Source organism: Macaca fascicularis, chromosome 11 (assembly GCF_037993035.2).
Source record: "Macaca fascicularis isolate 582-1 chromosome 11, T2T-MFA8v1.1".
Taxonomy (NCBI): Eukaryota; Metazoa; Chordata; class Mammalia; order Primates; family Cercopithecidae; genus Macaca; species Macaca fascicularis.
In genome coordinates, this window is record NC_088385.1 from 689,026 (window position 1) to 828,011 (window position 138,986).

Genomic DNA, 138,986 nt, shown 5'->3' on the forward strand with positions numbered 1-138,986 from the left:
CCAACGGCCCTGAGACAGGCCCCTAACGAATCGTCTACAAACTCTTGAGACAGGCTTGCCCTGACAAATCATCTGCAAACTCCATCTTCCATTAAAAACAGTACCGAAAATGAGCATATTACCACTTTTTAAAAATTACTGTAAAGTGAACAGTGTTCAGTTCTGTGAATTTCGGCACAAATATTCCCATAATCGTCATCACACAAGCAGAACAGTCCAACAGCCCCAAACCCACTCACGGGGCCTCATAAGCATACCCTCCCATTCTCAGCAACCACCCTTCTCCGTGTCCTCCCATCCCCCGGGTCTGTCTTTTGCGAGTGTTGTCGCAAAACACTCACAAAATCACGATTTCCTGGGCATCGTGCTTGGAGGTGCACCCAGGGTGTCCTGTGATCAACAGCCAGGCCTCGGGGCTGCTGGGTATTTATTATTCCACGTATGGCTGTGGCACATTGTAACCTGTTTTGGACAACTATAGACAGCGCTATTAACATCTGGGCACAGTTTTTCTTAAACATCAGATTCTGTTTCTCTAGGGTAAATACCCAGGATTGGGGTCACTGGGACCCACGTTTGTGTGAGTTCAGTTTTGTAAGAAACCGCCAAGCTGTCTGCACTGTGCTGAACCCCAGCATCGCACAGGAGTCCCGACTGCCTGTCCTCACCAGCACCTGGGGCTGTCGGAAGACCTTAGTCAGGCGCTCCAGCAGGGGTGTGAACAAATTCACTGCGGCTTCGGTGCACATCTCGGTGCAACCAGTCATGCTGAAGGTCATTTCAGATGCTTTCGGGCCATCCTCCCGTCCTTCTCAGCGAAGCATCTGTTCAGGTCTCTTCCGCTTTTAAGTCAGGTGGTTTGTTCTCTGTCATGAGCCGTGGGAGTCCTGTGTATTCTGGATACGAGTCCTTTGCCGGCTGCATGGTTCGTAGACATCTTCTCCCCATCTATCGAAAATGTGTCTCTTCAATTCCCTAGGGGTGTCTTTTATATTAGAAGTTTAACTTTGATGAGTCTTACCTACTTGTTTTCTTCCTTGATTATGGATCATGGTATGGCTAAGAGCTCTCACCCTAGGTCTCCACAATTTCCCTTTCTTCTGCAGGTTTTGTAGTTTGGTATTTTACATTCAGGGCTATGGTCCACCTTAATTTTCATACAGGAATTTCTCCCTGTTTTCACTCTTTTGCATACGGCTGTCCCATAATTCCAGCACCATTTGTTGAAAAGACTCAAATTCCACTGAACTACTTTTGCGTCTTTGGATCTGTTCTGGATTGCACTCTGTCAGCTGACCCGTGTGTGTGCATCCTGAGCATAATTTATGACTTTAGTGGCTGTCTCTGTGAAAAAAGTAATTCTGTCTGGAAGCAAAAACCACATTAGAAATGCTCTAAATAAGATTCTTCCTGTTGTCAGGAGAGCAAAGCCACTGCCCTAAAGCAGAGGTGAGGCCTCAACAGCTCCCAGGCACAACCTTAACACACAATGGGGAAGGGAATTCATTTCAAGGGCCACAACGTGAGACCAGCATAGCCATGAAAACTGCAATTTCACAACAGAATGAAATTCATAAAGAACTGCTGAGAAGTGTGTGATGTTACATAAATCACTGTTCCTTAAATTCTGAGTGTGATAAGTTACATAAATCACTGTTCCTTAAATTCTGACGGTTGACTAGAACAGAAATAGCTTCAGGGTACAGTTCAAACAGGAGAAAGGTAGGTAGGGGTGGTTTCCACACCACACAGGCCTGCAGGAAAGGGACACTCTTCCTCTAAACGGGAGATCCCGGGAGTGATGTGATAAGCCATGGTGAGAGGCACGGAACTGTGCAAGCCGGAGTCGCGGCCTTTGGCCCACCACGGAGCCTGTGTCCATGAACGACGAGGCTCAAATGTCAGGCCGAGGCAGTTATCAGGGGACAAGAAAACGAGCGCACGGTGGAGGCAAAGGTCTGAAATTGCGCGGCAACTTCGAGTCAAGTGGGACAAACGGACTCAAAATACAGGTTCCAAAAACCATCACAGAGAGCTGTTCCTCGGCTCTGGAAAGGCTAAGTGACTAATGCCCACACTGAGCATCTGCTCCCAGAGACGACCCTGGTGACCTAAGGCCCAGCTCCTCCGAACCCGCGCCAAACCTCAGTGAGGAACTTTGTTGGTATCTTACAGCACATTGACATATTCCCTTAAAATCTGGTATTTCATCAACAATGCAGGCGCCAGCTTTGACTCATACACATTTCGATTAAACAAGATAATTTACACCCTGACTATGCCAGGTAAGAGGTTTACTACAATCTTTAAACAGAGCCAGAGGCTACAGTCTGCTCCTACACAACACCATGTCTCTACAAGTTCGATGGGTTTTTACTTTCCATGTCTTCACTTGCCTAGTGCTAGAAAGCAGATAAAAACAGAAGGAACCAAGAAACACTATTGAATGAGACTCAAATATCTTGCAGTCATCATCGAGATGAGATGTTTATTAAACAGAAATGTTCTCCCCTGTAGAAAGCAGCACACACCAACACGCACCGATAACTGTCGCCAGCATTCCAGATCATCTTCCCTTCCATGGCCACAGTGCAGGGCAATGGACCACGCACACCTGCAGACCCACGGAAAGCGGGGTGACACGGCCGATTCTTGTAGCGAGCAGACCAGGGTGCACTCAAAGTGCATCTCTTTCCAGAGGGCCACCACGCAAAGTTACACATTTATTCCACGAGTTAATGGCACTGCACCAAACATTTCTGTAAGATTATCTTAGCAAGCTTTTCCTTCTGCCTAAAATGTCCTGACACAAACTGAAAAAGCTCTTGGAGCTGCCAAAGACTTCAGTATCCCCTTAACTATTGTCATGCACGCACGTGTGAAGAGACCACCAAACAGGCTTTGTGAGCGCAACATGGCTGTTTATTTCACCTGGGTGCAGGCGGGCTGAGTCTGAAAAGAGTCAGCGAAGGGAGGTAAGTGTGGGGCCGTTTTATAGGATTTGGATAGGTAAAGGAAAATTACAGTCAAAGAGGGCTTGTTCTCTGGCGGACAGGAGTGGGGGGTCACAAGGTGCTCAGTGGGGGAGCTTTTTGAGCCAGGATGAGCCAGGAAAAGGAATTTCAAAAAATAATAATAATAATAATCGCTTAAAGCAAGGACCGGCCATTTTCACTTATTTCTGGTAGAATGTTATCAGTTAAGTCCAGGCAGGGCATTTGCACTTTTGTGATTCTTCAGTTACTTCAGGCCATCTGGGAGTATATACGTGCAAGTCACAGGTGACGCAATGGGTTGGCTTGGGCTCAGAGGCCTGACAACCATAGTCTTTACTTTTAAGGTGTGGGGTAAGATCATATAATCCCCAACTAAGCTCCTGATGCTGTGTGTGTCATCTAGCAACAGCATGTTCCATTCCTGGATTACATTTGACTCAAGAGTCCACAGTGAGAACGATTCCTGGTGAATGAAACAGCAGGCAGGAGGGTGATTCCGCTGGGCAGCTCTTCACACACAACCCAGGAGCTGAGGGGAGAGGAAGAGGCCCACGCACGTCCACCGTGCTCACGCCCCCTTGGAATGCCCCCCACACCTAGAGACCCGGACCCAAGTGAAATCTGACCTGAAAATGGGCAAATCCTCACTTTGGCAGAGGGACAGGGACTCGGGGCCACAACTTGACCTCAGAGCAACACAAGTGCAGACACAGCACCCCAGGACACCCTCTCCACCCAAATTCAAGGAGGAAAACCAACGCCCCGCCCCCTTGCGGAAACCCCCGGCTGCTGGAGCAGACGCCTGCCGGCGTGTGAAGCCTCTGCCGTCCCACATTCTGGGCTCAGCACCTGTGCCTCATCCCTGGCACTGCTCGCCACACCCACAGGTGTGCCAGGAGGGGCAGGTCCTAAGGTCTCCACTGCACCAAAGCCTGCAAGGCAAAGGGGCAGCTCCCTCCAGCAGGAGTGCAGAAGCACACACTGCACCAGCGTCACAGCGTGAGAATTCTCCCCTCGGTCTCCGAGTCTCCAGTCTGTTGCCCGCCACGGTCTTCTGCCAACGGCGAGGCCCAAGCTGGGCGGCACATTTGGTTCTCACCATTTCCCTTGTCAAATCAATACTGCAAACATATCCGATTCATCCTGTCACTAAAAATGAAATAATCCGCCATCTCCATTACAGATGATGCAATCAGGTTTTCATTACCGGGTTTTTGTTTTGTTTAGTTTTTTGTTTTTTTTCTATTTTGAGATGGAGTTTCTGCTCTGTCGCCCAGGGTGGAGTGCAGTGGTGCGATCTTGGCTCACTGCAACCTCTGCCTCCCGGGTACAAGTGATTCTCCCGCCTCAGCCTCCCAAGTAGCTGGGATTACAGGTGCCTGTCACCATACCCGGCTAATTTTCTTATTTTCAGTACAGACGGGGTTTCACCATGTTGACCAGGCTGGTCTGGAACTCCTACCCTCAGGGGATCCACCTGCCTCCTCCTCTCAAAGTGCTGGAATTACAGGCTTAAGCCACCACGCCCAACCATTACTGGTGTAATTTCTAAGCCACTCTCTCACACCCACTCCCATTTTTTTTTTTTTTTTTTAAAGAACCAGCTTTATGGCTAAATTTTTCCCCAGAGAACCAGTTACCCATTTCAAGTACAAATAAGACACGGTGTTTAAAAACCAAAAATGCCAATTTGCACAGAAGTCTCCAAATACCCAGTCGATTTGAGCCTTGAGAATAACATCAAGCTGTTGGCTGAATACAACTTCCCTTTCCATCTGTCTGCCTGTGAGTTAGACACAAGGACGAAGCCACGAGCTAGGGACATAAAGGCAGGAACCACACCAAGGCAGCCGAGACTCCAAATAAAAGCTCGAAGGACCAACACAAATGCACCACACCCTGCACACCCTCCTCTCCTTCCTCTTCAGAATTTCCAGAGGATGAAACAGGGACCTCCTCAGACGTCCCACGGTGCAGGCAGCCAGAGGGGAAGGCGGCAGCAGCCTGAATGAGGTGACCAGGAAATCACATTCCACAGACACAAATTCTCCGTGTGCTTTACATCCTCTGTCTCTGAAGAACTATGCCACTCTAACAGTCGCTAGAAAACCGCTTTCAAGTATCATTTCCCATTTCAAGCAAAGAAAACAGTGGTGGGGCATGAGGGAAAAACATAGCCATGTGTTCTGAGGTATTAAATAAGGTTTTTTTCTGTTATAAACATATAATTTTACGTTCTCAGTTTTCTGTATAACTGATAGGCTTCCTAATTAGCAGACATAGTAATAAAAAGGTGAATTCCAAGTGTAAGATCGGAGGAACCGTTCACATGATTTCAGGTTCTGCTACTGTGTTTCAACTTAAGTAAATGGTTCTGTGCGTTGGCAACAAGGCCTGAGAGTCTGTGTGTGAGTCTGTGTGGCTGTAATCAGAGTTCGTGTTGGCTCCGTACCAGAGGATGTTACACTGTTACATTATCTTCTACAAAAAATCCTTAAAAAAATGAAAGCTGAATAGACATACACACCCTCCCAAAATAATCCAAATGTCCACCGATATGAAAAACAGATGAATTACACTTTCCATCACGGAATATTCCTCAGCAGTGAAAACAAACTATAGCCACAGGTGCCAAATAGGATAAAGAAAACCTTTTAAACACGTTTAAAGTAAACTGACTAGGCGGAATTCCTCGATTACAGGCATCTGCTCCAAAAGGGTGCTGTTCTGAATCCTGTGATGTAGAATGATAGTTAGCAACCCTGTTTCAGGGCACATCTAGAAAAAAAACACAATAATAACTACACAATTTTAAATTCTTTGTAAATTATAACTATTACTATGAACATTCTAAAAATGTGAAAATCTTCCCAACTGTTGTTGGACAAGCTTCAAAATAAATACCCTGGCATTGCTTGCCACATCCACAGGTGTGCCAAAATAAATGAAAATATAGCCCAAGTTAGTAGAATCGAAACCTGAAGATGTACGAGCCGTCCCTGCCTCGCTATCTATACATCGTGTAGAAATTTAAGAGCAGGTAGTGACACTGCAACGCAAGGCTCAAACCAACTGGGCATTTGGAAACTTCTATGCAAATTGGCATTTTCGGTTGTTAAACACGGTGTTATTTGTACTTCAAACAGGTAACTTTTTGATTCCCTTGGAAAAAATATACCCATAAACCTGGTCTAAAAAAAAAAAAATGCGGGAGTGGGTATGAGAGAGAGTAGCTTAGAAATTTTAAAAGTATCAGCAGGGAGCAGTGGCTCATGCCTGTCATCCCAGCACTTTGAGAGGCAGGCCCAAGGGGCCTTTGAGGACACCGGTCTCCTCTGCTGCCTGCCTGCTGGACTGACCCCAGGACATTCACTGGGTTTCCACCCCTGTCTCATTTAACATCCCAAGGGTGGTCTTCATCCTCGTCTGGGGCTCAGCTCTGCCCCAATTTCCTAAATCTCTGCCTTCAGAGTCTGAAACACCCACGCCCAGGGTCACCTTAAGTCCACGTTTACCCCAGAGAGTCCCAATTTTATGTTTTCCCAGCATCGTCTTAGTGATAATTTATCCTGTAAATTCCAACTGCCTTCACACCTCACCCTTGCTGTCTCCCAGCAGACCCCACTCAGATGCACATGCCCCAGACCCCACACCCAGGTCTGTGCATGCTGCCCTGCTCTGCCCATGTGGAGACCACCTCTCTTTCTTGAGGAATCAGCTGGCGATCATCTCCTTGTGGAGGGCTGCCCTGACTTCCAACTCTCTCCAGCAAAGGCAGAAGCCATCCTCGGTACTTCCCCAAAACTCAGGCCAAGTATGAAGATGGCGCAGACGCTAGCTGTGCCTGGGATGCCATGGGCAGGGTCCCCAGATGCTCTGCACATGGCCCGGGGCACCGCCTGAACACAGCAAGTACTGAAGAAATAAAACTGACGTGCACTGACCTCTGATAGGGCCTCCTTCACCATCCACATCTGTCTCCCCTCTGGACAGTAAAATCCACAAGACACGGAGGGCTTGTCTCACTCATCTTCAAACTCCCAGGGTCACCCTGGTAGGTAAAGGGGACTCAAATGTCTTCTGAAGGAAGCGACTGGTTAGCTGCCAAGTTAAAGGGCCTCTGAAATTCAGAGCTCTGCATAGGAGTCCAGCACACTTCATTATGAATGACTCCAACCACGGCAGAAGTGGCCGTGGAACCAGTGCTAACCAATTCAGGGTTTGTTCACTGTTTCTCAGTTCATTATCACAACTCATTCTCACAGAGCAGCCGCGCACAGATCCTCAGACGTCTACAGAGTGGGACGATGGCGCCAAGTCACGTGAACGTCCTGTTGCAGACTGGGAGACACCGGTCAGACACGGACCCAGGCAGAGCGCAGACCTCGCGTTAAATCTGCTCCATGTAAACAGCACTCCCTGACAGGCCCTTTCCTATCTGCACAGCTTCTACAAATTCAACTCTCGCACCTGACACCTAAGAATACTGCACACCCCCATGTGAACCCCCCATTTACCTCCCAAATTGACCCGGTATGGCCGAGTACAAAAAATTTCAACATAAGGGAACTGGAGGGCATGTGGGACTTTCTCGAGTCCCTGCTGCCTCCTGATGGGAAGACCCAATGCTTCACACCCCTAGTGAAGGGCGGGTCTCTTCGGCCCCCCGGCTTTGACCTGGAGCTTAAATCAGCATTAACTAATTTCACTTTCCAGGACCAACTTCAAAGGCCTGCAAAGCCAGAGAAGGGAGAGGAGATGGAACACGCCCTCACCTCAGACCTGCCGCAAGCACGCACTTCTCAGATGCGTCCCAAGGTGCACAGCGTGTCCGATGCCTGTTTCACATCCACCGACCTGCAGGTCTTCTATGCGGCATCAGCCTCCTGGGCACTGGGAACAAGAGGTATAATGGCAAGTCCCCTATGCAGCAAAGGTGAGGCAAAGGGACCCAACGCAATGGAACTGACCTTTTTCTGACAGTCTCAAAACAGAAGGAAAATACTGTACAGCCAACTTCCCCTCATGCAGGTTTATTTACCTGTGACTCAGAAGCCATGACAGACAACTTCAGGTTCTTACCGATTCCTATTTTCCCCATCCAGGAAGCCTTTGTTTTTAATATCGTACGAACTTGCCATTTTGTAGGCCAAAAACAGCAAATATCGGCAGTTTCCTACAGTTCAACTGAATAAAATATGATCATGGCCTTTTGTGAAACCATGAAGAAAAGGTGGATATCTCAATATGTGTTTCCAGACTGGCTTTGTTCCTGAAGCGGTAACTCTGTTCACTCAGGGTTTTAGACACTGAAGAATAAACATCAATATCCCACCAAGAAAACCAAAAACATGAAATAATTTTGCATCCACCTTGGAACCTTTTTAGGACAAGGCAGGACACAAACTTTTAAAAAGCTGCAGTTGTCCCTCTGTATACACAGGGACATGGATTCCAGAACACCCCCCGAGTTTACCCAAATCTACGTATCCACAGGACTCCGCGGCCACCCTATGGAACCGCATGTAGGAAACGTCGGCCCTCCACAAAGCCAGGATTTTTCAGTAAGGGTTTGGTTGGAAAATAATTAACATAAGTGATCCTTCGAAGCTCAAAACCTATGTTGTTCAGGGTCAGCTGCATTTATTACTTGTGTCATATCTGAGGCCTGAAAGCCATCATTCTCGGTACCTTAACGTGATGGTTAACAAACTAACTGTTCTGATTAGAAAGAGGAAAAAGCTTATTTTTAAGCTGACAATGAGAGTGGATGCGGCTACGGTGAACGGAGAATAGACCTAAGCAAGCACCAAGGTTAGGGTGACTGCCTGTGCTCAGACCCATCAGGGCCTGTTCCTCCATCTCCCTCTGCTGAAAGGGATAACCGCTTCTCCCCCACGACTAAAGGGCCTTTTTTAAATACTCACACGAGAAGTGCTATGAAAAGCTGAAAGGTCACAGATAACATTTTAAAAAATAAACATTAACGTAAGCATTTAACAAGCCCATTATGATTTAAAAAAAATGGTATTAAGTTCTTGGGTTTGGTGGCTCATGGCCGTAATCCCAGCACTTTGGGTGGCCGAGGTGGGTGCATCACCTGAGGTCAAGAGTTTAAGACCAGCCTGGCCAACATGGTGAAATCCCTTCTCTAACGAAAATACGAAAATTAGCCAGGCATGGTGGCAGACGCCTGTAGCCCCAGTTACTTGGGAGGCTGAGGGAAGAGAATCACTTGAACCTGGGAGGGAGAGTTTGCAATGAGGCAAGATCGTGCCATTGCACTTCAGCCTGGGCGTTGAGTGTGAAACTCCATCCCAAAAAGAAAAACTAAGTATAAAATTTTCCTTCCAATGAACCTATAATTCAGCCACCGAGGTATCCTATAGCTACTTATTCAGCCATGAGATACACCACAAGAGATATAGGCGAACAGGACACAGTTCTTCCCTTCAAGAAGGCTGCACCCTCAACAGAAGGGAGGCACATACTCCGAATGGAATCGGCATAGGAAACAGATGCTGCTGCAGGTTGAACTGGCTGCACAGAGCACCCACTCAGGTGTCTGAGAAACAAGGAGCCGCTGGTGCCATCACCTTCCATACCTGAGCTGGGACAGTGGGGAGCCTGTCATCACCAGGGACAAAGAGCCCCAGAACCACACAACGAGCTTACAAACTCACCGAGGCGATGACCGAGCAATGTGTGTGGGGTGATGCAAACACGCAGATGTCAGGGCCACGCGCGGCATTGGTTTTGTGCATCAACCTGAGCGTGCCCGGGGTGCCCAGATGGCTGGTTCTGCATTATTTCTGTGTGAGATGCATGTTTGTCTCCGGAATGAGTGGAGACCCATCCTCGCCGGTGTGGGGGGCACCACCCTATCCACCAAGGGCCCGAGTAAAACAGCAAGGCTGGGAAAACTGGGTTCACTCCACCTGTCTGGCTGATGGGCCAGTGACATCTGTCTTCTGCAGCCCGTGCTCCTGGGTCTCAGCTCCTCAGACCCTGGTGGGATCTGCACCCTCCGCTTCTCAAGTCTTCAAGCCACACCCTCTCAGGACTATAGCTTGCAGGCTGTGGGTCCTGGGGCTTCTTGGACTCTGTAGCCCCTGCAGCAGGCCTCGCCCTGGAGACACACGCACACCCAGCTGGCTGTCTCTCTGGAAGCCCTGACTAAAAGTCGCCCCTAAAAGTGGTCTTCAGGGTTTCTTTCTAGCCCTAAGATCCCAGCGCCCCTCCTACAATTCTAGGCGGAAAAGTGAACGGAGACCAATGGACAGAGGTGTGTGCGAGGACACGCCAGGCAGCAGCACTGGGCAGGAGGGCACTAACGCTCACTAAGCAAAGAATCAATGCTGCTTGCCACAAAAATGAGAGCAGTAAAGATTTCTTCGAACAGAAATGAGTTTGTTTCATGATTTGCTCTTAATACATAAGAAAGCATAAAAGTAGGCCTATTAACAATTACATAAGTCTTTACAGGCCCTTGAACTACTTCTGTCCCCTTGTGTTTTTATAGAAAATAAGCCTGAGGTTAAAGAGAATAACGTCACTGGCCACAGCTGGGGCCACGCGAGGACACAGCTTATACCCCTGAGGTCCCTGGGTGCCCCATATCCTTCCCTTGCTGTTTATGGAAATATGGGAGAAACCAGGAGGTCTGAGCGTGGACATGGCCGTGCTCCCAGGGGCCGAGGAAAGCACCCATCTGTCCAGTCTTCCCTCCACCCCGCGGTTTCCTCTTACTCAGACTCTTGGGCTGACGTGGCTCATGCACTCAGCAGCGCCATCATTAAACGTTTAGCTTCGCATCACGAGGGCCTCCTCTGGCCTCCTCTGACCACTCCTGAACCTGCAGTCAGCACTAGTCTGCAGGACACGCGTGGACAAAGTTGATGGATCACGGCTTCCAATGAGGAAGGTGCAGGCAAGGAGTCGGAGAGCCGGGGATGGAGCAGCACTCACCCAGGGAGGCGAAGGCCAACAGCGGCCACCACCGAGGACCTCCCTTCCCACCCTGAGGGCAGCTCACCCAGGGAAGCGAAGGCCGACACCGGCCACCACTGATGGCCTCGAGGGCTCTCCCCACCCAGAAGGCAGCTGCGATCACATTTCCCATAGCACCAAGAGACCCTGTATTGAGCACAAACCTTTCCAACCTTCGAATCAATAAGGAATCACAACACAGACATTCCCTCAATCCAAATGGCCAGCCCACAAAACAGACACGCAATTATACACATTTCCTGTGGGAAAATCAGTCAGTCTCTGGGGCCTCGCGCCAGGGGTGGGGGAGCATCATGGGGAGACGCCCCAGCCCCAGCCCCAGCCTGGTTCCTCCCTCTACAGCTCCTTTTCCCTCCTCTTCCCCCCGCCCCTTCCCACCCCCTCCTAGCCTCAGAGGCTCCTTCCTCAAATTCTTTCCCCTTGATGAAGTCATTCATGCCCAAAATACAAGGCAAAGTCATGGGGGCTCAAGAGAAAATCCATACCGTGGCTCGCGTTTTAGATTCTCGTAAGTTTTAGAATAACCAAGCAAGAATCTTTGGCATGTGAATGTGGCCAAAGGCATCTGAGCACAATGCCCGGCACTGGCCCGGAGTGGATCATGGGTGTCTCGGACATCTTCGCAACTCTACACCAATTATTTTGAAACACACCAGCAGAATAGAACCATGTGAATAGCTGCTTCTTAGTTAAAAGTAGGAAAAGACTCCAAAAGCTGCCCTCAAGGAACATCCTTCCCACCAGGAGTTTTCTGCATCGGGCCCTTCAGGCACAGGCAAGGCCCCCGGGCCCAACTCCCTCATCCCTGCGTCACAAAGCAGCAAAGACGGTGGGGAATAAAGCAAATGAAGGAGTCAGTCCCGCCCAAAACGGGCTCCAGAAGCCACAGCCACTCTCCCAGTGTGGGAGCCAAGTTCAGAGACCTGGAAACACCAGCGTTCCCAGGGAGGAGGGCAGAACAATGCCATTTCCCTCTCGTTTAGGGAGACACCACCGCACGTCCTCTGGCCTTAATAGAAGAGAGACTTCACATAAATGATTTCAATGACTCCACCACACAGAGAAAGTGGGCTAAGGGCTAACACACCCATATAAATACCTGGCAAAAACACATTAAATGAACACACAGATAAGCAAGGTTCTCCTGTTATCCACCAAATATTCAGAAACAAATCCAGTAAGCAATCTCTTTGCAATCAAAAGACCAATTCAGAGGTGCAGATTAAAAATAAACATACAACTGAACCCTTAATACACCAAGAACCAATTTCCACGGAAGTGTTATCACATCACCACCTCCCAGCTGAAGGAAGCAGCACTGGCCACTGACCAGCTGTTCACTCGTGGGTCAGTGAACGAAAGGCAGTGCTGTCCAGGACAACGATGAGATGTTAACCTGAAAAGGGCAAAATTGCAGAGGCTGGAGGGACCTTCCAGGTAACCTGGCCCCCTCAGTGGACAGAGGACCCCCGTGGGGCCACAGAGCCCAGAGCTCCAGTGTGTTCAGGGAAAGCACTCAACTGCAAACCTGATGATGTCCGAATGCCTTCTGCCCTTCTGCGTCTCTGCCCCACTAACAGGGAATCCGTGAATGCTAAGGAAATGTAACTCATTTTACAATACATGTAGATTTTCAGCAAATTAAAGATAAACAGTGACAAACTTTGAGAATTAACCAAAATATAGTTCAGTGAATGCCCAAACTCATAGCTAGTCTCCAAGAGGTGATAAGCTGTGTGTGGTGGTTAACGCCTGTAAATCCCAGCAGTTGGGGAGGCTGAGGCAGGAGAATCACTTGAGCCTAGAAGGTTGGGGTTGCAGTGAGCTGTCATTGTACTACTGCACCCAGCCTGAGAAACAGAGTGAGACTGTCAAAAACAAACAAACAAAAACAAATTAAAGGAGTTCAAATGAACTCGCCCATACCCTTTAAATTTTCATTTGGGTACATGGGGTGATCTAGTTCCTTTTTCCCTTGCAATACATGAATAATCTAATAATTAAATATAATCTAAATTATATGGGAAAATTTAATTATTTTCCCATTTCATTATTCCCTATCTCAGGGAAAAAGTTAAAAGTATTCCCTATTTCAGGGAAAAAGCTAAAAATCATTTTAAACCTTCCTTCCACAAAACAGTATACTCAGTCATCTCTATCTGCTTTATCATGTGGAATTCAGCTTCACATGTTTACAATGCAGTTTTTGTTAAACAGCGTTTCTGTAGACAGGCAAGAGAAAGAAACACTTGGTCTATGTAGAAGCAGCAGAAGACACGTTTTAACAGAAAAGGGAGAAGATACCACCGTGTGAATCTGGAAATTCTGTCGTCATCTTGTCCACACACACAGAAAACACCCAAGCACGTGCCTAGTGTCCAACAGGAGCACAGAAAGGACAGGGATCCCTCCAGTTGTTTAATGACCAGCCCCACTTGTCACCGCCACATAACAAAATCCGCACGGCAACTTCAGCACGTTTCATTCACGATTCCACGGAAATCAGGCTGAAGAACATACAGATGTTTTGCCCACATTTAAAAATCCAAGTGTGGGACTCAGAAATAAAACACATTATGGGTTCACTTAACTTTTCCAAATTTTTACTTGGAGAAACCTATAAAGTTCTTGTCAGTTACATCCTTAAGGTTTTCAATAATTTTTCAATGCAAAGATCGGGCAAGACTTGTAAAGAGGTACACACATACGGCCCAGCACGGTGGCTCACACCTATGATCCCAGCACTTTGGGAGGCCGAAGTGGACAGATCACGAGATCAGGAAACCGAGACCATCCTGGCTAACACGGTGAAACCCCCTCTCTACTAAAAATACAATTAGCCAGGCGTGGTGGTGGGTACCTGTAGTCCCAGCTACTTGGGAGGCTGAGGCTGGAGAATTGCATGAACCCGGGAGGCAGAGCTTGCAGTGAGCTGAGATCTCACCACCGCACTCCAGCCTGGGTGACAGAGGGAAACTGTCTCAAAAAAAAAAAACAAAGGAGGTACACACATACATGCCATGTTCTTCTCTCAAAGAGACGGGCCCTTTTTTAAGATTCCAGAAATAAATGTGGTTGTCACCCTGCTTTTGAGAGGATGGGCTGTATTTTTTTTTTCTTTTTTTTTCTTGAGACAGAGTCGCACTCTGTGGCCCAGGCTGGAGTGCAGTGGCCGGATCTCAGGTCACTGCAAGCTCCGCCTCCCGGGCTTACGCCATTCTCCTGCCTCAGCCTCCCGAGTAGCTGGGACTACAGGCGCCCGCCACCTCGCCCGGCTAAACAGACTTTCCTCTATGCACCAAGGATGCACCACGGGGGCAGTGCTGCCGCCGCCTCCCCAGTCTCTGCTCAGGGTGGGGCAAGGGGAGCTCCGTTGTCTCCCGTATACACCGTCAACAGGCCAGGTGCTCAGAAGGAGGCTTCCAGGACTCGCTGTAGGCATTCGTCAGCAGGGCAGGCAGTGCCTCGTGCTGGTGGGCATCCAGCAGTAAGGGGGTCTTGCACTTCACTCCCTGGGCCCAGCCCCTGAAAGAGGGGAAAGAGACACCTGTATCGTAACTCATGTGTATTTATAGATACACAGAGACTCTGCAGTGCAAGGTGCAGAACTAGAAGGAATCATGGAAATAAGAGGGAAGACATTTGGTTACGACTGGCAGAGCCACCTCAAGCCTCAGCACTTCCTGCCGGAGCCCTCACTGACCAGACTCCTCCAGGGTCACTGCCACTGCCTTGCCCAGCTCATGACAGGGCAGACAGTGACAGAGCCTCAGAACAACCTCCCACTCTTTCCTCACCAGCCCAGGGTACGAGCTGTTCATGAGTGTCCCAAAGCCTGAATGCGGGAACACAGAGGTGACTGAGCAGAAAGGGGGACAGCCACAATGGCCGCGGGTGTGCAGATATTGCGGGGCACCCCAGCAGCCCTTTCCGTCTTAAAGAGGACGGCCACGGGTGTGCGGATGCTCCCGCGTGACCCAGCCGTCCTTTCCATCTTATAGGGGAATGGCCACGGGTGTGCAGATATTCCCAGGTGCCCCAGAGCCCTTTTCACCTTAAGGAGATTTTCACAGTCTCATATCAGTCTCCAAACTATTCAGTGAGGTTGGAGGAGTATCACTGTGGACCAACACCGATTGGCACCAAGTAAGGGCGATTTTATAACCATGTCTCAACCATGAAACAATCAGGTCTTTGGCCATCTGGTCTAAGCTTTTTCTATAACAAAGTTGGATAATTTAGTTGAACTTTGGTTTTCCAAAGCTTGTCACAGAAACCACATCTTCCTAGGTGTGGCTCTGTGGTGTCACGTGCACACATCAGTAGCCAGGCTTGCCAAGACTCACGGCACGTTACACGTTCACCTGAGAAGGCTGCTGAATCATTGAGGGCTCTGGCGTGCTCTGAAATGAATTTGCCACTTCAGCCTACACTCTACTCCCTTGTTTGGTTAAAGAAACCCAAAAAGCAGAATTTGTTTTGGCCAATCGCCTGCTGACCCAACTGCAGAGGTTTTAATTAGAGTACTTTCATTGCATCATAGAAAGCAAAGTCATATAGATCAACTCATTATTACCACTCCAAAGGTTTAGTAAATCTCCAGATAATCAGGCAAACATTTTAAGAAGCTACATTAAGGTTTACAATACTCAAAATTTAAAACTACATCCATGCTTCAAAAAACCACCATTCCCATTTTAGATGGCCAAATGCATATGAGAAAGAAAGAAACGTGCTGAGCGCATTTTTTGGGTAATCTTATGGAGAAACTGCCACTTTAAAAATGGCTCTAGTTCCTGGCTCCAGATGGGTGTGGTGGGTTGCCTCACTCAATTTCAACTCCACCTGAAGCTGGGACACTAGAAATCCATTCGCAGACTCCACGGCACCAGAATTCCCACTTCTGGAAACAGCCAGGAATGCAGACCTGTAGCAGAGAATTCTTTCCTGCCCACCCTAACTGTCCTCTGTGGAAGGCGACAGTCAAAGACAAGTCCACCCCCCTAGTCGCAACTGCACCACGAAGAACCATTTCAAGGTGGGAGGTGATTGATCAGTGGGAACAGGCAGTGTAGCTAATCACTTATAAGGCTGAGAAGTGGGGTTTGAAGGCCTGTATCTGGTCTTGTCCTCGGTAAATGGTCATCTGCCAGTCAGCCTAAGCCACATGGGAAGGGGCTTCTTGCAGTAAAAGTGGGGGCGCAGTTGTGAGGAGGGGGAATGTCTTAACAATCACTGTTTTACAGGATCACAGGGCTCAGGCAATGTTCAGTATTGTCACACACCAAGGTTTTTACAGTCTGAAGAAAACTACAGTCCTAAAGTGTCAGTTCTCAAAGCCCTTAAGTTCCTCCTGCTAGGATTCCCAGAGAGTCTCCACTTCTTGCACCGAACCCCAACTTACACAGGCACCTGCGTCTTTCTCCTGCAGCAAATGCAGATAAGAAGCTGTGGCTCTGCTGCGGTAATGATGCCATGCAGCCCTAACACCACAGCAGAGCAATGGCTCTGGCCTGAATGTCCCCAAAACCTCATGCTGAAACCATCTCCGACAGGATACATTAAGAGGTGGGGCCTTTGGGAGGTCCTGCTGTCAGGACTGGGGTTGGTGTCCTTGTTGGGGGGGCCTAGAGGAGCCCTCCTGCTCCTCCACCACGTGAGTTCTGACGAGACGACCGCTGCCACGCAACACCTGTTGAGATGCTGCCGTCTGTGAGCCACAGGCCCTGGGGCACCAGATGTGCAGGTGCCTTGACCTTGGACTGCCTTGACCTTGGACTTTCCAGCTTCCAGAGCTGTGAGCAATAAATGTCTCTTTACAAATCACCTAATCGACAGCAGCTGGACAGAGGCAGTAATGTCACAACATGAGTCACTTTCTCAGTGGGCCAGAGGACTCCCCATGAGCCACCACTGTAAAGCAAGAACTCCCTGGAGGATGGAAAGGGGTTCACAAGGAATTCTACCCAGCACCAGGGTGTCTGTCCTTTCTTGCAGGAAGACAGCTGAGCCATGGCAGGAAACTACAGGGTGGGTGGGGCTGGACAGTAATGTGTCACCTGCTCATCTAAGCCTCAGTCTCCTGCCTCTCATCACGACAGTGGGGGTAACACCCCCCCCACCTGAGCTGTTGGGGGAGGTAAGAGTGCTGGGTGATTAACAATTGTTAGTTCCACAGAAATAAGGCAAAGAATCTGCCCCATGTCTTATAAAACCAAATCAGCCCAGGAATTCCACATCACTACTAATTTGCATGGGAAAATGCCAGATTCTCCTAAGTTCTGGCATGTCATTTGTATTAATAAAGTTTGCAGAGTTTTCACATACTAAGTATATAAAACAGGAAAATAAATCATGCAATTTGGAGGCTGAAGCAGGAGACTCACTTGAGCACAGGCGGCGGAGGTTGCAGTGAGCCGAGGCCTCGCCACTGTACTCCAGTCTGGGTGACAGAACGAGACTCCACCTCAAAAAATTAAAAAAAAAGATTTTGCTGCTTCATACTAGTAAAGTGGGCAGACTCTACATGCCAACTCTTATTCAAAGGTCGCCTAACACTGACTCAGGAACTCTGGCCCTGATGTGCTTGGAGTTTTAATCCTAACAGTGTTAAAGACCACTCCCCCAGGAGCTCTGAACAAGTACTCCAGGTACACGCTGAACAAGACCACACACTCTGACCGAAATCTAACTTCCCAGACCCAAACTACAGAACCACAGAAGACACTGCTTCTGTCCAACTTTGTGTTCTGCCACCGTTTGTGTCCATTATTTCCTACAAACCATCTCATTAGAATTTAGGGCACACAAAAGGCCAATACAACAGGGTTACTTTTCAAAGGTTTGGAGGTGAAGAACAGATACAATGCATTAGCTTCCTATTGCTGCTGCAACAAATTACCACAAATGCAAACCTCCTCTCAGCCCTGGAAGTCAGGAGTCCCAGGGCTGAAGTCAAGGGGTCAGTAGCTTGTATTCCTGCCTGGAGTCTCCCAATTCATAGAAGCCACCATGGAGCTTGACTCACAGCCCCACACCCCTCCTACCACTGCCCCGGCCTCAGCCCTGCACCCCTCCGGACCCTGCCCCTGCCCCACACTCGCCCTCACCCCCACAGCCCTCTGGCCTCTATCTCATCCTCAGGTCTCCTCCTCTGAGGCAGACCCTCGTACTGCCTTCTCAAAAGGCACATGTGAAGACACTGGACCCACCTGGACAACCCAGCGTCCTCCCCCATCTCACTGTCCGTTACACTCACATCTGCAAAGCCTCTTTTGCCATGGAAACTTCATTAGACTAACAGTCATTTAACAAGTCCATTCTAATGATGTGAAAATTGGCATTGTTTTCCTCCTAATGAACAGATCAGTCACCCATGTAACCTATAAATATTTGACTATTAAATATACAATACTGTAGGAGACAGAGATGAGGAAGACGGTTCCTCCCTGAAAGACGACTCGACCCTAGACAGAGGGATAAACATTCTGAACAGAATCAACGTAACTCAACATTTGAGTCGGAGAGGTCAAGCAATAAGATGTTCAAAAAAGCAACCAGAAAGTATGTACTGTGCCTGTAGTTCACATCTGCGCCTGGCGTCATGAGCACGAGCATGCGGACACGCACACAGGGCCCAAGTGTAAGATCAAATATAAGGAGCTTTCCACTGTAGTATTTAACTAGATCTTATCACAAAATAGCCTCCTGATTGCAGTTTTTATCCAAAAAGTTCTCTGTAATTAAGGAAATTAATTTTCCCCTAAAAGACATTTCTCTATCATCCCATATAAACTAAATGGGCATATTAAAGAAAAAAGACAAATGTTTGACTTCGGGGGTTTGCCTACGACTTGGATAAGCATGATTTTCTTCTGGCCAAGCAGGGAGCACCTGGACCAGACTGGAGGGAAGAAGAACAAATTTCCACTCTGACCTCAGTTGGGCACCAGAGTCTTCCCTGTCAGAATGTGGGTGTGGTGCTTCCCACACACCAGCCTCTGACGAAACTCAGCCCAAGGGTGTGGGAAAAGGCTGTCTACTTCTGAAAAATCTACAAAGTGCGGACACATCAAAAGCTTCAGAAGACTGTAAAGGGCCAAGGAGACCACTACACCCTTGGAGTTTACAGAAAATGGTCAGCATCACACGTGCCTGAGGTCCAAGGTCAGCTCCCAGCTGCCGCGACGCCGTGAACGCAGCCCTGGCTTCCCCTCTGATGCAGAGAGCTGGTCACTCTGCCGGCAGCACTCAGAGCTCAGAACATTCTAGATGAAGGCAACGTGGTTCCTTTTAAAATGGGGAACCGGGACAGCACAACTGAAGCTCTACGACTGTCTCAACTACTGGGTTTCGGGGTAGCATTAGGAAATCGTGAGAATCCAAATCTCAGTTTCATACAGATTCCAGATTCACTGCAGGTTCCAGAATTTCCTGAAACATTCTTCCAATTTATCACTCAGGATTCCCTTGCCAAAGCTAATAAAGTCTACATTCCTTACGTAAAAGCGACCATAAGCACCACCACAAATAAGATCAACTGACTGACGCCTGCCCTTCGCACCAAACATAGAAACTGTTACTCACACAAGACTGTGCTGGAGGCAGCTCTCAGCTGAAGCCGAATCTGTGAGACTTCATTATCCCCATTTTGGATTGAGTGTGAAGACTGTCAGCAAACCAGGGCCCCAGTGTGAAGCACAGAACAGATCCTCTGATGCCTGCCTGAACATTTCCTTCCCACCTCTGGCTTGCATATTGAACAGCCTCAGAGCTACTGAGCCACCCACATTTGCAGGTCATTTATCCAGCCACCAGGATAACATAATTATGCGATAAAAATGCCTTCTCAGGGCTTTGTCATACTCAACAAGGAAGCTCAGAAGGCTAGGTAAGCGCAAGAAAGGGGGAAGCGTCCTCCAAACAGACAAAAACCAAGGAAAACCGTGCAGAGACTCTCCAGAGAGAGAGCAGAAACAGAGCCCGATGTAGTCTTTCAGGTCCTGCTTGCCACAGCCCTGCATTAGGTGGCACCATTTCCACGGATGCATCCTGCTGGGCCCATTTGAAAGGTCCCGCTTGCGAGACATTCACCCCCACTTCCAGCTCCTGCAAGACCCGCTGCAGCCCCACTCCATCCTGGGGGCCGACTGTCCAAGTTTTCCTGGAGAGACTCCTCAGAGCCTACTCAGTGTCTGAGACTGGGAAGCACCAACGATACAGAAAGGCACAATCCCGTTCTCCTCGTGCTGTTTTCTGGGTTCCAAGTTGTCTAACGAGTCCTGCATAAACCCCGGGCTGGGGAGCCAGCCAGGGCCCAGCAGCCCCCAGCTCATGCTCTCCACTCACCCCACAGAGGAACACGGAGGCCCCAGCACGCTCTGTCCAGGGCAAGACACTAGAAACAGCCCCAGTTCAGGGTTCTGCCACCCGCCCCGCTGCCGTCATTACCTGCTGTGATCTGAATTCTCATTGGTTGGAAATGTGATCCCACAGCTCTGCTGCCTTAAGTACCTGCTGGGATCTGAAATTGCATTGGTTGGGAAGGGGATCTCATTGCTCAAGCACTCCCTGCTGCCTCCTTGCAAACAACATAAAAAATCCAAAACCCCTCTTAAAGAACGTTTACTATAACCTCAAAACAAGTCCAATCCTGAGACCAGGGAAGATACACACGCACATCTGACAGCTGGTGGGCGTCAGTGACCGACGCCACGGCTTCCGTGTGGCGTGTGAAGCAGGAGGCCTGTCACGGTGACTCAGGATGGGGTCTGAATAGGGGTCTTCCAAGCAACTAGGCAACCAGGACGCACACCCCAAAACCCAAGTCCCCGCACTCATGTACCTGGCAGAAATGCTGCGTGGCCATCGACACCAGTTGTGAACCAAGACCGATCTGTGTCCTGTGGCCCTCACAACGTCCGTACACGTCTGGGCCCAGCACAGGCTCGCACGGCACCCTGCTCGCCTCCAGTGGGGCTCTCTCCTGCCAAGGTGGATGGCCCTGAAGTCCGTTGAGATTTCCAAAGCTCTACAAAGTCGTCCTTCCTCCTGCTTGTTCAGAAGGCCTAAAGCCCTGAAGACACCAGTGAGAATTGACCTAGCCTCTTAAGGCGGCTCAAATACCTAAACACAGGAACGCTGGACCTCTCTGCCCTCGAGAGCAGCCGATAACACACTGGGCTAAGCAGAAGGCACAGATGTCACATCCAGAAGCCAGTGGCGCCCAGGATTGCATTCCAGGAGCCGCCCATGTGAGTCCCTCCAAGGCTTCCAAGACCCACTTGATTGTTTTCATCGTATCTCTATAATATCAGAGACATTATATCTCACGGTATCTATGAGATCGTCTCTACTTTTATGAGCACATATGCTCCCTGACTTACCATGGGATGAAACTGTTCCAATAAACCCAGCGTAAGCTGAAAATATCCTAAATAGAAAGTGCATTTGACATCATAGTTTCAACTTACAACGGGTTCATCCAGAGGCAGCCCATCTTGGGCCAAACAATGCACTGAGTGTGACTAATTCACACCATCACAAGGTTGAAAAAAAAATCACAAATGTAACCATTGGGAGCCAGGGACCATCTGTATTGGGGCTCCTGTCTTCAGAGACAACAGAAACCTCTTCTTAGACAAGAATCACAATTTATAATCCTCAAAATGTTAAACTTAGTTTAACAATCTAGACGTTCAAACAAAGCCAAAGTAGACCCACAAGGCCGTTTGTGCCATTCACTAAGACACACGACTCTGTAATAACCCTCACCACAGCCCCTCAGGGTGGGTCCCAGAGGCAGTTGAGGCTTGTGGCTACGGACACTAACGAAACCAAAATCAGAGTACGCAGGTGCAGTCAAGTCATATGACTTCTCCACTAGCATATGCACAAATGTTCATCAGCAAATCTCATCTTCGCTTTACCTCCCTCCCATGACCTAAAAAGGAGTCCACCACACACACCCATACACACACACACCACTTCAAAAACATAATTAGTACTTGCATTCAATTCTGGGCATTCGGAATAGACCGAATGGGTGATTAAATCTCTCCTCCAACGCATTGCTTAGTCTTCTTAGAGGATGAAGGATTTTGCATAACACAAGTCAACATATAAAAGATCTGCTATAGAAACAGACTTTCAAGTGGTCCTCATTAGAGTGATTCAACTAATATACAAAGGACCCAACACACAGCACAGTGTGTATTAGATGATTAATTTGTTCCCCTAAAAATCCTATTATCTACACAGAAAAGGTACCCTATACACATTTTATCTTTCTTTACCAGTATAGTCACATAAAGGAGTATCACAAAAGCAAAAGAACACATTTGGTTTGACTCACAGTTCTAAGTTTAATATAAAATTGCTAAAACGACCAAGACAAGCATGACTATTAAATATTTAACGATCTTCACCTAAATTCAAGTCACCATTCAACCACCAATACCTCTGCTCTCCTTACGGGAACTTTCCGAAAGTAAATTCTGGAATTAACAGGACAAATTTTTCAGGTGATAGAAATTAGGAAGAAATTGGTTGAAGGCGGTTCCTTGGCTGTCAAACTTTTTCTCAATAATATTTTGTAAAATAAAAGCATCAAACAGATCTTTACATTAACTTGCAATCTATCAAGCAATACTGGAGCAAGCTTTAAATATTAGCCACATTCTGTCAGGGCTGACTAACATTAAATCAGTATCAGTCTCATGTCTTGCAGCATCCACAGCTCATCTTCTTAAAACCACTTAAGATTTCATAATTAACTCAATTAAACAATGTAAGTCATCTCCTTGATCTTTGACATGAAGGGGTAATTTTCCCCCAAAATAGTACCTCTTTCCTTGACATGATTTAATCTGTGGTTAGAGTATTCAACAGGATTTCTTTCCTTCTTAGAAAATAAAATATACACCTTTCCAATATAGAAAAACTCTGATAATGCTATAGCTTAACCAGGTCAAAAGCATTTTTTTTAAGTTAAAAAAAGAACCTAACTGCATCTTTGGACCTTATGTGAGGTAGTGTCCAGGGTCACTGGGACCCCTGCTTGGCCAGTGTAGCTGGGTACCAATTAAAGACAGAAACCCAAGCATTCACTCAAAGCCCCTTCCCAGCTGTTCATCCTAGTGGAAGAAGCCGTGGGTACAAACGAATGCGGCATTCTACGGAGGGCTTTGGGGATAGGCTGCTTGAGAACATCAAAGTGGCTCACGTCCCCCGAGTATAAAGCCAGTGACTGCTCTCAGCTTCCATCCACAGTAGCCAAGGTCTGGAATCACCTGAGTGCCCGTCAACAGGGGATGAAGGGAACGTGGCCTGAACACACACAGGAGCAATACTCCACCACACAGCGGAGAGCCCTGTCATCCGCGGCAGCATGGATGGAGTTGGAGGGCATTACGTTAAGCAAACGAGCCAAGCAAGGAAATGGCGCATGTTCTCACTCATAAGCAGGAGCTGAGAGCAGATCTCATGGAGGCCAACAGTAGGTGGTCAACAGGGCCCAGCAGAGCCCACTCATAAGCAGGATGGGCAGAGGCTGGTAACGGGCACAAACACACAGCCTGATGGGAACACGAGCCCTACTATTGATAAATCAGCAGGGGGATGGCAGTGGGTCATCTACTGTGGATTTCAAAACAGCTAGGAGAGAATAACTTAACATAACCAGCACAAGGAAAACAAACTAAAGTGAAAGACATCCCAAGTACCCAGATTTCATCAATATAGGGGTGAATCAAGGTATCACATGCACTCTGAAAATATGTACATACATTATGTATCAACAGAAACAAAAACCAATGACAGAACCATTTGCGAAGCACATGCAGGAGAAGAATGGGAAGCCTGACATGGTGTGGCTGTGTGTCCCCACCCAAATCTCATGCTGAACTCTAACCCTGTGTTGGAGGTGAGCCCTGGTGGGAGGTGATTGACTCATGGGGGTGGTTTCTAATGGTTTAGCACAATCCCCCAAGTGCTGTCCTTATGATAGTTCTTCCTGAGATCTGGTTGTTTGGAGGTGCATGGCACCTTCCCATTCACTCTCTCTCCCCTTCCAGCCATGTGAAGACATGCCGGCCTCCCCTTCACCTTCCGCTCTGTATGTTTCCCCAGATGTAGAAACCTGTACAACCCACAGAACTGTATGCCAATTAAACCTTTTTTTCCTTATTACCCAGCCTCAGATAGTTTCTTTATAGCAGTGGAACAACAGTACAGTCCTCAGGACCAGCAATGTTTTCCTTCTACCCAGCGGCCAACAAGGTCCCTAGCTGGTTTTCCAAAGCCTTTGCCAGAATGCTGAAGCTGTTTTGGGATAATAACTTTCCCCATCTCTGGCAAACCAGATGGGGCATCCTATTTGCCTCTTACCATCTTTCTCAGAGAAACTCCATCTCTGAAACAGCCTCCACCAGGGGCCTCCTTCAGCAGCAGCAAAGCTGAGTGTTCCTTGCACTTTCCTTCTTCTGAACAAGTAAACATCTTAAGCTTGTTTTTCCATCTTTCCAGCTCATTGAAAGAAATATCTTATACTTTCTATTTTCCTAACACACACACATGGAAGAGAAGTGCCATGAGGGCAGGGGCTCTTGTTTTCCCGGATCTGAGCCTGGCCCTCAAACGCTAGCTGAATACTAACACGATATCCAGAGGCAGAAATGCAAATATCCATATGACTTCAAATACCCTAAGGATCTAACAGGCCGAGTGGCCCATGTAACTATGGTGTGCTGGGCCATTCAACTGGTGTCCAAATCCCTGTCCAAGTGAGCTCTTTAATTTTGAGACTTTTCAGACAGCTGTTTTGTTGTTGTTCTGTTTTGTTTTTATTAAAGGGATATGTTACAGTTATAATCAAGAATATCCCAGGCCGAGTGTGGTGGCTCGTGCCTGTAATCCCAGCACTTTGGGAGGCCAAGGTGAGCGAATCACTTGAGGTCAGGAGTTCAAGAACAGCCTGGCCAACATGTTGAAACCCTGTCTCTACTAATACAAAAATGAACCAGCCATGGTGGCAGGCACTTATAATCCCAGCTACTCAGGAGGCTGAGGCAGGAGAATGGCGTGAACCAAGAGGTGAGGCTGCAGTGAGCCAAGATCGTGCCACTGCATTCCAGCCTGGGCAACACAGCAAGACTGTCTCAAAAAAATAAAAAACCAATACTCCCAGTTAGTTCTTCACCAATGTCAGATACATCAGTTTAAAGAAAAATATGAAAGCACGTTTTTAAATTTCAGTGTTGAATTTAACCATATCTTTTAAGAAGATATGAAGATAGAAGTTCCCCAAGGATCGGGGGAGAAAAAAGCAGTTAAGAAAATCTTAAAACCTCAGGAGAAAAACAAGTATGGGTTAAGACCTCAAGGCACAACTTTTTCTTTGCACTTTGATTTCAAAAGAACAGAGATGCCCAAATTATGAACTCTCCCATCTGCATTTTATATTCGTCTGTGTCCTTTGAAAGGCTGGAGATGGGATCCCAGGTTCCAAAGTGCCTGGCCATGGCTCACATCAGGTGGCATCTTTCACAGCCGTTTACTCCCCTGACTGTGCCTAGAGAGCTCTGTGGCCCAATTTACAAAAAAAAAGGTCCTAATTTACTCACGTTCATCACTTTGAGCAGAGTCTCAAGAAATGAGACAAATATTGACACTCCACAGAAGCAAGTACTGTCTTCTGAAAAGCCAAGTGTCAGGTTCCCATGAGCCAGGCAGCTTGCTTACAGAAAGCACTGGCTGGTTTAATGTTAAATGCATTTAAAATGTTAAGTGATCAAACGCCCCTCCCAGTGAGTGTGCGCATTGAGCTGGCTGCAGTAGTGATGTACAGACCACGTTCTTTCCTTTGGTTTTGCTTCAAGCAGAGCACCCCACACCCAGGAAGAGGCCAAAGGATGGCATCGAGGTCTAGGACAGATCTAAGGAGAGCTGCAGGCTGACTGCCTCATCGGCAAATAGTCTCTCATTTCAGAGAAAATCACTGAACAGAGTTCATAACAAGTGAATTTTAAAAATTCATATTTCTAATTTCATCCCATTAGAACTTTTGAACCTCCGCCTCCCACCTAGAGAACATCAGCTCAAGCCGATCACAGCGCAGTGCGATTTTCTATAAATAATGTGCACGCCTGCATCTGAGCTGAGATGTGAACGTCTGGAATGTGCCTGCCAGGCCCAGGAGGAACGGCAGCAAGTGTGGGGACACAAGCCGCTAAGGAATCTGATTTGGAGGGAACTGGAGGCAACTAAAACTAGGTCCACTGGTTTTTCTTGGTAAGGTTTGACCAGGCAAACTGTTATCACTGTTGCTAATTCATGGTAAATGGGATGGGAACTTAACAGTAAGTAATTAGAGCAATTACAGAATTTGCTACTCAATTACAATGGCACAGATTCCTGAGAATGGAAGAACTGTTGCCCAGGAATAGAGTTCAAGAGGTCCTCCACTTGCTCCGGGAAACATGGCATTTCTACACACCCCTGCTTTGGTCCCTGGCCACCACCATCCTGATCTCGGCCATCTGATGGCATCACTCCCCACAGCTGGAAACACCTGACACCTCTTGTCACCCTCCCATCTGCCCTGCCTTCCTCCAGTCCGGGATATTCAGGGATGCCCACATACAGGACCAGGAAACCAGGGTTATCCCAAACCAGTGCCTGCATTCAAAGTCCTCCATGGCAGCACAATCACCAATGGCCAATACTCCCAGAACCTTCCACCTCAAAACGGGAGCATATGTGGATTCAAGCTGACAATGCTGCATTCTCTTTGCCATGTACACATGGAGGCATGTCAGGTTCCACCTAAAGGTATCAGGTTCCACGCTGGTCAGGAGCCCAAACCTAGTCACTCTGCATGATCTCAATTCACCATCCACAGAGAAGCCTGCAGTTTTCCTCTGGTGCACGGTGTGGATGGTGGATGGTGGCTGCATTTCCCCTGAAGACTCGGAAACAGGAGCCTGGCCAAGGAGGCCAGTCACCCCAGCCCCTGCAAGGCCCGGACGTGACCCTCTGCTGTCTGCACACAGTACCCAAGTCTGGCAGTGCTGGCTCTGTGGTGGGATCCATCTGGGCCTGCAGAGGACCCGGGGCACAGGAACCATGCAGCTTGTCTCCAGCCAGAGGCCTAAGGGATCCCCCACGAGGCTCTCCAGCCTAGGTGCCCTCACCACAGGCAGAGCCATGCAAGAGAGTTGCCTGCTGAACTGGAAACGCCCCAATCTGCTCAGCCAACACAGAAAGACAACAGCCACCTACAGCTGCTGAGCCCCGAAACGTGGCCACTGGGCCTGAAGGGTTGAATCTGGAATTTAATCTGTGAAGTTCTTTTCAAATGTGTTTAGCTATGTAATCAAATCTTTATTCTAATTAAATTTAAAGGAGCCTCTGGCTATGGGCTCCCTTGTCGGGCATCACAGCTCCAGGGAGTAAGAATGGGAGACAGGCCCAGAGCCTCTCTGCATTCTCCACGCTAATTCCACAAGTCATCATAAGGAAAGGCACTCCAGCAGAAGAGGTGTACACGGGAAGAACTGGGTTGGCCCTGACAAGCATGACCCCCATGGCATCACAGCTGCCTCAGGCAACAGGCAAAAGACAATGATGCCCACCTGGACAGGCCAACGGATGTGATGATGCACCCCCAAGCCCTAGTCCCACAGCAGCCAGAGACCACCCGCTGCTCGTCCCGGGTGAAACACAAGCCCTGGTCCCACAGCAGCCAGAGACCACCCACTGCTCATCCCGGGTGAAACAGGCAAAGCTACCCGAGCCCTCAAAAGCAGGAAGAATTAAGGAGGCGATTCCCACGACATACGTGACACTCCTCGGAGACAGACACAGGCTTCGCTGCAAAAGTGCAGAGGACAGTGCAGTCCCTAGGCGGGCTGCTTCTTCCAACGATCAGGAAGAAACCAGATCCATTTCCTTGTAGGAGAATCATTTGTACCGTGATTAGACAGAAGACAGAAGGTGGCTGACGTTATCAAATCATCAAGCACCTCACAGCTGCTTCTCCAAGGAAGGCCTGGAAACTTGCAGCCACCCGCGTAGGGGCCGCAGTGTTAATGGAGACACGGGTGACTGAGGTCTGGCTTCCTCAGGGAACCTAAATTTGAACTTTCACCACTGAGGAATCGGTCATTTACAGTCATTCACCCTCAATGCAGAAGACGGCTCAAGACACTGCACCAGACTTCAACACTCAGGGTTAGGGTCAGGGTCAAATTCACAAGTTTTACAAAATGTATTTACTTGGGATGCCAGAAGAGATGCAGCTTCACACCCCCGACCTCCATGGTTTGCTTAGCCCCTTCACCAGTGGATCTCACCAACAGATGACACATCCACGCCTCATCCATGGCAGCACAGAAAACCACTTGGAAGACAGCCACTCCCACCAAGCTTCCTGACTTTGGTGTTTAAAATCTGCATCATTTAAAATCTGCATCTCATACGTGAGATTACACTCCTCCGAACAACGACATTGCGACTGTCATTTCACTCAAAAGGGCTTTAGGAAATGACATGCGGTCCAGACGCCAGAGGTCGCCAGCCGCCTTACTCTAGCCTAATTCCTTTGTGCCTGTATGGAGGCTTCACAGCTACAGCCCATTAATGACCGTATGAGAAGCTCAGGGCATAGATGAAATCAGTGCTGAATTTTTCCATTTATCACCCTTTTGTTTTGTCCAGAAGACAGCTGAGAAAGGCGGGGGCAGATCATCTCCTCCAGTGTAATGACTCCAGCCACTTCTCTTCACCCCAGGTCACCACTCAGTCACACACTTTTGAGAAGCCAAAGCAGTTCTGTTCCCTTCACTCTGGGTTCCAAGCAGTAAATTCCTCCGTTTTATCAATTAGATTATCAAGCAGCCGTTTGTAATCTGGACTGCAATCTGATACAAAATTTAAAGCTAATTTAGGTTGCAGTAATAGTTCCTATTTACATTATAGATAAGGCATGAATGAAAACTTTAATCTGTTCATAGGACCAACTTTGTAAACAAACCAATTATTCAAGCAATGATTGTCTACAGTTAGATGCAAATTACTTTGCTCATAGAAGATTTTCCAGTAGGGATTTTTAAATCCATGGTCTGTCTTTCCTGAGCCTATCTGCACCTTCCCCTGAGTGCACAGCAGGACTTCTCAGGGCATCCCATCAGCAGGCACACTGAAGAGAATAAGCCCGCAGCCCCCAGCCCAGGAATCAAGTCTGAGCCCCAGCAGCCCCTCATCCAGCCGGGGCTTCCTCACCAGCACAGCACCCAGAGGTCTTTCAGGCTTAATGCCACGTGTGCGTGGAAAGTAGAGTGCTGGAAGGAACACAATAGACATTCAACAATGCAAATTCCCCCCTGGAACAGCCCAGCAACCCTCTGTACCTTCCCCAAAGTACCCATGCTAGGCAGGCGTAGAGTCTAATGGGGTGCCTAGGAATCAGCATTTAACACGATTCTGATGAATAAAAAAGTTTGAGAGGTCGGTCAGCAAGAGGCTGCCGTGGCCTCCACCCATTTGCAGGCTCTGAAGAGACACAGATTCAGGTAACAGGCCAGACAGGACAGGACAAGTATGGGGAGGTTGAGGGCAAATTCCATGGACCACCAACCACCCCGCCATCCCCACCGAGACTCCGTGATTTACGGAGTGACAAAGCCAGGGAGAAAAGATGCCCGCACCACATGAGGGACTGAGATTTCACCTAAAGCATGCAGCATGTGGCTGAGGGCCAAGGTTGGGCAAGCCAGGAGCACAGAACGGGGTTCACAGGCCCAGAGGTGCCCCCCACACCCAGACCCCGTGCAGACCTCCTAAGCACTGCCTGTGTCTCCTGCCTGGTTAATTTCCTCCCCCCCTTCTACTGTGTTGGTTTCTCAGCCGCCATCCACCACCACACACCCCGTCTACAAGCTTGGTGGACTCAAAAGAGGGGGGGTAAGATCTGGACTCTGGGGCCAACGTCCTGCCTGAGACATTAGTTCCAACCCACCTAGCTGTGATGTGAGCCCCCGAGATTTCTCAAATGTGAGATGGGAAGGTAACTGAACCCACTCACCAGGACGGCTGTGCAGACAGATTACCTATAGCCACACCTCGGCGTCCAGCACACGTGGGACCCCAGTCGTGTTGCCCCTGATGGGAATCCCTCTATGCCCCCTTGGCTACCAGAGCCAACTCCCAGCAGCAGCTGTGCAGGGTGCATCCTCTATTCCCACTCCACTCACCTCCCATCGCTCCACGCAGTGACCTGCCACGCAGCGGCCAACAGCAAATCCGGCCCCACTGGATAATGGACCACCACCCCCCCCCCACTTTGGGGCGTCTTCCATATGCAGTTCCGAAGCAGGCCGAGAAACCGCCCTCAAGGGCAGTCACCTGTTCCTTATTGCATGTAATGACCTGCCACGCAGGGCCACCAGCAAACCCAGCTCTACCATCCAGGCTCCTGTGGATAACCGAACCCCCACCCCCCACCTTGGAGCGTCTTCCACTTGCGGTTCTGAAGGGGGCCGAGAAACCTCCCTCAAGGGCACTCACCTGTTTCTTATTGCACGTAATGGCCTGCCAAGCAGGGCCACCAGCAAACACGGTCCACCGTCCAGGTTCTGGTGGGTAACTGCCTCCCACCCCGCTTCCTCCTGGGGTGTCTGGGAGGCTCAGAAACTGCCCTCCAAGCACTCATCTCTTCCTTATTGCACTAATACCTCATTTACAGAAATCCACTTTGACTTCCAGCACTGCAGGTGTGACAATTTAGGAATCCTGCTTGCAAGCTCCAAGAGCTTGAGGTCACGTCCACCTCACCAGCATCCCAGAGACCCAGCACTGTCCCACTGTTTAAAATTCCAAAATACTCCTTCAAAATGCTACTGGCATTTGGTTTGCGCATAAAATGCTAAAAACCTTCAAGTGAAACAAATATATTCAACAGTTTGATATAATGACATTTGAGTTACACATCTGCCAAATTGTAAAGCCTCATGCATTTATAACATTTATGGTCAAATGGTTCATTAATATAAATTACGAGAATCTCCAATAAACAGGTTTTTTTCTGGCATTAGATGACCAAAGGAAAACTGGGTTCTGGCTGGCTTTCAGGCCCGTAGAGGCAGACATATCTGCTGACACAATCAAGCTCCTTCCCACTGATGTGGCCTCATCCCAGGCCCCTCATCCAGATGCCCGCAGGCCCCTGGAGGAGCAAGCTGACCTGTCCACATTTCTCAAATGCACAGCTGTTGCTCACACTGCAGATAGAGCTCAAGGCACGAGCAGGCCGCCACGCTAAAAATACCACGCAGCGTCCACGCCAGGTGACGATGGTTTTCACTCCATCCCAAAGCCCCAGGTATGAGTTTACAGCCATGACTACTAAATAGATTTTTAGACCCTCAAGACATACTTTGTTTACTTTTATGCAACAAAGTTAAAAGACTATCACTCAGATATAGGCTCTGAAACTGTGGAATAATTATTTGGGAACAAAGCCTCTGCCAGATCAGGATAAGCACTTGGGACAACACCCCGTGACCTCGGTCCACACAAACCCATCCAGACCAGAGGCCTCCCGCACTGTAATTTCTGTGGATTTCTGTAAACGAGGTATTACTGCAATAAGGAATAGATGAGTGCCCTTGGAGGGCAGTTTCTGAGCCTCCCAACCACACGGCCACATTAAGGCTGAAGCCGCACCACCTGCAGAAACACTGTTCCTCGCCGAGGTGTGCCTGGCTTCTCCCTTTTTCCAGAACTTAACAAAACCTGAAAGGACAGGTCTGTGTAGAAAAAAACAAGCTACTTGCGATTCCTCTTCCCAGTTCAGGCTGTAGGAAGCTCATTTCAGCCCTCACTGTGTTCTGACTGTGGCTTGGTTCCCATAAGAAATAAAGTCAGAATTCCAGTCCCTGTCTCCTGGGCGGTGTGGCAGGCATACATACCTTCAGTTATATGAGGAAAGGCGTGGCGAGCCCCCTTCCTTCAGTAAAACTGCACAGTTCCCAGAACCCTGATGCCATCCCCCTCACACCACTGTGAACACCTGGACAGAGCACATTTCAATGCGTGCACATTTGTGGGCTAGTTTTCTATTTCTCCACTAAATCACCCCAAATTTAGCGCCCTAAACACTGACTTATTTTCTCACATTTCTGGAAGCTGGAGTCCAAAACAGGTCCCACCAGCTAACGTCGAGGTGTCGGCAGGGCTGGCTCTGGGGAAGCGACCGTCTCCTTGCCTCCCGCAGCCTCTAGAGGCTTCTGCATCCCCTGGTCCATATGGCACCCACTGTTTTCAGGACCCACAGCGGCTCTGACGGCCCCTCAACTGGAAGACGCAGAACGTCAGGAGCCCAGGCTCTAGTGCTAGGGCCAAACCTCCCCACCCTGCGGGTTCCTCACACACTCCCGTGCGAGTTAATATAGATTCCACTTTAACTAGTGTCACCTGTGTAAGGGGTAATTGCCCAGCTGTGAACTGGTTAATCTCACCCACACAGACCCGGGGAAAAAACTCACAGGCCATGGACCACTCCACAAGCAATGAGTGACCACCTGCTCGGGGACCTCCATGGCCCAGCAGAGCACTCTGGTGCCTCCCCGTGGACTCAGAGTCTGCAGCACCAGAGGGCCCTGGATAAAAAAGACAGCTCTCATGTCGGGAGACACCCACCCATGGTTGGGTTCCCGGTACTTTAAGTAGCCCTGGTGGACAAGCTGCGCCCCGTGCAACTCCATCACAAGAATAACGGCTGCACGTGGTGAGTGCACGGGTGGCCACCCCTCAGTTCAGCTGGCTGTGTTAAGCACATCACCACCGTGACGTCAAATCAGACTCATCTGCTGGCACAGTCCAGGCATCGACCCCCAAGAACATTCTGGATCGCAATTCACAGTAGTGATTGCGATCAGGGCCACACGTGGCTAAATGTATTTACAGGAGGACGCCACAGCCGATCTAGCTGGACTGAGAGCATTTCCCACTGTACATTCTTACAACACCATTTCATTTGCGCTTTATTAAACTTTTATGGCTTTCTTCTGCCTATCTACTTGATGGGAGTGTTTCTTGTTCTTATGACTGCGGTGATACTTCAGGCTACAACTATCAATGTGTAAAATTAGTTTGGAAGGCACCTTATCATTAAACATTTCATAAGCAAGCAGTCAGAGGCACCTAACCCGGAGGCCTGTTTTCTTCTCTGAGCCAAACCTACCTTGGACTCAAAGAAAACGGCACATGGAGAGGGGCTGGATCTCCAGCGCCCATTCCTAGGGGGCCTCCTGGGGAGCAGATATGGAAGGAGAAGCCCTGAGCTATGGCACTGCCGTACTAAAGAAAAATCTATTTGGGTAAATGTAAGCTCCAGACATAAGAGATTAAGCAAGCCATGAAAAGAAACCACTAACCACAGCTTCTCCAAAACAGAACTACACTCCCTTTAGTTTGAATTGGAAAAGCAGAAGTGATGATCAGGATACAAAAAAAAAAAATGACAAAGTATCTGAACACAGGAGAATAATCAAGGGCCACTGTCTCTTCCTGTGTCAGTGGGAGCCTCGCATCTAAGCTGGATTTACAAGGTTACTACTTTGGACTGAAAGTTATCCCCAACCCTAGTTTGTAAGCAAGTGGAGCAGAACGCTTCAATTATTTCAAGGTTTAGCGGTAAAGCTCTGCAACTCTCACAACCATTTTAATTGGTGTGAATTTTAAAGTGACTCAATCTGTTGGCTGGAGTATCTAACGGCTTAACCACGGGGTCATGTTGGAAAATTATTCCAATTGCTTTTGTTTTCTCTACTGAAGATGCATTTGAATGTTCTTGTAGTTTGCAGTTGAGGCTGGTTCTGATGTTTGGTCTTGAGGAGGCCCAAGTACCCGTAGAGGAAGAATCTGAAACCTCAAGACACTCGAGTGCTGTCTGGGGAGATGGAGACCCCAACCCGAGGGACATTGATGGACACAGCACCGGGGCAGGGCCGCCCAATGCAACAGGCCACGTATTTGCTGCTTACAAAACAACATAAGCACACCCTCCCAGGTGTACACATCTGTACGCTGTGTACACATCTGTCCCTGCCAATGCCAGCACACATTCTGTACGCACTCACATCTGTCCCTGCCAATGCCAGCACATATATCCAAGGTGTGCACACACACTCTGTACACACGCACATCCCTCCCTGCCAATATGAGCACACACACCCAGGGGTGCACACACGCTCTGCACATACTCACGTCTGTCCCTGCAGCCTGAGTCAAACAGTCACAGAGAGGCAGAGGAGGAGGAGGAAGGACGTGATGGGCACTGAGGTCCTGGGAAGGTTCCCCTCCCTACTTCGGGAGAGACCCCTCATGTGATCCTGCCGTCACTCACCCTTCCCCCTCCATCCTCCATCCTCCCACAGGGATCAGGAGGATGCCCACTGCACAGAGCTGTGATGAGCATGAACAGAAGATGGCAGGAGCTCATGCCACGGTACTGAGCATGGGGCCTATGGAGTGCTTCTTTCTGCTGTGGCTGACATCATCAAACAAGAGGCTCACATGGCTTCCGCAGAGAATGTCACTCGCTGAGAAACTGAAACGTGTGACCTAGGAGCCTGTGAAGGTCTAAGAACAAACCAACAAACCAAACAGTTTTGTTTGTTTTTCAAACACCATAGCCTGTTTTTACTTTTTTTTTTCATGCTCTACCTTGGGTATCATTTAGTTTAATTTCAAAGTAAGTCCAATAAATACACAAAATCACAGGACTGAGCATGGAGCATTGTTTCACTTCATGTCCTCCAGCCTTTAGGACACATTAAGGAAAGACATGATTCCAGGATTCCCATTAGAAAGGCTGCCCTGAGGCTCCTGCTGGGGCAGCCAAATTGCAGCAGTTGATGCTGTCCCCAAGCTGCTTGGATGAAGCAGAAGATTCCGGAGGTCTCTTCTCTTCTGCCCCTTGTCCAGGAGAGAAGGTGGGGAGAGAAATGTGAGAGAAGACAGGAAGAAGGAGGGGGGAGGGGGATAGAGAGGAGGGGAGAGGGAGGGAGAGAGGAGGGGGGAGAGAGGGAGAGAGGAGGAGGGAAGGAGGGAGAGGGGAGGGGGAGGGAGGGAGGAGGGAGGGAGGAGGGGCATGTTCCATCCACCAAGGCAGCTGCACTGCAGAGAGAATGGAGGGTGTGTTGTCTCTCAGGACAGCAAGTTCAAGCTATTTATAATTGTTAGCATAAGCAGTGACCAGCTGAGGACAGGGCTGCAATTGGAGATGACAACATTTTATTTTCATAGTTGATATTGGGGACCTGCACCTAAAGCATCGTGCCTTGCCCTTTCCCCAGATGGGCCAATGCCTCTCTATACTTGACTCTATTTGACTAAATAGCTGATATTGACTAGGAATTATGTAGGATACCCCTTACCATAGTAACGTCAAACTCATGTTCTAAATGCAATTTGTTCAGGGACTGGCTTCTAGCTCTGGGTGGGAATGTTAAGCTCAGTCCAGTTCAATTCAGTAAGCATTTATCAAGAAACTCCTATACCAAGAGCTGTGTTAGACACTGGGTATGGTGTGATGGGGATACGAAGATGTGGAATTAGAACTCGAGAAGCTCAAATGCTCTCATTTAATTCCCTAATGCAATTACCTAGCTTCAACCTGATGGCTGTAATGTCTAAATTCGCTTTCTCTTTATTCCAGTTCTACATAACAAAGCATAAATAATCACAGATCAATAATTCTGCGTTGGCCTATTCAGTAGACAGAGAAGAGCATTCTGACCGGCGTGAGACACTGTCTCCATTCCCAGGGAGCCCGTGAGGTGGCTGCACGGAGCACACGCGTGAAGATTCAGGAGCACGAGCGTCAGGTGATGGGAGGGGCACGGAGGCAGCACCAGAAAGATGCCTGCCGAGAGGCCGCTGCAGCCGGGCCGGCCAGGAAGGTCACGGGAGTGGGCACAGGCATCTCCCTCCAGCCGCACTTGGTTTTCATGAGGACACATGCAGGGAAGGGGATGACACCGAAATGCTGTGGCGCTGAGGGGAGGAGAGGAGGGACACAGGGCCAAGGGCTGGCCACCACCCCTTGCGTCCCTGCCCCTATGAACGCTGCCAAAATCAGCCCCAACGGGGAGAAATGAGGTGGGTGAAAGAGGTGGACAGACTTGGCTTCCATGGAATTCACAGATTCCAGTCATTAAAAATCCCTTCTGAGTATTCATCTGGAAAACTTTGCAAATGTATTTAGCGACAAGAAGCAGAAGATGAAGCCAACACAGTTGGGCTCAAACGGCCGCCGTTCTCCTTCTCTCTGCATCCAGGATCCACCCTGAGCCCGTGAGTGCGAGGACCCGGAGCTGCCCAGCCCAAGGGAGTGGCCCCTGACCAGAGGAGGGAGCCGCACAGCGGGGCCCCCAGCACGTGGATGGCAGGATCTGTGCTATCTCAGTCCCAGGGCCCCAAGCACAGAAGGCCTGGGGCTCCCAGCTGAAGTTTTGCTGTCTCCTCTCTCACCAAAGTCGAGATGGACTGAGTGAGACCAACGTCTGCTGGCTCCTCGGTGGCTGCCGATGTGGCCCTCAGGCTGCGGGTGAAACCGTCTAGGGAAGCCGAGACAGTGGCTAGAATCACAGCCACGAGTGTTCCACGGGCCCTAAAACACAAGCGCAGCCTGAGGAAGGCAGCGCCCGCTCAGATCCCCGTCTAGGCTTGTGTGCCACACTCGAGAGGCACACGGCACCAGAACATGGCACTTTAAGTGACTTTGTGGGGTGTAGGAACATAAAATGGGGCCTCGAGTGGCTCAGAAGTCACTCCCACCAGCCCACGGGGACCTGGGCGGCCCATCTGGATGTGGCTGGCGTCTCTCCAGGGCGGGCTACAAAGTCCTGTGGAGGAGGTGAGCGTCGGTCTTGCTCTGAGGAAGGCCCCTGACAAGTATCCTGAAAATGCGGGCACACAGCTGGCTGACTCATCTGAAGGGACCTGTTGAGCCACTAGCCAGGGAAGGCTGGAGAGAACTCGACTAACACACGAACCCTGCCCAGGCGCCCACCTGGGCCGCCCACGAGAAAACTAGGGAATCTGTGAAGATGGAGGTGTGCACGGGACTGGGAGAACCCTGGGAGGAGCCGCATTGGGGACCAGGAGGGACGGAGGGCTGGGCCCCACAAGCAAACGAGGGAGGCGCTGAGTGCCATGAAGACCCCGCTGCACCCACAGCTGCAGGCCTGGCTGGCAGCACGACCGTGGCTTCAGGCGCGGGCCCAGGAGCACGTGTGTTTGGCAGGAGCTGCCCTCCTGGAGCCGCACTACGGGTACCGTCATTTTAGAGGCAGGTACCTGATATCAAGGATGACAATCAACCATGCCACCCTGAATTACAGCCATGTCCTCAGCGGGTCGCTATTTACGCTGACAATTACAAAGAGTTTGAACTCACTGTCCCAAGAGGCAACAAGCCCTTCATTATCACGGCCGCAAGCCTCTGTGCGGCCCTCCTCCCCCGCCACTTCCCGTGGGGGCAACCTGAAGTCCCATGACAGTGACTCAGAGCCAGCCCAGTAGCTTCAGTGCAGGAAAAATCACAAAAACTCAAACACATCCTAAACATGGGCAGTTGGTAGGAGCTGATTCCTAAATTAAACCTGTTCGGAGGCTTTCTGGGCTAGCACAGCTCTGATCACAGGCTTGCGCTTTTTGCTCCCCCTGAAGGGCGGCGAGGAGGCCAGGCTCTGCCATTCTGCAGGCTCCGATACGTGGAGTCTGCCCTGTGGCATCGGTGGCCTGTGCCAGACAGTGTGACCGTCGCCCGCAGTGAACACTCGGCACAGCAGAGCAGGCTTGGGGAAGAACAGAAAGTGACCTCTAAGCCTGCAGAAGACGCTAAACCACGCACGGCCTCACGTGCATTGTGTGTCAATCGCCGCCGAAGCAGGAACGAGCTCTTAATAGTTCCAGTAAATGCAAAGGTCGCCCTGGAAAACAGTGTGAACCTTTCTGACAACTCACAGGTAGGTAGCCACTGCCCGAGACACGAAGGTAAAGAATTCACCTGAAACTGCATATTATAAAACTTATTTTTAAATGATGGCGCTTAATTTGAAAGACTCCCAAAGAATACTGCATTAGAAAGTGACAGAGTGAAACCGTGAAGCTGACGACGGGAGTCCCTGGAAATTTCACCAAATGTTGCGTCAAAACTGGGAAACAGAAGAACCGCACCTGATGAAACATTCCATTAATCACTCGAGTCCTCCCCACATACGAAGCTATGTTAAAAAGTGTTCCAAAGGTGGAGAGGATGATATTTCTTCCGATTTCGCAGGGGATGTACACCACCCCTGCAATATGGTTCCTAACATCCAGGGGCGAGAGGATGATATTAGTCTCAATATTGCAGGAGGTGTACACTCCCTAGTGACATTGTTCCTAATATCCAGGGAAGTAGAGGAAGATATCACTCCCAATAGAGCAGGGAGTGTACACCCCTTCTGTGACATTGCTCCTCATAGCCAGCAGGGGAGAGGAAGATATTACTCCCAATATTGCAGGAGGTGTACACTCCCTAGTGACATTGTTCCTAATATCCAGGGAAGTAGAGGAAGATATCACTCCCAATAGAGCAGGGAGTGTACACCCTTTCTGTGACATTGCTCCTAATAGCCAGCGGGGGAGAGGAAGATATTACTCCCAGTATTGCAGGGGTTGTACACCCCCTTGTGATATTGTTCCCTATATCCTGGGAGGGAGACGATGATACTCATGGCAATATCGCAGGGGGTGTACATATCCACTGTGATATTGTTCCGAATATCCAGAGGGAGAGAAAATGATGTGACTCCCAATATCACAGGGTGTGTACATCCTCCTGTGATATTGTTTCTTATATTCAGGGAGAGAGGATGATATTACTCCCAATATCGCAGTGGTTATACACACCTCCTGTGATATTGTTCCTAATATCCTGAAAGGGAGAGCAACATATTTCTCTCAATATGGCAGGGGGTGTACACCTCCTTTGTAATATTGTTCTTAATATCCATGATGGGAGAGGATGATATGACTCCCAATATCGCAAGAAGTGTACAGTAGCCTGTGATACAGTTCCTAACATCTAGGTGGGGAGAGGATGATATTACTGCTCATATCGCATGCGTTGTAAAAATCCTTTGATATTTTGCCTACAATCCTGAGGGGAGAGGGTAATATTGCTCCCAATATCGAAGAAGGCGTACACCCCCCTGTGACACTACACTCAATATCCACGTTGGAAGACGAAGACATTACGCCCAATATCGCAGGGGATGTACACCCATCCTGGGATATTGTTCCTTATATCGAGAGGGGGAGAAGATGCTATTGCTCTCAATAACACAGGGGCTGCAGAGGTACACCCCTCCAGTGATATTGTTCTTAATATCCTAGGGAAGAGAGGAGGATACTACACCCAGTATCTCAGGGTGTACACCCACCCAGTGATATTGTTCTTAATGTACTCCACCTCCCACCACCAGGGATATCAGTCCTAATATCCAGGGGAAGAGAGGATAACATTATGCCCTGTCCGGAGCTGCACGCCCCCGCCATAGCGAATAATAACTGACGATTAAAAACGCCTGAGCTCTATTCATTTCCACCTTCTACCTCCTCCCTAGATTTACCTTTTTCCCTGTATTAATACCTCATAAAAGATGGCGCTCTTCCTGCTTCTTCTTCACCCATTTTTCCCGCGCCCGCGAAAATTACTACCTGACAGCGCAGGTGCAACATGACGTTCGACCAGAGAAATCAATACCTATCTGGCCACGCCTCCACTATGAGATCATTTTCGCCTTGGCCCAACCCCTTCCCCTCCAAGTGTATATAAGGCACTGCATTACCGCCATTAAACGAGACTTGATCAGAGCACCGTCTTGTCTCCATTTCTCGTATCTCTTGTTCCCCAAATTCCCACCCCCTCCTCCAGGGCCTGCTTCGACTATCCCGCGGGCCGGGATAATGCCCAATATCGCAGGGGAGTGTACACACCCTCTGTGATGTTGTTCCTAGTATCCAAAGGTAGAGACGATGATATTACTGGCCATATCGCAGGGGGGGTACACCCTTCTATGATACTGTTTTTGACATTCAGTAGGGGAGAGGACAACATTAATCCTAATATCACAGAAGGTGTACAGACCCCTGTGATGTAGACCCTAATGTACAGGGGAAAGAGAAGACTATTGCTCTCAATATCACAGGGGCTGTAACCACCCTGCCCCTTGTGTATTGTTCCTAATATGCAGAGGGGTGGAGGCTCATAGTACTCCCAATATCCCAGAAGGTGCACACACACCTGTGATAGAGTTCCAAATATCCAGCGGGAAAGAGGCTGATTTTACTTTCGATATCGCAGTGGGTGTACACAGCCTCCAACCCTAGGATATCGTTCCTAATATCCAGGTGGGAAGAAGATGACATGGCTGACAATATCGAAGTGGGTGGACACTTCTTCAGTGATATGGTTCCTCTTATTCAGGGGGTGAGTGGATGATACTACTCCCAATAAAGTAGGAACCATACAGCCACCTTGGGATTTTGTCCTTAATAACCACAGGGAGAGGTGATATTACTACCAGTATTGCAAGGGGTGTACACCCCTCCTGTGATACTGTTTCTTATATCCAGGAAAGGAGAAGATGGTGTTAGTACCAATATTGAAGGGATGAACAGCTGCCATGGGATATTGTTCTAAAGATACAGGTTGAAAGAAAATGAGATTCCATCCAATATAACAAGGGGTGTATACCCCGCCTGTGATATGAATCCTAAAACCTAAAAGAAGAGAGAATGACATTGCTTCCAAAAACACACAGGGTGTACACCCACCCTGTGATATTGTTCCTGTCATCTAAAGGAAGAGATGATGATACTACTCCCACTACCGCCAACCAACTACCACTTCTTTAAGCATCTTGACAACTTTTTGCAGGGAAAACAAGTACACAACCAGCAGGATGTAGAAAATGCTTTTCAAGAGTTCATCCAACCCTGAAAGCACAGAATAAACAACTTTATTTCTCATTGGCAAAAATGTATTCATTGTAATGGTTTCTTTTCTTTTTCTTTTTCTTTTTTTTTGACAGAGTCTCACTCTGTCACCCAGGCCAGAGTGCAAAGGTGCAATCTCGGCTCACCGCAACCTCTGCCTCCTGGGTTCAAGAGATTCTCCTGCCTCAGCCTCTTGAGTAGCTGGGATTACAGACATATGCCACCACTCCCGGCTACTTTTTGTCTTTTTAGTAGAGACGGGATTTCACCATGTTGGTCAGGCTGGTCTCAAACTCCTGACCTCCTGATCCGCCTGCCTTAGCCTCCCAAAGTGCTGGGATTACAGGCGTGAGCCACTGTGCCCAGCCCATTGTAATGGGTTCTATTTTGATTAATAAAGATGTGTTGCAGCCTAGTTATATAAATTTAAAATTCATGGTCCAAAACCATAATTACTTTTGCACCAACCTAATACTTTAAGAATTAAAAGAAGCCTTTATATTAGAGAGCCCATGGATGATAAAATCATAAAGAATATTACAATCTCCATAACCCACAAACTTGGTAACTTAGACCAACTGGATGAATTAAAAGACACAATCTATTAATACTAAAACACAGGAGAAATAGGTAATATATATTGATATCTATTAATAAAATGGAATCAATACCTAATAACCTTACAGAAAACTTATATATTCCATAAATCTGACATTCTGTCATGTTATTCTAACTGGTGGGATTCAGGGATTTCCATTTTGATAAGAACATAGGTGAGTTTCACACACTTAATTTTAGTGCTCATTGGTCAGAAAAGCCATGTCCACTATAGGATACTGCGGAGCAATGCGTTATGGAGAATTTAGGCAAGATAATATGATTTTCAGAGTTAAAGGAAGACAACCTGATTTATGTACAGTAATTCCTTATAATATCATAGGGGATACCATATTTAAACTTTGGGGTATCCCCAGGTATAATTCTTATTTGAGCCACCTGTGAATTTCAGACACGGAGGCTTCCCAACTTTGGTGGCTTTCAATAAATGTGGAAGTTAACTCACAACCTATTTTGTGGAGGCATAAAATTCAATGAGCACTCATTTAACCTTTTATTTTAAATATTATTTTTGTAAACTTGCATTTCCAATTAGTTGAAATTTTAAACCTGTTTCAGTTCTTATCCACTTTTTTTTTCCCCCGAGACGGAGTCTTGCCCTGCCACCTAGGCTGGAGTGCAGTGGCATTGTCTCGACTCACTGTAACCTCCGCCTCCCAGGTTCAAGCGATTCTCCTGCCTCAGCCTCCTGAGTAGCTGGGATTACAGGTGCCTGCCACCACGCCCAGCTAATTTTTGTATTTTTAGTAGAGATAGGGCTTCCCCATGTTAGTCAGGCTGGTCTTGAACCCCTGACCTTGTGATCTGCCCACCTTGGCCTCCTAAAGTGCTCGGATTACAGGCCTTAGCCACCGCACCCGGCCTCTCCACTCTTTTTAGGTGGAGGGGAGTAAGGGTTTCTTGGAATTAGGAGGAACTCCCATGTACCCAACCCATTTGGGTAAATTTCTTCCTTCAGAGTTTTTCAAATCAGCATCACCATTGTTAAAGGCCTCCCACATGGTAATAATTGTGCTATAGGGTTTTATAAACGTGAAGTCTATGTTTGGCTGAATGAACCTCCTTGCTGTGGCACAAGGGGGCCATAGGTGTTTTCACCAGTTATGAAGCGGGTTCACTGTGCAATGGCTACCAACTTTTCTGAGTACAATGAGGCCAAATACATTCATAGATAAATTCCATGAAGTGAATTTATTACTTACAAATAGCAAACAAAAGACAACAGAAGTCTAGGATTCAATATGAACCACTACCACAAGATCAGGAAGGCTACCCAGAGCAGATGGATAGAGTTTTGACTATAAGTGCTTCACTTGCACTACAACTGAGGGACCCCAGAAAGAAGCCCACATTGAGTTTTCTCCCAGGATGTGGTTTGCTGGACACAAGCGTTAAAGGCCATTCTGTTTCGAGCAGGGACTATAACAGAGCCTGGGCTGTTCTGACCAATGTCACTTGATTATCAGGATATTGCCTTCCCAGCATGTCATACAGTAATCTTGAGAACTACCAGTAAGAAAGGGAGGAAAATGGCCCTGCACCCTTAAAACTGAAGGATCAGGATATTTGCTGTGACAGAGGCACAGACAGTAGCGACAGAGTGTTCTTGTGAGCCATCTACTAGTTCTCTTAACCGGAGCGTGGCACCAGACCGCTTTTCTATTTCCTTTCAATGGAAACTATTTCAGAATATTTTGAATTTATACATCTATAGAGTTGTGGCACATGATCACTGGCAGTGTAGACTCTCTGCATGGTTAAAGGAAAGAGTTCAGAAGCCCATCAACCCACATTGGAGGAGACCACCTAATCCTCCAGAGAGTGTCACTCCATCTTCCTGGGGTTAGCTCCACATACAGTAAGGCCACTATAACTAAGGCCGTCAAGACTTGCAGTCCGAAGATGAGACTTTTGACATGCTGATAAGCAGCAGTTATAAGAAAAGCCCACACACTGGCCAGGAATTTTTCAATGAAAGCAGCTGAGACGCTTCTTCATATGCTTCGGTAGGGGCTAATATCAAACTAGTTCTTCCCATTTTCTTTACTCAGCAGTGCCTGAACCATGAGGCACCACAGATGTACACCTCATCAGGAGGGTGTATGGTACAGCAGCAAGGGGAGCAGCAGCACAAGAAACAAACAAGGCCACTACTTCTGCTTACATAATAACTATTGTCTTGGAGTGTAAAATAATTAATAATGTTCACATGGCTGCCCTAAGCACACAGAGATGGTGACCAGAGCAGATGCAGGGACTACAGACATACAGCCTGATTCTTGCTAATTAGGACTTAAGTGTTGGCTTACGTGCTGTGCTTTTGTGCATTCATAAGCCAGGGCCTCAAAACTGCCTGCTAAGCACAGGCCAAAGGTCATGCTGGGGTGCAGTTAAACATTGATGTCTAGGAGATGAGAGCATTTTAGTGTGGAAGAAGATGACAACACCTGAAGACCACAAAACACTGTGCAGACCAAAGGGAACGCCCATCGTCAGCTCACGGTTCTGACCCAGGTGACTGCTGATGTGTTACGGAACAGTCAGCCCACAGCAGGTAGGTCAAGTTGAGCTGGTGTCCTTCATGAGGGCTGATCCATTCCATTCGTGTTGCCAATTGTTTCAATAGCGTCTCATGCACCCCACTGGTGAGGAAGGAATTAGCACCCTACGTTTACTGACACCGTTAAACACATAACATCTATTACTAAACAGATAAGCCAGATATCAGTTATTAATTACATACAGGAGGATGGTGTAAGCTCCCACAGGCCCAAACAGGGATTAACTTGAGCGTAGAGAGTGGTATAGCATTTAAAAAGTGAGGATATTCCTTTTTTTTTTTTTTTTTTTTTGACACAGAATCTCGCTCTGTCACCCTTGCTGGAGTGCAGTGGTGTGATCTCGGTGCACTGCAAGCTCCGTCTCCTGGGTAAACTGTATGTACTTAGGAATTAATACCAACTCATTATTAGCAAAAAATAAATATCTTTACATCAAGAGTAGTTTTTCATTTAACAAAAATAGGTGGGATGTGTATAATGGACAAGGGATAATCAAAATTTGCCAAATGAGGCTAGTAAGACAATCCCAAGAATTCACAATAATTATTCACTGGTCCATTAATCACAGGACAATACATACAAATGAAACTTACCTGACCGGGCGCAGTGGCTCATGCCTGTAATCCCAGCACTTTGGGAGGCTGAGGCGGGCAAATCATGAGGTCAGGAGTTCAAGACCAGCCTAGCCAACATGATGAAACCCTGTCTCTACTAAAAATACAAAGAATTAGCTGGATGTAGTGGCGTTCACCTGTAGTCCCAGCTACTCGGAAGGCTGAGGCAGGAGAATCGCTTAAACCCAGGGGGCGGAGGTTGCAGTGAGCCGAGATCGAACCACTGCACTCTAGCCTGGGCAACAGAGTGAGACTCCATCTCAAAAAGAAATAATAATGAAATAAAAAAAATTAAACTTAACTACATATTAGAAAAACATCCAAATTCAACCATGAATCCAGCACATTATCAAATGAATAGACAAAAATTCTACCAACAGACTTAAGAAAATATCATTATCTATGAAATTCAAGTACTACTGCTTAAAGAACATTTACAGAACTCTCACCTCAAGGTTTCCCTGCAACACAAGGTGAAATGCATACTCAAGACTCTTTAAGAATGGGCCACTGATAAAAACAATATACTTGTAACTTGTGTAACATTTCATAGATTTTTTTTTCAAGCACTGCACGATAATTAATTTGCATCAGGCTTTCCAAATTAGAAAAGCTTCACTTATAGAACTTCTTTCCCGTGGGAGTTTTCACACGGCTTTTCAAGTAAATGTTAAAACTGAAAATATTCTTGCAGTTTCTAAACTATTAGAGTTTTAATCCTGTGTACGTTCTTGTATTTACAAGGTCCAGCCAGCTACAGCGTGCATTTACATATGTCCTTGAGTGGGTATGAGAGAAATGAAACACTCAAACATTCTGGACATTCATAGGGTTTTTCTCAGGAATGAGCTGATGTCTTCAAATGGAACTAATACAACCGAAGGCCTTACCATAAATTTAAATTCAAAACCTTTTCTCCACTCTGAGCCCTCCCAAATCTTCAGGAAAATCTGAAGGCTTGACCACATTTCCTACATTCTTAAGGTTTCTCTGCAGTGTGAGCTCTTTCATGTTTATGAGGGAATGGGAAAGAGTAAATGTTTTACCACATTTCTTACATTCAAGGGGCTTTATTTATTTATTTATTTATTTTTGAGATGGAGTCTCACTCTGTCACCAGGCTGGAGTGCAGTGACACAATGTCAGCTCCCTGCAACCTCCGCCTCCTGGGTTCAAGTGATTCTCCTGCCTCAGCCTCCTGAGTAGCTGGGATTACAAGCATATGCTACCACACCCAGCTATTTTTGTATTTTTAGTAGAGACGAGGTTTCACCATGTTGGCCAGGATGGTCTCGATCTCCTGACCTCGTGATCTGCATGCACAGGGCTTCCCCCCAAGCCCCTGTGGCCTTTTATGTCCTTGAAAAAGAACTAAGACAACTGAAATGTGCCACCATGCCCAGCTAATTATTTTCTTTGTTTTTGTTTTGAGACGGAGTCTGCTTCTGTCGCCCAAGCTGGAGCGCAGTGGTGCGATCTCAGCTCACTGCAAGCTCCGCCTCCCAGGTTCACGCCATTCTCCTGCCTCAGCCTCCCGAGTAGCTGGCGTGAGCCACCGGTCCCGGCTTTATTTTATTTTTTGTACAGACAGGGTTTCATCACGATGCCCAGGTTGTTTCACATTGTTTTAATCCAGGCTGGTTATGAACTCCTGGGCTCAAGCAATACACACACCTTGGCCTCCCAAAGTGCTGGGATTATAGGCTGAGGCACTACACCCAACCTCTATATCATGACTTCTTTAGTGGCGCATAAGGTAACTGGAACGAGTGTAGGCTTTACCGCATCTCTTACATTCATAGGGTTTTTCTCCAGTATGAATTCTTTCGTGGAGGTGAAGGGAACTGAGGCAACTGAAGGCTTGGTCACATTGTTTACATTCATAGGGTTTCTCTCCAGTATGAGTACTTCTATGGTTACAAAGGGAACTCAAACGACTAAAGGCTTTGCCACATTGTTTACATTCATAGGGTCTCTCTCCAGTATGAATGCTTCCATGGTCATGAAGTGAAGTGGAACAACTGAAGGCTTTATCACATTTGGTACATCTCTCTCCAGTGTGAGTCCTTTCATGCATCTTAAAACAAGAAAATCTGAGTGTTTTCCCACATTCCTTACATTCGTAGGGTTTCTCTCCAGTGTGAGTTCATCCATGTATTAGACAAGAACCAGAAACAGTGAATGCTTTACCACATTGTTTACATTTATAGGGTTTTTCTCCTGTGTGAGTTCTCTGATGTCTTTCAACTGAATTGAGAAAATGAAAAGCTTTCCCACATATCGTACATTTATAAGCTGGATTTCCACTGTGCGTTATCTTGTGTCTTCTAACACCTGGAACAGAAACAAAGAGTTTCCCTCACTGTTCACATTGATATTGCTTCTCTCCATATGGTTTGTATCCTGAGTGAGCTGGGATGTGCCTATTAAGGAGGCAATGATGTACAAAGACTTTTCCACAAATACTGCATTCACATTGTTTTAATCCAGTAGAAATGTTCTCATTCAGATCAAGATTTGGAATGTGGCTGACAACTTGTCCATACTGACTACCTTCTTTGCTTTCACACAGTCTCTGTACCATATGATTTCTGTAAAAAAAAAAAAATGACAAGCACATTACTATTGGTTGGTTTAATAACTTTCTACTCATTCATAGGTCTTTGACTTACACTGCTACCAATACTAGGGAAAATGCATTTTTGTTTTGTTTTGTTTTTGTTTTTGTGCCATGACTGAATTATTTGAAAGTAAATGGGCTACTACTGAAAACACAGCTACCACCTGCATGGCTATGACCAAAATAGTAACATTCATATACACAATTTTGTAGTACTATTTTCAAGTAAACTGTTTTCCAAACACTGACTGCTACACTGATGTATGTTACATTTTGGGTGAAATTTTTCTAAAAGGAAATGAATTTCAAGTGACTCTTATTTGCTTTGATTGCTTGTTTTTAAATTCATGACATGCTAAGATTCCTTCAGAGGACTTTATTTCCTCTTCTCGGTGCAAATTATCTTGTATCTTTCCCGTTTTTTGAAGTGATCTTCAATATTCTGGTCTTTCCGTTTTTTCCTAAAATGCAGATGCACAAAATTATCATGAATTATTTCAAACTATAGAAACATTACTAGATTTCATGTTCATTGTACACAGTGCCCATGCCTGATTTATTCACCAAATCATTCCCTTGCCCCATTCCAAATCACAAATAGCACTGATGATAGGGAAATACTTCTGTAATTAAGTGAAATGTGTTGTCATTCTTAGCTACAGAAGCCAGGTTCCTGCAGGTTTCCTGCATCACTTCTCTGGAGAGATTCTTCTGAGAAGAATCTAGCAAAGCCCATTCCTGCTGGGTAAAGTTCACAGCCACATCCTCAAAAGCCATGGAGTCCTAAAACATTCCACACATGTGGATAGAAGGATGAGTGAGACTGAGAGCACTGGGAATGTATACTCAATTCATAAGCTGTTTACATGATTCTAAAATTTCCAAGCATTTATTCTATGACTTGATTGTCACAACTCTTACTCTGTTCACACATACTCCCTCCCACACAGCAGTACTAACGCTAGAATTGAATTATTCAAAAAGGCAACAGCAAAGTAGAAACACCCATCTCATTAGAGAATCCAGGGAGTGAGATTACGATATGCTGCTAGGAGTTACCTTTTAACTTCACTTTGTACATTTCTAGTATCTGTAATACTAAAGTCCTACCTGATGTGCATAAGTGCGTTAATATTATCAGTCCTGAGACTACTTATTCTTAAAAATACCTGCTCGCAAAGTTCAATCTTTGTTTGTATTAGGAACTTACATTTTGAAAGGGATTCCACCAACCCAAGTAATAAGAATGACTCACTGCATCTAAATGGCTTATGCAGTATATTTTCCAAAACTTCTTCTGCTGAAAGTCTATTATTTTGTGTCACTGCAGTGGTACTTAGGGAACCAGACACAAAAACACAGTCTGAACACTAGTGTTCCATTAATTTCTCTGGTAGACAATATTTTACATGTGCTGTCACTTGTTAACTGTGGAAGTGAACCCATTCCACGTGATTACACCAAGAGAGAATAGGCTTATTAAATTTAATTGAGTAGTAAATAAAACCAATAATTGATATTTAACAATACTAATACAACAATTTTTCAAATTTCTATTGCACAATATCAAGGCAGAAAGGAATAAGAGGAAATAGGACACATGCTTTTTAAAATGACATTAATATCACCACCTCCAGATGCTATTCCTATGAAACCACATAAATTCCCAAATCAGGTGGTTTTAGGCAAGAAAATCTACTCTTTCATATGCAGTAAAAATGATCAATGTCTAATCATTTTTAGTCATCTAAAAAAAGAATGATGGCTTGTCTACATACTTCTAAGATTTTCAAACAAAAATATTCAGGACAGCACAGTGTTAGCAAAGAGATGAGCAAGCAGACCAAAGGAAAAAAAAAGTCTTAATGACCCAGCATCTATATGGAAAGTTGAGGAATGATAGAGTAGGCACTATAGAATAGACAAAGAAATTACATGCACTTTAAAATATGAGGCAAACCAGGCTGGCATCTACTTGGGAAAATGTATTGCATTCTTCTCTATTCCATGAACAATAATCATCTTATTATATATTCAAATACAAAAGATAAAACCAGAATACTTTCAGAAGTCACAGGAAGATTTTTTTTTAATGAAGGATTAGGCAGAATTTTTTTATGTAAGAAAAAAGTGATAAAGGAACAGACAAACTCAAACATATTAAAATTTAGGGAATAAAAAGAAAATAGAGTGGGCCAGGCGTCGTGGCTCACGCCTGTAATCCCAGCACCTTGGGAGGCTGAGGCAGGGGATCACCTGAGGTCAGGAGGTTGAGACCAGCCTGGCCAACATGGCAAAAATCCCGTCTTTTTGTTGTTTGTTTGTTTGTTTATTTGTTTTTGAGATGGAGTCTCACATTGTCCCTTGGGCTGGGGTGCAGTGGCAAGATCTTGGCTCACTGCAACCTCCACCTCCTGGGTTCAAGCAATTCTCTTTCCTCAGCCTCCCGAGTAGCTGGGATTACAGGTGCCTGCCACCACGCCTGGCTAATTTTTTCGTATTTTTAGTAGAGACAGGGTTTCATCATGTTGGCCAGGCTGCTCTGGAACTCCTGACCTCGTGATCCGACCACCTTGGCCTCCCAAAGGGCTGGGATTACAGGCATAAGCCACCGTGCCAGGCCTAAAACCCTGTGTTTACTAAAAATATGAAAATTAGCTGGGTGTGGTGGTGGGTGCCTATAATCCCAGTTCCTCGGGAGGCTGACACAGGAGAATCACTTGAACTCGGGAGGCGGAGGTTGCAGTAAGCAGAGATGGCGCCACTGCACTCTAGCCGGGCTACAGAGCAAGACAGCATCTCCAAAAAACAAAAAACAACACTCAGACACCCAGATAAGAGGATACACATGTGTCCACTGTCATAAATTCTTCACCAAGCTACAAGAGGGGAACTGACATTTTGGTGAATCTTTATAAATCATCAATTTATCTAACACATTTTATTTCACCAGTAGCATTTACAAAGCTAAGTCCTACAATTCCATTTGAAATTACCCTTAAAAAGAACAGAACTTTAAAACTTACTACACTCACTCTGGGGAAGAAATAAATACGAATTTTTAGCAAATGAAATATATCATTTTACCTTGCCTCTTTGGAAATAGTATTTTTATCTTTCAAGCTGTACTGACAAAATGTATCTTACAGTCAGTGAAAACCTGAAACTCAAATAAGCGGACAAGCCTTTTCAAGGTAACAAACTCAGGGAGAGGCAGTGCTGACTCCAACGCAGACCTTTCTAAGTGTCACGGCAGGCCATTCTATCCCTTAGGACACCCATCCTGTTCAGTAAAGTACTCAATGACCACCTACGAGGCACTGGCACTGCTCTTTGTCCTCCTGTGTGCCTTAAGTGCATTTTAATATTCAGGTGCTTGCACATCCTCTCTGGGGTGGGTTTTCCTTGTCCTTTGGGATGGTTTTTCTCTCTTCACAGGTCTGAGACAAGCTAGAGAGCAGAAATCATTTCTGTCTTTTCCTCTCAATATCAGCATCCAATTGGCAAACCATCAATGTGTCTTCGAGGAATAAAAACTCGGGCCGGAGGAATAATTTTAATGACCTAACTTTCATGACATTACATTGTATTGTCCATTAATTTTAATGTCCTAAAATTTTAATGACCCTAAGGGGTCACCATTTTAGATGAAACTATACCAGGAGATTCCTCTAAGGCCAAGAGCATCCAGCTGCTCCCCTGAGAGACTCTACCCCCTACCTCAGGCTGTCCTTGGGGATGAGATGACCCCGGGGCTGATACTCACTAGACCCTCCAATAGACATGGCCACTGTGGGTATCCTGGGTCATCCCCCAGACAGTTCTAAAATGCCAGGACTAGGAAAAGACAGGAGAGTGGCTGAGGACACAACACCCTGTAAAGTTTTCACGGGGGGATCTCAACCTAAAGACATTTTGGTAATATGTACACTTAGGAAAGATGAAAAGAAGAGAGGTAGAAAGATTTTTTTTTAGAGTGTCAGATGATTTATTCTCCGCTTTCCTCTCATGTAAAATGTTTGGAAACAGAAAAATATTTTGGCCAAGGTGCCTCACGCCTGTAATCCCGGCGCTTTAGGAGGCCGAGGAGGGTGATCAATTAAGGTCAGGAGTTCGAAACCAACCTAGCCAACATGGCGAAACCCTGTCTCTACTAAACATACAAAAATTAGCTGGACGTGGTGGTGGCGCCTATAAGCCCAGCTACTTGGGAGGCTGAGGCAGGAGAATCGCTTGAACCCGGGAGTCAGAGGTTGCAGTGAGCTGAGACTGCATCATTGCACTCCAGCCTAGCGACAGGGTGAGACTCCGTCTCAAAAAAAAAGAAAAAAGAAAAAAATATATATATATGTGGGTATATGTGTATATATATGTATATATATGTGTGTGTATATATATGTATGGTTTGCTTCCTCATTCACCTTATCAAAGCCTCTCATTTACGCCCCTCCCGTGAACCCCAAACCACAAACCATGACTGCGGTACCCGTTTATGAATCCCGTTTGCTCAAACACGCCGTTTAACGTTTTAACAAAGCCTCAGGTTAATCTTAGGGGGAGAAAGGTGGGACTGGAAGCTCCATGAACCACAGCTCCTCCCACGCTGGAACCCCGCACACCGAGTCGGGGCTCTCCCGGATCACCCTCCCGTGGTCACCGCACTACCTGGGTGGGGGAGGCGCGGGGTTCCCGAGAGGGCTCCAGCCGGCGGAAGTGGCGCCCGCAGGTACAGACAGGACGCAGGGGTCCCGCTGCCCGCGCCGCCCGGCCCTGCGCAGAAGGGGACTGAGGCCTGGCTGCGCCGCGGCGACTCGGTCCGCAGGTTCCGCAGCCCATGGCTGGTTCCAGCAGGTTTCACCCAGCCCTCTTCCCCACTTCCGGAAGCCAGGCGCAGTCCACTCACCGTTCCTCGGCTTCCCGGGTGTCCCGGCGTCAGCTAGGGATGTCCCAACACCCGCAGGTCACAGGGTGGCCGAGGCTGCTGCAGAGCCACCGGGGCTCCCAGAGCCAGGAAGTAGCAGCGGAGACTCACAGGAAGAGCCTACGGTGGCGAAAGCGAGTCAAAGCGCCCGCCAGCCGGATCCCGGAAGCCGCCCTCTCCTTTCCGGTGGTGCGCCTGATTGACGGGCCTCCACTCCAGCGTCCCTGATTGTCTGGGGCTTCAGGCCCCGCCCCCTCAGGCCCTGAGTGACAGGAGATTGCGATCTCACGTGAGGCTGGATGAGGCCAGAATGACCGTTTTGGCCTAGCGGTTTATAGGGGGTGCGTCCTTCCTGCGCTGGGATCTGACCATGCAAGGAGCACATTCGCATTTAACCTTGTATACAAGATTATAGCTATTTGTGCATAATATAGATATAAAATTGCAAGCAATATAATGGCAATTCTGTAACTGCCCAGTGGGTTCACCTTGCCCGCTACCTAGACAGAGCCGATTTCTCAAGACGGGGGGAATAGCAATAGAGAAGGAGTAATTCACGCAGAGTCGGCTGTGTGGGAGACCAGAGATTTGATTTTTATTTTATTTTATTTCATTTCATTTCATTTTATTTTATTATTTCTGAAACAGAGTCTTGCTCTGTCGCCCAGGCTGGAGTGCAGCCTCGGAGTTTTATGATTATTCAAATCAGTCTCCCTGAGCATTTGGGGAAAAGAGTATTTAGAAAGTTTATTTTGCCAAGGTTGGGGATGCTTGTGCATGACACAGCCTCAGGAAGTCCTGATGACAGTTGCCCAAGGTGGTCAGAGCACAGCTTAGTTTTGTTGGAGATAAATGCTCGGTGACGCAAAGTGAAACCAGCACTTAAGCAAAAGTTTTCTCAGCAACGCAATTTACCTCTGCGGAAGCGTGCTGCTCGCATCAATCACAATCGCAAGAGCACACGGAACAAAGGAAAGCAGGGGTTTTTATTCCTAATGCAATCCATACCTCTGGCATGGGCTGGGGCCAGACCTCAAGATCTAAACTGACCCCGTTGGCTATTTGTGAATACTTTCCCAAATAAGGAAGGGGGAAGGGAGTCGTGAGTTACAATGGTGGGACGTGTGGTTTGGAAGGGAGAAATGGGTGCAGAGCAGGTAACCAAGGGAACAGATGTGACTGATTGATTAGAACTGACGGGGGGAAGGTTGTTTACAGTAACTAAGGGCAAGGAGGCATGGAGAATAAGAAAGTTGAGTTCGAGAACAAAACACAAGAACGTTAACATGCCGAACCTCGGAAGAGAAACTGACTGTATCTGACGGTTTTACACATTTTAGGGAGACAGGAGACATCAATCAACATATGTAAGATGAACACTGATTCGATCCGGTACAACCTGAAGCAAAAGTGGGTCAACTCGAAGCCAGGAGGGGGCTTCCAGGTCACAGGTAGGTGAGAAAGGAAGGGTTGCATTCTTCTGAGTTTCTCATGAGCCTTTCCAAAGGAGGCAATAAGATATGCATTCTTCTCAGCGAGCAGCGGATGACTTTGAATAGAATGGGAGGCAGGTTTGCCCTAAGCAGTTCCCAGATTGATTTTTCCCTTTATCTTAGTGATTTGCGGGGCCCAAAATATTTTCCTTTCCAATTTTCCCCTTTTGTTTTAAAAATATTTTGGAGAAAGCATTTTAGAAGAAAATCAGTCTCTGGTGGCAGGTTTTGTCTGACTTCTCATGGAGTAGCTGAGATTACAGGCGAGCGACACCACACCTCGCTAATTTTTTTTTTTTTTTTTTTTTTTGGTAGAAACGGGGGTCTTCCTCGGTTGCCCACGCTGTCTCTGGTGCCCAACGCAGGGCTCCCCGTAATCTATACAAATAATACAGTGAAGGAACACCAGAGCGTGGAAAGCTGAGGACGACCGACAAAGGACTCCCGAGTAGGTTTTCACTTCAAGCTCTAGGGTAAGGAGGGCGCTCGGGGAATTCCAGGGAAACCTTGGGAAAATGTGGGTCGAGCTGAGAGCAAGTTCGCTAATTACTTAAGCCTTGTGCAGCAGTTATTGCGCCACGGAGGGGTAATTGTCAGTACCCAAAATCTCACATCTTTGTTCCATCTGGTAGACAAGTATTCTCCTTGGTTCCCGGAATATGGAACCATGAATGTAGAAGATTGGGACAAGGTCGGATCAGACTTAAAACGAGCACAACAAGAGGGCCGCGATATTCCCGTCTCTGCTTGGTCTGTGTGGTCTGCAATTAAAACAGCCCTGGAGCCCTTCCACACTGAGGAGGAGAAGGAGGATTTTCAGGATGACATAGGAAAGTTGAATAATCAGGAGTCTAATTATCAGCTAAGTGAACCATGACAGTCTCCTTTTAAAAAGGGCGAGAAACGGGAAGGTATGTATGCTAATCTCCAAAGACTTATAAAAGAAACTGCCACCTACTGCGCCTTTAGGGGAAGGTCTGGAATGGCCACCCCCAGGCCAGCCTGGTGAATACTTGGAAGGGGAGCCTGAGACCCGCACCTTGCCGCTCCCATTGTGGCAGGCCCCGCCAGTAACTATGGTGAAGGGAAGCTTCAGGCTTGTCCAACAGCCAATTAGGATGAGGGAATGATCTAGGCTTGCCCACCTGTCAGTTATGGTAGAGGAGTGCTGTAAGCGGGTCCAAATACAAATTATGGCACAGGGACAATCCAGGCATCCATTCACCAGGCACAAGAAATGGGGGATTTGAATGCTTGGCAGTTTCTGGTAATTATTTCACCAGCTGAGGAGGCTAGAGAACTTGTTCAAGCATGCTGGGAGCCATTTCCTTTTAAAATATTAAAAGACTTAAAGCAAGCAATTGGACAATATGGGCCAAATTCCCCTTATGTTCATTCCTTGTTACAATGTGTGGCTTATAACAGATGTTGAATACGTGTGGATTGGGAGGCATTAGCCCGATCCACCCTGTCCCCCTCTGAATTTCTCCAGTTGAAAACCTGGTGGACGGATGAAGCAACAAATCGGGCAGAAATGCTCAAGCCCAACGTCCCGTTAATATCACACCTGATCAATTGCTTGGAATCGGATAGGCATGGGGTACTCTAAATCAACAGATGGTAATGGGTGATGAGGCTGTTGATCAGCTCAGAACTACATGCCTAAGAGCCTGGGAAAAAATTCACGACCCTGCTACTGCTTATCCTTCTTTTCACACATTTCAACAGGATCCAAGGGAGCCTTATCCTGATTCTATCGCCAGTTTGCAGGATGTGGCTCAAAAGGCTATTTCCAATTCTCATGCCAAGAAAGTGATCGTTCAGCTGCTTGCTCATGAAAATGCTAATACAGAATGTCAGGCAGCAATTAGACCTATTAAGGGAATGGCAGATCTAAATGAGGAAAAATCTTTAAGTGAATACATTAAAGCCAGCGATGGCATTGGGGGGCACTTATATAAGGCCAGCCTCCTTATATAAGGCCAGGGGGAGAGAGGGGGATGCTATTATTCCCCATATCGTGGGGGGTTTCTCACCCCCTGCGATGTGGATTGTAACAGTGAGGGGGAGAGAGAGGATCGCTATTACTCCCCTTTACGATGTGGATCTTAATAATTATTCCCCCCTGAAATATGTGTTCATTATTAGCAGTCTCTTTTGTTCACGATATTAGGAACAATTTCACAGGTTATGGGTACACAGCCTGCGATGGGAGAAAGATTACCATCTTCTGCACCTCCCGATATTAGGAACCATATCACACAATGGGTGTACACTTTTTCGGAGATTTGGGGTAATGTCTTCCTATTTTTCCCTGAATATTCGGAGACATATCACAGGGTGGCTGTACACCCACTACTCTCTTGGCATGAACATCATACTTTACCTACTGGAAATTAGGAGCAATAGCACAGACTGGGTGTGAAGCCACTGTCATACTGGAAGTAATATCATGCTCTTCCCCCAAGTTATGAGGAACAATATCATAGGGGGGTGTGTATCTTCTCTGGTAGGGGTAGTAGTATCATCATCTCTTCCTTTAGATGACAGGAACAATATCACAGGGTGGGTGTACACCCCGTGTGTTTTTGGAAGCAATGTCATTCTCTCTTCTTCTAGGTTTTTGGATTCATATCACAGGCAGGGTGTACACCCCTTGTTGTATTGGAGGGAGTCTCATCCTCTTTCAACCTGCATCTTTAGAACAATATCCCATGGGGGCTGTCCATCCCTTCAATATTGGTACTAATACAATCTTCTCCTTTCCTGGATATAAGAAACAATATCACAGGAGGGGTGTACACCCCTTGCAATATTGGTAGTAATATCACCTCTCCCTTGTGGTTATTAAGGACAAAATCCCAGGGTGACGGAACGGTTCCTACTTTATTGGGAATAATATCCACTCACCTCCTGGATATCAGGAACCATATCACTGAAGAAGTGTCCACCCACTTCGATATTGTCAGCCATGTCATCTTCTTCCCACCTGGATATTAGGAACGATACCCCGGGTTTGGGGGCGCTGTACACCCACTGCGATATCGAAAGTAAAATCAGCCTCTTTCCCGCTGGATATTAGGAACTCTATCACAGGTGTGTGTGCACCTTCTGGGATATTGGGAGTACTATGAGCCTCCACCCCGCTGCATATTAGGAACAATATACGGGGGCGCAGGGTGGTTACAGCCCCTGTGATATTGAGAGCAATATTCTTCTCTTTCCCCTGTACATTAGGGTCTACATCACAGGGGTCTGTACACCTTCTGCGATATTGGGATTAATGTTGTCCTCTCCCCTATTGAATGTCAAAAGCAGTATCATAGAAGGGTGTACCCCCCCTGCGATATGGCCAGTAATATCATCGTCTCTACCTTTGGATACTAGGAACAACATCACAGAGGGTGTGTACACTCCCCTGCAATATTGGGCATAATGTTATCCTCTCTTCCCCTGGATATTAGGACTGATATCCCTGGTGGTGGGAGGTGGAGTACATTAAGAACAATATCACTGGGTGGGTGTACACCCTGAGATACTGGGTGTAGTATCCTCCTCTCTTCCCTAGGATATTAAGAACAATATCACTGGAGGGGTATACCTCTGCAGCCCCTGTGTTATTGGGAGCAATAACATCTTCTCCCCCTCTCGATATAAGGAACAATATCCCAGGATGGGTGTACATCCCCTGCGATATTGGGCGTAATGTCTTCGTCTTCCAACGTGGATATTGGGCATGGTGTCACAGGGGGGTGTAAGCTTTCTTCGATATTGGGAGCAGTATCACCCTCTCCCCTCAGGATTGTAGGCAAAATATTGAAGTGGTTTTACAACTCGTGTGATATGGGCAGTAATATCATCCTCTCCCCACCTAGATGTTAGGAACTATATCACAGGCAGCTGTACACTTCTTTTTTTTTTTTTTTTTTTTTGAGACGGAGTCTAGCTCTTCACCTGGGCTGGAGTGCAGTGGCCGGATCTCAGCTCAGTGCAAGCTCCGCCTCCCGGGTTTATGCCATTCTCCTGCCTCAGCCTCCCGAGTAGCTGGGACTACAGGCGCCCACCACCTCGCCCAGCTAGTTTTTTGTATTTTTAGTAGAGACAGGGTTTCACCGTGTTAGCCAGGATGGTCTCAATCTCCTGACCTCGTGATCCGCCCGTCTTGGCCTCCCAAAGTGCTGGGATTACAGGCTTGAGCCACCGCGCCCGGCCTCGACTGTACACTTCTTGTGATATTGGGAGTCATATCATCCTCTCCCATCATGGATATTAAGAACAATATTACAAAGGAGGTGTACACCCCCTGCCATATTGAGAGTAATATTATGCTCTCCCCTTTGGGATACTAAGAACAATACCGCAGGAGGCGTGTACAACCCCTGTGATATTGAGAGTAATATCATCCTCTCCCCCTGAATATAAGAAACAATATCACAGGAGGATGTACACTTCCTGTGATATTGGGAGTCATATCATTTTCTCTTTCTCTGGATATTTGGAACAATATCACAGTGGGTGTGTACACCCCCTGCGATATTGCCACTAGTATCATCGTCTCCCTTCCAGGATATAAGGTATACACCGCCTTGTGATATTGGGGGTAATATCTTCCTCTTCCCCACTGGCTATTAGGAGCAATGTCACAGAAGGGGTGTACACCCCCTGCTCTATTGGGAGTGATATAGTCCTCTCTGCCCCTGGATATTAAGAACAATATCACTAGGGAGTGTACACCTCCTGCAATATTGAAACTAATATCATCCTCTCACCTCCTGGATATTAGGAACCAAGGAATGAGATGACCGAAGAGTTGTACACCCACTGCGATAGTTTCAATAATGTCATCCTCTACCCCCTGGCTATTAGGAATAACATCATAGAGGGGTGTATACTTTCTTTGATATTGGGAGTAATATCCTCTCCCCGCCGGATATCAGGAACAAGTCTATTAATTATTAATATTAATAAATATAAGAAAAATTAAGAGTAATCATCGATGTTAATAATCACAGTAAAGATAGTAAAAATTAATACTGGTTAAAAATGTTAACGATTAGTATTAATAATTAATAGTAAAATCACTGTTAATAATAAAATAATGATATCAGCAATAATGTTACTTAAATCAATACTAAGTGATGTTGGTAATAAAATAATAATTAATATTAAGAACTAATAATATTGTTAAACGTGATTAATGTTAATAATTAATTTTAAGTATGCATAATCATATATTTAAAATAATTATCCATAATTAATAAATGGATTCCTGTTAATTAATAGTATCATTGATAATTATTAAAATCAATCATTGATGTTTAATAATTAATTATATTATTACTCCTAATACCGCAGGGGGTGTACACCTACCTGTGATGCTGTTCCTAATATCCAGGGACGGAGAGCATGGTTTCAGTTTTAATACCACAGTAGGTGTACACTCACCGCGTGACACTGATCCTAATATAAACGGGGGTAGAGTATGACATGACTCCAAACATAGCAATGAATGGACAGCTACCCGGTAATATTGCTCCTAATATTCATGGAAAGTGTGTATTATATTACTCCCAATATCACAGGGAGGGTACAGCTCTTCTGCGATATTGTTCCTGGTATACGGAGGGGGAGAGGATAATAATAATTCGCAGGCTGTGTTCACCCGCCCAGTGATATTGTAATTAATATCCTGGGAGGGAGAGGATGATATTACTCCCCATGGAGCAGGAGGTGTACACACAGCCTGGGATATTGTTCCAAATATCCATGGAGGGGAGCGGTTGATATTACTCGAAATATGGCAGGGGATGTACATCCACCCTGTGACATTCTTCTCAATATCTCAAGGCCGAGAGGCTGATATTACTCCCAGTATCGCAGACACTGTACACCCCTATGTCTTCCTGATATCCCAAAGGGGAGAAGACGGTATTAATCCCCATTTTGCAGGAGGTGAACACCCACTCTGTGATATCTTTCCAAATTTGCAGGGGTAGAGAGGATAATATTCCCAATATTGCAGAAGATGTACACACCCCCTCCCCCTGTGATATTATCCTGAATATTCCAAGGCACAGAAGATGATGTTACTCCCAATATCGCAGAAAGTGTACACCCCCCAGGGATGTTGTTCCCATGATCCAAGAGGGGAGAGGATGATACGACTTTCAATATCGCAGGGGTGTACACGCCCCCAGTGATACTGTTCCTAATTTCCACCTGGGAGAGGATGATATTACTCCCAATATCGCAGGGGTCATAAACACTCCTTTGATATTGTTCCTAATATTCAGGCGGGGAGAGGATGATATTCCTCCCTATATTGCAGAGGGTGTACACCCGTCTTTGATACTGTTCGTAATGTCTAGAGGGGGAGATGATATTACTCTAAGAATCGTAAACACACTGTGTGTCCACCGTGGATCCTAATATCCAGGGAGGGAAATTACTCCCCAAGACGTGGGGGGCGTCCACCCCGCCTATCACATTGTTTCCTATACCCAGGGAGGAGAGGATGCTATCGCTACCAATATCGAAGAAGTGTACACGCCCCCTGTGATATGGTTCCTAATATCTTCGTTGGGAGAGGATGATATTACTCTCAGTATCACAGAGGTTGTCCATCCCGCCTGAGATATTGTTCCTACTATCGAGAATAAGAGAGAATGATATTACTTCCAATAGTGCAGGGGGTGTCCCCCCGCCATGTGATATTGTTCTCAAGAGCTAAAGGAAGAGAAGAGAATATTATTCTTTGTACTGCAGGGAGTGTACAACCAACTGCGATATTGTGAGGCACCCCTTGTGAAAACAAGAAAGACTGGAATTTGATGAGACTCCAGTACCACCTGGGCAGCTCTGCCTTCCCCACAGTCTCTCCAGCTCCCTTTTCTGTCCCGTGGGTATAGGAGAACAGCTCTCCGCAGCAGGGTCCCACCCAGGGCTTCAGAGGACTTGATGGATTCACTCTTTCCTTCTGTTAGCAACACCAGGCATGGCTCTCTGCTGCGGATACTAACAGAACATTTTCTCTGTTTAATTTCTGAAAGGAATTTCTCTGGGATTTCCTGAACCATCACGAGGGTCCCTGCATAAGAGATCATTTAAGCCACGGGGAGATCAACTTACATGAATTTTCAAAAGAAACAACTAATCAGTTGCTTGCATTTTCTGTTGTACTGTTACTCAGATCTGTTGATGAAGGTCTACTATCAGTTTTTAAGGTAATTTACAGGGAAGAAAATCATTAATTAGATTAACTCATTCAGCTATGAAAGGATATAGTTTATTTTTCAAATGTAATTAACTATTAATCATCTTTTAGTATATCTGAGTTACAGTATCCTCCATCAGAAAAAAAAGTGACTGGATTACACATAAGTTTATATTCTCTATCACAGATCAATCCATATTAATCTTAGCTAAAATAATTTAACTTGTTTCTTAAAAACACATTTGCTTTTGTATGTAACAGCAGCTAAGTACTGGAAATCAAAGAGCAAATTATAAAACAGGATTAACCAAATATTAGGAAATTTTTACAGATGTTTGCTGCATCGATGGGGTAGGATATTTGCATCATCAATAAACTAATTCTTTTATTATTTCAAAGTAAATAATTTAGGTTAGAATATTTGTTATTGACATTTTAATCTTTTTTCAAATTATACATTTGACAGTTATTTTTAAAATGTTTAATGTTCAAAGAAAAATTACTAGAAATAGAAAAACTAATGTGAAAAGTGACAGCCCTCAAGAATTCCATCTCCCAGAAATAACTACTGTTAATAATTAGGTAGTGTTGCTACCACATTTTTGCTATGAGTGTACTAAAGTGAGTTCGTAGGAAGGTACATTGTGTTTTACAGCTAGCATTTTTCATTAACAGTGTGTTTTTGGCATCTTTGTTCTGCCTTATTCTTTTTGTCAGCTGTTTGATATTCCATTTTATCAATATGTTATTATTTACCTAAGCAGTCCTTCATTGATGGATGAGTTGTAATGTTCCTGATGTAGAAAATTCCTAATTATTATGCTGAAATGAACATCTTTGTTCATTTGGGCACTTATGTAAATACTCTTAAAAAGTAAAGTTCTAAGACAAAAGATATCAATAAGGTTTTTTTAATTCTTTTCTTTTATTTATTTATTTATTTTTTATGAGACAGGGTCTCGCTCTGTCGCCCAGGCTAGAGTGCAGTGGTGCAGTCATGGCTTATGATAGCCTCGACCTCCTGGGCTCAAGCCATCCTCTTGCCTCAGCCTCCCGAGTAGCTGGGACCACCGGCGCGAGCCATCATATCCAGCCAAGATTGTTTTTATTTTCATTTTTTTTTATGTTTACTAGATGTTTATAATTATTTCATTAATTGCCTATTAATGTATTTTCTCCATTTGTTTCAGTTTCATTTTTCCCACTGGTTCATTAGCCTTATTTGTGTACATATTGCTTTGTTATTTGTTCATAGGTTTTGATTTTTTTTTCCTCTGGCTTCACATTTGGAGTCATTCTGAAAAGAATCTTTGCTTTTCAAAATTAAAAATATAGGTATACATTTTATCTGGTACTTCTATTTTTTCTTTTTCTTTTCTTTTTTTTTTTTTTTTTTTTTTGAGACAAAAAGTCTCACTCTGTCACCCAGGCTGGAGTGCAGTAGCACAATCTCAGCTCACTGCAACCTCTGCCTCCTGGGTTCGAGCAGTTCTCTGCCTCAGCCTCCCGAGTAGCTGGGATTACAGGTGTCTGCCACCACGCCCGGCTAGTTTTTTTGTATTTTTAATAGAGGCGGGGTATCATCATGTTGGTCAGACTGGTCTTGAACTCCTGACCTTGTGTTCCACCCGCCTCAGCCTCCCAAAGTGCTGGGATTACAGGCATGAGCCAATGTGCCCTACCTATTTTTTCTTTATTTTCCATTTACGTCTTTGGATCCAACTGGAATTTATTTCATCTTGAGAGTAAGGTACAGAGTCTAGCTTTACTTTAAAAAAAATTAATAGTTATTATTCTGTGTAAACTTGGACAAAGATAAAACCCCAAAAACAAATAAGAACACCTCATGGATTGAGTTAGGGATAATTGACATTTTTCACAATATTGAAGCTTATTCAGGGACACAGTGTCTCCCCATCTTCATTTCTCAAGTCCTCCCATCTACGTGGCACCTCCAGCCTCCCAGGTGGCTGCTCAGGTTGGAAGCCTCAGATTCCTCTCCTCTCTTCATACTCCGTCCTTGAAGCAGGTTTTAGAAATATGTTCCACAGTCCGGGCACGGTGGCTCATGCCTGTAATCCCAGCACTTTGGGAGGTCAAGGCAGGTGGATCACCTGAGGTCAGAAGTTCGAGACCAGCCTGGCCAACATGGTGAAACCATGTTTCTAATAAAAATACAAAAACTAGCTGGGCATGGTGGTGGGTGCCTGTAGTCCTGAGAATAGCTTGAACACGGAAGGCAGATGTTATAGTGAACTGAGATTGTGCCACTGCTTTCCAGCCTGAGTGACAGAGCAAGCCTCCGTCTCAAAAAAAAGAAAAAGAAAAAAAAAAAGAAATATGTTCCACATCTGCTTCTTCCTGTCCCTCCTGTGCCACCACCTGGCCATACCGCCTTGGTCCCTCCCTGGAATGTCGCTGGCACTGACTGGTCTGCCCACCGACTTCTGCGAGCCCTTCCCCTTGTCATAACACAGCAGCCAGACTGATCCTTCCCCAACATGTCTTCCTCTCCTCAGAAGCCCTCAGATGGGTTCATGTCTTGGAACAGAAGCCAGGTGCTCTGCAGTGGCACACATACGCCGCTCTGCAGTGGGATATGTACGCTGCTCTGCAGTGACACATACACTGCTCTGCAGTGGGATAGGTAGGCTGCTCTACAGTGGCACACATACGCCGCTCTGCAGTGGGATACATACTCTGCTCTGCAGTGGCACACATGCTGCGTGTGGGTCTGCCCTGTAGGGACATCACCCGTGCAGGCACATGTGTGTGCCTCCCGTGTTCTGCCCAGCACACTCCCTAGTGCACTCCAGGCTCTCACACATCTGAGTGAAGGGAAGGCCAGCACATTTCTTCCATAGTTAACATCTAGCTACTTGAGTTGTTTGTTTTGTGCTTTTAAGAATTGTAGGTAGCGGGCCGGGTGCAGTGGCTAACACCTGTAATCCCAGCACCTTGGGAGGCCGAGGCAGGTGGTTCACCTGAGGTCAGGAGTTCAAGACCAGTGTGGCCAAACGTGGTGAAACCCCGTCTCTAATAAAAATACAAAAAAATTAGCCAGACGTGGTGGTGGATGCCTGTAATCCCAGCTACTCAGGAGGCTGAAGCTGGAGAATCACTTGAACCTGGGAGGCAGAGGTTGCAGTGAGCTGAGATCACACCAGTGCACTCCAGCCTGGGCAAAAAGAGTAAGACTGTGTCTCAAAAAAAAAAAAAAAAGAAAAAAGAAAAGAAAAAAGAATTGTAGGTAGTTACAGATTTTTTAATTTGTCAACTATCAATTCACTGACTTTGTTTTTAATAGGTTTCAGTTGACTGACTTGGATTTTTAAGTTATGTGGTTATATCAGCTTCAAATGATGTAATTTTTATGCTTGTAAAAATATGTATTTGCTTAGCAATTAAATGATTATGTGATTTTTTTTTAGTTGTATTGTTTTTTAGTGTTTAAGTAACTATTTCCTAGTTAAATTTCCAGTTGTTTGGAATCCATTTTTTCTTATTCATCTCCAGTTTTGTGCACAGAGGGTGGGTGTGGCATTTGTGATCTATTATTGTTAATGGCCTCCATTTAAAATCATTTTATTGGCTGTGATTTCCTTGCCATGTGAAACCTATTTTAGTGAAGCGTTTGCTTTTCCAGCTGCAAAAAATTGTTTGAAGAAAGATAATAAGAAATGGGGACTCTAATTGGCCTACAGTTCAATAGAAGAAAACTAAAAGTCTACCCAAACACGATAGTAGCCACTGTTTTCTCTAAACTAGGAAAAAGCAGCAGTAGAATTGTTGATTAGTCTTGCAGAAGGCTATAGTTCTCGCTGCCATCCAGTTTTTCAGCTTAAAAAACAGGTATGCCGAATGCAGGGTGCTGGGAGGGGTGTGTACGTCTCTGAAACCACCTGTCTTTTGCAGAGATGCTGGAAGGGTGCAGTTTGACTGCTGAGTCAGACTTTGAGTTGGGCAGATCCAGCTTTCTAGCCAGCGTGGTGCTTGCTGTGGCCCTGGCCTGGTTGCTTAGTCTTCTGAGCCTCAAGTTCCATGTCTCGCTGTTGAAAGTAATGCAGTGCTGATGGCACTGAGGTTTTTAGTGTTAAATGGATGAGCACTGGGAAGTGTTTTTGCTGAATCCCCTGCCAGGCTTTTATTGCTGTAGGCAGTAACGCAGAGCTGGGAGCAGTTTTTATTTGTCAGTGGTGAGAAATGTCAGTTTTTCTTCTCCTACATGGACTAGATTTTGTTAACTTACTGAAACAAACAATTTTTTAAGCATTTCTGCCAGGAAGTTCCAATTTGGCAATCAGCGAAGGTGTTTTATTCTACATACGGGAGGATACAAGGGTAGTGCAAGGGGATGAAAAAGACAGTCCCCAAGAATATAAGCATCGTGACAGCTGTGCAGGTGAAAATTCATAAATGAGACTACCTCTAAAAGGAAGCTGTAAAATCAACACACAGCGGGTCAGGAGAGATTTGCAAAGGGGCTTTAAAGAAATGGTGCCTTGAGAAGTCGGAGGCCTCCTTGAGAATGCCTTAAGGAAAATACTGTCAGAAGGGGGTTGTCAGCAGTGAAGTTGGGAAAACAGCCTCCTGGAGGTGTGGCTTGGAGGCAGAGCATCGGGCTGCACTGGTCGGATGCCATTCCCCGTTGGCGCCGCAGACCAGCTTTACCAGTGGGGATGGCCGTGCTTTCCAAGTGCAAGCCCTTAGGAAGGTAGAGGTGGGCAGGTAGGGAGGAGGGAAGATTTAGGAAGGAAGAGGAGCTTCAAGAAGGCAGCCTTTGTCTTCCAACCAGAGCTGCTGAGGCTCCAGACCATCCTCTCCTGCGCCCCACGATGGCTATTTGGGTCCTTACCACTTCCTGTCCCCCTCCTGGCATCTCACAGGTATTCAGGCAGCTTTGCATCCAGGGCTTCGGTTATTCCTGCTGTTGAGACCACTCACGCTCCGTGGTGTCACCAGCCACCGTTTGACTTGCTCATGTGCTAGTGGGTTAGAAATGGGGAGCATCTGCCGAGGGATCTGTCCTGTGGCCTGGCCTGGGTGTGGACGGCTGTGGTCCCCCAGGGCTTCGTGGATGTTGCATCTGAGAAGACTGGAAGTTGGCCAGAGGTCTCATGGGGGTCCTGCTGGGACAGTCTCAAGGTGACAGCGGCTGCACCCCGAGCGCGGCCTGAACTGGAGAGGCACCTGCGCCTCTGACATGGCTTTGCATAACACGCAGCATCTTCACACCTGCTGTGTTCTGCTGGTTCCAGGCCAGTCGCCAGAGCTCGTGCAGATTTGGTGGGGTCCTCCCTCTCAATGGCAGGTGTCGAAAGAACCTGTGGATATGGTCATAGCCACCCCAGACGTTCACTTCCTACCAATCCCCTGGTAGTTTCCCCAGCCTTCCCCCATCTGTAGTGAAGAACTGACACCCGCCCTCTGGTTTTAAAATGTTTAGAATTTGTAATAATTTTATAGATACGTATTTTCTAGAGAGTGATGTAACATCCATAACAATCTAAAAACAGATTTTCTAGGAAGTTACCGTGAAATCTACAAAGTCAATAAAATATTTCATCCCAGGTGCTGAGCTTTGAGGAGAGTATCAGGGTTTGGGCTCTGCTGCCTTTCCCCGAATAACTCACTTGGGAAGCAGTAAGGTACGTGGCATCCTGGGGCCTGGCTGACATCAAGCTTGTCTGGTACTGTTAGTTTCAGCAGCATTTCTTCTTTAGCGAGGCTGTTGGAAGATAAAAGGGGAAGGAGGAATTTCTGGGCCTTGGTGGCTGTGAGGAGCTGCAAGTGATGCTGAATGCAATCTTCCAGCTGGCCTGGGGCCCTGGTGGAGACTGAACATGGAATGAGGGGCAGGTTTTGTAGGTAGACAATGGCGTCCATGAGAACTACTGAGTAGGCAGAAAGAAAGATGGGTCTGAAGCTCAGGAGAGAAGTGGGGATGGAGGCATGCATTCTGGAATCGTAGACAACAGCAGACATACTTGTTCAGCAGGAGGAATACGCAGGTGGTTCATCGTCTCGTCATCAGTCATCATTGGACTTTGCTTTTCGCATGGGGCATCGTTTCTTTCTCCACTGCCCCGTGATGGTGGCTTTTTACATTTTATATTTGGGGAAACTAAGATTCACAGTCAGGTTGCTGCTCAGTGAACCATTAACCATTATTGTGCATGGGCACTAATGTGGGCATTTTAATTGTCATGTATCTTTAAATATTTTCTATTTTTCAGATTAGAAGATAATTCTGAAACAAATGCCAGCCACTCTTTAATTACAAAAATGACGGATGAGCTGTATCACCATGTGCCTGAGAATCATTGTGTTTTAAAGGACTTGGATCATCTTCCTACTGAGACGTAAGTTCCAGGACATCCTGACAACTGTTGAAACATTGATTCTGCAGATTAGCATAGCAAACTTAGACATTTTCTATGTTTTAGATTTTATAAAGTAGTCTTAGAATCCCACTGTTACTACTCCAAGAGGAATTATGAGATCAGTTTTGACAATCTCTGTGCAAGCGCGGCACATCTGATGAGGCTGTGAATGTCACATTCTGTTTGCCACAATTCAGTGTATTTAATTAACACTTGCCGTATGTCACGGTTGTCCCTGCAGACCCACCAGTGATACGCAGCTAGCCCTGGCTCCCAGAAAGCCGCAGCCTTGCAGGTACAGGAGAGTGAGGTACAGGTGAGGATCACAATGCCTGCTCCAAGTCTGGCTCTGTTTGCAGGTGGCCCCAGCTGCTCCGTGAGCACTGCAGCACACCCTTTCCTACCCTCTTCTGCCCCAGGATTGTGCTGGAAGTGCTGATTGTGCTCCAAAGCATCGGCAAGCAGTGTCACCACATGTCTGGCCAGGTCACCATTGCCTCGGAGCTGAGACACAGGCAGTGGGTGGAGAGGATGCTGCGGTCTCGCCAGCGGCAGAACTACCTGCGTATATGGAGTAGGTGCGCGCTCACTTTCCTGTTTTGGAGGGGCACTGTGGGGCAGGAAGTTGTCACAGATTCAGTTCCAGTCCCCACTGAAGACACACACAGTAGGCCCCTCACTAAACCCATCGACAGGTGTTGATATACTTGGAGTTCACAACTGAGAGTATGAACCCAACGTATCTGAGACAGGTCTCAATCCTTTTAGAAAGTTTACTTTCCCAGGGTTAAGGACGTGCTGTGACAGCCTCAGGAGATCCTGACAGCATGTGCCCCAGGTACTTGGGGCGCAGCTTGCTTTTATACATTTTTATAAATTTTAAGGAGACATAAGACATCAGTCAGTAGGTGTAAGGTGTACATTGGTTCCATCTGGAAAGGCAGGAAAACACAAAGGTGGGGGCCTTCCAGGTTATAGGTGGACAAGAGACAAAGGATTGCATTGTTTTGAGTTTTTTATAGGCCTTTCGGTGAATACACAATTGACTTGTGAGTGGGGGTAGAGGAATAGTGACTTACACCTTAGTGTGGCTCAGTGAAGCTGCATTTTACACAGGGCAGAGGAAGCAATCATATAGGTATTTGTCTCAGGTGAGCTGAGGGATGACGCCCTGTCCCACCCCTGGGAAGATCAGCTGGCAACTGCATTGCCAGGGTGAAATTCAGCAGAAGCCTTTCCGGGTAGAGATCTTGAGGCCCACGAGGCATTTCCTTGTGGACAAACTGTGAGGGAGGTCTGTATGTACCTTTTTTCTCTTGTAGCCACATTATTTAGGAATAAAATAGGAGGCAGGTTTGCCTGAGGCAGTTCCCAACTTGACTTTTCCCTTTGGCTTAGTGAGTTTGGGGTACTGAGATTTATTTTCCTTGCACGGTGGAAACAAAAGTTAAGTTCCCACAGCATGTTTCTGGTCATAAAAATATTGCCAAACTTCTAAAGAAAGACCCAAAACACTTAAAGTGTTAAACATTGAGGCACATATGAGCTCTATGGACATTTAAGAAAGATGAATAAAAACAAGTGAGAACTACTCACTGTTTGGCGAGGCAGTGAGTGACGGCAGTCCGGCAGTCCTGTGGTGGTTAAATGAGGCAGTAAATGTTTGCAGAGCGAGACCTCCCCAGGCCCACCCCCTTCCCCCCACCCACAGCTCCAGCACCAACAGGAACAAATGTGTGGGTCACTGAGCACTTTTGTACCAACACGCACTGTCGAGCACTTGTATGATGATGGTAGACTTTACAAGTTCTTATAATTTGTATTCATTCATTCATTCATTCATTCATTTTCCAACCTGTTCATTCCAGTTCAGAGTTGTGGGTGGCTGGAGCCTATCCCAGCAGCTCCGGGTACAAGGCAGGACCCACCCTGGACAGGACGTGGTTCCTTCGCAGGGCCAGTCACACACCCACACTCACTCTGGGACCATGGAGATGCGTCAGTTCACCTAATATGCATGGCTCTGAGATGTGGGAGGAAACTGGGGGATGGGAAAAAACCCATGCAGAACGTGCTTCTCCACACAGACCATGGCCCTCACGGTGTATCGATTTCTTTTCTCACTGATGTTGTGATGAAACGGTGTTGAATGAAATTATGTTATCTGAGGACTGTGAGGACTCCCCATGCTGATTTTCATAGAAAGTTATAGTACATACTATTTTAAATAGTGTTTGTAATTTGGCCTATGGAAATGTGGGTTCTATCTACCTAAACGAATATTTGGATTTAAAGTATAACAGCGGATTAACTGGATTTGGATTTAAAATATAACAACAGATTAACTTAATAGCAGATTAACAGCATTATGGTTCCTTCACTTACAGTGTATATTTTAGAATGTGCTACATCCTTAAGAAATGACCATTGTGGATACATTTCTAGAACTTTTGGGTTGAGTGGTATCTGTGTTTTTAAAGCTTTAAATAGATATCACTGGATTCCCCTCCAGAAGGGTGCTACTCAATTTACACTCTTACCAGCAGTTTATAAGACAAGGTCATTCTCTTATTACCACTCTCCAAAACCAGAATATTTTTAAATGTCTCAACTAGTTTCATGGGAAAAATAAGATCTTACTTTAGTTGGGATTTCTTTAATCTGGTGGCATTGAGCCTGCTTTCGTATTGAGGCCATTTGTTTTCCTCTAGTGAGAGTCCCTCCCTAGATGTCAGAGGGCAGGGCGCAGGGGGGCTGCTGGGCGCAGAGTGGGCCTGCCTGGTGCTCCATGAGTGTGCAGAGCCCCTGGCAACCCTGACGTAGGCCGTCAGATGTCTGAGAGTCTCAGATGATGACTGATGAGCAAGGAATGCGGACGTGCAGGATGGGCCAGGAGCAAGGGCTACACTGGGCACTCCTGCCACCCACGGGCCTGGGGGCTGGAAGCAGGCATTGGGCTCTGAGGATTAGGAAAATTATTTTTTGAGAAGTTGGGACTTAAGGATGTTGATGAGGTGAAACATCTTTTTCCTGATGAAGGTGGAAAATACTAACATTCCTCACGTTTGAATTTACTTTCATCTGTTTTTAGTATCAGACTACTCTCCCCTGTGCTCAGCCTGATCCGGTTCCTCATTACGCTGCAGTTGGTCAATGGGAAGAATTCTGTTCATGGGAAGAATGAACAGAGTCCATGCTGTTCATGGGAAGAATGCGCATGAGTATCAGCAGTACCTAAAGTGAGTATGTTCCACTTCTCTGTAGTCGCATTGCATCGTGGGCCAGATTGTGGGTGAGCCTGTAAGAGTGAGACTGGGGCAGCATGAGGGCCACCATCTCCTTGCTGGCCCCACCACCGTCTCAGGCAAGGGTATGACATCTGGCCTGCAAGAAGAACTCCCACATCCAAATGTCTCAAAACCACATTTTGTTTGTTTGTTTCTTTTTCGAAGACAGAGTTCCATCTGGAAAGGCAGGAAAACACAAAGGTGGGGGTCTTCCAGCATATATGTGGACAAGAGACAAAGGATTGCATTGTTTTGAGTCTTTCATAAGCCTTTCGGTGAATACACAATTGACTTGTGAGTGGGGGTAGAGGAATAGTGACTTACACCTTAGTGTGGCACAGTGAAGCTGCATTTTACACAGGGCAGAAAAGCAATCATATAGGTATTTGTTCAGGTGAGCTCAGGGATGAAGCCCTGTCCCACCCCTAACACTACCCATAACCCTAATGCTAACCCTAATCCAAACCCTAACCCTAACCCTAACCCTAACCCCTAACCCTAACAAGCCCTATCCCTAACCCCTAAATCAAACCCTAATCCCTAACCCTAACCCTAACCCTAAACCCTGACCCTCACCCTCACCCTGACCCTGACCTTAACCCCTAACCCCTGACCTTAATCCGTGACCCTGGTCCTGACCATAAACCCAACCCCTAACCCCTAACTCTAACCCTAACCCAACCATAACCCTAACCCCTAACCCTAACACTTAAACCTTAACCCCAACGCTGTAATGCTAACCCTAACCACCCTAACCCTAACCCTAACACTCTAATCCTAACCCTAACCCTAAACCCTAACACTGAATCCTAACCCTAACCCTAACCTTAAACCCTAACCCTAACTCTAACCCTAACCCTAAACCCTAACCCTAGCCCTAGCCCTAACCCTAACCCTAACACTAACCCCAACCCCTAACCCTAACCCCTAACCCTAACACTAACCCCTAACCCTGACCCTAAACCCTAATCCTAACCCTAAGCCCTAACACTAACCCTAAACCCTAAGCCGAACCCTAACCCTAACCCCTAACCATAACCCTAACACGAACCCTAACCCTAACCCTAACCCGAACTCCTAACACTAACCCCTAACCCTAACCCGAACCCGCACCATAACCCTAAACCTAACCATAACCCTAATGCTAACCCTAATCCAAACCCTAACACAAACCCTAACCCTAACCCTAACCCTAACCCGCACCCTAACCCTAACCCTAACCTCTAACCCTAACCAAAACCCAACCCCGAACCCGAAACCTAACCCTACCCGAACCCGAACCCTAACCTGAACCCGAACCCAAACCCAAACCCGAACCCGAACCCTAAACCCTAACCCAAACCAGAACACAAACCCTAAACCCGAACCAGAACCCAAACCTTAAACCCTAACCAGAACCCGAACCCAAACCCGAACCCTAACCCAAACCCTAACCCTAAACCCTAACCCTAACCCTAAACCCTAACATCAATCCTAACACTAACCCTAACCCCCACCCCTAACCCCTAGCACTAGCCCTACCCCTAGCCCTAACCCTAACCCCTAACACCAAACCCTAAACCTAAGCCTCTAACCCTAACCCTAACCCTAAACTAACCCTAACCTACCCTCACCCTCACCTTACCCCTACCACTCCCCCTAACCCTACCCCAACCCTAACCCTAACCCTAGCCCTAGCCCTAACCCTAACCCTCTAACCCTAACCCTACCCAACCCTAACCCGAACCGCTAACCCCTAACCCCAACCCCTAACCCCTAACCCTAAGCCTAATCCTAAACACTTAACCCTAAACCTAAGCCCTAACCCTAGCCCTAGCCCTAACCCTAGCCCTAGCCCTAACACTAACCCTAGCCCTAGCCCGAACCCTAACCCCTAACCCTAACCCGAACCCTAACCCTAACCCCAACCCTAACCTGAACCCCAACCCCAACCCGAACCCTAACCCCTAACCATAACCCTAACCCAAACCTGAACCCGAACCCGAACCTGAACCCTAATCCTCACCCTCTAACCCTAACCCCCAACCCCCTAACCCTAGCCCTAACCCTAGCCTTAACCCTAACCCTAGCCCTAACCCTAGCCCTAGCCCTAACCCTAAACCCTAACCCTAACCTTAACCCCAACCCCAACCCCTAACCCTAACCCCAACCCCTAACCCTGACCCTGACCCCTAACCCCTAACCCCAACCCCAACCCTAAACCCTTAACCCTACCGTGACCCTGACCCTGTCCCTGACCCTAATCCTAATTACCGGGAACTGCCATGCTTGCAGATCTCCGTGTTTTGTGGCTTTATCACTGATTTGATGCAGTGTATTATCTCGGCCACTAGGTCGTGCTGTCAGATTAAATACTGTGGCTGTGGGTTACTGGTGTCGTGCCATGCTTTATTAATGGTTTCATGCAGTGTACTACGTTGTCCACTAGGTGGTGCTGTAGGATCAAACACCACCGCTGTGGGTTGCTGATACGGTGCCGTGCTTTATCAATGGTTTCATGCAGTGTACTACCTTGCCCACTAGGTGGTGCTGTAGGATCAAACACCGCTGTGGGTTGCTGGTGTGGGGCCCTGCTTTATCAATGGTTTCATGCAGTGTACCACCTTGTCCACTAGGTGGTGCCGTAGGATTGAACACCATCGCCTCGGGTTGCTCGTATTGTACCGCGCTGTTTGGCACCGGACACACCGCTTGAGGTCTGTATTGAACCTCGGAGGTGGCCCATACTGAAACTCGGCTGGTGGCCAGTATTGATCAACTACTGGCAGTTGGGTCTTATTTTCTACTGGATGATATTGTGGATACTGTGTCTGGATTGGCATTGCCAGGATACTCTATCCTTTTCTACTTGATACTCTCCTGGGATTTACAGTTGTCTAACCTGCATTTGAGGTTGTAATGTTATAGGCATCTGAACTGCAGGAGGAGGAGTTGATGGCCATCGTGGTTTAGGCTGTGATGGCCCCAGTAATTCTGGGCCTCCTTGCCCCAATTTTGATGATTCAGGATATATTACCTCCTGTAATTGATTGTAGTCAACATTTTGCGTTGACCAAGCCATTACAGATTCTGCTACATTTTTACAATGTGAACCTTCCGTTCCTTTCTTTAACTCTGTCCCTGACTCTTCTTCACAATCTATCACACAGCTTTCAGGGGCGTCGGAAACTCAAATGCTATCTTCTGTTGAAATGGTTCTAAAGTTGCTTTAATAATGGCCCAATCATTCTACACTGTAAGTGGGATGATTTTACCTTCCCTATTTGCTTGTTTTAATTCTTTGCCAATTTTTTCCCAATCTTTTAGATCTAAAGTTCCCTGTTCTGGAAACCAAGGGCAGAATTGTTCTATTGTTTTAAATAGCATAGATTTTCTGTAGAAGCTCTAACTCCCCCTCTTCTTAAAAGAATTTTAATGAAGCTAAGAGGCATATTTACTTTCAGTTTGTCCCATTGTTACCCTGGGTTCCTCTGAGTGCACAAGCTTACTGCAAGGCTGACCGTGGACGTACTCGGGAATCTCTCGTCGACTCGTCCTCAATTCTCACATTCTTAGTGTACCTTCACCCTAGAGAAAGGCACCCACACTGGGTGCCAGATGAAGGGGTGGCCTGCCCCTCCACAGGAGTATTTCTCGTCAGGTGGTACGAGAGACAGAAAAGAAATAAGACACAGAGAGAAAGTGTACAGAAAGAACAGTGGGCCCAGGAGACTGGCGCTCAGCATACGGAGGACCTGCACTGGTACCGGTCTCTGAGTTCCCTCAGTATTTATTGATTACTATTTTCACTATCTCAGCAAGGGGAATATGGCGGGAGAACAGGGTGATAGTGGAGAGGAGGTCAGCAAGAAAACATGTGAGCAAAGGAATCTGTGTCACAAATAAGTTCAAGGGAAGGTACTATGCCTGGATGTGCACATAGGCCAGATTTAGGGATCTCTCCACCCAGACATCTCAGTGGAGTAAAGAATAACAGCAGCGTTGCCGCCAGCATGTCTCGCCTCCAGCCACAGGGCGGTCTTCTCCTATCTCAGAATAGAACGAATGTACAACCGGGTTTTATACCAAGTCATTCCATTCCCAGGGGCATGCAGGAGACAGAGGCCTTCCTCTTATCCCAATCACAAGAGGCCTTCCTCTTTTACTCATCCTTCTCAGCACAGACCCTTCACAGGTGTCGGGCTGGGGGATGGTTAGGTCTTTCACGTCCCATGAGGCCATATCTCAGGCTGTCTCAGTGGGGAGAAACCTTGGACGATACCCAGCTTTCCTGGGCAAAGGTGCCTGCAGCTTTCTGCGGTGCATTGTGCCCCTGGTTAATTGAGAATGGAGAATGGTGATGACTTTTACCCAGCACACTGCCTGTAAACATACTGTTAACAAGGCACATCCTGCACAGCCCTAGATCCCTTAAACCTTGATTCCATACAACACACGTTTCTGTGAGCACAGGGTTGGGGCTAAAGTTACAGATTAACAGCATCTCAAGGCAAAACAATTGTTCAGGGTACAGATCAAAATGGAGTTTCTTATGTCTTCCTTTTCTACATAGACACAGTAACAGTCTGATCTTTCTTTTCCCTATACTTAACCTGCTCCTCAGTCACCCCTAGGGAGAACCATGTTCACTGGCTTCTGATTTGTCCTTGCCATTTTTATTGTGGAAAGAAGCAAATATGTGTTTCTGGTACATTCTGATTTCCCCTTTTTTCTCACACAGTAGGTAGTGCAGTCTCTCCAGTGCTCTGAATCTTGCTTTTATCACTTGTGCACACCAGGTGGCAAATATATTCCTTATTTTTTATGGCTGCATACATTGTGTGGATGGACTATAGTTTATTTGATCAGTCCCCTATGGGTAGGCATTGGTCTGACTCTAATCAATCATGTTGTTGCTATCTGCTAGTTCTCTTCTTAACTTTTTTAAATATAATTATGGGTTCACAGGTAGTTGCAAAAGTAGTAGAGGGAATCTCTTGGATGACTCACTTGGCTTCCCCTAACAGTGCCGTCTCACAGAACAGCAGGACACCATCCAACCAGGCATTGGCATTGGTTGACTATTGTTAAGACTACCGACCTTGTCAGACTATGGACCTTATGCAGCCTTCGGTGTTTATATGCAGTGTGTGTGTGTGTGTGTGTGTGTGTGTGTGTGTGTGTGTGTGTGCTATGCATGATCTCATGTGTAGTATCTTGTAACCATCTCCACCCCTGCCATTGCCACAGAACTGTTTCCTCACTGAGTAGAACTCACCTCCCTTGTCATTCTTCTTTTGAGTCACATCCCCACACATTGCCCCTGTGTCCCTGGCAGCCACAAATCTGTTCTCTGTTCTCCATCTCTAGTTTTGTCATATGGAGGATGTTATGTATGTGGAACCGTGTAGTGTGTAACCTTTTATAAGGCTGGCCTTTTCCACCAAGTTTCCTGCTGTTATGATCCTCCAGGTTGTGGCCTGTATCAGTGGTTGGTTTCTTTTTACTCCTGGGTGGTATTCTCTTGTACAGATATCCTAGAGTTTGTTGACTCCTTCACCATTGAAAGATGTTTGGGTGGTTTCCACTGTGAGGCTATTCTGAATAAAGCTCTTAGGAACATGCATGTACAGGTTTTTGTGAACCTGAATTTTCATTCTTTGGGGTAAATGCCAAAGAATACAGTTACTGAGTCACATGGGAAGTACATGTTTGGTTTTTTAAGAAACTGCCAAATTCTTTTCTAAAGTGGCTGTACCATTTTTCAGTCACACTGGCGATGTATGAGATGTTCAGTTTTCTTGCTTTCCTGCTAGCACTTGGTGTTATTTTTTATCTTACCCATTCTAACTGGCATAGTGAGAGCTCATTGTGGTTTTAATGTGCATTTCTCTAATGGCCAGTGGTGCTGACCATATTTACATGTGCACATTTGCTGTTCAGCTACTTTGGTGAAATGTCTGTCGATGTCTTTTGTCTCATTTCTCATGGGATTTTTAAAAAATGTATTGAGTTTTGAGAGTTCTTCATAGATTCCAGATAAAAGTCCTTTGTTGGATATGTGGTTGTGGTTATTTTCACTCGGTCTGCAGTGTGTCTTTTCATCCTCTCAATACGATGCTTCACAGAGCAAAAGGCCTCCATTTTCATGAAGCCCATTTTATCAGTTTTTATTTCTATAAATTATTATTTTGGTGCCATCTCTAAGAACTGGGTGTTGAATATTTCCATGTTTTTCCTTACTCACTAGTCTTCTTTCTACGTGAGAGGAAAAGGAGTTGCCTCTGCTACTCCTCGCATCCTGTTCCTGAGAAGAAAACACTGAACCCCCAGAAGCTGCGTGCTGTGCTGACCTGGCTGCCACTCTCCCCACACTCCCTGGTGTGAGGAGGCTCGGTGCTCCCTCCCACCACCTCCAGCCACACCTTTCCTTTCTTCAAAAACCTACAACGCTGTTCTCACTCTGAAGTTGTTTCAAGAAGCTTCTAAAACAGTGTCTCAAACTTCTGTGAATTCTTCCCACAGTCATAAAGACATTTCACAAGAAGACCCCCTAGATACTCACATCTTTACCCACAGTCATAAAGATGTTTCACAGGGAGACCCTCTAGATACTCACATCTTTATCAATTTAGCAAATGTTTCGCAGCACAGCACTTACCTTTGTGACATGTGATGCACACTGATAGTTTGTATTGTGCTACACTGCGCTATTCTTTTAAAAGCCAGTCATAGCTGACCAAATGGATGTCACCACTTTCTAACACATCTAGGTCTGCAACTAAAATACTCCAAATATTCCAGCAAGGACCAAAAATCTCGGGCCTAGATTTGCCAACAGTGCCCTCTTCTGGGCAGCTTTATTATAAGCAGTGTCTTCAAACACTTGTGTGATTGTCAATATATGTATGTGTGCACTGAGTCTCACCAGAAAATGTATCTATGTCTGCTGGTTACCGTCTAAAATGTTTAAGAAACCATGTTTAGAAGTTTTCCTAGTCAGGAAAGGCCAAATAAAAAGGGTATCGTGTGTGTGAGTAATGGGGGCTCTCATTTCACTAAGGAGATGACAGAAGCTGTGCAGATGTTTTTCTCTGTGATCTCCTCTCCTCCTACAAATCATGCCCAGAGGAGGGATCTCAGGGGTCTCCCCCTGCCTCTCCAGACCCTTCCCCATACCCAGGTCAGCCTGGGCAGAGGGCAGCAGAGCTCACATCTGTGTGGAGAGCAGCCGTGCACTTTACCCAAGTGGTGAAGGCCTGGGGGGCACCACCTGGGAGGCACCATGAAGCGGGTAAGGACACCTGCCCCAGCCTCTTGTGCCCTAGGTGTTGGGATGAGACAGGGCCTGGGGAGAGATGCACCATCAGTCCTGTTGTCTCCTGGGGCCCCAAGTCAGAAAGGGTCAGCTCAGGTGGGCCCATTGGTGTCCACTAGGTGGTACTGCTGTCCTGTCTCACTGCTGTGCCTTTGAGGCACGGGATTGCACTTCTCCCAGAGAAAGCTTTCTGTGGTATCAAACTCTCAGTGAGGTGCCTCAGTGCCACTCTCCTCCTGCACGTCATCCCCTGCACTCCGCAGCTCAGAGCCCCAGCCCGGGGCCCCCAAGAAAGGCGCTGGTGGAGAACCTGCGCATGAAGGCTGCCAACCGGTCCATAGGCAGGCCTGGCTGCCTCCGGCTGGGTGGACAGACGGGGGTTGGAGAAGGGGAGAAGAGGAAAGGGGGGCTGCCTGCCCTGTCTCCCACCTGAGGCTGAGGAAGGGGAGGAAGATGACATGGAAATGTGCTGTTGGGGAGGCAGCTGTGACTCAAAGCCTGAGCCTCCGTTCCCACAAAGGCAGGACCATCAGGCACCGAAGGGATTCTGCCAGCATAGTGTTCCTGGACCAGTGACACACCCGGCCCCGTCCTGGCCAAGCTGCCAGCCTGGATCTGAGCCCTCGTGCAGGTCAATGCCACCTTTGGTTCGGCCATTGCTGCTGTGTGGAAGTTCAGTCCTGCCTTTTCCTTTCCCGAGAGCCTCCACCACCCCGAGATGGCATTTCTCACTGCCTTCTGTCTGCCCAGTTTCACCAGGAGAAGTCGGCCTCTTCCTGACAGGCAACTGCACCACTGCCTGGTGCTGCGCCGCCTTTGCTCTGCCCACTGGAGACAGTGTCTGTCATGGGCCTGGTCTGCAGGGATCGCGCTACAAAGGTGAAACCCAGGAGTGTGTGGAGTCCAGAGTGCTGCCAGGACCCAGACACAAGCATTAGTGCCCACTGGAGAAAGCAAGTGGACCCCGAAGAAATGGTAGGTCTGGGCCATCCTTGAGGTCTTCCCAGGGCAGCTCCCCTCTGTGGAATCAAATCTATCTTCCATCCCACATGGCTGAGGGCCAGGCTTCTCACTGGGCCTCTGCAGGAGGCTGCCTTTTCTGTCCTGCCCACCTTCTTAGAGGCGAGATGGAGCAGACGCATCTGCTTCTGCCATTTCTATGATAACTACAGTTAGCTGCCCTGGACTATTCACCCTCCAGTCTCAATTTAGAAAGATCCGCATGGCCACAGGGCTCCCGCCCGGGGTGCTTGTCACTTTCCCCACCTTCTTCCTGAGTCACTCCTGCAGCCCTGCTCCCTAACCTGCCCCACAGCCCTGCCTGGATTTGTATCTCCCTGGCTTGGTGCCAGTTCCTCCAAGTCGATGGCACCTCCCTCCCTCTCAACTACTTGAGCCAACTCCAAGACACCTTCTACTCCAACACCAGCAATGGTGCCAAGGGCCATTAGGCTCTCAGCATGACTATTTTTAGAGACCCCGTGTCTGTCACTGAAAGCTTTTTTCTGTGGGAGACTATTCCTCCCACCTGCAACAGCTGCCCCTGCTGACTGCACTCTCCTCCCTCTGACCCCAGAGAAATGGGTCAGCTGGGATCTTCTGCCCCCATTGCCTAGGGACCAACAGGGGCAGGAGGAAAGTCACTGACCCCCAGATGTCTGCGTCCTGGGCCCTTTATTAAAAGCGCGCTGTTGGTTTCTGCTCAGTTCCTTATTGATCTGTGTGCTGCTTTCTCTGGAAGCCTCCTTAGAGAAGAACACACTGGTGCAGGCTGGGTGGAGCCACCCCCCGTGGAGCACAGGAGGACAGAAGCCCCCGCCCCAGCCGTGTGGCCTCAGGCCAGCCTTCCGCTCCTTGCAGGTGGTCTCCGCACAGTGCTGGTTCCATCACCACCCGCTCCCAGGGAAGCAGGTCTCAGCGGGTTGTCCTGGCTGTATCCATGTCAGAGCAACAGCCCAAGTCTAGGTCTGGGGGAGGAAGGTGTCATGGAGCCCCCTAGGATTCCCAGTCGTCCTCGTCCTCCTCTGCCTGTGGCTGCTGCGGTGGTGGCAGAGGAGGGATGGAGTCTGACACGCGGGCAAAGGCTCCTCCGGGCCCCTCACCAGCCCCGGGTCCTTTCCCAGAGATGCCTGGAGGGAAAAGGCTGAGTGAGGGTGGTTGGTGGGAAACCCTGGTTCCCCCATCCCCCAGAGACTTAAATACAGGAAGAAAAAGGCAGGAGAGAATTACAATGGGCCGGCCCAGGGTGGGCAGCGGCCCTGCCTCCTACCCTTGCGCCTCATGACCAGCTTGTTGAAGAGATCCGACATCAGGTCCCCACCTTGGCTCGTGGCTCTCACTGCAACGGGAAAGCCATAGACTAGGGTGAAGAGTTCAGTCACAGGCGACCCGTGGCTCCCTGTCCCCACCCGTGACACTCCCCAGCCCTCCAAGGCCACCGTGCTTCCCAGTTAGCTTGGAGCCTCAGTCTATCCCTGACCCAGCACCAGGCACTGATGAGAGAGTGCTTATGTCTGAGAAGCACTCTCCCAGCCACCTCAGGGACAGGACCAGGGTGTGCAGCACTGACGGATGGGGAAACTGGCCCAGAGAGGTGAGGCAGCTTGCCTGGGGTCACAGAGCAAGGCAAAAGCAGCGCTGGGTACAAGCTCAAAACCACAGTGCCCAGGGCGCTGCTGCCGTACACACAGGCATCGCACCACACCAGTGTCTGGGTTCGCAGCAGGCATCATCAGTAGCCTCAAGAGGCCTCAGGTCCAGTCTCTAAAAACATCTCAGGAGGCTGCAGGGGCTGACCATTGCCTCGGACCACTCAGCAGTCGAAGAAGATTCTCCTTGTCACAGTTTGAGCTGGGTGCGCTTACAGAGGAGAGCTCCACTATGGCTCCCAAACCAGGAAGGAGCCATGGCCCCGGCGGGAGGGCTGAGGACCTCTGTTGGCGGGCCAGGGCTTCCAGCCTGTGCCCTAGGGGAAGCAGGGGCTGGGGCTGGCAGGGGGTGGGCAGGAAACAGCCAGTGGACTCAAGGCTGGAGGAGAGGAGGCCATCTTGCCCAAGGCCCTCCGACCACAGGCTCCAGGGCCCGCTCACCTTGCTCCTGCTCCTTCTGCTTCTTCTTCTCCAGCTTTCGCTCCTTCACGCTGCGCAGTTTGGCCTTGCCGATGCCCCCGGCTTGGCGGATGGACTCCAGCAGAGTGGCCCGGCCACCAGAGGGGTCGACCACTTCCTTGGGAGCTCCCTGGACTGGAGCTGGGAGGTGGGGAACGGGGCAAGGAGAAAAGGCTGCTCAGGCAGGCCTGGGGAAGCTTATTGTGCCAAGAGCCTGCTGGGAGGAAGGCACCTCCCCTCAAACGAGGAGCCCGTGTTGGGGAGGCTGGACCTTTGGAGACTGTGTAGGGCCGTGTTGGGGAGGCTGGACCTTTGGAGACTGTGTAGCCCGTGTTGGGGAGGCTGGACCTTTGGAGACTGTGTAGGGCCTGAGCACAGGCATCCTGTGTGAGACACTCCCTGCTCCCTCTCCAGCCCCCACCCTGCAGAGCTGGACAGTCTCAGCGGCACACATGAGCCAGCAGAGGGGCTTTGTGCCACTTCTGGATGCTAGGGATAGACTGGGAGATAGAACAGTAAAGCTGAAATGTTGTAATTTCAGTGACACTGAAAAATGTGTTGCTGTAGTTTGTTATTAGACCCCTTCTTTCCATTGGTTTAATTAGGAATGGGGAACCCAGAGCCTCACTTGTTCAGGCTCCCTGCGCACTAGAGGTGAGAATTCCAGAGCTCTACAGCTTGAAAACTACTATTTTATGGACCAAGTAGAACAAGATATTTGAAATGGGAACTATTCAAAAATTCGAGGATTTCTGACCACTGAACAAACCCGCAGAAAATCCACCTGAGTGCACAGAGCACACCAGAAATGAGGTGCCCTCAAAGAGCTGCTCCCACCTGAAGGAGACGTGCTGCTGCTGTTGTCCTGCCTGGCGCCTTGGCCTACAGGGGCCACGGTTGAGGGTGGGAGTGGGGGTGCACTGGCCAGCACCTCAGGAGCTGGGGGAGGTGGTGGGGGCGGTGGAGGTGGTGGGGGTGCTGTTAGTACCCCATCTTGTAGGTCTGAAACACAAAGTGTGGGGTGTCTAGGGAAGAAGGTATGTGAGCAGGGAGGTCCCTAGCCCAGCCCTCATCCCAGAGCCCAGCTCACCTGTCTTGAGAGGCTCAGCTACCTCAGTGTGGAAGGTGGGCAGTTCTGGAATGGTGCCAGGGGCAGAGGGGGCAATGCCGGGGCCCAGGTCGGCACTGTACATGAGGTCGTTGGCAATGCCGGGCAGGTCAGGCAGGTAGGATGGCACATCAATCTCAGGCACCTGGCCCAGGTCTGGCACATAGAAGTAGTTCTCTGGGACCTGCAAGATTAGGTAGGGACATGTGAGTGGTGACAGGGACCTGCACGGGCAGCCAACAAGACCTTGTGTGCACCCCCCATGGGTGGAATAAGGGGCTCAACAGCCTTGCCTGGAGAGGAGCCCTGGCAGGGCCCCTGGCCACTGCACCTGTCCCCACCCCTGCCCCGCCCCTCCCACCTGCTGTTCCAGCTGCTCTCTCTTGCTGATGGACAAGGGGGCATCAAACAGCTTCTCCTCTGTCTCTGCCCCCAGCATCACATGGGTCTTTGTTACAGCACCAGCCAGGGGGTCCAGGAAGACATACTTCTTGTACCTACAGGGGTGACATGGGGGTCAGGCAAGCTGACACCTGCTGTCCTGAGCCCATGTTCCTGACCTACCTCTCCACATCATCAGGGGCACAGTGTGCACTGTGGGGTCCCAGGCCTCCCAAGCCAAGCCACCCCAGTCACCCCTGGCTCCTGGCCTATGTGCTGTACCTGTGTCTGATGCCCTGGGTCCCCACTAAGCCAGGCTGGGCCTCCCGCCCACACCCCTCGGCCCTGCCTTCTGGCCATACAGGTTCTCGGTGGTGTTGAAGAGCAGCAAGGAGCTGACAGAGCTGATGTTGCTGGGAAGACCCCCAAGTCCCTCTTCGGCGTCGTCCTCAGGCTCCAGCTTGGCGCTCACACACACAGGAAAGTACTTCAGCTTCTCCTGGGAGGGCCAGGATGGCCAAGGGATGGTGAATATTTACTGCTGGGCCTAATCAGCTGCCACCCCATCCCAGTCAGCCTCCTCCGGGGGACAGAACCCTACAGTGGCCCCGGCTCCTCCCCAGTATCCAGTCCTCCTGGTGTGACCCGGGCTATGTTATGTGTGTGGCCAGCAGACCTGCAGGGCCCGCTCGTCCAGGGGGCGGTGCTTGCTCTGGATCCTGTGGCGGGGGCATCTCTGCGGGCCAGGGTCCTGGGCGCCTGTGAAGATGGAGCCATATTCCTGCAGGCGCTCTGGAGCAGGGTACTTGGCACTGGAGAACACCTGTGGACACAGGGACAAGTCTGAGGGGCCCCAAGAGGCTCAGGGGGCTAGGATTGCCTGGCAGGAGAGGGTGGGGTTGGGGGCTAGGATTGCCTGGCAGGAGAGGGTGGGGTTGGGGGCTAGGATTGCCTGGCAGGAGAGGGTGGGGTTGGGGGCTAGGATTGCCTGGCAGGAGAGGGCGGGGTTGGGAGCCTGGGCAGGAGGAAAGTCCAAGGTACAGGTGGACAGCGAGGCAGAGACTGGGCAGCCTCAGAGGTACGGGGAAATGGAGGGACTGCCCAGTAGCCTTAGGACACAGGGGCATGGGGGCTACCTTGATGGCCTTCTTGCTGCCCTTGATTTTCTCAATCTTGGCCTGAGCCAAGGAGACCTTCTCTCCAATGGCCTGCACCTGGCTCCGGCTCTGCTCTACTCGCTGGGAGATCCTGCCACGGAGAAGATCACAGAGGCTGGGGCTGCTCCCCACCCCCGGCACACCTCCTGCTCCTAACAGCAGGCCTGCCAGGCCAGGCCTTCAGGCAAGGGCTCCTAAGTCACGGTCACCTGCTTGCCAGGGCCCATCTTGGTACCATCCATGTGGCCTCTACAAGGATAATCTGACCTGCAGGGTCGAGGAGCTGACGGTACTGAGTTCCCCGCACTCTCAGCAGGGACAGACCCTATGCTGGCACCTGTACGTGCTATCTGAAGGACAGCCTCCAGGGCACACAGAGGATGGTATTTACACATGCACACATGGCTACTGATGGGGCAAGCATTTCACAACCCCTCATGATCACGTGAAGCAGACAAAGTGGCCTCTGCAGAGGGGGAATCGAGACCGGAGGCTGGACTGGCAAGGCTGGACCTAAATCCAGACAGGGAACTGCCCCTGCACAGTGAACGGCTCACTGAGCAAACCCTGAGTCCTGACCACGGCCCACGGGCTCTGTGTGGTGTAGCTCCTCACCCGCTCCCATCCTCCCTGGTGCGGGTGGGCCCAGTGATACCAGCTGCCCTGCTGTCCCCCAGATGTACCAAGTGCATTCCTGTGTGCTTGCATCTCATGGAGCACCATTTCCCCAGACATCCCTGTGGCTGGCTCCCGGTGCCCGAGCCCCGGATGCCTGATACTTTGAGGCACACAACCCCACTCATGCTTTTCCATGTTCTTTGGCCACAGCAAGGCCACTCTCACTGCAAAGTTAACTCTGATGTGTATGTAACACAACATCCTCCTCCCAGTTGCCCCTGTAGCTCCGCTACCTCCAAAAACCCAGCCCTTGCCCACAAGGGCCACACTCCACATTCAGAGCAGCCTCAGCATCCACCTGGCACGCACGAGCCTGTGTGATGCACAGGAATGAGAAGGCAGAGGCGCAACTGGGGTTCATGAGGAAAGGTAGGAGGAGGATGTGGGGTGGTAGAGGGGTTGCAGACTCTGGGCTAGGGAATGCTGGGATTTCTCTAAAGGTTGGAATGAATGGCCTAGAATTGGACCCTAAAAGCCAAAGCCACCTCCACCAACTTTAGAAGGCCTTGGCCCCCAGAGAGCCAATTTCACAATCCAGGAGTCCCTGTGCCCTAATGAGTCTGCCCTGATTACTCCTGGCTCCTCGTGTGCAGGGCGCTCAGGCATGGCAGGGCTGGGAGTACCAGCAAGCACCCAAGCAGCTTAAGTGTTCCATGACAGACTGGTATGAAGGTGGCCACAACTCAGAAAGAAAAAAGAAGAGCACCATCTCCTTCCAGTGAGAAAGTGGGGCCCCACCCAGCGTGTGCTCCATCTTTTCTGGCTGGGGAGAGGCCTTCATCTGCTGTTAAGGGTCCTCCAGCACAAGCTGTTTTAATTTACCCTAGTTCCCAAGGCAGCCTCGTTCTGCCCCTGGGTGTTGACGCGACCTTCAGAAGTTGCATAAGCTCTGCACTCGAGATCCACAGGGGCAGTGGGAGGGAACTGAGACTGGGGAGGGACAAAGGCTGCTCTGTCCTGGTGCTCCCACAGAGGAGAGAAGGGCTGATCACTCAAAGGTGCAAACACCAAGCCCAACAATGAGCCCTGAAAAAATTTCTGCAATGGATTATTAAACAGAGAATCTGTAAGCACTTAGAAAAGGCAGCGGTGAGTCCCAGGGGCCAGCACGGCTCGAAATGCACAGCGTTTCTCTCTGTAACACGGTTATGAGCCTGCTGTGCCCGGGAAAAACTTGCAGCACAGTGCATCTTGAGTCAGCACGGATTTTGACGGCTTCTAACAAAATCTTGAAGACAAGATAGAGCTATGGGGGTTGGAGGAGAGAACATACAGGAAAAATCAGAGCCAAATGAACCATGGCCCCAAAGGGCACAGTTGAACAATGGACTGATTCCAGCCTTGCACGGAGGGACCTGGCAGAGTCCATCCAGTTCATTCAACACCCGGTTAGAAAACTGGGGCCAGCACATAGGGGAAGGGTACACTGGTCTGCATGATCGAATCAAGGCTCAGATAATTTTTAAAGGCCAGAGGGTAGACTGCAATCACCAAGACGAAATTTACAAGGAACAAATGTGAAGCCCAACATCTAGGTTTTAAAAAGTGCATAAATATAGAAGGTGGAGGGAACTTGGTTTAGACACAGTTCAGGTGAAGAAAGACCTGGAAGCTTCTGTTAACTATAAGCTCAGCAGGAGCTAAAAGCATGTTAATTAGCATAAAAAGGCAATGCGATCTTAGGGCACACAGCTCCCCGTCCCTCTTACGCCCTTCATCCTTGGACCGTGCACTCTCTTAGAGGCACCACAGAAAACAGAGTCCTAGAATCATGAACGAATCCATGCCAGGCACCAGTCTCGGCCAGTCACATCTCTTTAAACTGAATCCACACTGTAAGAGGACTCTGAACTTGCCTGCAGCCTGCAAAGTCTGTCTCATTCACTGCTATGTCTCCAGCACCCGGGACGGGGCCTGATGTGTCACAGCCGCTGGCTGAACAGAAAGTGACAAATGAGCAAACATCTCCGGGAGGGTGATGAGGATGGTGATGAGTGAGAAACTCCCGACATATGAAGATAACTGAAGGATGTTCTGACTAAAGATCAGAAGACTTTGAGAATATGATCATTCCCTTCGAATATCAAAAATATCAGAAGGGCTGTCAGGTGGAGAAGTGAGTACACTGACATCAGGAATTGTGGGCAGAGTTGCAAGGAAACAGATCTCTGTTCTGTTAAAAAAAATTCTAATAAACAACTGCATCACTTTGCAGAGCAATTAGGTTGCAGCTCGCAAGCGCCTTCCGGGGTGCCCCAAGGGCGAATCCTGGATAAGGTGGAGGTGGAGACATGATCTTGGGGCTCTCTCCTTAGCCAAGAGTCCATGAGACTAAGGAACTTGTGCTTGTTGACAAGGCCCCCAATAGTCTATTCTCTTATGGTCACAGGCTATAGTGCCGAGGACGATGCAGACTCAGGATCAGAGAGCTTGCAGCGTATCTGCTATCCCCATGGACTAGCCGGATGGTCTGGAAGGCTGTGTCGGGAAGGCCTGTAGGCCTCACTGGGGCCAGGCCATGGAACAATGTCCACCCTGCGGGTGGGGGGGATGGTGCCATGAGAGCCATTTGTTTGTCATTCCTGGTCCAGACACCTTTGGCTCGGTGGCCTACTTCAAGGCAGGTCAGTTTACAAGCTCAGTGCTGAAGCCATACCTACGGCTCCCCCAGCACTACAGAGGAAGCTGCCTCTATGGCTATCAGGGATGGAAGTGGCTCACCCAGCCTGTTCTGCGCGTGGTCTCACTAAGGGTCCGTCTTCCTCTAGCTGCCCTGGAGGGGCCATCTCCAAGCATCCCTTGCTTTCCTTCTCCCCCCCTCCACCCCTGCTTTCCTTCTCCCCCCCTCCACCCCTGCTTTCCTTCTCCCCCCTCCACCCCTGCTTTCCTTCTCCCCCCTCCACCCCTGCTTTCCTTCTCCCCCCTCCACCCCTGCTTTCCTTCTCCCCCCTCCACCCCTGCTTTCCTTCTCCCCCCTCCACCCCTGCTTTCCTTCTCCCCCCTCCACCCCTGCTTTCCTTCTCCCCCCTCCACCCCTGTTTTCCTTCTCCCCCCTCCACCCCTGCTTTCCTTCTCCCCTCCTCCACCCCTGCTTTCCTTCTCCCCTCCTCCACCCCCGCTTTCCTTCTCCCCCCTCCACCCCCGCTTTCCTTCTCCCCCCTCCACCCCCGCTTTCCTTCTCCCCCCTCCACCCCTGCTTTCCTTCTCCCCCCTCCACCCCTGCTTTCCTTCTCCCCTGCTCCACCCCCGCTTTCCTTCTCCCCTGCTCCACCCCCGCTTTCCTTCTCCCCTGCTCCACCCCCGCTTTCCTTCTACCCCCTCCACCCCCGCTTTCCTTCTACCCCCTCCACCCCCGCTTTCCTTCTCCCCCCTCCACCCCTGCTTTCCTTCTCCCCCCTCCACCCCTGCTTTCCTTCTCCCCCCTCCACCCCTGCTTTCCTTCTCCCCCCTCCACCCCTGCTTTCCTTCTCCCCCCTCCACCCCTGCTTTCCTTCTCCCCCCTCCACCCCTGCTTTCCTTCTCCCCTGCTCCACCCCTGCTTTCCTTCTCCCCTGCTCCACCCCTGCTTTCCTTCTCCCCGCTCCACCCCTGCTTTCCTTCTCCCCCCTCCACCCCTGCTTTCCTTCTCCCCCCTCCACCCCTGCTTTCCTTCTCCCCCCACCCCTGCTTTCCTTCTCCCCCCTCCACCCCTGCTTTCCTTCTCCCCCCCACCCCGCTTTCCTTCTCCCCCCCACCCCTGCTTTCCTTCTCCCCCCTCCACCCCTGCTTTCCTTTCCCCCCCCACCCCTGCTTTCCTTCTCCCCGCTCCACCCCTGCTTTCCTTCTCCCCCCTCCACCCCTGCTTTCCTTCTCCCCCTCCACCCCTGCTTTCCTTCTCCCCCTCCACCCCTGCTTTCCTTCTCCCCCCACCCCTGCTTTCCTTCTCCCCCCCACCCCTGCTTTCCTTCTCCCCCCTCCACCCCTGCTTTCCTTCTCCCCCTCCACCCCTGCTTTCCTTCTCCCCCTCCACCCCTGCTTTCCTTCTCCCCCTCCACCCCTGCTTTCCTTCTCCCCCTCCACCCCTGCTTTCCTTCTCCCCCCTCCACCCGTGACTGCTCAATAACTTGAGTGCATCTCGTTTGTCAAGCACAGTGCTGGGGCCGCGGGAGTCAAAGACGAACCAGACGACACACATCCACATTCAAAGGGACTCAGGGCTCCTGGGGAAGTGAGAAATGAATATCAACAACCACCACATCCCACAGGCCTGGGTTTCACATCTGTTTAGCAGCAGTATGACCCTGGGGAAGTCACTAACTGGTCTTTGCCTCAGCTTCTTCCACTGAAAAACAGGAATGGTCCCTTCTACATCACGGGATTACTGTGAAAGTAAGAAGGAGCTGATCATGGCCCATCACCATCAGCACACCAGTCCCCCTAGAGGCTGCTGGGGAGGAAGAAGCAGGGAGCACCCACTCCTGACCCAGATTCACTGCTTCTCCTCCCCTGCCTCTGTCACGACCCCAGGGAAATGGACCCTGAACCTGGGCTCCTGCCTTCGCCTTTATCTTCTCCACTCTGGGATAATTAAGAATGACTTGGTAATTATGCAGCGATCTAGTGCAGTGTGTAACATTGGGGGCCACCAGGTGCCAATCAGTAGAGAGAATGGGGGAGAAGGAAGGATGGAGGAAGTGAGGACAAGGGGAAAGGGGAAAGGAGGAAGAGGAGAAGAAAGGAAGAGGTGGGGAAAAGGAAGAAGAAAGAGATGGAGGAAAGGACCAAGAGCTTTGCAGAGAAAATCACCCTTCCCAGGGGGAAGGTGCTGGGCAGTGGCACTGCCTCTTGGGGGAAGAGGTTGGGCAGAGGCTGATGGGCAATGGCAGATGACAGCATCCAAACTTCCACACATAGTCTGTTCCTTCCTCTTCCCCGTGCCATCCCAACTCCCTCCTGCCTTGTCTTCTACATCATGGGAAGCAGGTGACATATCTGGACTGCTATTTTGGGGGCCTGGTTTCTGGTGAAGCAGGTGAAGAGGTGACAGATGGAGGGGCAGAAAGAGGGGGCAGGGAGGGTCTGGAGGACACAGCTGAAGAGCGCCTGGGAGGTGCTTGTCATCCCCTCCAGTCTCTGCACACTCCCGGCTGCAGCAGAGCAGGAGGAGAGAGCACAGCCTGGAATGCTAATTTGCCTGCGCCACTGGGCACTGACACCAGTGAGTCCAGAGGCCGGGCTGTGCTGGGGCCTGAGATGGGGTGGTGGGGAGAGAGTCTATCCTCCATCCCTGTCTCTTCTATGCAGGAGGTTTCTAAGCAGGAGGAGCATGTTTAAGGGGAGAGATTCAAAGCTGGTCACATCCCCACCAAAAAAAGTCCACGAAAAATGAAAAGCTCACATGCTTGTCCAGTGCCACAGGAGGGGCAAGTGGAGGAGGACGTGTCAGTGCTCCCCACTCCATCGCCAGTCATCACTGACTCTCCCTTTCCTTCCTCCTCGTTCCCCATCTGTCACCATTTCCTGTCGTCGTTTCTTCTGAATGTCTCACCCTGCCCTCCCTGTTTGCAAGTCCCCTGTCTGCAGCCTTATCCCTGTCACATCCTGACTACGACAACAGCTTCTGGGTGTCCCTGGCATCCACTCTCTCTCCCTTCTTGTCCCTTCCATGGCGGATGCCTGATGAACCTTCCCCAAACTCTTCTGTCCCATCCCTGCCCTGCTCAAAATCCAAGCACAGCTCCCTAACACTCCTGAATCAAACCTGAAGTCCCGTCCTGAGCACTCCGTGGGCCCTAACCCACTCATCCCAACTCTTCACTCACTGCCTTGCCCCACACCCTGCCAGGGAGCCTCCCATGGCACCGTGGGGACACAAAGGAACCAAGGCAAAGCTCCCTCAGCACCATTCAAAGAGGCCTGGCCCACAGGCTCATGGGAAGTCAGCCTCTCATGCCCTGAGAGCTGAGTGCAAGGGAGCTGCAGCGCTGTCTGTGCTTCCCATGCAGAAGCACCCCCCTCCCAGCACTGTGCAGGCCGGCCTTCCCCGCAGACCACCATACACCACATTCCAAGTCACACTGAGGCTTCTTGCCAAGCCTGCGGCCCCTATTTCTAGACCCCACCAGGGCAACCTGTACACCCACCTCCCTACCCCCTGCCCCGTCCTCCAGGAGCCTGCCCTATGTGGAGAGGCACATGGTTTTCCTCTCCAGCAACTAGTTCCTTTTTACTCAAGCAATGGCCCCATTTCCCTTGGGGAATCCATCTCTCTCACAGGCTTGGTCCCAGAGCTTCAGGTGGGGCTGCCCAGAGCTCCTCAGTCTGAGCCAAGTGGCGTGTCATAGTCCCCTGGCCCCAACAATGGATGCTGGGACAGACATGAGGACCAAGCCAGGAGGGATGGGTGAGCGTGCCTTCTGGAGGAAGTGGGGACACGGGAGAACATTCTTTCCCGCTGGACTGGCCCTGTGTCCTGTCACCTTTCCACCACGAACGCACGGCCTGTCTGGGAATGCAGCCAGACCCAAAGCAGCAAACTGACATGGAAGGAAAGCAAAACCCGGCCCTGATAACATCATTTTAGCCTTTACTCCAAAGGCTGCTCTACTGATTGGTTACTTTTTGCTTAGCTTGGTTTGGGGAGTTCTGACAGGTGTGCCACCAATTCTTACTGATTTCTCTCCACTCTAGACTCTGAGAAGCCCACGAGGTTCATGCTAGCAATTAACAATCAATCTCGCCCTATGTGTTCCCATTCCAGCCTCTAGGACACAGTGTCAGCCACATAACAGCCTCTAGGACACAGTGTCAGCCACATAACTGGTGTCTCCTAAGGTCCAGCATGAAGTGGAGCACATGGTGGAGAGACAGATGCAGTGACCTGGAAGCCAGTAGTGAGGGAGCCAGGACTCAGACCCAAGGCTCCTGAGAAGCATCCGCCCCTCCCTGGGCCGTGCCAGCAGCTTGGAGAACCCACACTCAATGAACGCAGCACTCCACTACCCAGGAAATGCCCTCCTGCCCTCTCCTCATCCCACCCCCGGGCAGGGGACATACAACTGTCTACAAGGTGCCAAACACCAGGACAGGTCAGGAAAGACGCCAAAATCCAGGGCTGCCCTCAGAGAAGGGCAACCATGCAGCCCCCGTCTTGGCGAGGAAACAGTTTCCGAGGGATGGTTTTGGCCTGCATTCTAAGTGCTGGACATGGGGTGGCCATAATCCGGAGCTGATGGCTCTTAAAGACCTGCATCCTCTTCCCTAGGCGTCCCTTGGGCACATTTAGTACAACAATAAGCACAAAAGGTGCATCCGGCACTTTCTGTTACTATTGGTGGCAGGTTAAGGCAGTGTACGGGTCAAGATTATCAACAGGCAAGAGCCAGCATTTCCAGGTGCCAGGCACTGTTCCATTCCTTTGCATGTTTTCATTAATTTAATCTTTACAATAATTCTACCAGGAAGCTACCATTATTACCACAACTTCACAAATGAGAACACTGAGGCTTAGAGGGGTTGAGTTGCCCAGCGTTACAGGGGAAGCAAACAGGGCAGCCGGATCTGAGCCAAGGCATCAGCTCCGAGGTAACCCCTCAGCCACTTCAGTGCATGGCCCCTGGTTACAGGGACATTCTTGACAAGCTGGTGAGTCAGTGCAGGGGGGACTTTCAGGAAGAGGTGGGTTCCCAGCTGGTGACAGAAGAGGAGGCTGCAAAGTGAAGGAGCAGGGGCTCCAGGTCTGGCGACAACCAGGGAAGGGGCAAAGCAGGGGTGACGTGGACCACGAAAGGGACCTGAGTCAGGCAGTCACATACTTCCCACTGGGGTCTACCATGTGAGGCACGGTGTGGGATCCTGGGAAGGAGACCAAGCCTCATTTCAGGCTGCTTATGGCCAAAGACAGGACCTGTGTATAAAACAAACCCTGGGACCTTTGCCAAGAAAGAGCAAACACCATTCACTCACTCATGTTAGATAAACACTGAGTGAAGTCACTGGAGCCCAACGACTGTGCCAGGTCAGCGCTGCCAATACAAGAAGCCGCACCGCTCCAGCTCGGCTCCCTCAATGGCCACTCCATGCTCCAGCCATGCTGGCTTCCTTTTAGGTCCTTCACCTCAAAGCTGTAGTTCATGTGCTTCTTTCTGGCATGTTCTTCCTGACCTACCCACTCAACCCTCAGACTTTACCATAAATGTCATTTCCTCACATCCGCCTTCCCTGACCCAAGACCAAGCCAGGCCTCCCATGATGAGCCTTGCAGCACCCCATCTCCCCCTAACAGACGCGGTAATAACCCACAGAACCCAAGCCAGGCCTCCCATGATGAACCTCGCAGCACCCCATCTCCCCCTAACAGACGCGGTAATAACCCACAGAACCCAAGCCAGGCCTCCCATGATGAATCTCGCAGCACCCCATCTCCACCTAACAGATGTGGTAATAACCCACAGAACCCGGGGTCATGATCTATGGCTTTGAATCCTGGCTCTGTCACTTAGCCAGGTCTCTCATCCTTTCTGTGCCTCAGTTTCCTCATCTATAAAATGGAGATGACAGCAGTGCCTGCTCATAAAGTGTGAGTTAAATGCACTCAAATCAATGGTGGTGCATGGTTTATGCTATATGAATATTAGTGATTACAAAATATTATCAATAGACCTTGTCACGATTATCATTAAAGAATTAATCATGCATTGGTTATTTAGGTCTTTCTCTCCTGCCAGAATGTGCGCTCCAGTTGGAGAGGTGTTGCCTTATCCATGGCTGGATATACAGAGATTCCCACAATGCCGTGCACACAAGCACTATTGGGTAAATATTTGCTGGCTGCAAGAAAAAGTGAAGGAATAGGCCCTCCAATGGGAGGAAGAGCATAAGCTGTGAGGACAGAGCCACCGCAGGAAACCAGGAGGCTAAGTGGGGCGGAAGGGAGTGAGCTCTCAGACTCCCAGGAGCAAAACCTTCCAAGTTGGGCTCTCACTTAGGCCCCTCCCACATAGGGAAGCCAGATGGGTTCCCCAGGACCAGGATTCCCCAGGGGGGCTGCTCCCAGAGGGTGCGTTGCTGGGACTGCCCAGGATGGGAACGGCCCTCTGATCAGGTGGGGGTGGATGGCAGCACCCACCGGCTGAAGATGTCTCCGGAGACCTTCTGCAGGTGCTGCAGGGCATCCGCCATCTGCTGGACGGCCTCCTCTCGCCGCAGGTCGGGCTGGATGAGGGGCACGGCATAGGTCTGACCTGCCAGGGAGTGCTGCGTCCTCACAGGAGTCATGGTGCCTGTGGACGGGAGCCGGAGCATCAGAGCCGCCCACGTCCACCCGCACTCACCCACCACAGGGCGAGGTGGTGTTGAGACAACACAGCCCTCATCGCAGCCATGCACATAGCTTCAGCCTGCACAGATAGGGGAGGAGAGGACACAGCATTTGGTGGGAGGCCAGGAGCACATAGATGGGATTCTGCTGATGCCTGTTGAGTGAATGAGGGAGGGAAAGGGCAGGATCGGGGACTAGGGAATTTGTAGGGTCAATGGAGGAGTTCAGAGAAGGTGCAACATTTCTGACCCCCCACAAGGTGCTTGGTGCCTGCCAGGCACCCTTTCCATACATTGTCTCAGTTCAGCTCCCCACCTTGGATAAATAAGAAAGAAACCTTGGTTGCAGAGGAAAAAAGAGGCTAGAAACAGAGGAGCAGAAATGGGGTAGTGGGGGAGATTGCCTGAACAACTGTCAAATGGTACCCAGTTCTGGAAAAGCACAAAAAATGTGCACACACGGGTTCTTCCCACTTTAACCCCTGAGGAATTTGAGGGCTGCTCCTGAAACAGACTGGGCAGTGGCTAGTGACTCTCTAGGTATAAGAGTGTCCAGCCCTCCTCACCCAGGCTAGAGCTTAGCTTTTAAAAGAGGAAAGAGGTGCATGTGGGGGTGGAGGACAGGAAGGAAAAACACTTCTGGAATTGCAAAGTGAGGGCAGAGTCTATTTATATTGGGTTTAATTAACTCCTCTCCCTGGTGCCACTAAAGCAGCAATCACACTGCAGACGGTACTGATTTGATTGGCAAGAGATGTGCCAGGCAGCATATTAAGGGACCAGGCCCCTATAAATAGGACTAATCACAGCCCCTCGCTGGAAAATGGTAAGGAAGACATTAATCAGCCCTGGCACTGTGCCCTAGACCTGCTCTCCTAGGCACTACAGTGGGGCCCTTGGTTGCGATACAAGTAGGTAGGGATGGATGAGTGTGGCATGAAGGGCCTAGGTTTCATTTGGGTTTAAAATGCTGTGACCTTGAGTAAGCTGCAGTCTCTGAATCTGATCCTTTCCATTTGCCATTCTCCAGACTGAGAACTAGCACGGCTGAGATGTGGTTATTCCCAATAATAATTTGCATATTTCACACAATGTACCACACCAACATCTTCACCCAGCTGGAGCCTACTCCTTTGCTCCCCCTGCTGGCTTCCCCAGCCCTTCCTCCTGCCCTCCTCAGGCCAGTACTTTTCATGATCTGAGATGACCATCCTGCTCTTCAGCTTTTCTCCAGCAGTGAGTTCCTCCTTTGCATACAGGCTTTCCAGATCTGTACTTGCCTTGAAAACTCATCAGGGCCCAGGAGTTACTCCTCACCTCCCACTTATTTTTCCTCCAATCAAATAACTAAAGCATGGTCAGCTGATACCCAGCCAACTGAAAAGCCTAACCCTCTGAGACCACAACACCTCTATGAAGAATGTTCCTCCCTCCCCTTCTTTGTATTTTTTTTTTTTTTTTTTTGAGACGGAGTCTCGCTCTGTCGCCCAGGCTGGAGTGCAGTGGCGCTATCTCGGCTCACTGCAAGCTCCGCCTCCCGGGTTTACGCCATTCTCCTGCCTCAGCCTCCCGAGTAGCTGGGACTACAGGCGCCCGCCACCTCGCCCGGCTAATTTTTTTGTATTTTTAGTAGAGACGGGGTTTCATTGTGTTAGCCAGGATGGTCTCGATCTCCTGACCTCGTGATCCGCCCGTCTCGGCCTCCCAAAGTGCTGGGATTACAGGCTTGAGCCACCGCGCCCGGCCCCTTCTTTGTATTTATACTGATGCAAGTTTGCTGGCCGTCCTAACTTATTTCTGTGCCTCTGTTCTCCCATAGGTAAGATCAGAAAGGGAATAAAGATGCAAGATATTTCCTGTACACATCTTCAGATGAATTCCTTGTTAGTGTATGCGTGTTTGCTCACACACATGCATGAGAGAAGAGTACATACACAACCTCCTCAAAAGGAAAGCAGCAAGCCCATTCAAGAATAGGACCGAATATACCTGATGAGTGGTTTACCTTCTGTTTGCAAACATCTACTGATCATCTATTCGGTGCAGGCCATGATCACAACAAAGATAAATAACACACTACACTAGCCAGGGAGATAGTCTCAAAAACAACTAAACTCAAATTAAATTCACTCTAATTCAGCCATGAGTACAAAGCTAAGGAGTGACAAATCCCTTTTGGAGTCAGGGGAGTCAGGAAAACGCTCTTGGCAGAATGTGTGCCTCTCGGTCAGGTGCGGTGGCTCACGCCTGTAACCCCAGCACTTTGGGAGGCTAAGGCAGGCAGATCACCTGAGGTTGGGAGTTCCAGACCAGTCTGAGCAACATGGTGAAACTCCATCTCTACTAAAAATACAAAAGTAGCCGGGCGTGGTGGTGCATGCCTGTAATCCCAGCTACTCGGGAGGCTGAGGAAGGAGAATCACTTTAACTGGGGAGGTGGAGGTTGCAGTGAGCCGAGATCGCACCACTGCACTCCAGCCTAGGCAACAAGAGTGAACCAGGTCCAGGAAGAAGGTGCAAAGATAGCATTCCAGGTAAAAGAAACAGCTCGAACAAAAAGTGTGTAGGGGAACAGCAAGTGGTCTTGAGTGCTGAGGGTACAATCACCCTCGGGGAAGTACTAGAAGAAAGAATGATAAACAGAGGCCACTTTGTTAAAAACACTCAAAATTACAGCTAGGAGTTTGAACTTGTGGCAGGAATGAAATGCTTAGACCTGTGCTGTCCAACATGGTAGCCACCAGGCACATGCAGCCACTGAGCACTTGAAATGTGGCTAGTCCAAATTGAGATGTGCTGTAAGTGTAAAACATGCACCAAATTTCAAAGACTAGGAAAAAAGAATGTAAAATCTCTTATTTTACATTGATTACATGCTAAAATAACCGTATTTGGGATATACTGGATTTAAAAATATATTACTCATTTCATCTGTTTCCTTTTACTTTTAGAAATCACATATGTGACTTAAATATTTTTCTTTTTCTGTCCTCTCACTCGTGTCCTGATTCCAAAGAAATGAGTCTCTGCTCTTTTTGGGCAGGAGATATCCTAGAATGGACTCTGACCTAAGCATCAAAATTAATGATCATAACGTTATTATTTTATGGCCCCTTCTTCCTGTATCTGGTAGCTTTTAAATGATGATCATGTAGATAACTTTTATTGTCCCTCATTCAGCAGACGGTATTTTCTTATGCTGCAATATGACTGCTAATAATACCTACATATGTTAGAACCATTCTGACTCCTCAAGAATCTCATTTAACTCTTAATATCAGTGAATTTATCATCATCCCCAATTTCAGATAAGGAAATGGGGTTAAAAAGACCAAATAACACTTTTTTCAACACCAAAACACTAGCTTGAGATAAAGCCCAGACTTGGATCTGTTGTCTGAATTCCAAGCTTTTTGTTATTTATTTTTTGTTCTTATGCATTAATAATGCAAATCTTAGTTCGAAAACTTTGTTAGTACTACCAACTGTAAGTCACCTTACCTTGATACTTTGTCTTTATAAACCTAAATTAGATCTGTTTTTGATAGAGGGAAGAACAAGGGAATCTAACACTAACCAGCCCCTAGTGTGTGGTCAACACTTTCCTTACTTTAGTATACATCACCCCAACTGTTTGTCTTCACCACACACTTGATTTTGTTGGGGCAAAAAGAAAAATTTTATCAAAAGTCGTCTTCTATCAGGGAGTTTAATAATGAGAAACCCTGGCTCCTCAGTTCCACAGTGGGTAATTGCAATTCATTCTAGGTCTGCGGTATTTCCTGCCTATCCATCTTGTTAACAACTCTTCAATGCGTTCCATGAATGCGTATTCTATAATAACGGTGTTTTTCTTGCATCTATGCCATGTTCATCAAGTTTTTTTCAAATTCTTTTTAAGCGACAAAACTTGTACATGTGTATCGCACAGTATTTCTAGTGGACAGCACTGCTTTACAGAATGTAGTGTAAACTGCGCACTCCCAGGAAAATGCAGACACCGCACGCCTCTTTGGGACCACGGTTTATAATTTCCGAGTGCTCGGAGCCCTTCCTGCAGACCGTTCTCCCACACCCCGCTCCAGGGTCTCTCCCCGAGTTACAGGCCTCGCTGTAGGCCCCGGGAACCCAAAGCGGTGTCAGAGAAGTGGGGTTCCCTAGGAGGGCGCAGGCGCTCCGGGCGGGCGGCAGCTGCGGAAAAGCCGCGCGAGGCTTCCCAGAATCCGGCCCGGGCGGGAAGGCGCAGGAGTGGGGAGGCGGAACCGCGACCCCGCAGAGCCCGGGTCCCTGCGCCCCACAGGCCTCGGCTTCCCTGCTAGGGCCGGGCAAGGCCGGGTGCAGGGCGCGGCCCCAGGGAGGAGGCTCCGGGGCAAGCCCCAGACGCCTCCCGGGCGGTCGGGGCCCAGCGGCGGCGTCAGCAGTGGAGCCGAGCAAGGTGCCGCGGCCGCGGGACACAAGCTTGGCGCAGGCTTCTCGGTCAGGAAGGGTCCTGGTCCTCCCCCCCGCCTCCCTCCAGCCCCTCCCGGTCCCCGACTTCGCCCCGCCATCCCCCACGACCCCACTTCCCGCCGCCCCCGACGCCTCCTCACCTACGCGCCACCCTCCCGGAAGCTCCCGCCGCCGCTTCCGCTTCGCCGGAGCCGCTGGGTCCTAGCCCCGCCGGCCGCAGCCCGCCCGCGCCCCCGGGTCCTAACGCCGCCGTTCACCCTGCGCTGCGCCCTCCCCAAGCGCGGCTCCCGGACCCCGTCGACCCGGAGCGCTGGCCTAGCGGGCCGAGTCGTGGGCCTGAGCACGGAGCTCACGCGCACTCCGAGCTCCCGACGTGCACACGGCTCCATCTGTTGTCTTACGAGCGCCAGGCCGCCCTTACCCGTGCTTTCTGCTCTGCAGACCCTCTTCCTAGGCCTCCGTCCTTTGTCCCCTCGCTGCCTTCCCTTCAAGCTCGGGGTCAAGCTGTCCGCCAGCCTCGGCTCCTCCGGGCATCCCTCGGCCTGGGTGCGCCCCGGGGCAGGACCCCCAGCCCAGGCCCAGGGCCCGCCCCTGCCCTCCAGCCTACACCTTGACCTTCTTTCCTGCGTCTCTCAGCATACCTCACCTTGTCTTTACCTCTGTGGGCAGCTCCCTTGTGATCTGCTTGGTTCCCACCCCCGTTTAAGAATTAACTAGAGAAGCCAGACGCAGAAGTACAGATATCGTATGAGTCCACTTTTGTGAGGTGCCTAGAATAGTCAAAATTCATAGAGACAGAGCAGTGGTTGCCAAGAATGGGGAAGCAAGGCGGAGCCGGGCAGCTTGTGTTCAATGGGTCGAGTTTCAGGCTGGGGTGATGGAAGAGTGGTGGAAATGAATGGTGGTGATGGCGGCACAACAGTGTGAATCTACTTAATCCCACCGAACTGCATGCTTAAAAATGGTTTAGACGGTGAATTTTAGGTTATGTGTGTTTTACCAGTTTTTAAAAAGCTAGTGAAAAGCTGGTAAAAAGAAAGAAAAGAGGCTTTTTTAAAACAGTTAAGTATGTAAAAAGAGCATCAGTCCAAAGTCCAGCAGTCTTCCCTCCTGGAATCCGTTGGCTTGACTCCGGCATTTTTGGCCCTTGCCTTTTAGGGTGGCCAGATTAAAACAGGATGCCCAGTTAGTTTGAATTTTAGATAAACAACGAAGAATTTCTTAGCATAAATATGTCCCAAGCTTAATTTGGGACATACTTATGCTAAAAAGTATTATTGGTGGTTTATCTGAGATTCAAAATTAAGCATTTTATATTTTATTTGCTACGTCTGGCCACCCTCTTCTCTTCCTAATACTCTCTCCCTCTCCCAGTTTTGTCTGCCTTCCCTGCCCCCTCTTCTGGGGGAGTTGGATCGAATTGTAACAGAACATGCCACTGTCTCACTGGCTGCAGCGTGTGGTCCCCTCACCAGAGGTAAGGAAGAGATGGATCTCCACTCCTGTTGTAGACAGAATGTTTATGTCTTCCCCCAAATTCTTATGTTGAAACCCTAACCCGTAATGTGACGGTATGTGGAGATGGGCCTTTGGTAGGTAATTAGCGTTAGATGAGGTCGTCGGGTAGGGCCCTCATTATAGATCTGGTAAGAAAAGAGAGCATTGTCTCTCTGTCTCACTCTCTCTCTCCTCTCTCTCTTTCTCTCCTCTGTCTTTTCCCACCAAGTGAGGATGCAAAGAGAAGGTGGCTGTCTGCAAACCAGGAAGAGAGCCCTCACCAGGAACCCGTCCAACTGCCACCTTGAACTTGGACTTCCAAGCCTCCAGAACTGTGAGGGATAAATGTATGATTTTAAAGTCAACAGTGTGTGGTATTTTGTTTTGACTAATGCAACCTGAAAACATTTTCCCGTCACTCCACCTGAGCAATATCTGAGTGGCTTAAGGTACTGAGGACACAACAAAGGAGAAATGTCCCATGCACAAGGTGCACCCATGCCCGGGTAAAGCAGCCTGGCACAGAGGGAAGCACACAGGCTCAGGGCTCTGCCATTCATTCTGTGTGTGACCCTGGGCAAGCCATGAATGGAGCTTCAGTCGCCCCATTTGTAATGGGATTTAATTGTGCTTGCCCTGCCTCCTTTTGAGGGCTGCAGAGAAAGGACGTCAAAGTATTCTGTCATCTGGCTGGGCACGGTGGCTCACGCCTGTAATCCCAGCACTTTGGTAGGCTGACGCAGGAGGATTGCTTGAGCCCAGGAGTTTGAGATCAGCCTGGGCAATATTGTAAGATTCCATCTCTACAAAAATAAAATAGCCAGGCATGGTGTCACGCACTTGTAGTCCCAGCTACATGGGAGGCTGAGGTGGGAGGATCACTTGAGCTTGGGAGGTCAAGGCTGCAGTGAGCTATGATTGTGCCACTGTGCTCCAGGCTGGGCGACACAGAGACACCCTGTCTCCGAAAAAACAAAAAAAGTACTTTGTAAGGTTTATTTCAACACACACAAAAAAGTGTATATGCTCCATGATGCCTGTGAATATACACACACCACATCATATACCAAGCCTGGCTGTGTCTTCTCACAAATGCGCTGCTAGGCACCACCCCCAGTTCCAGAACCACACCAGCCAGTTCACCCTCCAGATGGTTCACCCTCAACTTCATAAAAGTTCTTTACCTAATCTACTGACAGACTCATCCCAGACCTAATTTTAAAGATTTCCTGGCAGGGCGCGGTGGCTCAAGCCTGTAATCCTAGCACTTTGGGAGGCCTAGACGGGCGGATCGCGAGGTCAGGAGATCGAGACCATCCTGGCTAACACGGTGAAACCCCGTCTCTACTAAAAAAAATACGAAAAACTAGCCGGGCGAGGTGGCGGGCGCCTGTAGTCCCAGCTACTCCGGAGGCTGAGGCAGGAGAATGGCGTAAACCCGGGAGGCGGAGCTTGCAGTGAGCTGAGATCCGGCCACTGCACTCCAGCCTGGGCGACAGAGCCAGACTCCGTCTCAAAAAAAAAAAAAAAAAGATTTCCTAGGAGCTGAATTGCGAAGACTTTTACCCTCAGCCCCTCGAGCTGCATTGGGAATCCTTTACCTCAGCCTGGACAAAGAGCTGCAGGTCATTCTCATGTGTGGACATGGAAGCCCTGCCTGCCTTTGCTGGTCAGCTGGGCCGAGTGGGCCTAGGGAATTAAGGCTGCAGGGTTGGTGCGACGCAGTCTTGCTGAGGCTTGCCAGCATCCGCCAGCTTCCTGGATTTCCCAGGATCCATGAGCATGGACTTTAGGAATTCCTGGTGGAGGAGTGAAGAAAATGCAGCAGGGTGTCCTGAGCCCTGATCTACAGGAAGAAAACTGGAAATAAGACGGACGACTTAGTTTAAGATGTTCCCTACTCAGCCTCTAGCTTTTTTTTTTTTTTTTTTTTTTTTGAGACGGAGTCTCGCTCTGTCCCCTGGCTGGAGTGCAGTGGCTCGATCTCGGCTCACCGCAAGCTCCGCCTCCCGGGTTCCCGCCATTCTCCTGCCTCAGCCTCCCGAGTAGCTGGGACCACAGCCGCCACCACCGTGCCCGGCTAGTTTTTTGTATTTTTAGTAGAGACGGGGTTTCACCGTGGTCTCGATCTCCTGACCTTGTGATCCGCCCGCCTCGGCCTCCCAAAGTGCTGGGATTAGAGGCGTGAGCCACCTCGCCCGGCCCAGCCTCTAGCTTTTGTACTACAGTTTCGGGAACGCACTCCCCTCTCCTGAAAACCACGTGCCTCTCCAGCATTAAATTTCACCAAGATGTTTGCTTGTGGGAAAGGCTTCCAAGGATGCCTGGAGAGAGGAGGATGGAAATGTCCCGCTCTCTAAACAGACAGATGCAGCCAGACAGAAAATAGTTTATCTTGCTGAGGTTTCTAACATCCTTGAAAGAGGCCTGGGTCTAGAAATCTACCCAGAGCGCTCTCTGTTGTGCAGGCAAAGATAAGGACCTTCCCTGTGGGGGTTCCAGAGCCATTTTTAATAAACGCCCATGGGTGACTGTTCAGAGTGAGTTCACACCATCCTGACCTGCCCTGAGTTAGACCTTGCAGGGTCTTCCTCCTCTACAAAGCCTCTGCAGCCCAGGAACCTCCCTTTATCTGAAATGAACAGCATTTGAAGCTTCACCAGACAGACCAGACAGCTTCGCCCTCGTGCTGTGCTCTTTGGGTTGTTCTCTGAGAGGCAGTAGAGCCTCAGGTTACTAGGAAGGGAAGGGCTTTGGGACTAGACTGCGCCTGCTGGAGTCCTCATTCTGCTGCATGGCCATGTGATCTCAGGCATGTTACCTGTGCCTCAGTTTTCACTCTCTCAATATATGGTAACTGCATCTGTCTTTGTAGTGAGGATTCAGTGAGTTAACATATTTGAAGTGCTTAAAAATGATGCCTGTGTCCACAGATTAATGAATGAATACACAAATTGTGGTGTGGGCATACAGTGGAGTATTAGTCATGAAAAGGAACACAGAGCTGATCCATGGCACCATACGGCTGAATCTCAAAAGCATTAGGTTAAGTGGAAGAAGCCAGACACAGGTCACCTATTATGCAATTCCATTTATAGAAAATATACAGAATGTGTAAATCATTGGAGAAAAAAAGCCAATTGGTGATTTCCAGGGGCTAAGGTGAGGGGAAAATGGGAAGTGGCTGCTTCATGGGTACAAGGTTTCGTTTTGAGGTGATGAAAATGTTTTGGAACTACGCAGAGATCCTGTTTGCACAGCATTGTGAATTTACTGAATGCCACTGACTGTTCACTTTAAAATGGTCAAATTTATGTGAATTTCACCTCAATTAAAAAAAGAAAAAAAGGACCAGACGTGGTTGCTCACACCTATAATCCCAACACTTTGGTAAAAGGTGAACAATTTTTTTTTTCTTTTCTTTTTCTTTTTTTTATACTTTAAGTTCTAGGGTACGTGTGCACAATGTGCGGGTTGGATACATAGGTATGCATGTGCCATGTTGGTTTGCTGCACCCGTCAACTCATCATTTACATTAGGTATTTCTCCTAATGCTATCCCTCCCCCAGCCCCACACCCCCCCGACAGGCCCTGGTGTGTGACGTTCTCTGCCCCATGTCCAAGTGTTCTCATTGTTCAATTCTCACCTATGAGTGAGAACATGCAGTGTTTGGTTTTCTGTCTTTGGGATAGTTTGCTCAGAATGATGGTTTCCAGCTTCATCCATGTCCCTACGAAGGACGTGAACTCATCCTTTTTTATGGCTGCATAGTATCCCATGTTGTATATGTGCCACATTTTCTTAATCCAGTCTATCATTGATGGACATTTGGGTTGGTTCAAAGTCTTTGCTATTGTGAATAGTGCCACAATAAACATACACGTGCATGTGTCTTTGTAGTAGCATGATTTATAATCCTTTGGGTATATACCCAGTAATGGGATTGGTATTTCTGGTTCTAGATCCTTGAGGAATTGCCACACTATCTTCCACAATGGTTGAACTAATTTACACTCCCACCAGCAGTGTAAAAGTGTTCCTATTTCTCCACATCCTCTCCAGCATCTGTTGTTTCCTGACTTTTTTTTTTTTTTTTTTTTTTTTTGAGACAGAGTCTTGCTCTGTCGCCCAGGCTGGAGTGCAGTGGTGAAATCTGGGCTCACTGCAGGCTCCGCCTCCTGGGTTCACGCCATTCTTCTGCCTCAGCCCCCCGAGTAGCTGGGACTACAGGCGCCCACCACCACGCCTGGCTAATTTTGTTTCCTGACTTTTTAATGATTGCCATTCTAATTGGCATGAGATGGTATCTCATTGTGGTTTTGATTTGCATTTCTCTGATGGACCAGTGATGATGAGCATTTTTTCATGTGTTTGTTGGCTGCATGACTGTCTTCTTTTGAGAAGTGTCTGTTCATACCCTTGGCCCACTTTTTGATGGGGCTGTTTGTTTTTTTCTTGTAAATTTGTTTAAGTTCTTTGTAGATTTTGGATATTAGCCCTTTGTCAGATGGGTAGATTGCAAAAATTTTCTCCCATTCTGTAGGTTGCCTGTTCACTCTGATGGTATTTTCTTTTGCCTTGCAGAAGCTCTTCAGCTTAATTAGATTTCATTTGTCTATTTTGGCTATTGTTGCCGTTGCTTTTGGAGTTTTAGTCATGAAGTCTTTGCCCATGCCTATGTCCTGAATGGTATTGCCTAGGTTTTCTTCTAGGGTTTGTATGGTTTTAGGTCTAACATTTAAGTCTTTAATCCATCTTGAATTAATTTTTGTGTAAGGTGTAAGGAAGGGATGCAGTTTCAGCTTCCTACATATGGTTAGCCAGTTTTCCCAGCACCATTTCTTAAATAGGGAATCCTTTCCCCATTTCTTGTTTTTGTCAGGTTTGTCAAAGATTCAATGGTTGTAGATGTGTGGTGTTATTTCCGAGACGTCTTTCTGTTCCATTGGTCTATATCTCTGTTTTGGTACCAGTACCATGCTGTTTTGATTACTGTGGCCTTGTAGTATAGTTTGAAGTCAGGTAGCGTGATGCCTACATCTTTGTTCTTTTGGCTTAGGATTGTCTTGGCAATGCAGCCTCTTTTTTGGTTCCATTTGAACTTTAAAGTAGTTTTTTCCAATTCTATGAAGAAAGTCATTGGTAGTTTGATGGGGATGGCATTGAATCTATAAATTACCTTGGGCAGTATGGCCATTTTCATGATATTGATTTTTCCTATCCATGAGCATGGGATGTTCTTCCATTTGTTTGTGTCCTCTTTTATTTCATTGAGCACTGGTTTGTAGTTCTCTTTGAAGATGTCCTTCACATCCCTTGTAAGTTGGATTCCTAGGTATTTTATTCTAGCAATTGTGAGTGGGAGTTCACTCATGATTTGGCTCTCTGTTTGTCTGTTATTGGTGTATAGGAATGCTTGTGATTTTTGCACATTGATTTTGTATCCTGAGTCTTTGCTGACGTTGCTTATCAGCTTAAGGAGATTTTGAGCTGAGACAATGGGGTTTTCTAAATATACAATCATGTCATCTGCAAACAGGGACAATTTGACTTCCTCTTTTCCTAATTGAATACCCTTTATTTCTTTCTCTTGCCTGGTTGCTCTGGCCAGAACTTCCAACATTGTGTTGAATAGGAGTGGTGAGAGAGGGCATCCTTGTCCTGTGCCAGTTTTCCAAAAGAATGCTTCCAGTTTTTGCTCATTCAGTATGATACTGGCTGTGGGTTTGTCATAAATAGCTCTTATTATTTTGATATATGTTCCATCAATACCTAGTTTATTGAGAGTTTTTAGCATGAAGTGCTGTTGAATTCTGTCAAAGGCCTTTTCTGCATCTATTGAGATAATCATGTGGTTTTTGTCATTGGTTCTGTTTATGTGATGGATTACGTTTATTGATTTGCATATGTTGAACCAGCCTTGCATCCTAGGGATGAAGCCGACTTGATCATTGGTGGATAAGCTTTTTGATGTGCTGCTGGATTTGGTTTGCCAGTATTTTATTGAGGATTTTCACATCAATGTTCGTCAGGGATATTGGTCTAAAATTCTCTTTTTTTGTTGTGTCTCTGCCAGGCTTTGGTATCAGGATGATGCTGGCCTCATAAAATGAATTAGGGAGGATTGTTTCTTTTTCTATTGATTGGAATACTTTCAGAAGGAATGGTACCAGCTCCTTTTTGTACCTCTAGTGGAATTTGGCTGTGAATCCATCTGGTCCTGTACTTTTTTTGGTTGGTAGGCTATTAATTATTGCCTCAATTTCAGAGTGTATTGTTGGTCTATACAGAGATTCAGCTTCTCCCTGGTTTAGTCTTGGGAAGGTGTATGTGTCCAGGAATTTATCCATTTCTTCTAGATTTTCTAGTTTATTTGCATAGAGATGTTTATAGTATTCTCTGATGGTAGTTTGTATTTCTATGGGATCAGTGGTGATAGCCCCTTTATCATTTTTTATTGTGTCTATTTGATTCTTCTCTCTTTTCTTCTTTATTAGTCTTGCTAGCAGTCTATCAATTTTGTTGGTCTTTTCAAAAAACCAGCTCCTGGATTCATTGATTTTTTGAAGGGTTTTTTGTGTCTCCATCTCTTTCAGTTCTGCTCTGATCTTAGTTATTTCTTGCCTTCTGTTAAGCTTTGACTTTGTCTGCTCTTGCTTCTCTAGTTCTTTTAATGTTAATGTTTAATGATCTCTAGTTCTTTTAGATGTTAGGGTGTCAATTTTAGATCTTTCCTGCTTTCTCTTGTGGACATTTAGTGCTATAAATTTCCCTCTACACACTGCTTTAAATGTGTCCCAGAGATTCTGGTATGTTGTGTCTTTGTTCTCATTGGTTTCAAAGAACATCTTTATTTCTGCCGTCATTTCATTATTTACCCAGTAATCATTCAGGAGCAGGTTGTTGAGTTTACATGTAGTTGTGCAGTTTTGAGTGTGTTTCTTAATCCTGAGTTCTAATTTGATTGCACTGTGGTCTGAGGCAGTTTGTTGTGATTTCTGTTCTTTTACATTTGCTGAGGAGTGCTTTACTTCCAACTATGTGGTCAATTTTAGAATAAGTGTGATGTGGTGCTGAGAAGAAAGTATATTCTGTTGATTTGGGGTGAAGAGTTCTGTAGATGTTTATTAGATCTGCTTGGTGCAGAGCTGAGTTCAAGTCCTGTATATCCTTGTTAACCTTCTGTCTCATTGATCTGTGTAATATTGACAGTAGGGTGTTAAAGTCTCCCATTATTACTGTGTGGGAGGCTAAGTGTCTTTGTAGGTCTCTAAGGATTTGCTTTATGAATCTGGGTGCTCCTGTATTGGGTGCATATGTATTTAGGATAGTTAGCTCTTCTTGTTGAACTGATCCCTTTACCATTATGTAATGGCCTTCTTTGTCTCTTTTGATCTTTGTTGGTTTAAAGTTTGTTTTATCAGAGACTAGGATTGCAACCCCTGATTTTTGTTTTGTTTTGTTTTGTTTTCCATTTGCTTGGTAGATCTTTCTCCATCCCTTTATTTTGAGCCTATGTGTGTCTCTGCACATGAGATAGGTCTCCTGAATACAGCACACTGTTGGGTCTTGAACCTTTATCCAATTTGCCAGTCTGTGTCTTTTAATTGGGCCATTTAGCCCGTTTACATTTAAGGTTAATATTGTTATATGTGAATTTGATCCTGTCATTATGATGTTCGCTGGTTATTTTGCCTGTTGGTTGATGCAGTTTCTTCATAGCATCAATGGTCTTTACAATTTGGCATGTTTTTGCAGTGGCTGGTACCAGTTGTTTCTTTCCGTATTTAGTGCTTCCTTCAGGAGCTCTTGTAAGGCAGGCCTGGTGGTGACATAATCTCTCAGCATTTACTTGTCTGTAAAGGCTTTTATTTCTCCTTCATTATAAAGCTTAGTTTGGTTGGATATGAAATTCTGGGTTGAAAATTCTTTTCTTTAAAAATTTTGAATATTGGCCCCCACTCTCTTCTGGCTTGTAGGGTTTCAGCCAAGAGATCCGCTGTTAGTCTGATGGGCTTCCCTTTGTGGGTAACCTGATCTTTCTCTCTGGCTGCCCTTAACATTTTTTCCTTCATTTCAACCTTGGTGAATCTGACAATTATGTGTCTTGGGGTTGTTATTCTTGAGGAGTATCCTTGTGGTGTTCTCTGTATTTGCTGAGTTTGAATGTTGGCCTGCCTTACTAGGTTGGGGAAGTTCTCCTGGATAATATCCTGAAGAGTGTTTTCCAACTTGGTTCCATTCTCCCCATCACTTTCAGGTATACCTATGAAATGTAGATTTGGTCTTTTCACATAGTCCCATACTTCTTGGAGGCTTTGTTCATTTCTTTTTACTGTTTTTTCCTCTAACCTCGTCTTCTCACTTTATTTCATTAATTTGATCTTCAGTCACTGATACCCTTCCTTCCACTTGATCGAATCGGCTATTGAAGCTTGTGCATGTGTCACGAAGTTCTCATCCCATGGTTTTCAGCTCCATTAGGTCATTTAAGGTCTTCTCTACACTGTTTAAATTCTAGTTAGCCATTCGTCTAACCTTTTTTCAAGGTTCTTAGCTTCCTTGCAATAGGTTAGAACATGCTCCTTTAGCTCGGAGAAGTTTGTTATTATCAACCTTCTGAAGCCTACTTCTGTCAACTCGTCAAAGTCAACTTCCGTCCAGCTTTGTTCCATTCCTGGCAAGCAGCTGCAATCTTTTGGAGAAGAGGTGGAGGCACTCTGGTTTTTAGAATTTTCAGCTTTTCTGCTCTGGTTTCTCCCCATCTTTGTGGTTTTATCTACCTTTGGTCTTGGATATTGGTGACCTACAGATGGGGTTTTGGTGTGGATGTCCTTTTTGTTGATGTTGATGCTATTCCTTTCTGTTTGTTAGTTTTCCTTCTGACCTCAGGTCCCTCAGCTGCAGACCTGTTGGTGTTTGCTGGAGGTCCACTCCAGACCCTGTTTGCTGGGGTATCACCAGGGGATGCTGCAGAACAGCAAATATTGCAGAACAGCAAATATTGTTGCCTGATCCTTCCTCTGAAAGCTTCGTCCCAGAGGGGCAGCCACCTATGTGAAGTATCTGTCGGCCCCTACTGGGAGATGTCTCCCAGTTAGGCTACATAGGGGTCAGGGACCCACTTGAGGAGGCAGTCTGTCTGTTCTCAGAGTTCAAATGATGTGCTGGGAGAACCACTGCTCTCAAAGGTGAGAGATTTATACTATCTGAAGAGCAACTAGAGTATAATCCCAACACTTTGGGAGGCTGACACAGGAGGATCAGTTGAGCCCAGGAGTTTGAGACCAGCCTGGGCAACAAAATGAGACCTGTCTCTATAAAAAATAAAAAATTAGCTGAGTGTGGTGGCATGCACCTGTAGTCCCAGCTACTCAGGAGGCTGAGGCAGGAGGATTGCTGGAGTCCAGGAAGTCAAGGCTGCAGTGAGCCTTGGTCACACCACCGCACTCCAGCCTGGACAGCAGAGTCAGATTCTGTCTGAGAAAAAAAAGATGCTGTGGCATAAGAAGTGCCCTACAAGTACTCATTGTTTTTATCCTGCATGTATTCCTTGACTTTCACCAATGTGAGGTCCAAGGCTATGTTTGATACTTTCTTCTCCTTTTTGGTGTGGAAATTTACTGCATATGAGGTGGAATCAAAAAAAGTAACAGCTTGAAAGACCTCAGAGATCACAGAGCTGATGCTTCACCTATAGAGGAAATGGGGAGGAGATGGGGAGGAAATGAGGAGGAAATGAGGAGGAAATGGGGAGGAAATGGGGAGGAAATGAGGAGGAAATGGGGAGGAAATGAGGAGGAAATGCTACTGGCCTTTTCTGTGTCCTTCTGGGAAACCTTTCCCTTTCCTCAGATCCAGGATGAGAAAAACACAACAATGTACCTGTCACCATTCTCTCAGCACAATTATTGATTGTTTGCCCTGTGCCTTCAAGCAAGCCAGGGAAGGAGACACACAATCAGATGATGCGAGTGAGATGCGCGTTTTGATAGGTGCCACGGAGGGGAGCCAGGTGCCTAGGAGCACTCACAGAGGAGCTCACCCAGTTAAGATTACTTTCTTAACTGTGGCCAAGAGAAACCCGACCGCAAGCTCAAGCACCAGGGTTCGTATTCTCCACACAACAGGAGAAAGGAGGTCAGCAGCATGGGGCTGACGTGGTGGCTCCATGGTGCCTTCAGGAACCCAGGACTTCCTTCTACTCTGCCTGAGAACGTGGGTTTCAGCCTAAGACTTCTAATATGTGTGGCCATTCACAGGTGCTGCATCAGAGTCCCAGGTGGGAAGAAGGCAAGCATACACAAAAATGGTAAAAGGCAGAAAGGAGCCCAATCTCTTTCTTTTTAAAAAGCTTTCCTAAGAATCTCCACCCAGCGACTTGCTCTTACGTCTTACTGTCCAGCACTAGACCACACGACTGCTTCTAACTGCACAGGAGTCTTAGGATTCTATGACAAAGAAGGGGAGGGTAGGCAAAGGGCAGCCAGCTGTGCAGCATCTGCGGGAGACATCTAACCCTTGGTGGAGGGGTCGTGGTGCTGGGAGAAGGCCTTCTGGACGGTGTGACAGCAGAGATAAACTTAAAGGCCAAGTAGGGGTTACCCTGGTGAAGCAGGGCAGGGTTACAAGCATTCCAGCAACATGAAACAGCATGAGTGTTTTAATTAAAAGAAGGCAGTTGGCTGGGCGCGGTGGCTCACGCCTGTAATCCCAGCACTTTGGGAGGCTGAGGCTGGCAGATCACGAGGTCAGGAGATCGAGACCATCCTGGCTAACACGGTGAAACCCCGTCTCTACTAAAAATACAAAAAATTAGCCGGGCATGGTGGCGAGCGCCTGTAATCCCAGCCACTGGGAGGCTGAGGCAGGAGAATGGCATGAACCCGGGAGGCGGAGCTTGCAGTGAGCCCAGATCGCACCACTGCATTCCTGCCTGGGCAACAGGGTGAGACTCCGTCTCAAAAAAAAAAAAAAAAAAAAAAAAAAAAAAAAAAAAAAAAGAAGGCAGTTGCTGTAACCAACTATAAACAAATAAAGGCTTAAACACAATGGAAGCTTATTTCTCACTAAGAAAACGTCCAAATCCGTGATACTTTAAGTCAAGGACCCAGGTTCCTCCCATCTATGGCTCTGCCATTGCGAATCTGGGTCTTCCATGATTGTCGTGCTCCTTGGAAGTGGGAAGAGCAGGCGGAGGCCACGTGGGAGGTTTCAGGGACAAGCCTGGAGGCAGCGTGCATCACTCCCGTGCAGAGTCCATTGGCCAGTGCTGGCTCCGATGGCCACATCTCACTGCAGGGGCAGCTGGGAAATACAGTCTGGCTGTCTGCCCGGAGGAAGAGTAGCCAGTTTCTGCTGCTGATGATCAGGAGGTGAGAAAATGTTCAGTTGGGCAGGGAGTGGGAATAGGCAAGACCACAAGCAGTTTGGTGCCCCTGAAAGGGAGAGGGGTGGAGAGGAGACTAGAGAGAGGGGTAGGAATACTGGATTCCACTGACCACATGCTGGATGTCATGTTTAGCCCTCCTCCTCTGTGCCAGGCTAGGCGCTTGCTGCTTTACATGTATAATCTCAATTCTGTGAGGGCATCCGACCTGTGGGAAAAGAGCTGTTTGTTTCAAATGCCACTCCTGCTTCCTAACAAGTGTTTAGAGCTTAATCGTGTGCAAGATACATATACAATGTGTAATACTTACAATAATTTGGCGGGGAAAATATTACCATCATTCCCTTTTACGAGAGAAAAATGAGGCTTTGAGGGGTATAAGAACTTGCCCAAGGTCGGCCAGGTGCAGTGGCTCATGCCTATAATCCCACCACTTTGGGAGGCTAAGGTGGGAGGATCACTTGAGGTCAGGAGTTCGAGACCAGCCTGAGCAACATAGTGAGACTTTGTCTCTATAAAACAAAGATAATAATAAATAAATAAATAAAAGAACTTGTCCAAGGTCAGACAGGCAGCCTCTTTTTCTTTTTTTTTTTTTTTTTTTTTTTGAGATGGAGTCTCGCTCTGTCGCCCAGGCTGGAGTGTGCAGTGGCCGGATCTCAGCTCACTGCAAGCTCCGTCTCCCGGGTTCATGCTATTCTTCTGCCTCAGCCTCCCGAGTAGCTGGGACTACAGGCGCCCGCCACCACGCCCGGCTAACTTCTTGAATTTTTAGTAGAGACGGGGTTTCACCGTGTTAGCCAGGATGGTCTCGATCTCCTGACCTCATGATCCACCCGCCTTGGCCTTCCAAAGTGCTGGGATTACAGGTGTGAGCCACCGCGCCTGGCTGCAGCCTCTCAATAAGCACACATATCCTCTATATTATACTACCTCTCGTGGAGGATCTCCTGTGTTCTGCAAAGTCCTGGACTTGAGCCAGAATGTGTTATAATCCTGGGATCATGGCCAGTGGGCTTAGAAGAAACCTTCTCTTTCTCATGCCAAAATGAGGCTCCCCCAGATTTGCTCAGGCTTACCTATGGTCAGCAGCATCAGGGGTCAGGAAAGACTTCATGAAGCCATAAATGCATCCTTCTCAAGGCAGCAGCTGGCTCTCCCAGGTGAGCGAGGACTCCATTTTCACAGGGAGGGCATGGGAGCTTCAGCACCCATCTCTGAGCCCAGAATGACCCACCTGGAGACCTTACGGCTCTCCTGCCACCCCCAATTCCTGCCCCCTCTGCAGCCTTGGGGGAGAATGGAGCTCAGGGGCCTGCCCTCCGTAGGGTGAGAAAGGGAGCCTGAAGCCTGGTGCCCACTGCCCCGGCTGCTCTGCATTACAGGAGCTGCGCCCTTCCTTTCCTGGCACAGGGTCCACAGCCCCGAAACCCCACTTGTGTGGGAGCTGGGCACAGGGCAGCAGAACTAATCCTTGGAACAGCTCAGGGAGGATTATCTGAGCCACTGTCAGCAGCGGTGCAGCTGGCTCATTTCCAGATAGGGGGAGGCCAGAGCCAGGGGCCTGCTACACGTGGGAAGGCTGGGGAAGAGGAGGCCAGCAGAGGTGTCCTGGCTGTGGGTGGCTCTGAGGGGGCTCTCAGGGGTGGGGCTAAATCTCAGGGGCAGGATTATGCAAATCAGACCAATTCTAGCCAGAGATCTAAAGCTTGAGGGAAAAAAAAAAAAAAGACCCGCCTGGGGGAAGGAATTTAAATTATAAAAACTTAGAAGTATGAAATGTGAAATCATCCCTTAGGTGCTTATTTAACAAGGAAATCATCCTGACACAATGAGCCATATGTGAAAAGTCCTCCTCCCCCAACACACACCCCAACGGGCACTTCCCAAACTGCTACCACCCAAGTGCTGGCATCCTCCCTGTCCTGAGACACCCCTTGTCTCATAAGAGAAGCAACCACAGGAGGGGTGACAGGAAGGCAAGACATGACTTCCTCAGGCCCAGTTTGGGGTGGGGAGAAAGCCTCCTGATCCTGGAAGCAAGAATTTGACCAGAGCAGAAGTAATCAGTATGCAGATTGACTCTCTGGTATGTTAATGTTTATGCATAGATTATGAGGACCAGGTGAAAAGTGGGCCACGGGAGCCAGCTGTGTGTGTGAGTCGTGGGAGGCTGAGATGAGGACAGGAGGGAAACTGGTTCCGAAGCTGCTGGTGATGGGGTGGGGGTGCCGGGAGGAAGGGAGGCAGTTGTTTGAATGTCTGCGTGAAAAAGGGGAGGACAGCGGGGTCTGGGTGAATTCGGGCAACTATTTGGACCATGGAGAAAGCTGCCTATGTGCGGCTGAGGACCTGAACCATTGATTTGTTTTTTAACTAATGCAAAGATAAATATAAAAATTGATACTCCATCCAGTTACCAGAAAACATTGAATTATGTGTGAGACAACTTGGGTATGTGAACCTACCTTTTCAGTGTAAATTCAGTGAAATCTAAATACAGATCCCATACTTCCAATAAAAAGGTAACATCCAAACTCAGATGTCCTATAAGTATAAAATAAAGACCTTCTAGGACTTAGTATGAAAAGGGATTTTTTTTTTTCAGGTACCTCATTAGTCGTTTTTAAAATAGGATTGCATGTTGAAATCATAATCTTTTGGATATATTGGGTTGAGTAAATGTCTTATTAAAGTTAATTTCACTTAAAAATGCTTAATGTAGCTACTAGAAATTTTAAAATTATGCATGTTGCTCACCTTATGTTTCTATTGGACGGCTCTCTCTAGACATAAAGGCTGCCCAGAGGGACCTCACTCTGGCTTCAAGGAGAAGAGAGGAATTAGGGAGGCCAAGCAGAGGCTCCTGAAGGCAGGACAAAGGGTGGCTTGGTAGGGCGGGGATAGGGTGCACAGAGAAAACTCCAAGGCTTAAGAAGGTGTTTCCCGGAGCAGGCTGTGACATATCATTTATATGAGGCTTAGGAGCCCCTCAGATGCCCCCAGATCTGCACTCCTGAATTGCCCTGTGCCCCTGCCATCTTTGTTCCCGTGCTGGCATAGTGGTCTTACCTCCGGCAGTATCACCACCACTGGGCGCAAGCTTCTCCAGCACAGCAGCTGTCTTATTTCTCCTGGTACTCCCGGTGTTCACACCATGCTGCACTCACAGAAGATTCTTTGGTAATATTTTGTGGACAGACAGAACGCAGTCGAAGGAAGAGCTGTCTGTGAGAGTGGGCTGAAGTGTGCGTTCGGCTCCAGAGACCTTAAGGAGGGGAGGCCAGGTCCTGAGTGAAGTTGAAGGGGAGGGGCTGAGGCCGGCTGGCAAGGAGTCTCCTCCCCTGGGGAAGTTCCAGGGACCTCTCAGAAGTGCGAGCGGACGGTGCTAGTGTCAGTCCAGTGACACAGCCCAGACCCTGCCTTCCATGGGGTTTCACAGGAGCCCCGAACTGCTCTTCTGCTTCCATTTTTGCCCCTTCAGTCTATTCTCAACAGGGAAGCTGGAGCACCTTAACCACGTCAGATCATGTGGCTCCTCAGCTCAAAGCCTCATCTCAGACAAAAGCCCTGGTCCCTTAAAAATGGCCCAGGTGGTGACAGACAGACTCTATGGTGAACAGACTGCTGCTGGATATCTGGGCTCGGAGGACTCGCCACTGCTCAAAGGCACTGAGGATTTTAGCGCTAGAAGCTGGAGGAGAGGGATCCTTGTTAGGTAGGAGCAGAAAGCTTAGAAAAATGGTCACCTGCAGTTATGTGGAAAACGCATGTAAGTGATACATTGGGGATGCAGCTGAGGAGCTTTCCAAGTAAAATGTTGAGGGTGCTGCCTGGTTTCTTCTTAGTGCTTATAATACAGTGTGAGAGAAGAGAGAGAAATTGAGAAAGAGACTGGTTTTTAAACTGTTAAAATTGAATCAGGACTTGATGATTTTGAAAACTGTCCGTCTCCCCACATGGCAAAAGATGCTGAAATTAACAAACGGCTTCTGAGCATGTGGCGTAGGGTGTAACTGTACAGTCTTTTGTTGACTCTGCATAAAGATCAAAGGATGGGAGTAGCGATGAGTCACACAGAGACCTGTTGCAAGAGATTAAGGGTGTACCATGCAGAACCTCTCAACCAAACCTTAGGGCCTCTGGGAAGCTTCAGTGAGTTACCCCAGGGGCCATCTTGGCAGGAGCTGAAGGTAGAAAGGTAGAGAAGAGCTTATCTCTAACAGATTCCTGGGTATGGCTCTTGACAAACCGACTGTGAGCCCCACTGAAACCCACAGAAGACAGGCAAAGGGTTTGAGAAAGCTGTTTCACCCAGAGTGCTGGCAGATTGGTCTGTAAGGGACAGAGTGCAAAATGAAAGAAGACTGTCAGAGCCCCCAACTCGACTGTCAAGAAGAAGGCTGATAAAACTACTTGGCTGCAAACACATGGATCTTTCTTGAAAAAAGAAGGAAGACCCAGAGGCGGAAGCCCAGAAGGCGGAGCCAAGAGACATGGAATATTCCCACATCTTAAACCTATTTAGGGAACACCAGCATTTGTCCAGCTGGATTTCAGAATCACCATTCCTTCATCCCTCCCCTGCTACCTCTTTCTGAACAGCAATGTCTCAAGCTTTACCCACCATTGTGTGTTGCATATGTAGGAGGCAGATAACTTGTATCTTTAGTTTTCCAGATCAGAGGAACATCCAAAGAAATCTGTTCTACACCTAAACCCGATTTAGATGAGATTCTGGACTGGAAGATGAGGGATCTTGAGAGGGGTGAATGTACTTCACATGCATAAGGGACGTGAGAGGATAGGCTGTGGTGGCAGATACTAAGGTGACCCTCACAACCCCCACCTCTGCCATTCACACCCTTGAATAATCCCCTTCTCTGGTTGTAAACAGAACCTGTGGCTTGCTTATGAAGGTGGCAGTATATATGTGATTCATGTACTGACCATATTATATAACATCACTGGCCGGGCGCAGTGGCTCATGCCTGTAATCCCAACACTTTGGGAGGCCAAGGCGGGTGGATCACCTGAGTTCGGGAGTTCGAGACCAGGCTGGCCAACATGGCAAAACCCCACCTCTACTAAAATACAAAAATTAGCTGGGCATAGTGGTGCATGCCTGTAATCACAGCTACTCGAGAGCCTGAGGCAGGAGAATCGCTTGAACTCAGGAGGTGGAGGTGACAGTGAGCCAAGATCATGCCATTGCACTCCAACCTCAGTGACAGAGCGAGACTCTGTCTCAAAAAATAAATAAATAAAATGTTAAGATAATAACCTGTCTTTCTGGGGACTCTCTCTCTCTCGCCGCCTTTGAAGAAGCAGACTGCCGTGTTGCAAGCTGCCTCATGGAGGGGATCAGCTGCAAGGAGCTAACAGCCGCCTCCAGTCGACGCTCAGCAGGAAGCTGAGGTCTTGTATCCAGCAGCCTGCATGGACTGAAAGCTGCCGTGTGAGCTTGGAAGCAGAGCCATCCACACAGCCGAGCCCTAGATGAGAACCCAGTGTGGGTTGACACCTTGATGGCACTTTACAGAGGACCAGTTAGGCTGTGCCAACTCCTGACCTGCAGAAACAGGGGACAGTGGATCGTATTTGCAGCTGCTGGATTTGTGGGAATTTGTCACATGGCAATTGGGAGTCACACAGCCTGTGATGCCCCAGCAATCCGCACCTCCCCCGTCTCCCTGCCTTCACTTCCTACCACACTGCCCTGACTCCCTCTGCTTTAGCCACGTCAGCCCTCTGCTGTTCTTCAAAGCCACCAGGCCTGCGTCTGCTTCCCAGCCTTTGCTCTCACTGCTGTCTCCTCCTAGAGGGCCCTTCCTGCATGTAAATGCTTGACTCACTCCCTTGCTTCCTTCAGATTTTTACTTAAAAATCTCAGTAAAGACTTCCCTGGCTACCCTTTTAAAAATTGCAGCCCGCTTCCATCCCCCTCCCCAAGATGCCGTATTTCCTTTCTTCTTCTTCTTTCTTCCTTTTTTTTTTTTTGACACAGGTTCTGTCACCCAGCCTGGAGTGCAGTGACATGATCTCGGCTCACTGCAACCTCTGCCTCCCAGGTCAAGCGAATCTTCTGCCCCAGCCTCCCAGGTAGCTGGGACTACAGGTGCACACCACATTGCATTTTTTTTTTCTTTTTTTGTAGATACAGGGTTTCACCATGTTACCCAGACTGGTCTTGAGCTCCTGGGCTCAAGTGATCCTCCCACCTCAGCCTCCCAGGCTTTCTTTCTCTCCAGTGTGTTTGCCTGTTTTATTTACTGCTGCATGCCCAGGTCACAGGAGGTGCTCACTAAGTACTAGCAGAGAAAACGAGTGAGCCATGGGGGTTCATGGATGGAGGGTGGTTATGATGATGAGCAGGAAGAGACTGGGAGGCCGGAGGCCGTTTTCTGGCTGCGGACCTCTAGAGTCAGAACTCTAACACTTTCCCTCGACACATCCTTTATGATAGAAAATGCAGTCATGCAGGTGGGGAATGAACAGTGAGTCTATTCCTATGTTCTGTAAAACACTGATGACTGTGGATATACATCTGGTTGCTTTAGGTGTGTGCAGTGATCTGCACAATGCCACACTCAGTAACTGGTCAGTAGCAACAGAAGTGCCTCTCCTTTCCTCCTCTTTATACACGAGGATGGCTGGATACAGAGCAGTCAAACTTGACCAAGGTCACTCTCGTCATTTCATTCCAGACCTACGAGACAGAAGGGAGTTCTCCTGATGCTAGTCCCCAGCTGGAGAAAGTGGCTTGGTGCAAAAGCATCCCTAGGGGCAGCCAGCCTTCTAGGGAATGGAAAGGGAGGCAAGAGCTGTGGGTTCAAAGCCAGCTCCATTGGGAAGTGCAGACAGCCTCAGGACAGACCTCCACCCTGGGAGGAGCCACCATGGTCACGTGGCTGAAAGCGGGTTGAATTCGGATCAGACAGGATGATGAGGGAGCTGCCACTTGCTGGATGCCAGTTGCCCTTGGCTGACACACAGAAGGGCAGGTGTGGTCCCGGCTCCCAGGGGAGCAGGGTCCTCTGGGCATTGGCCAGGCAAAGAAGAGCCGGAGAACTATGGTGGCCCCGCCAGGCCTTCCTCTGTCCAGCTCTCCTGTGCACTCCTCCTCTCCCTCCCTTCCCTCTTCTGCCTGACTCCCTCTTCTGGCACTGTCCTTTCTTGTTTCTGTTTCCCTTCTTTCCCTCTTGTCTTTACCTCCCTGGGTTTATTTTATTTTATTTTAAGTTCTAGGATACATGTGCAGAACGTGTAGGCTTGTTACATAGGTAAATGTGTGCCATGGTGGTTTGCTGCACCTATCAACCTGTCACCTACGTATTAAGCCCCGCATGCATTAGCTGTTTGTCCTGATGCTCTCCCTCCCTTCACCCCCATAACAGGCCCTGGTGTGTGTTGTTCCCCTTCCGTGTCCATGTGCTGTCATTGTTCAGCTTCCACTTATGAGTGAGAACATGCAGTGTTTGGTTTTCTGTTCCTGAGTTAGTTTGCTGAGGACGATGCTTTCCAGCTTTATCCATGTCCCTGCAAAGGACATGATCTCATTCCTTTTTGTGGTTGCATAGTATTCCATGGTGTATATGTACCACATTTTCTTTATCCAGTCTATCACTGATGGACATTTGGGTTGGTTCCATGTCTTTGCTATTGTGAATAAACATACGTGTGCATGTGTCTTTATAAAAGAATGATTTCTATTCCTTTGGGTATATATCCAGTAATGGGATTCCTGGGTCAAATGGTATTTCTGGTTCTGGACCCTTGAGGAATCGCCACACTGTCTTCCACAATGGTTGAACTAATTTACATTCCCACCAGCAGTATAAAAGCATTCCGATTTCTCCACAGCCTCCCCAGCATCTGTGTTTCTTGACTTTTTAATAATTGCCATTCTGACGGGCATAAGTGATATCTCACTATGGTTTTGATTTGCATTTCTCTAATGATCAGTGATGTTAAGTTTTTTCTCATATGTTTGCTTGCTGCATAAATGTCTTCTTTTGAGAAGTGTCTGTTCATGTCTTTGCCCACTTTTTGATGGGGTTGGTTTTTTTCTTGTAAATTTGTTTAAGTTCCTCATAAATTCTGGATATTAGACCTTTGTCAGATGAATAGATTGTGAAAATTTTCTCCCATTCTGTAGGTTACCTGTGCTCTCTGATGATAGTTTCTTTTGTTGTTCAGAAGCTCTTTAGTTTAATTAGGTCCCATTTGTCAATTTTAGCTTTTGTTGCAATTGCTTTTGGCAATTTCATCATAAAATCTTTGCCCATGCCTATGTTCTGAATGGTATTGCCTAGATTTTCTTCTAGGATTTTTATGGTTTGGGGTTTTACATTTAAGTCTTTAATCTATCTGAGTTAATTTTTGTATAAGGTATAAGGAAACCCCTCTTGTAGCAGTGTGGGGAGCGATTAGGAGTGGGATGGGACGGGAAGCAGAGTGAGCCATCTTGAGGCAGTTGTAACAGTCGTAGGGAGAGATCAGATCCCAAGATCTAGAGCTGGTCCACGAGCTCAGGGCTGGAAAATGTAGTTGTTTCTAGTTAATACTTCTGGAGTTGGAAAGAGTAAAGAGCTATATCAGTGTCAAGATCCCTGGTCGCTTGGGGCAGGGTATGATTTCTCCTCTGGAGCAGATCTCATCGTGACCCTCTGGGTGTCTGGAGAGCCCAGAAAGAATCCCTTACTGTGGCCTGGAATCTTGCTGGTATTCCCACTGAGGACTGGTGGGGAGAGCCATCATCACCATGGCAGTCCCCACACCTTGCAACCTAAGTACCTGTGTGATTGGTGATGGGTGAGGAACAGAACGTCATTTACATACATAAAGAACGGCACACTGTTTTCCTCCTTGAAGAGGAGCTGGCCCTCCTCCCTGCTTGGCCATCATGCTCAGCCATTGGCCTGGGCTTGGTCGATGGGAGGCAAAGAATATGGGCCTTCTGATCAGAAGGCTCTGGTTTTGAGCCCCGGCTATGCTACATAGTAGCTGTGTGATCCTGGGGAAGCCACTTCAGTTCTCTGAGCTTCATTTTTCTCCCATGCAAGATGGAGGCAGCAGTTCTCTTGTAACCCAACTCTATTCTCATTACTTAGTGAATCTTACCTAAATCCATATCTTCCATTTTTTAAAATTTTTAATTAAGGTAAAATATACATGCAGTAAAATTTATACGTTTTAGAGTGTAGTTCTGTGAGTTTTGACAAATGCATACAGTTGTGTAACCACATCAAAATTGAGATGCGGAGCAGCTCCATCACTCCCCAGAATTCACAACCCTCCCCACACCTCCTTGCCGTCAGCCACCCCCCTCTCTGCCCCAGGCAAACTCAGATCTGATTTCGTCACTAAGGATTAGTTTTGCCTATTCTAGAGTGTCATATAAATTGCATCATACATATGTTATCTTTTATATCTGACTTTTTTCACTCAGCATGTTGTTCCATGGACCGGTAGTTGTTTCTGTTGAAGAGCAATATTCCATTGTATAGATGGGCCACCATTTGTCATCTAGTCACAATCCATGCACATTGGGTTGTTTCCGTTGAGGGTTAGAATCTCTAGAGCTGCAATGAACATTATTTTGCAAATATTTCAGTAGACAAATGATTTTATTTCCATGGGGTAAATAGGAATGCAATGGCTGAGTTGTATGGTGTGTATATATTGAACTTCTGAAGAAACGACCTGTTTTCCAAAGCAGTTGTACAATTTTCCATGTCCCCCATAATATACGAGGATTTTGGTTGTTCTGCATCCTGGGAACATTTAGCATTGTCAGTCTTTTAAAATTTTAGTTATTCTAGTGTGAAATGGTATCTCATTGTGGTTTTAATTTGCATTTTTCTAATGGCTAATGATGTTGAGTACTTATGTGCTTATTGGTCATTTGGATAATCTATTTTGTGAAGTTCCTGTTCAAGCCTTTTGTGTGTCTACAATTTTTACGAGCGAGTTTATTTCTTCTTATTTAAACCTCACTTCTGGGCTCCAGACAAATATATCAATGGAATTCTTCATACTGCTGCTTGTATGTTGCAAAAGGACTTCAACTGAACATAAAGGTAAGCTTACAATCTTCTCTCTCACTCTTCCCCTTCCACTTTCAGACCTTGGCCTCTACCACGGACACATTCTCTAGTAGATGACCTCACCATCCACACAGTGGCACAGACCAGAAACCTAGGCAGCATTCCTGATACCCCTTCTCCTCTGTTTCCCTACTCCCACCCAATCCATCGCATTTCCTCCTATTTATTGAACCCAATCAATTCCTCCATCTCCACCACTGCCTAAGCCACCATGGGCTCTCACCTGCATTACCGCAATAGCACCCTTCCTTCCTTCCTTCCTTCCTTCCTTCCTTCCTTCTTTCCTTTTTTTTTTTTTGGAAAGGAAGTCTCTGTCATCCAGGCTGGAGTAAGTGGCGCAATCTGAGCTCACTGCAACCTCCGCCTCCCAGGTTCAAGCTATTATCCTGCCTCAGCCTCCCAAGCAGCTGGGATTATAGGTGCTCACCACCACAACCCACTAATTTTTGTATTTTTAGTAGAGACAGGGTTTCACCATGTTGGCCAGGCTGATCTCGAACTCCTGGCCTCAAGTAATCCTCCCACCTTAGCCTCCCAAAGTGCTGGGATTATAGGCATGAGCCACCACACCCAGCCAATAGCCTCCTTTCTAACAAGTCTTATTCCCTTCAGGCTGTACTTCACATACCAATCAGTGTCAGGCCCTTAGAAAACACAGATGTGATTGTAAGACTCTCTTATTCAAATCCTTAATGGCATCCCATAACTTTTAATGTAATTATTTGTTCCTTAATGTGATCTATAAGACAGAGCCATGCCCCAACCAGACGGCTGTCTTTGAGCCACAGGCTCCTTGTGTCTCAGGGCCTTTGCACAGACTGCCCTGTGTTTGCAACACTCCTTCTCTCTTCTTTACCTCACTAATGCCTGCTCATTCTTCACATCTCAGTTCAAATTTCACTTCCTCCAAGAAGTCTGCCCTGATCAGAGGCAAGATTAGGAATGCTCTAAGCTTTTTTCATAGACTTATCTTATTAGAATGATGTATTTCTGGGACAATTCAACTGAGTATGTTTCTCTCACTAGACTAATAAGCTCTGCGGGGAACGAATCTGTTTCATTTGTCATGCGTCCTGGGTACCTAACACCAGGACCAGCTACATAACATATGAGGCCCAGCGCAAAATGAAAATGCAGCCCTTCTGTTCAAAGAGCAGGAAAAAGGCCGGGCATAGTGGCCCACGCCTGTAATCCCAGCACTTTGGGAGGCCAAGGCGGGCGGATCACGAGGTCAGGAGATGGAGACCACCTCTCCATGTTGGCCAGGTTGGTCTCGAACTCCTGACCTCAGGTGATCCACCCGCCTTGGCCTCCCAAAGTGCTGGGATCACAGGCGTGAGGTCAGGTGCGATGGCTCACACATGTAATCCCAGCACTTTGGGAGCCTGAGGTGAGTGGATCACGAGGTCAGGAGTTCAAGACCAACCTGGACAGCATAGTGAAACCCCATCTTTACTAAAAATACAAAAAATTAGCTGGGCGTGGTGGCAGGTGCCTGTAATCCCAGCTACTCGGGAGACTGTGGCTTGAACCTGGGAGGCGGAGGTTGCAGCTGGACAAGATTGTTCCATTGCGCTCCAGCCTGGGTGACAGAGCGAGACTCTCTCAAAAATAAATAAATAAATAAATTTAAATTATTGTAAATTTTTACAATTTGTTTTTGTATTGTAGGATGCAAGTTACAAATGAAAATATTAGCATTGACCTCATATGTAGAATCCACACAGTTACACAATTCACATTCCATAGCTCAGACATGTGCATGTATTTCATTCTTATCAGAACAGTAGAGATGCTGCACAAAACTAGCTCAACTGTTTCCGTTTCACTTCCTGAGACCCACACACTCCAGCAACGCTCTCTACCTTGGGATCATGGACACTAAGGAAGGACTGAAAGGACAGGAGCTATAGGCTGCTCTGTCTTCTCCTTTCCTTGTTCCATACAAGTACTAAGGAGGCCTGGCCCTGCTTAGCTTCTGAGACGTGATTGGGCACCCTCAGGGCACTGTGTCCATAGTATCCTTCCCTTTCCTTTCATGTCATCTCAACACAGGGGTCGGTCAGCACAGGGAAGTAACTCCAGTAAGAGAGGATACGACAGGGCTTCTCCGCCATTTGTGTCTCCTCAAATGTCATTGCCTTCTTTCTGTGTACAAGCACGTTCTGGTTTCAGGGGAAACTGAGGCCTCTCCAGTTTGTCAGAGCCCCGCTCACTCGGTCACTGACCTCCACTCGCCACAGAGTTTCCCGCACACCCCTCAGCACGGCTCCCCAGGGGCATGGAGAGGATTACGCGAATGGGGCAGAGGGAACGGCGGCCACACACATCACATGTGGCCCCTCTGCTCCTCTGCATGCTCCCTTGTCCTACGGGACTTCGCTGAGAAAACAGAAGTGTAAAGATATCATTATTAACGTGACAGCAGAGTGTTAAACCAGATGCAGGACACTTTCGAGTGCAGGACACTGGGGAATTGACTTCGCAGACTCAGAAGGTGGCCCTGCCTAACACGGCCACATAGTAGATGTTAATCAATGTATTAAGTCAAGGAATGAGGGGTTGTCACCTGATAGAAGGTAAACAGTTCTTCGGGTTTTGACAAACTAAAGGCCTCTCTCCTCCATCTCCTTGCAGATTCCACAAAAATGTCAGAGGGGCACCACTGCCTGTGATTGCCTGTCTTTCTGGAGAGGAGAGAGACACTTGCCCTAATATGTCAGAACAAGAGTGAGAGGGAGGGCATGAGGGGAAGCTGACAAGGCTTATCTGTGAATTAATCACCGCACTTTGCATGTACTGCAGGTAACACCTTGTAGCCTATGCACTTAAGAGATGGTTCAAGTGTGAACTCAGCTTCATAGCTCACTGCCTTCATCCACCTCCATGCCCGCTCCGAAAGAGGGCTCGAGTTGAATCTTCATTAGCAGAAGGCCTCTGGGACCCCTCCTGGAGGGGTCCAGGAGCAGACAGAGCAGCTCAGTCCAGGTCAGAGCCACAGGTTGCTGGACCTTCTCAAATTCCTCATGTACTGCCTTGATTTTCAGCCCACAGTTCATCACATGCGGAAAGATCTCTGAGAATCACCAAGCCCAAGAGCCAGGAGACCTGTGTTCAAAATCTGGCTTTGTGTGAGTCTAGACAAGTGATATCTTCTCTCTGGGCCTCATTATCTGCTCCATTAAATGAGAAAAGGAACTAGTTAAGTGGTCTAAAAGCAATGCTTCCCAGGAGCTCCGATGTCTCAGGACTTGCACTGGTCAGGACAGGGGAGATTCTCCCCAGCTTCAGTTAGCAGTAATAATAATAGGAGGCGAGGAGCGGTGGCTCACGACTGTAATCCCAGCACTTTGGGAGGCCGAGGGTGGTGGATCATAAGGTCAGGAGATCGAGACCAGCCTGGCCAACATGGTGAAACCCTGTCTCTACTAAAAATACAAAAATTAGCTAGGCGTGGTGGCGCATGCCCTGTAATCCCAACTACTCCGGAGGCTGAGGCAGGAGAATTGCCTGAACCTGGGAGGCTGAGGTTGCAGTGAGCCAAGATCGCGCACTCAAGCCTGGCGACAGAGTGAGACTCTGTCTCAAACAATAATAATAATAATAGGAAACACTTACAGGGTACCCACTGCCCCAGGTGCCATCATAAATGCTTCACATACATTCACTTGTGCAGTAGTCACAATATTCCTATGAGATGGGTTTCAACTTCTATGCCCATCATCAGATGAGAAACTGAAGTGCTGAATGTCTAAGTGACTACTCAATGTCACACAGCTAGTAAATGACAAGGCAAGGATTCAAGCCTTTGAAATCTGGCTCTAGGGTATGTCTACCTAACTACACTATTCCTATTGTTTTACCTCCCTCCCTCCCACCCATCCATTCACCCACCCATTCATCCAACCATCCACCCACCCATTCATCCAACCATCCACCCATGCGTCCGTCCATCTGCCCACCCACCTATGCATCCATCTCGAGTTTCATGTAAGTGTTTATTTAATAAAGGAATTCTTCTGAAGAATTATAAAAAATAAAAAACTTGAAAACTACTCAATGTTGCTATTTAAACTGCAAAAGTCCCCAGGGGTGGGGTTCTATGACTCTCCCCACTTTCTGGGTCATTCTTAGAGAAGTTTCTGTGGGTGGGGGTGAGGAAGAGTTGGCAGCAATTAGAAGAAGAGAAGATTTTAAAGCAATTTGTCAAAGGTGACAACCTGCAGCTTGTGTGTAGACAGAGTGAGGTAAGAAAGCTTAGGTGGCTTGGAACGTGGCTTCCTCCTTGCTTCCCTCCTTCTTGTCTCCTCCTCTAGGCAGAACTAGAAGGGGTATTAAGGATTAACTTGTATAATGAGACTCCAGAGGGCTAGACTCAGACCAGTGGATGAAAGACAAAGGAAGGTCGATCCCAACTCAATCTAAGGAAAATCTTTCTAGCCATCTTGTCATCCTAAAATTGAATAATCATCTCGTGATGCAGAAATCTGTTGTCCTGGGAAAATTTGGGCAGAGCCTGCTAATCAGGAATGAGGTAGTGGGTGCCTGATGGGGTGGAAGGGTGTCTTACAGTGGGTGAGTCCTTCTTCCTCCCAAATCATGTGATTCCATTTCCACCTGGTTCCGCTGTGGGACTTTCAAGGCCCAGGGAAAGAGTATGGTCCCAGCCCACAGGGATGGGGGCAGTGAGGACAGGTTAGTAACCAGGATTCTCTGATGTGTAGCTCCAGCTTGGAGCTTTCTCAAGAATACTTAACTCACTACCATCATGCCCTTCTCAAAGCCAGCGTTAAAGAAAGAGGAGGCCAGGCTCAGTGGCTCATGCCTATAATCCCAGCACGTTGGGAATCCAAGGCGGGAGGGTCACTTGAGTCCAGAAGTTCGAGACCAGCCTGGGCAACACAGGAAGATCCTGTCTCTGTAAAAAATAAAATAATTATCTGGGCATGTTGGCACACGTCTGTGGTCCCACCTACTTGGAAGGCTGAGGTGGGAGAATCACTTGAGCCCAGGAGGTCAAGGTTGCAGTGAGCTGTGATCATGCCACTGCGCTCCAGCCTGGGTGACAGAGCAAGACTGTATCTACAGAAAAAAAAAAAAAAAGAGGAAAATTCTTTCTATGCCCTTCTCACAGCAGGGCTTGCTGGATTGTTTAACATGTCTGTCATGGAGGCCTCTAACCTCCAAATCAAGGCCGGTCATTTACTGGGGCCGGGGGTGGGGGTGCAATAGGGGAGGGATGTTCCCACGTTCAGCTGGTCCCAAAAGTTCTGCTTAGACCTGGGCTCACTCCCCAAACAATTTGTCTAGCACTTTCCTGTGCATATAGAAGGTACAGATGTAAGCTCGGGGATACCAACACAGACCCAGTTCACAGATGAGGATAGGGAAGCTCAGAGGGAGAAAAGCTCACCCCAGGTACCTTGACCAGAGAGACAAACTCAGTCTCCTGGCTCCAGGAAAACTCTCACTGCTCCTACTAAATGCAAAATCTGTTAAGCATTTACTGTATGCAAGACATGGTGCTCCCACAACTCCATTATACCCATAGTACAGGGGAGGAAACTGAGGCTCAGAGAAGTTAAATAACTTCCCCAAGACCCCAATGCTGGGAAGGGGCAGAAGGAGAGTTCAAACCCATGCCTGCCTTTTCCAGAATCCATATTCTTTTCCACGACCGTATTCCACTTTTAAATCCAGAGAAGCTCCAAGGAAATGGTGTCCTGGGAGAAGGGGTGAGGGCCTGAGCGTTCCAGATGCTTAGTGCCTGGCAGAACTGGCTCCACCCATCAGGCAGACATCAGGGGAGAGTAAGGTTTCCTAGCTCAGAATGCGACTAGAACAGGGACCCAGAGACGCCTTCCCATCTCTAGGCTGTACACTGCATCCCCTCAATTAACTGTTGCTATGCGAGATGCAAAGAAAGTTGTACCTCAGGCTGCATTTAAGAGAAACCCTGAGTGAGAAAACTCAGGGCAACCTGGTCTGAGTGGGTTTTCTGGCTCTGGCATGTACTAGATTTGGGCAAGTCACTTTATTTCTGTGCACCTCTGTTCCCTTTGCATACTTGGCATCATATCATCAAGTCCATTTTCAGGATCATTGCTAACTCCCTGCCCAAGTACTGTCTTCACATCAGAGGTCCTAATGTGTGGTGCAGAGAAACAGGGGCAGGGGCTCAGAGTAGGAGATGTGGGTTTCAGCCCCAGCTGTGCCTCCATCAGCTGTGTCACTTCAAGCAACTCGCCCGCTCTATCTGGGCATCATTGGCCGTATCTGAGAAACAGGAATAATAACTGTGCACGTCTTGTGTATCACTCACTTAGAATCAAATAAAATGAGTATGCACTGACATGCATTGTTTATCCTCACAGTAACCTATGATGTGGATTCAGTTATTGCCCCCACTCCGTGGTTGAGGAAACCAAGACCCAGAGAAATTGAAAACCATAAAGTGAAATACAAATGCTGGCTGGCTCGGATTATCATCACTACTTCAATATACTAATAAGGCAAACGCCTATGGAAACAGGTCCAAAAGGTTACAAGGAAAGGCTGTATTTGCTTTATTTCCCTGAAGGATGATGGCCTGGTTTATCTGAAGTCCAGCCACAGAACACATAAGTGTGTGTGAGCCAGAAGCACTAGCCACTCCGGTGTGCACGTGTGGTTACAGCAGGGTTAGCTTCTGTTCTGCCCAGAGGCAGAGGGCTGGATGAAATGACCCCTGAACACCCTCTCTAGTCACACAGGATTCATCAGAACATCTGGGCAGGAGAAGATTTCCCTTCCCCATCCCCCTGCCCATCTAGAGAGCTGTCCAGCCAGATCCTGGTGGGAAACCCGGACTTATGTGCTGAAGTGAGAGAAAGTTCCCCTGGGGTAATGCGGCTCATTGGCAAGAAGGCCGTGCCTTCCACTCTTGTCAGGTGGTTGAGGGAGAGGGAGGCACTGAGTTAGTACCCAGGGTCAGAAAAATCAAATGCCTTGCTGTTCTTGCAGGCAGTCCTTGGACATTAAAGCCTCTATCAATGTTCCTTCTGCTTCCATCAAGTTATCCTGGAATTGTGATCTTAAAATGTACATGTCAGAGCTAAAAAAGGAAATCTAGAGATGGCCTCATTTTATAATCTCAATTTTAAAACATTTTATTGTTGATTATACATACACGTGGAAAAAAGTACATTATATATTATATATAATCTATGTGTACATGTAATGTAGACATATATACAAACACACGCACACACAATTCAACCAAATATCTTACACGGTCATGTAAAAAGTGAGACTTCCAAGTCCACAGGGGAAAAATTTTTCTTTCTCATTCTTTTTTTTTTTTTTTTTTTGAGACAGAGTCTCACTCTGTCCCCCAGGCTGGAGTGCAGTGGCAGGATCTTGGCTCACTGCAACCTCCAGTTTAAGTGATTCTCCTGCCTCAGCCTCCCCGGTAGCTGGGATTACAGGTACCTGCCACCATGCCTGGCTAATTTTTGTATTTTTAGAAGAGATGGGGTTTCACCATGTGGGCCAGGCTGGTCTCAACTCCTGACCTCAAGGGATTCGCTTGCCTTGGCCTCCCAAAGTGCTGGGATTACAGGCGTGAGCCCCACACCTGGCCCCAGCTGGATTTTTAAAAGCCAATCCAACTAAATGTTATCTGTGACAAAAGCACTTTAAATTTCAGGATGCAAATAGGTTAAAAGGAAAGGATGGAGAAAGATGTCACGTGCTGTGTTAGTTTTCTATGGCTGCCATAACAAATTATTACAATGCAAGTGTGTGACTTAACCAATACAAATGTTCAGTCTTACGGTTCTGTAGGCTAGAAATCCAGTGTGGGTCTCATTAGGCTAAAATCAAGGCATTGGCAGGGCTGCATTCCTTTCTGGAAGTTAGTGACCTTGTCTCTTCCAGTTTCTAGAGGCCACTCACATTCCTTGACTCACAGCCCCTTCCTCTATCTTCAAAGCAGGCAACAATGGGTCCTTCTCATATCACACTGCTCTGACCATCGTTGGGCTGGCTCACATCTTCTTAACAACCACAGCCAAAAAAGGTCACCTGCCTTTAAGGAATTATGCCATTAGCTTGGCTCCCCCTGCACAGTCAGAGATTATCTTGCCATCTCAAGGTCCTTCATTTTAATGGTGTCTGCAATGTCCCTTTTGCCATCGAAGGTAACATGCTCACAGGTTCCCGGGATTAAGACGTGGACATTTTGGGAGAGTCACTATTCTACCTACCAACATGTAGTGAGAAAACTGGAGTGACTATCAGATAATTTCACGTGAAAAAATCATCACAATAGAACATAAATTGGAACACATAAATGTTTCAATCAATTTGAAAAGATTGAAATAATATGGAGTATGTTCTCTGACCACAAAGGAATTAAGTTAGAAATCAATCATAGAAATACTTGGAAGTAAACAACACACTTTTAAATAACAAGGGATGCTACAAAATATTTTGCACTGAATGAAAGTGAAAATAAAATTTGTGAGCTGCAGGTAAAGCAATGGTTGGTAGGATGTTCACAGCTTTGAGTGAAGTGAAAAAAGAAAAAAAATCTAAAATCAATAATCTAAGTTTCCACCTTAAGAAGTTAGCAAAAGAAGAGCAAATGGAAACAAAAGTAGGTAGAAAAAGGGAAACAGTAAAGGTAAGAGTAGAAATCAATGAAACAAAACGGACACACAATAGATAAAAATAACACCAAAAACTGGTTCTTTGAAAAATATCATAAAAATGGATAAATTTCTAGCCTGACTGATTTTCTAAAAATACACAAATTACCAATCTCAAGAATGAAATAGGGGACACCATGGCATGGCCTACAAACATTAAAATGTTGTAGGAAAGTATTAGAAACAACTTCATGCCAACAAGTTTGAAAATGCAGACGAAATGGATACCTTTCTTGGAAGACACTGTGCTGATTTCTAATTGCAGCTGTAATAAATGACCTCAAACATAGAGACTCCAAACCACACAGATTTAGTGTCTTACAGTTCCAGAAGTCGGAAGTCCTAAACTGGGTTTGTTCTGGCTGAAATCGAGGTATTGGCAGCACTGGGTTCCTTCTTCAGGCTCTAAGGGAGAATCTTGGTCCTGCCTCTCCCAGCGTCCTCAGGCTGCCAACATCCTTGGCTTCTGGCTCCCAGCAGCAACCGCATCACTCCGACCTCTGGCTTCTCTGGTCGTATCTCCTTTCTGACTCTGACACCCCTGTCTCCCTCTCACAAAGGCTTGTAATTACATTGGGTCCACCCACATAATCCGGGAGTAACTTCCCATCTCTGGATCTTTACTTCAAGCACATCTTTAAAGTCATTTTGTCGTGTACGATAACACATTTATAGGCTCGGGGGATTAAGACATGGGCATCCTTGGGAGGTCATTCTGCCTACGGAGACACAAACACTAAAATGGATCGCCAAAGAAATAGAATGCCTGAATAGCCCTATATCTATTAAAGAACCTCAATGTGTAGTTTAGAATCTTCCCACAAAGAAACCTCCAGGCAGACACGGCTTCACTCTGTCAAACATTTAAGGAAGAAATGAATCTTAACTCGTCATACTGAACACACAAATCAATGCAAAATAGATCATAGGCCTAAACATAAGACAAAAACTATAAAATCTCCAGAAGGAATATAGGAGAACATGTTTATGACCTTGGGATAGGCAAAGGATTTTTGACAGGACACAAAGAACATGAATCATAGAAGAAAAATTAGTAAGTTTTCCATCAAAATAAAAACCTTTGCTTTTCAACAGATAATATTAAGAAAATGAAAAGGCAAGCCACTGACTAGGAGAAAATATTTGCAATACATACATCTGACAAAGACTGCTTTCCAGAATATATAAAGAAGTCTTACAACTCAAAAACAAGAAGACAAACAATTCAGTAGAAACTGTAGGCAAAGAAGATACACAAATGGCCAATAAACCCATGAGAAGATGCTCAACAGCATTAGTCAGGAGGAAAACACTTACTAAAACCATGCTGAGATACAACTACTCACCACTCAAATGGATTAAATAAAAATGGGATGAAAACACCAAGTGTTTGCAAGGATGTGAAACATCTGAATCTCTCATACATTGCTTGAGAAAAGAAGAATAAGTACCATCACTTCGGAAAACCATGTAGCAGTTTCTTATTCCATTAAACACATACTTTTATATGATCTAGGAATTTCAATTCTATATTTTTACTCTTAATAAAACAAATGAAACATATTAAAATGTATGTCCACACAAAAACTTGTCCATTAATAATCGTAGCAGCTTTATTCAAAATAACCAGAATCCAGAAACAACCAAAATGTCCATAAACAGGTGATGACATGAATTATGGTACATCTACTGTGAATACAACTCTAAAATAAAAGGAACAAATGGATGATAGCTATAACAGAATGGATGAACCTCAAAAGTATTATGCTGAGCAAAAAAGAAAAACACGGCCAGGCATGGTGGTTCACACCTGTAATCCTAGCACTTTGGGAGTCTGGCTTTCCCCCACTTCCCTGGGACCTGTGTGAAGCAGCAGAGGCAGCCATAATCCCTCTTGTAGCATAACTCCACTGACCTGAGAACGACCCCCCATCCCCCTCAGTGGCCGCAGCAAGCCCTGCCCTAGGAAAGTCTGAGCTCAGACATGCCTAACACTGCCCCAACCTGATGGTGTTTCTTTACCAGCCCTGGTAGCTGAAGACAAAAGACTTGAACTCATGGGAGCTCTATGGCCCTGCCCACCACCCGAGAAACCCAATATTTATCCAGGTGACCTTAGGGCAAGCTTGTATCCACCCCTATACTACCACAGCTAATGCTCTCTTGAAAGCACCACCTCCTTGCTGGAGGCCAACCAACTCAAGCCATTACAGCAACTCATAGCAGAACAACACTGCTCCAAAAAAGGAGAAAACAACAGCTAATTCCACTGCCTGTAACATCTTGGCTCCCCAGAGGCCCTAAGTCTGTCCATGTAACAACATCATTGCTAGTATAACCAGCATTCAAGAAAACCAGTGCACTAAACACAACTACAACCAAGGACTCTGACAGAGTCCACTTCACTCCCCTGCTACCTCCACCTGAGCAGGTGCTGGTATCCACAGCTGAGAGACCTGAAGATGAATCGCATCACAGGACTCTTTGTGGATACTCCCAGTAACAGCCCAGAGCCTGGTAGCCCCACTGGGTGGCTAGACCGAGAAAAGCAATGACAATCATGCAGTCCAGCTTTCAGGAAGCCGCATCTCTAGAGGAAGGGGGAGAGCACCACAACAACGGATCACCCGTGGGACAAAAGAATCTGAACAGCGGCCCTTGAACCCCAAATCTTTCCTCTGACGTAGTCTACCCAAATGAGAAAGAACCAGAAAAACAATTCTGGTAGTATAACTAAACAAGGTTCTATAACACCCTCAAAAGGTCACACTAGCTCATCAGCAATGGATCCAAACCAAGAAAAAAATCTCTCAATTGTCAGAAAAAGAATTCAGAAGGTCAAGTATTAAGCTACTCAAGGAGGTATCAGAGAAAGGTGAAAATCAGCTTAAAGAAACTTAAAAAATAATACAGGATATGGATGAAAAAATCTCCAAAGAAATAGATCTCATAATTAAAAAGCAATCACAACTTCTGGAAATGAATGACACACTTAGAGAAATGCAAAACACACTGGTAAGTTTCAACAATAGAATCAAACAAGTAGAAGAAAGAACTTCAGAGCCCAAAGACAAGGCTTTTGAATTAATCCAATTTGACAAAGACAAAGAAAAAAGAATTTTAAAAATGAACAAAGCCTCCAAGAAGTTTGGTATTATGTTAAATGACCAAACATAAGAATAATTGCTATTCCTGAGGAAGAAGAGAAATCTGAAAGGTTGGAAAACTTATTTAAGGGAATAATTGGAGGAAACTTCCTCGGCCTTGCTAGAGATCTAGACATTAAATACAAGAAGCTCGAAGAACACCTGGGAAGTTCATCACCAAAAGATCATCACCTAGGCACATAGTCATGAGGTTTCTAAAGTCAAAAAGAAAAAAGGGATCTTAAGAGATGTGAGGCAAAAGTATCAGGTAACCAATAAAGGAAAGCCTGTCAAATTAATAGCAGACTTCCCAGCAGAAACTCTACAAGCTAGGAGGGATGGAGATCCTATCTTTAGCCTCCTTAAACAAAATAATTATCCATCAAGAATTTTGTATCCAGTGAAATTAAGCATCATAAATGAAGGAAAGATAAAGTCTTTTTAGACAAACAAATACTGACAGAATTCACTACCACCAAGCCAGCACTACAAGAACTGCTAAAAGTAGTTATAAATCTTTAAACAAAACCTTGAAATACACAAAAATAGAACCTCCTTAAAGCATAAATCTCATGGGGCCCATAAAACAAGAAAACAATGAAAAAACAAGGTATTCAGGCAACAGCTAGCACAATGAACAGAATAGTACCTCAAATCTCAACACTAACATTGAAGGTAAATGGCTCAAATGCTCCTCTTAAAAGATACAGAATGGCAGAATGGATGATAATTCACCAACCAAGTTTCTGCTGTCTTCAAGAGACTCACCTAACACATAAGGACTCAGATAAACTTAAGGTAAAAGGATGGAAAAAGATATTCCATGCAAATGGACACCACAAGTGAGCAGGAGTAGCTATTTTATATCAGACAAAACAGATTTTAATGTAACAACAGTTAAAAAAGACAGTGAGGGACATTATATGATGATAAAAGGACTAGTCCAACAGGAAAATATTACAATCCTAAATACACATGCACCTAACACTGGAGCTTCAAAATTTATAAAACAATTACTACTGGCCCAAAGAAATGAGATAGAAGGCAATACAATGATAGTGGGGGACTTCAATACTCCACTGACAGCTCTAGACAGGTCATCAAGACAGAAAGCCAACAAAGAAACAATGGACTTAAACTATACCCTAAAAACATTCATCAGCACATGGAACATTCTCCAAGACAGATCATATGATAGGCCACAAAACAAGTCACAATAAATTTAAGAAAATCAAAATTATATCAAGTACTCTCTCAGACCACAGTGAAATAAAATTGAAAATGAACTCCAAAGGAACTCTCAAAACCATGCAAATGCTTGGAAATTAAATAATTGGTTCCTGAACGACATTTGAGTCAACAATGAAATCAAGACGGAAATTAAAAAATTCTTTGAACTGAATGATAATAGTGACACAACCTATCAAAACCTCTGGGATACAGCAAAAACAGTGCTAAGAGGAAACTTCGACCAAGGCAGGCAGATCACCTTAGGTTGGGAGTTTGAGACCAGCTTGACCAACATGGGGAAACCCCGTCTCTACTAAAAATACAAAATTAGCTGGGCGTGGTGGTGCATGCCTGTAATCCCAGCTACTTGGGAGGCCAAGGCAGAAGAATTGCTTGAACCCTAGAGATGGAGGTTGCAGTGAGCTGAGCTCTTGCCATTACACTCCAGCCTGGGCAACAAGAGTGAAAGTCCATCTCCAAACAATAAAAATTAAAAATTTTTTAAAAAGAGGAAACTTCACAGCATTACAGTCCTACATTTAAAAAAGTCTGAAAGAGCACAGACACACAGTCTAAGGTCACACCTCAAGGAACTACAGCAACAAGAACAAACCAAACCAAACCCTAGCAGAAGAAAAGAAATAACAAAGATCTGAGGAGAATTAAATGAAATTGAAACAAAAAAATAAAAAAGATAAGGAAAACCAAAAGCTGGCTCTTTGAAAAGATAAACAAAATTGATAGATCATTAGTGAGGTTAACCAAGAAAAGAAGGACAAGATCCTAATAAGCTCAATTAGAAATGAAACAGGAGATACCACAACCTATAAAACAGAAATACCAAGAATCATTCAATGCTACTATGAACACCTTTGCAAGCTAAACTAGAAAACCTAGAAGAGAGAGAAAAATTCCTGGAAATATACAACCTTCCTAAATTAAACCAGGAAGAAATAGAAACTCTGAACAGACCAATAACAAGCAGTGAGATTGAAATCGTAATTTAAAAATTGCCAAACCAAAAAAAAAGTCCAGGACCAGATGGATTCACAACTGAATTCTATCAGACATTCAAAGAAGAATTCTCAACAATTCTACTGAAATTATTCCAAAAGATAGAGAGAGAGGGAATCTTGCTTAAATCATTCCATGAAGCCTAATATCAAAACTAGGAAAGAACATAACAAAAAAAGAAAACTACAGACCAATGTCCCTGATTAACATAAATACAAAAATCCTCAACAAAATACTAGCCAACCAAATCCAACAGCATATCAAAAAGATAATCCACCATGATCACGTGGGTTTCATACCAGGGATACAGGGATGGTTTAACATCCACAAGTCAATAAATGTGATACACCACGTAAACAGAATTTTTTTAAAAATCACATGATCATCTCAATAGACACAGAAAAAGCATTTGACAAAATCCAGCATCCCTTTATGATTAAAAACCTCAGCAAAATCTACATAGAGAAAAGAATACGTTCAGGTAATAAAAGTCGCCTATGACAAACTCACAGCCAACATTATACTGAAGGGAGAAAAGCTGAAAGCATTCCCCCTGAGAACTGGAACAACGTAAGGATGCCCACTTTCACCACTTCGATTCAACATAGTACTGGAAGTCCTAGCCAGAGCAATCAGATAAGAGAAAGAAATAAAGCACATCCAAATTGGTAATGATGAAGTCAAACCATTGCTGTTTGCTGATGATATGATTGTATACCTAGAACACCATAAACACTCACCCAAAAAGCTCCAGGATCTGATAAATGAATTAAGAAAAGTTTCAGGATACAAAATCAATGTACACAAATCAGTAGCACTGCTATACACCAACAGCAAGCAAGCTGAGAAACAAGGCAATAACTTAACCCCTTTTACAATAACTGCAAAAAATAAAATAAAATAAAATACTTAGGAATACACCTAACCAAAGAGGTGAAAGATCTCCACAAGGAGAACCACAAAACATTGCTGAAAGAAATCATAGATGACACAAACAAATGCAAACACACCCCATGCTCATGGATGAATAGAATCGATATTGTGAAAATGACCATACTGCCAAAAGCAATCTATAAATTCAATGCAATTCTCATCAAAATACCATTATCATTCTTCGCAGAACTAGACAAAAAAAAAAAAAACACCTTAAATTCATATGGAACAAAAGAGCCCACATAGCCAAACCAAGACTAAAGAAAAAGAACAAATCTGGAGGCATCACATTACCTGACTTCAGACTATACTACCAGGCTATTGTCACCAAAACAGCATGGTACTGGTATAAAAATAGGCACATAGACCAATGGAACAGAAGAGCAATCCCAGAAATAAAGCCAAATACTTACAACCAACTGATCTTTGACAAAGCAAACAAGAACATAAAGTAGGGAAAGGACACCCTATTCAACAAATGGTGCTGGGATAATTGACTAGCCCCATGTAGAAGAATAAATCTGCATCCTCATCTTTCACCTTATACAAAAATCAATTCAAGATGAATCAAATACTTAAATCTAAGACCTGAAGTCATAAAAATTATAAAAGATAACATCGGAAAAACTCTTCTAGACATTGGCTTAGGCAAAGAGTTCATGACCAAGAACCTCATGACCAAGAAAAGCAAATGCAACAAAGATAAACAGAAGGACTTAACTAAACTAGAAAGCTTCTGCACAGTAAAATAAATAATCAGGCTGGGCACGGTGACTCATGCCTGTAATCCCAGCACTTTGGGAGGCCAAGGCGGACAGATAATGAGGTCAAGAGATCGAGACCATCCTGGCTAACACGGTGAAACCCCGTGTCTGCTGAAAATACAAAAAAATTAGCCGGGCATGGTGGCAGGCGCCTGTAGTCCCAGCTACTTGGGAGGCTGAGGCAGGAGAATGGCATGAACCTGGGAGGCGGAGCTTACCCTGAGCCAAGATCACGCCACTGCATTCCAGCCTGAACAAGAGAGCGAGACTCCATCTCAAAAAAAGAAAAAAGAAAAAAGAAAAGAAGAAGAAGAAGAAGAAATAATCAGCAGCATAAACAGACAACCCACAGAGTGGGAGGAAATTTTCACAACTATGCATCCAATACAGGTCTAATATCCAGAATCTATATGGAACTCAAACAAATCAGCAAGAAAAACAAATAATCCCATCAAAAAGTGGGCTAAGGACATGAATAACAATTCTCAAAAGAATATATACAAATGGCCAACAAACATATGAAAAAAATGCTCAACATCACTAATGATAAGGGAAATGCAAATCAAAACCACAATGCTGGCCAGGCATTGTGACTCACACCTGTAATCCCAGCACTTTGGGAGTCCTAGGCAGGTGGATCATCTGAGGTCAGGAGTTCCAGACCCACATGGTGAAACCCCCATCTCTACTAAAAACACAAAAATTGCCAGGCATGGTAGCACACTCCTGTAGTCCCAGCTACTTGGCAGGATGAGGCAGGAGAATCACTTGAACTCCAGAGGCTGAGGCAGGTGAACCCAGGAGGTGGAGGTTGCAGTGAGCGGAGATCAAGCCACTGCACTCCAGCCTGGGTGACAGAACAAGACTTCACCTCAAAAAATTAAATAAACAAAAAACAAACAAACAAACAAAAAACACCACACAATGCAATACCACCTAACTCCTGCAAGAATGGCCATAACTAAAAAATAAAAAAATAATAGAGATTGGCATGAATTTGGTGAAAAGGAAACACTTTTACACTGCTGGTGGGAATGTAAGCTAGTACTACCACTGTGGAAAACAGTGTGGAGATTCCTTAAAGAACTAAAGGTAGATCTACCATTGATCCAGCAATCCCACTCCTGGCTACTCATCCAGAGGAAAAGAAATTATATGAAAAAAAAAAAAAAGACACTTGCACACATATGTTTATAGCAGCACAATTCACAATTGCAAAAATATGGAACCAGCCCAAACGCCCATCAATCAATGAGTGGATTTTAAAAGGAATGAAAAAATGGCATTGGCAGCTATGTGGATGGAGTTGGAGATCATTATTCTAAGTGAAGTAATTCAGGAAAGGAAAACCAAATATCATATGTTTTCATGGATAAGTGGGAGCTAAGCTATGAGGACTCAAAGCCTTAAGAATGATGCAATGGACTTTGGGGACTTGGGAGAAGGGAGTGGGGTAAGAGATAATAGACTACACATTAGGTACAGTGTACACTGCTCAGGTAATGGGTGCACCAAAATCTCAGAAATCACCACAAAAGAATTTATCTATGGAACCAAACACCACCTGTTCCCCAGAAACAGTTAAAATAAAAATAATCATAGTAATTTTTAAAATAATAAAAAAAATTGAAAAAAAAGACATGAAGTGGTGTATACTGTACAATTTTTATGTGAAATTCCACAGCAGACAAAACTAACATATATTGGCAGACAGCAAGTCAGTGGTTAACTGGAGCTGAGGATGAGAGGAACTGACTAAAATAGGGCATGAATATTTGTCAAAATTCATTGAACTGTGCACTTAAAATGGGAGCATATCATTGGATATAAATGATAGTCAACAAAGTTGTTTTTCTAATGAAGAAAAGTTTTTAAAATAAAAATTATTGGTCCCCATTCCTAGTGATTCCAATACAGCAGAATTGACATGGGGCCCAGAAATCTGCATTTTCAACAATCCCCATGGATAAT

General features: G+C 47.4%; 2 protein-coding genes and 2 pseudogenes across 6 annotated transcripts; 1 reads left to right on the top strand and 3 right to left on the bottom strand.

Moving 5' to 3' along the window:
* Positions 1-36,678: 36,678 nt before the first annotated feature.
* On the bottom strand, positions 36,679-37,352 carry LOC135966306 (uncharacterized; annotated as a pseudogene).
* Positions 37,353-46,260: 8,908 nt separating this feature from the next.
* Positions 46,261-52,502, bottom strand: LOC135966131 (uncharacterized; annotated as a pseudogene).
* A 21,949-nt stretch (positions 52,503-74,451) lies between these two features.
* On the bottom strand, positions 74,452-98,919 carry WASHC1 (WASH complex subunit 1). Of its 5 annotated transcripts, none has more exons than XM_045364522.2 (11): positions 98,663-98,919; positions 93,602-93,755; positions 83,797-83,908; positions 83,337-83,483; positions 83,023-83,159; positions 82,641-82,776; positions 82,262-82,463; positions 82,009-82,173; positions 81,154-81,312; positions 80,334-80,402; positions 74,452-80,193 (listed from the first exon to the last, which is right to left on the bottom strand). In XM_045364522.2, exons 2-11 carry the CDS (start codon positions 93,748-93,750, stop codon positions 80,060-80,062), a joined length of 1,410 nt encoding a protein of 469 aa, XP_045220457.2. In that variant the 5' UTR covers positions 93,751-93,755; positions 98,663-98,919; the 3' UTR covers positions 74,452-80,059. The 5 variants fall into 5 exon arrangements, with proteins under 5 accessions (XP_045220457.2, XP_045220455.2, XP_045220456.2 ...); XM_045364520.2 differs by having other exon boundaries at positions 93,602-93,872; XM_045364521.3 differs by lacking the exon at positions 98,663-98,919 and adding an exon at positions 98,382-98,420.
* On the top strand, positions 94,884-100,103 carry LOC123567632 (uncharacterized). The gene is made up of 4 exons (XM_065524674.1): positions 94,884-94,976; positions 97,954-98,787; positions 99,616-99,718; positions 99,968-100,103. The coding sequence occupies exons 1-4, from the start codon at positions 94,884-94,886 to the stop codon at positions 100,081-100,083; spliced, it is 1,146 nt and encodes a 381-aa protein (XP_065380746.1). The 3' UTR covers positions 100,084-100,103.
* The last annotated feature ends 38,883 nt before the right edge of the window (positions 100,104-138,986 follow it).

Bases quoted from the DNA above. Each gene is read 5' to 3' on its own strand.
- LOC123567632 (XM_065524674.1), top strand. From the start codon at position 94,884: ATGTACCACACCAACATCTTCACCCAGCTGGAGCCTACTCCTTTGCTC. The intron at 94,977-97,953 runs GTACTTTTCATG...GGGGTTCCCTAG, and splicing joins CTCCTGCCCTCCTCAGGCCA to GAGGGCGCAGGCGCTCCGGG. The intron at 99,719-99,967 runs GTAAGGAAGAGA...TTTCCCACCAAG, and splicing joins GTGTGGTCCCCTCACCAGAG to TGAGGATGCAAAGAGAAGGT.
- WASHC1 (XM_045364520.2), bottom strand. From the start codon at position 93,777: ATGCTCCGGCTCCCGTCCACAGGCACCATGACTCCTGTGAGGACGCAG. The intron at 83,909-93,601 runs GTGGGTGCTGCC...TCTCCGTGGCAG, and splicing joins TCCGGAGACATCTTCAGCCG to GATCTCCCAGCGAGTAGAGC. The intron at 80,403-81,153 runs GTGAGCGGGCCC...TTCCCGTTGCAG, and splicing joins GCAGAAGGAGCAGGAGCAAG to TGAGAGCCACGAGCCAAGGT.